The sequence below is a fragment of the Hypomesus nipponensis genome, chromosome 23 (assembly GCF_054491055.1).
Source record: "Hypomesus nipponensis isolate SF chromosome 23, ASM5449105v1, whole genome shotgun sequence".
Classification (NCBI taxonomy): Eukaryota; Metazoa; Chordata; class Actinopteri; order Osmeriformes; family Osmeridae; genus Hypomesus; species Hypomesus nipponensis.
The window spans coordinates 24,152,977-24,295,564 of NC_140383.1; the positions used below are offsets into that span (position 1 = coordinate 24,152,977).

The 142,588-nt window shown below is 46.9% G+C and overlaps 5 protein-coding genes across 12 annotated transcripts in view; 3 read left to right on the forward strand and 2 right to left on the reverse strand.

The window, feature by feature from the left end:
• The window catches only part of ttc21b (tetratricopeptide repeat domain 21B), a 13,535-nt gene extending 7,819 nt beyond the window's left edge, over window positions 1-5,716 (reverse strand). Inside the window, exons 1-13 of one of the 2 annotated variants that reach the window (XM_084689550.1) lie at window positions 5,644-5,716; window positions 5,497-5,522; window positions 4,846-4,975; window positions 4,636-4,746; window positions 4,159-4,325; window positions 3,913-4,035; window positions 3,379-3,536; window positions 2,284-2,368; window positions 1,927-2,025; window positions 1,501-1,693; window positions 1,317-1,414; window positions 309-509; window positions 23-152 (exon numbers count right to left, since the gene is read on the reverse strand). In XM_084689550.1, coding sequence (XP_084545676.1) covers window positions 23-152; window positions 309-509; window positions 1,317-1,414; window positions 1,501-1,693; window positions 1,927-2,025; window positions 2,284-2,368; window positions 3,379-3,536; window positions 3,913-4,035; window positions 4,159-4,325; window positions 4,636-4,746; window positions 4,846-4,852 — 1,372 coding nt within the window. In that variant the 5' untranslated portion in view covers window positions 4,853-4,975; window positions 5,497-5,522; window positions 5,644-5,716. Of the gene's footprint in view, window positions 1-22; window positions 153-308; window positions 510-1,316; window positions 1,415-1,500; window positions 1,694-1,926; window positions 2,026-2,283; window positions 2,369-3,378; window positions 3,537-3,912; window positions 4,036-4,158; window positions 4,326-4,635; window positions 4,747-4,845; window positions 4,976-5,496 lie in introns of both variants that reach the window. The other variant, XM_084689549.1, reaches the window with a different exon arrangement.
• Window positions 5,717-11,620: 5,904 nt separating this feature from the next.
• scn1laa (sodium channel, voltage-gated, type I-like, alpha) lies at window positions 11,621-38,136 on the reverse strand. The gene is made up of 27 exons (XM_084689562.1): window positions 37,962-38,136; window positions 33,645-33,958; window positions 33,272-33,390; window positions 32,974-33,063; window positions 32,748-32,876; window positions 31,852-31,943; window positions 30,393-30,584; window positions 29,638-29,701; window positions 28,762-28,903; window positions 27,095-27,301; window positions 26,008-26,268; window positions 24,665-25,039; window positions 24,143-24,275; window positions 23,804-24,042; window positions 23,516-23,689; window positions 23,041-23,397; window positions 22,420-22,926; window positions 18,219-18,342; window positions 17,869-18,023; window positions 17,395-17,568; window positions 17,062-17,184; window positions 15,504-15,779; window positions 15,341-15,394; window positions 15,106-15,243; window positions 14,915-15,019; window positions 14,552-14,822; window positions 11,621-14,466 (listed from the first exon to the last, which is right to left on the reverse strand). Exons 2-27 carry the CDS (start codon window positions 33,903-33,905, stop codon window positions 13,292-13,294), a joined length of 5,937 nt encoding a protein of 1,978 aa, XP_084545688.1. The 5' UTR covers window positions 33,906-33,958; window positions 37,962-38,136; the 3' UTR covers window positions 11,621-13,291.
• A 2,026-nt stretch (window positions 38,137-40,162) lies between these two features.
• Window positions 40,163-44,112, forward strand: slc38a11 (solute carrier family 38 member 11). The gene is made up of 12 exons (XM_084689563.1): window positions 40,163-40,288; window positions 40,440-40,563; window positions 40,974-41,048; window positions 41,136-41,270; window positions 41,363-41,428; window positions 41,538-41,644; window positions 41,794-41,873; window positions 42,036-42,106; window positions 42,584-42,745; window positions 43,030-43,142; window positions 43,340-43,471; window positions 43,620-44,112. The coding sequence occupies exons 1-12, from the start codon at window positions 40,277-40,279 to the stop codon at window positions 43,893-43,895; spliced, it is 1,353 nt and encodes a 450-aa protein (XP_084545689.1). The 5' UTR covers window positions 40,163-40,276; the 3' UTR covers window positions 43,896-44,112.
• A 392-nt stretch (window positions 44,113-44,504) lies between these two features.
• Window positions 44,505-73,799, forward strand: cobll1b (cordon-bleu WH2 repeat protein-like 1b). Of its 3 annotated transcripts, XM_084689551.1 has the most exons (15): window positions 44,505-44,642; window positions 44,766-44,814; window positions 44,988-45,074; window positions 62,681-62,872; window positions 64,656-64,863; window positions 65,076-65,301; window positions 65,531-65,599; window positions 65,705-65,799; window positions 66,013-66,246; window positions 66,620-66,761; window positions 69,597-69,831; window positions 70,090-70,166; window positions 70,304-72,165; window positions 72,735-72,917; window positions 73,065-73,799. In XM_084689551.1, the coding sequence occupies exons 2-15, from the start codon at window positions 44,774-44,776 to the stop codon at window positions 73,083-73,085; spliced, it is 3,672 nt and encodes a 1,223-aa protein (XP_084545677.1). In that variant the 5' UTR covers window positions 44,505-44,642; window positions 44,766-44,773; the 3' UTR covers window positions 73,086-73,799. The 3 variants fall into 3 exon arrangements, with proteins under 3 accessions (XP_084545677.1, XP_084545678.1, XP_084545679.1); XM_084689552.1 differs by having other exon boundaries at window positions 44,516-44,814; window positions 66,623-66,761; XM_084689553.1 differs by lacking the exons at window positions 44,505-44,642; window positions 44,766-44,814; window positions 44,988-45,074 and adding an exon at window positions 58,437-58,622.
• A 259-nt stretch (window positions 73,800-74,058) lies between these two features.
• On the forward strand, window positions 74,059-106,237 carry grb14 (growth factor receptor-bound protein 14). Of its 5 annotated transcripts, none has more exons than XM_084689559.1 (15): window positions 74,059-74,077; window positions 78,790-79,005; window positions 80,444-80,546; window positions 94,914-95,070; window positions 96,142-96,263; window positions 96,422-96,496; window positions 96,586-96,723; window positions 97,974-98,084; window positions 98,179-98,274; window positions 98,858-98,920; window positions 100,969-101,085; window positions 101,320-101,389; window positions 103,354-103,441; window positions 103,637-103,730; window positions 103,829-106,237. In XM_084689559.1, exons 2-15 carry the CDS (start codon window positions 78,827-78,829, stop codon window positions 103,973-103,975), a joined length of 1,560 nt encoding a protein of 519 aa, XP_084545685.1. In that variant the 5' UTR covers window positions 74,059-74,077; window positions 78,790-78,826; the 3' UTR covers window positions 103,976-106,237. The 5 variants fall into 5 exon arrangements, with proteins under 5 accessions (XP_084545685.1, XP_084545684.1, XP_084545683.1 ...); XM_084689558.1 differs by lacking the exon at window positions 74,059-74,077 and adding an exon at window positions 74,368-74,483; XM_084689557.1 differs by lacking the exon at window positions 74,059-74,077 and having other exon boundaries at window positions 78,219-79,005.
• The last annotated feature ends 36,351 nt before the right edge of the window (window positions 106,238-142,588 follow it).

Here is a 142,588-nt window from a genome sequence, read left to right on the forward strand (position 1 = left end):
GAGGAATTAGCAGCAGACCCACCTGACTGAAAGCGGACTTTAGCCAAGAGGAAGACCCCCTGCAGCAGACCAGGTACTATCTTCACCACGGTGTCTAGGACAGAGTCGCAGTGTTGGAGCTGAGGGGCTGGGGGCTGGCCATGGGCTGGGGGCTACAGCACAAAGGGAAACAATGTTTGTCTGTACAATTCATAGTACAAGAAATGAATTAAAACTACCATCAAAATGTCTAAATGGGGATTTAAAACAATTCCATTTCTAACTGCATCTCAGAGTTGAGTGACCAGAGACAGACCCTCCAGACAGACCTTGGCCGGGCAGAGCGCGAGGTACTCCTTGACGATGTCGAGCAGGAAGTCGGGGTTGAGCTTCTCAAAGTAGTCCACCCCCAGAGGCAGCCCCTGCAGGGTGGAGAAGTGGGTGTCCACCGCATCGCTCAGCAGGGTGCTCACCTCGTCTGGGGGGCGACACCTCTTCACCGCCAGCACTGCACGCAGGTACAGCAGCTCCTGAGAGACAGAGAGAGAGAGAGAGAGAGAGACAGAGGTCATAGATGGAGAGGGAGGGAGAGAGAGAGAGAGAGACAGCGAGAGAGAGAGAGAGAGAGAGAGAGAGAGAGGTCATAGATGGAGAGGGAGGGAGAGAGAGAGAGACAGCGAGAGAGAGAAAGAGAGAGAGAGAGAGAGAGAGAGAGAGAGAGAGAGAGAGAGAGAGAGAGAGACAGCGAGAGACAGCGAGAGACAGAGAGAGAGAGAGAGAGAGAGAGAGAGAGAGAGAGAGAGAGAGAGAGAGAGAGAGAGAGAGAGAGAGGGGGAAATGGATAATAAAGAGCAAAAGGGAGAGACAGACAGACAGACAGTCACAGACAAGCAGACAGACTGTAGGATAAGACAGACAGACAGTCACAGACAGGCAGACAGACTGTAGGATAAGACAGACAGACAGACAGACAGACAGTCACAGACAGGCAGACAGACTGTAGGATAAGACAGAGAGAGAGACAGACTGCATGCCCGGAGCTCTTTCATCAGGATTCAGCTCAGAGACACCAGTAGGCAGCAGAGGGTCTCCATGGTGACAGGTGAACCCATAATAGTAAAGACCTACAGAACCAGCTGTCACCCCAACCGGATCCCAACACTAAGACCGTAACCTGAACAAACCCAGCCAGAGAATCCTGGTGACCATGGTGACAAGCCAGACCGCATACATCAAACTACTGGGCTTCATTTGTTGACAGAATGGAGGATGTGAAGGTCACCAAACAGGATAGAACAGGGAGAGAAAAACTGGGCAAAAAAGGATGTGAGTCTCACCGCTGATTTCCCAATCGACTGCTGGATCTCTGTGAGGAACTCCAGCTGCTGCTCTGCATCTTCCAAGTGTCCCTCCATCAGCTGACACCCAATCATGCCTGGGAATGAAGGTGAGACGTCAGAAACTTTACAACCACACGGTCCACACCTGTCAAAGAGCCTCTGTGGATGCAGCCGGCCTCACCGGTCAGGGCTGACACGCTGGTTTCGTCCAGGGTCATGGCGGTGTGATACCACTTCATGGCCTCTTTGACCCGGCCCTGCTGGACCAGCTGGTAGCCCAGCTCAGTGGCCAGCTCAGCGTCGCCAGGCGCCAGGGAGAAAGCTCTGTCCACCAGGAAGCGGCTCTGCTCGATCACCTTCTCATTTCTGCCACACTAGTCACAAGACCAACAGAGTCATGATGCCATCTTTCAGCATGTTTTTGTTGGGGGAGGGGGGGGGGGTGATTCCACCTGGGATCTCATGATCGCTGTTATATGCTATACCACTGAGCTATACTAATCCTCATTCATTCCAACTGTCAGAATCCTAGTTTTTGCCTTGACCTTACGGCCGATGATGTTCCTACTGATATGAACTGAGCCAAAGGGAGAGTGACAGGACGTACCACTCGTGTGAAGGCCAGAGACATCCTGTAGGACAGCTCAGGGTTGTTGGGTTCCTGAATGTCCAGGTTGCTGACGAGGTTTGCCAGCTGCTTCACCGACTATGACACGCAGGGATAAAAGGGGAAACATCTTTCATCACAAACACCTCCAGGTATTTTGTTAGGTTGTTTATTTTGGGTGTTCTGTGGTAGCTGGAGGGTGTTCTGTGGTAGCTGGAGGGTGTTCTGTGGTAGCTGGAGGGTGTTCTGTGGTATCTGGAGGGTGTTCTGTGGTAGCTGGAGGGTGTTCTGTGGTAGCTGGAGGGTGTTCTGTGGTATCTGGAGGGTGTTCTGTGGTAGCTGGAGGGTGAAACGTACCTCGGTGACAGCTCCATCTCTGCATAAGGAGAGCAGGGCCAGCATCCGGAGGGCTTCTAGGTTGTTTTTATCCATCTGTAAGAGCCTGGAAAGTGATACGCAAGATGGAATTCAATCACCCGCACCTTCCTCTAACCATGCTGTCTTTAGATCCAGCAGTCCACAGCCTTAATAGTATTGTAATAGTGTTGCCCATGATAGCTTCATTGCCTTCCAAGACAAGAGAGGAACTACGATCTAAGGTAGAGAACTCGCCCAAACAATGAGCCAAGCTGGAGAGAGAGACGGAGAGCTCAGTGCGTGAGAGTGTCTTGCAGCGCAGAGCCTGGGTGCTTAGCAGGACAGCTGGAGCAGCGCTCGGCTCTGGCTCTGTGGAAGCCAGCCTGGAGCAGCGCTCTGCTCTGGCTCTGGCTCTGTGGAAGCCAGCCTGGAGCAGCGCTCTGCTCTGGCTCTGTGGAAGCCAGCCTGGAGCAGCGCTCTGCTCTGGCTCTGTGGAAGCCAGCTCCACCTGACTGATCCTCCGCCCTGACCATCAGAGGACCTGGGGGAAATGCACTCTGGGAAATGTGTGTGGCTCTAGCGCTCTGTGGCTCAAAGGGCTTTTCTATGCTGCCTCGGTCTGGCCGCGCTCCAGGGCGGGGGGGAGCCGACAGGGACAATGGCTTAGTCAGTATGCACTGGTTCGAGGCATCACTCTAGACTTTAATTTGCACTTGAATGCTGAGCTACTGAAGCTGACAGTGTCTTTCCATCCATGGCTGCCTGAACAAACCCAGTTTGGACTGTTGAGGTTGCAGGGAGCGAACCCTTGACCTCTGGAGTCTGCAGAACACATCAGCAATAAAGTACTCCTCATAAAAACAAGTATACGACTCCAGACACAAATAGTCCTCTGCATTCTAAGCTAATAAGGCCATTGTAAAATACTAAATTAGATGATACACTCCCCCAAAATATGTTGGATTTCCTTATAAAAACATTTTTTTAATAAGGATTATAATTTTTGCGCTTCAAAATGCTATGAAAAGTATCATGAACAATAACATGATAAAGAAGACAGAGTAGATATTGAGGGGGCAGTGCAGCTGGGTGTACCTGTGGGCTGCGTCCACACTCTGCTCCCAGTCCTGCAGGCTCAGCAGCAGCTTCATCTTCTTGATGAAGGCCGGGAGGAACCCGGGGAAACTAACAATCACCTGGTTGATGATCTCCAGAGCACCCGAATAGTTCTGCCGATACTCGTAATACTGCGCCTGAAACAGACAGGAAAACGGCCGGTCTGGGTGGACGTGGGCCGCAAGAGCAACAGAACCGACTATTTTGTGAACAGAGTCAACCGGTTAGTGGTTGCAACGAGGGGATCGGTGAAAAGCTATTCCTCATGGAGCAGAAAGGAGATCCTGCTTGTGTGCATCGCAGAATGGGTCCTGTCTTCACCACGAGGGGGTGTGTCGCATTAAAGCCTGCGTCTGTGTGGATTAGCGATGTGTCACACAAAAGCTAAACGCTTTCTGAAATATGAGAAGCGACAGACCTTGACACTGTGGGCTCGGTCTGATATCTCACCTTTGTGTCAGAGGAACAATTTTATCCTCCATGATGCAGCAGTGGTTTGTGTGGCCCTCCTACCTTTCCCATCAGAGCAAACACGTCCACTCTCTCTTTCAGGCCCTCGTCAAAGTATTTCCCAGCCTTCTTGGCATATGCGTCCTTGTTAGATGTCACGTCTATCCAGCCTTTCAGGATAATCCCCTGAGCAGAAGACAGCCATCAACACAACATTACAAAAGAACTCGGATCAAATCTTTTTCGCTGACAATGCTGGCAACGTTAAGACGCTCGTAGCACGGACGAAAGCAGCGGGAGAGGACTGACCTCTCGAGAGCCGTTGGAGATCTTAATCATCCTCTCGGTGTACTCCCTAGCTTTGTCGTTGCGGCCCAGCACCCAGAGGAACATCCCCGCGTTGTACAGGCCCTTAGGAGAGGCGCTCTTGCGGTCCTCTTTCACCTTGGCGTCCAGCTCTTGAATCACATCTCGATCTACGTTGACGTTACATTTTGTTCATTTGGCAGACAACTTTCTTTCAAAGCGACATTCAAAAAGTGAATACAGGGAGTACAGCAGGAGATCAAGAATCAAGAATGTGTTATTCTAACAGTGTGTCAGTGCTTTGAGTGACATTGCCTGTAAAGAGAGCTATACAAATACAGTTTGATTTAGGTTACAGTCAAGAAATGGTGTGTAAACATCTACATAACCACACGTTCTTTTTACTTATAATTGACTTAGTGCTGCGAAATGCCAGGTACGCAATGAAGGACGTGAAGATGGACTGAGACAAGGGCTTACCCGGGTGTGGTCTTTTTTTCTCAGCATAGACCAGAGCCATGAGAGTGCAGAGGGACACATCTCGCTTGTCCTTGATTGCTCCCAGCTCCTGTATGGCATCTTGGATTCGATCTGCGTTTAATACATCCAGACAATAAATAACATCTGCCAGTAGAAGAGAACTGATAACGAACTCCATCCAGGCTTCTTTAAACCAAATAATTCAAGTACCTTGCATGAGAGTGCCATAGGCATGGAAAAAGTTGAAGATTGGTTCATTGTTGAATTTTCTTTGGGCTGCAGCAGCAGTCTTCAGTACGTGGTTGAAGAACTTTTCGTGACAATAGTAGTTTATCAAAGCCTGTGAGGCAAACAACGTGCATTATTAAATGTCTTGAATGAACAGCATACGGAAAAAGCTGTGAAATAAAAGAATAATAATAGCAGAATCATAACGACCTGACTAAATGACTTGGCTAATCCTATGTTGTAGCTAGCCTACGTATGACACTGCGTTGATCAGACTTTGATGGATACATGGATACTTTATGTCGAGTGCATCTAAAACTGAACAGACATCTAAAAACTAAAATCAGAACGCTAACAAATCTATTGTTTCCTTCGTGATTCCTGATACGTAACTACAGTAACAGTTTGTTTTTTGAGGAGGTGGTGCGGGGGCATAGCCTAGGCTACTGTAAAACACAGACGAAGTCTTATTTAACATTTCGGCACATCGGCCAATATAGGCTAGCCTAAACACAAACTAAACACTCAAGAGTTAGAGGCTTTAATGTCCACAATAGTTTATGAGCCTCATATTTTACTGGTTTGGTCATGTCTAGAATCGCATCGTAGAGATCAACTGTAGTAGCTACTTACCAGTGATAGCTCTTCGTCCTCCAATCCTGCCATTACGATGTTTGATAAGAAACGACGCAGAAAATATAAATGTTTACCCAGCAATACCTTCGTCAGCTACACTGTCAGGGATATAAAATAGATCAAACATAACCAGAAATGTGTTACATTTTCGCCATCTTGCATCCATTAGCGTCTCTCGGTAACTTAGTAACAAATCGCCGCCATGTTCATTTTTCAGTGTCTGAAAGCTTTATTCAAACATTCACAAGGTGTCGCCAACACTCCGCCAGAGACAGCAGCACGGGCATCCCACTGAAGGATACATAACCTACATACAGTCTCTAATGGACGTCAACTATTAAGAATATGTGCAAATTATTGCAAGTTTAAACATAATTTAAATAAAATATTAACGATTGAAATTTTGAAGATACGTAGAGAGGTAGGCTACCTTTATGACTACTGAACATGCTGAAAATGCACCAAATTATAACTTCGGAGTGTGTCTGAGGTTATATTTGAGGAGTGCAAATATATAATAATTGTAGACATTTGTAATCATAGCTCTATTTACCTCCTTGTATACAGATGTCCGAATTGCCAATTGACTTTTCATAGACCGTTATTTATTTTTAGAGTCAACCCTCCCTACACTTTATCCCCTGGGGAAACGTTTTCGATAACAGGCAACCAAAGGTCTCCCCTGAGTTCAACACAAAGCCTATCTTGGCCACAATGTGTTCTTTTTGGGCATTAATTTAATACCAAATGACCGTAATGATTTGAAATTGTATTGATGAGTGTGTATCAACCATGATTAGGCATTGGATTCAGCTATGAGGATTGAATGGCGACCGGCCCACTCTAACCCGTCTCTCAGCCCGGGAGATGTCATTGGAGCCGTTCGGCCCCCTTATTGACCTGTGGTTAGTTTTATTTGAGTGTACCTCCCCAGTGAAAACCCCCGATGTGGTAGCAATCAGAATAGGATCTAACCAAAAACATGTCAGCCTACGGTATACGGTGACCAAACACATTCATACATATTCACAGTGAATGACTAAGAAACAGTCAAACATGGTCAACTTATATTTGATCTGATTCGGTGTAATCATTGGTACCACAACATGGAGACAGATTTTTGTACATGTTGTGAGGATAATCTTTTGAATTTGTGGATATCGTTCAGTCTAATTGCCCTGGTGTGCCTATGGCTCATATTCACAAATGTCAAATGATAGTGGTCATAGCAACCTGAGAACGTCCAGGTTTTTAGACATGCACATCCAGCCGCAAAGACGGAGGGACACTATTTCCAAACTTCCCTATGCAAAAAAATTATAATCCAATCTGTAATTTCAACCAGAACCACAAGCCCTCACTCACGTCCATAAGTTTTCCTCACCATGTTCAATGGAAACATATTTCCATTCAGTCACTGTTAATTGGTGGCTCAATGTTACACAACACAAACAATTGATTGTGATATACTAACTAACCCATGAGGTCCAGAGTGCAGGGCCAGCTCTGATCCCATGGTGAGGGCAGCCAATGCCCTGTGTGGGCACAGGACAACTGTCCCAAGAGAGGCCTTTCCATGCCTTGTCAGATACTATTTAACACAAACACTGGCACATAATCATTATTCTCTGCAGCACACATCAGGGAGGGAGTAAATCAGGTTCATATCGAGCTCTGAGCGTGTGCAGTGGTGACACAGAGCTGGAGCTGTTCCTTTACACACAGCTTGGTGATTCCACCAGCATGTAGAATTGAATGTTATCATTTTTGTAATGACTTCATCATCACAGGTTTACACACAGTCAGTATTGATCCTGTGAGATTGCTGCAGTAACCGGCGGAGCAATGGCAAGAATCCCCTCATACTAAGTCGTCCAAGCTATTACTGATCAAAATATAAAATCAATTGGTGAATTATGGTGATGCAGAGTTGTTCTCAGAAAGTGTGACATGCTGTCAGTGAGGGGCAATAAACAGCTTGTTACAAGAGCGCATTTGAAACCCATTTCGACTGCACAGTTCCCCGTGGGAAATCTTGCCACAGCAGAGTGGAGATGGCCACACCTACCATGGTTCTATATCTGTCAGGAGTGTACTTCCAGTGAGAAGGTTCACCGCTTCAAACTCCACCTGGGTAATCACTCATCACTTGCTCTAACGGCACCTTAATGTGCACTTAGCTATGTATTACTTTGTGTGGTAACTGCAAAACCAACCTTAATTGCATGTTATCTTGTTCTGATCCTTAACCTGTTTCTACCATGTTGCACTTGTGATATGATGCTGTTTTAGTTGCAGTCTCTTATTATCAGAATGATGTCATATTCTACATCTTGACGGGGGAAAAGATCCCAGAGTTCATGCATGGGCACATGCACATGTCCAGAGACATGACTGAGATCTGGACTGAGTACAACAGGAAGGGGAGGGACTGCCCCCAGGGAGGCTGCTGAGGGCCAGGGAAGCAGGGCTGACTGCCCACAGTGATGCTGCTGAGGGCCAGGGAAGCAGGGCTGACTGCCCCCAGTGAGGCTGCTGAGGGCCAGGGAAGCAGGGCTGACTGCCCCCAGTGAGGCTGCTGAGGGCCAGGGAAGCAGGGCTGACTGCCCCCAGTGAGGCTGCTGAGGGCCAGGGAAGCAGGGCTGACTGCCCCCAGTGAGGCTGCTGAGGGCCAGGGAAGCAGGGCTGACTGCCCCCAGGGAGGCTGCTGAGGGCCAGGGAAGCAGGGCTGACTGCCCCCAGTGAGGCTGCTGAGGGCCAGGGAAGCAGGGCTGGTTCCCCCACAGTGAGGCTGCTGAGGGCCAGGGTCTGATGACGAGCCAGCTGATGACGCGTACGGACCAATTGTGTTGTCAGGTTGCTGGGCAACAGGAGAGGAAAATGTGCAGCATCACCCCTAATTTAAACGACTCTCCAAAAACAATCTGCCCCCCAAACTGGCCGTGTTGCCAGGACCCTCATCCCAGACACCGTCCATCTGTAGTCACTGAACAGCCAGAGTAACACACTCAGGATTCAGGGCTCCAGAACTAGCTAACGACACATCACTGATTGGTAGTGTGCAGCTGCAACTAGGAACGTGCCTCTTGTTTTAATAGAGGTCCTTAAGAAGCATGAACAGCCTAACTTAGAACCAAGAAAAACTCTGCAAACAGACAGTCTGAATCCTATTAGCGGGAAGTGGTGCAGGATGACGGTCTCATCATTCCCGTGAATGACTTTGGTGGTAAGAACCGCTTCCGGTTTACTGGGCTCCTAATTAGGCAACCCGACGAGAGAAAAAAAGCTGATGTTTGGACTATTATTAATAATTAATCAATGGTTCCACCCACACTGAATGCTAATAGCTTCCACCAGCAGCCGCTGAAGCACTCATAAACCATGTTCGATCGTCCTGACAACACGCTGTGTGTATCCTGTCCACATTTCAAATATCGCCTTGGCCTCAGCCAATATTTACCTAGACGCACAGATAGTTTCCTAAAATTCTCTCTCTGAAAACATAGTCTCAACATACAACCAACGGCATGTGTTCGTGTCTTTGATAGAGATTCAGATGAAACCTTCCTGCTCAATCCCCACACTCACACACAAGAACAGGGTTTTTTTCATTTCATGCAATATCATATCAACTTAGCATTTGCTTCATTTACTGTTGAGTGCTCATTAGAACCATGAAATGGACACTTTGGGATTCTAAACAGGATCTGAGGCTGACTGTGTGATTGCGGACAGGGTGCTAGAAGTGTTTTAAAGTCATAAAGGGGAAGTTGAAAAAGATCATGTCTAATGCTTTTGCAATTATCTGTATGATGTAATCACTTGAGACATGTGTTCTCCAATAAGTGACCCCCAACAAGTGCTGAGAAAATGCTGTTGTTTATAGTAAATAGTACACATGCCCATGACATGCTAGCAGTGTTTCTTATTTAAACCAGTGTGAACTAAGAAACAAAGCTCAAATATTTATGGGATGAAACCTCCATTGAATGATTATGCATTAGTAAATTAGTACAAAGGGTCTGTCCCTGAATACATTTTTGCTCATCCACACGTGACTCATCTCCCCAACTGAATCAAGTACCACAAGGCTGATGCTAAATTGTGAATGTTACTAGCATGCTACAAAGCGCCAGTTTCATCCTGCCTCAAATCTTTATCTTCTTCCGACTGTCCCTTTCCAGCACAGCCACGTAGAGCAGAGAGACTGAGGAGGGAAGTGAATCTGCCAGCTGCCAGCAATACTACCAACACCTGCTGCTCGCCGTTCAGCCTGCTTCATCAAGTTCAGCCTGCTTCATCAAGTTCAGCCTGCTTCATCGGGTTCAGCCAGGACCAGGCAAGTCTGAACACCATCAGAGGCAGACATCAGAGGCAGACATCAGAGGCAGACATCAGAGGCAGACATCAGAGGCAGACATCAGAAGCAGACATCAGAGGCAGACATCAGAGGCAGACATCAGAGGCAGACATCAGAAGCAGACATCAGAGGCAGACATCAGAGGCAGACATCAGAGGCAGACATCAGAGGCAGACATCAGAGGCAGACATCAGAGGAAGACATCAGAAGCAGACATCAGAGGCAGACATCAGAGGCAGACATCAGCTGCTCTACAATCTCTCCACATGAGGCAGTGCTCCAACATGACAACTTAATAAACAAAAGGGCATCGTATTGCAAACTGAACATCAAAAACAAGAAGCGCAATAGGGTTTCCTATTCAATTATTTTAGAATCCTAATGGAATAGTGTATTAAAATACTGATAAAAACATGAACAGAAAACACAAAAGAACATAGCAAACACAGTACTGACATGAAGCAGTCAGAAGAGAGGAGAAGACAGGAGAGAGTAGACAAAATGAAACAGAACCTCATGTTTGGGTGTCCTCAGTTGAAATCATCAAAGGCCAGTAAATGTGCAAGGAATAAATAAGTATTTAGCAAGCATACCTGAGGTACATGTAGTCTTTATTATTTTGGCTGTGCAGTGAGATGGGTCATAGCAGTATCTGCATGCAGTTTACTTTTACACTACAAGCAGTATGCATCAAAAAGATGGAGCCTGAAAGATGTAATCAGAACATCTTTTATGTATGTATAATGTATACATATTGTAATGTTTATTACATGCAAAACATGCTTTATAAATGTATACTTTAGAACACGTAATTACAGATGGTCTTGTCACACAAACCATGGAATTCCTTTTTTTAAGGAAGCAAAATGTCAAAAGAATGAAGAACACAATTTCTATAAAATGTAAACAAATGTCGGAAACAGCCAAGGACTTGTAGCTACAACAACATCCTTGAGACAATCATGTTCAGAATGGTCTGATCCATATTTTCCATCTTAGATATTTATTATGATAAAGCCAATAAGGCAAACTGTGGGACCACAGATTACAAATGACACACAACATATGCAAGAATCAAAAGAGACCCCGTTCAACTAGATCACCTGGGAAGTTTCTGAATACAAAAGTGCTGTGAAGCTTAAATAACAAAAAGGTCTTTGATGCAGAGAGCTTGTTCATCTCATATTCCTGTATTTCTTTAGACATTGAGTGAAATGATGGACTAGTCTGATCTCAGCTCCTGTTGAATGCATTGTTCTGATTCATCTGTAGATTTGGAATCGACATACCATATATACTTCTTAACACTAACAAATTCCATTACACCTTACCAGATAATATATATCTATAATATATTTGTATATTCATATATTCATATACTATAGAACATGTACATGCGGATACATAATGTCAATTGGAAGAGGGAAGGCATTTTGGTTCCGGTAAATGACTAAGCAGTTTTAAACCACTGACCAATGGTGTCGTATGTCGTACCTTGAACCCAGAAGACAGTCATGCTTCCGTAGACACCTTTTCTAGTAGCACATAATAATACAAAACAGAACACAGTGTTTCACTTGTGGTGAATGCCACTTCATCATACTGTGCAAATTACATTAGCTTGCTTCACTGTTGTGAAAATAAGTCTTACCACACGCACACTGCCTTGGTCTGTCAGCATAAGAACCAGGTAGTTTCTGTAGAGAACATTCTAGTGTCAGGGTGTGAGTGCAGGCGGACCCAAATGCAGGCAAGGCAGAATCAAAGAACAAAAACTTTAATTTCGCCCAAAACAACTACACGGCGGGAATACTCACAGCAAGCATGACAAGGAACTGACAAGGACGGACACAGGGAGCAGACATATACAAGAGCTGGGCGATCACACACAGACAACAGCTGGGTGATTGGAAACGAGACACAGGAGGTGCAGGGAGCCAGAAGAGAAACCAGAACAGGACCAGAACACCCAGGGAGGGCAGTGCGCCTCCCTCAAGGGCCAGCATGGGGTGGACCTCCAGGCAGGGTGACCGGGCGGGTCCGGTGGGCGACCAGGAAGCAGAGCAGATCAGGGGCTCGATGGCGGGCTGCTTGGGGGCCGCGGGGGTCTTGGGAGGAGGCCCAGGGGGTACTCTCAGGACTTCTCAGGGGGCGGAGCCACGGGGGAGTTGTAAGGGGGCGGAGCCACGGGGGAGTTGTAAGGGGGCGGAGCCACGGGGGAGTCGTAAGGGGGCAGAACATTGTGAGCCAGGGGCACAGGGCAGGACTGAGACAGGGGGGGGGCTGGAGCTGGGGTCTGGGCTAGGGCTGGGGTCTGGGCTGGGGTTAGGACTCGGGTCTGGGCTGGGGTCTGGGGCTGGGGATAGCGTCCAAACGCAGAACCATGTGACCCACTCACGACCTTTCCTTGAACTGCAATCCACTTCAGCTGTCTGTCAATCAGGTTTAGAGTCTGAGGCGCAGCACTGACCGACTGAATCCCGACAGCCTGGCCAAATACAGCAACCTCAGCGCTGGATCCACAACTAAAAACACAACAGGACTCGGCCGTGGCATCTGGGTTGAAAAGTGTCAACTTCATGAGTCATAAGTTAGCGAGACAACCAAGAGTGGCTACAAGAGTTTCTGATGAATGAATGACAAGTGTGTGTGAGCACATTAGCACCCTCTGTGTGTGTTACTGTAGGCAGTGCAAAGTTACTGTTATAAAATAGAGGAGTTCTGACTATGTGCTCTGACTTCGGAATGTCTAAGATTTGCGATGGTGTGAATAATGTGTGGTGGTGACTCCAAGTCCTACTGAAGGTCAATACTTCAGAAATCATGAAAGAAAGCAATGGACAGATCAGCCATGGTTAATTATAACATGCATAATTATGGGTAGGTATTCATGCAAGTAGACGTCTATTTAACTGCAGCAATTTCCTACTGCCATAGTGACTGGTTGGGTGAAGACAAGACCAAAGACAAACGACTGTTTACAAAAATATCGAAAGCACAAGAACAACCTATGATCTGAGCAAAACAGGAGGAACGTAAACGAGCTTCTGTAAGAAAAATCAGTTTGTCAAATGGCAGGAGAAAGGTACTGAAGACACTGGGCGCAGCACCAAGCTGCAAATTAAGTGAAATACTTAATAATTGACTGACTGTCACAAAGCCTGAGAGTCCCATGGCCCTGTTCAGAATGAGTGTCTTCTTTTCAAATACCAGAAAATACCAACTAAAAGTCAAAGATCAGCCATGACAGCCTGAGAACATCCTGAGTCTTCACTCCAGGCACCAACATGTAACTCTGAACTCAAGCATTGTCTATTTGGCATAGATACCCACACCAATGAAGGGTGTCCACTCCGCACATTTGGCCACCTTCAAAGGCTGTAAACATTTGGTCATTTAAAGGCTATGTTGCATCTGTCCCCACAACCCGCTCTACTTTTCGTCTTCCTTCCCATCTTTGCCTGCGACCTCCGGCTCGGTTTTGTCCTTCTCGTATTTGTCAGTGTCTTGTTTGGTCACGCTGCCGTAGGAAGGGGGAGAAGCCGTGGAGGGCGGTGTGGCCGTCTCGTCCCAAGTCGACGTCTCGTTCTGCCTCTGGATGACGAGGTCCTCCGTGTCTGCCAGGGTCTCCTGACTCCTGGACGCGTTGGAGGCTCGTTGAACGCTGCGACGCTGGATGTAGTGTCTGGTAGCCCTCTGGATGACGATGGCCGACATGTCCTCTTGCTTGCGTCGCAGCGTGGTGGTGATGGGCTCGTAGGACACCTTGGAGGGGTTGGACGCCATGAAGCGCTCCTCCATCTGCCCGCGGAGCATGTCCATCTCTCCGCCCTCGCCAAGGACGCGCTTGGTGAAGGCGAACAGGATGTCCAGGCAGTGGATCCTCTCGCCGCTCACCATGGGCAGGTCCATGGAGATCAGCTGGATCTTGTTGGGCTTCGCTATGCGCAGCGGAGGGTCCAGGGCGTCGGCGAAGTCCGACAGCTTGTCGTACTCCACGAACTGGGTGGCGCGCGGGTCGAACTTCTCCCACACCTCGTAGAACATCTCAAAGTCGTCCTCGCTGAGGGGCTCTGCGCTTTCCTCCGTCGCCACGCTGAAGTTCTCCAGGATGACGGCGATGTACATGTTGACCACGATGAGGAAGCAGATGATGACGTAGCTGACGAAGAATATGATCCCCACCGCGGGGTTTCCACAGTCGCCCTTGTAGGGGGTCCCAGGGTGCTCGCTTTTCTTGTCACAGTCGTCAGTGTTGAGCATGGGCGCCAGAAGACTGTCCCAGCCCGCTGATGTGGTGATTTGGAACAAACAGATCAAGCTGTTGCCAAGTGTCTCAAAGTTGAACATGTCGTCGATCCCGGCCTGCTTCTTGACGTACGCAAAGTTTGACATGCCAAAGATGGCGTAGATGAACATGACCAAAAACAGCAGGAGACCAATGTTGAACAAGGCAGGAAGTGACATCATCAAGGCAAACAAGAGCGTGCGTATTCCCTTGGCACCCTTGATGAGGCGGAGGATGCGGCCGATCCGGGCCAATCGGATGACTCGGAATAAAGTTGGCGAAACAATAAACTTTTCAATCATTTTCGAGAGAAACATGCCTGGGTAGGAAAAGAGAGAATTAATAACAGCAAAACAGGTGCAGCAAAACATTCCACTCCAATCAAATACGGAGGTGGACCTTACCAATTACAGACAGGATTACTACGATGAAGTCAAATACATTCCAACCAATGGTGAAGTAGTAATGGCGGAGTGAGATGATCTTTAACAAACACTCTCCCGAGAACAGGACGATGAAGACCAGGTTAATCCAGTACAGAATATTGCCCATGTCTTTAGTCTGGTCGTCAGTCTCCACCATCATGGTGACCATGTTAAGGCAGATGAGAATCATGATAAAAATGTCGAAGCCTTGCTTTGTTGTGAAATCGAAGATGCATCCTTGAATCTTGTTCTGAAAGAGACCAAAAAAGGAATTTGCAGGACACCAGAAAATAGAAACCGTGGAGAAACGATTGGTGTCGGTCGTTGGCCGTGTTGTCTTACGTTAGGCCGGGGGATGGGCTTCTGCGGCTTCTTGGAGCCCAGCTTCTTCATGGCGTTGTAGTACTTCTTCTGTTCCTCCGTCATGAAGATGTCCTGACCTCCAAAGTAAAGAGGAACAGGCAGCATGAAATCCCTGTCAACATGATTGCGTCTTTCGAGTTCTAGCATTAACTACAATATAAGATACTTATCTTCTTCTTTTGCTGGTTGAAGTTATCTATTATGACCCCAATGAAGAGGTTGAGCGTGAAGAAGGATCCAAAAATGATGAACACCACAAAGTACAAGTACATGTACAGGTTGATCTCATAAACTGGTTGTTCATCCACCTGTAAGACAAGAATATTGCACTAGCATCCGGTGAACTGTCCACGCATCTATCACCACAGGGTGTCCCTTCACTATGTCAGTGAGGCAATCACTTACATTACGGGAGTCCACTGCTGCATACATGATGTCCATCCAGCCTTTGTATGTAGCCTGTAAGAACATGAGAAGGAATGACGACACACCACACACGGTACATTGTCCAAGACGCGTGGAAATGAATGCTGCCTGTGTGGAGTCCGGAGTGCGGACACCTGCTCACCACTTGCAGCAGCGCTAAATATCCTGCGCCCACGTTATCAAAGTTGATCTTGACATTCTTCCAGCTGGCTCCTTCGGACGTGGCGTTGTTACACTCAGACTTGTTGGAGATCTCTTCCAGCTTGAAGCGGTAGTTGCTGGTGACGTTGACACAGTAGTGGTACTTCCCTGCAAACAGGTTGACCCCGATGATGCTGAAGATGAGCCAGAAGATCAGGCAGACCAGCAGCACGTTGAAGATGGAGGGGATGGCCCCTAGCAGAGCGTTCACCACCACCTGCACACACACACACAGATGCACGCACACGTATACACACACCCAGGCGCACGTGCACAGATGCAGACATACACACGCACCGACACACGCACACAAGCACAAACGATAGCACCATCTCAGATTTAAGGTCGTAGACGATATCACACTGGATGAAAACGCAGTTACAGTTTTGGATAACAGGCGATGCTTGAACTCTTCTTATCATTACATCTTGACTGTGACTGGTGATGGTGAGATTAGGAAAACACAAGAGTAAAGTGCTGAAATGGAAGTGTTCACATCAGTATGTGCTCCACACAACTAGCACCAACGCCATAGCTCATTCACGATGACAACGACAACAGCCAGGAAAGAAGTTGGGAAAGAGCGAGGATAGAAGGGAGGGAGGGGTTCTGTCTATGAAGACACTACGAGGTGTTTCAGTGGGGTACTGTGTCAATTGTGTGTAAAAACAAAAAAACTGAAAAGAACCTTGTGGAGGCAGGATGAAGTTTACTGCAAAACGAAAAACACACATGAATAAAGAAAGAATAGATTGATGTTAAAGGCACCCAGCAGGCTACATCCACACATTGTACATCCATCTCAGGCCGGTGAGGTAGTGAGAAACCAGTCATACAGATGGGAGGGTTCAGAGGCAACCACGTGAGGGGAGACCACCATCACACCACCAGTAGAGATCTAGACCACCACAACATGCAAGCCGCCTGATCAATAGTAGCTCCATTGATTTGAACAGACCAAAGCTTTCCCTCCCATGTTACATAAGCCTTTAAATCCGTAGAAATCAACTTGTATTGCACAGCAACACGAGCTGGTACTGTGAGAGGATTCCAGCTGATGGCTACATTGAAATGAAGGATGTCACTTTTTTTTTCCATTTACTTTCGACTGTATGGAACAAGTGTCATTTCTCTGATAATACTACAACTACACAATAACATATGATCATTTTCCTGAATTCCTTGACTGCTAATGGGGCATTTGCTACTGAATGTCATAATGATCTACTGTTAGAGAGCTCTACAAAAACACAATCAGCTAAAGAACAGGGGATGGGAGAGGAAAGGTACCTGTGCTACACATGCATGTAGTGGTTCTGAATCTGGGCTGTGGCCCTGTGCATTGTGCCGTGGCCCTTGGTTAGGAGACTGCGTGTCTGTCAGTGCTGGCTTCAGCAAGCCTCTTCCTGTCTCTCTGTGGTGGTGTGTACTGGGAGAGCGTGAGGCGGGGGCGGGGCGTGGGCGGGTTGTGGGCGGGGGATCGTAGCCCTCTCTCTTACCCTCATGCCCTCGAAGCGGGACAGCGCTCTCAGCGGCCGAAGAGCCCGTAACGTCCTCAGAGACTTGATGGCCCCCAGCTCAGCATAGCCAAGGGCGTTGGCCGCTAGGCTGATCAGGGAGACCTGGAACATGCCGGCACACACACACACAACGACATCAGGGGGAGACAGACTGACTGTGTACACAGACACAGATACTCAGATTGTCAATGTTAGCCTTAGTCTTTACAGTTAACTATCAACCAAATGTACTATTCTGAATAGGTCAATAAAGTTCATTACAATGTGTCATCTGGCAAATCTGTATGTTAAAATGCCAATTCAGAATCTTACATCAACAATGAGGAAGTCCAACCAGCACCAGTAATTAGTGAAGTACTTTGCAAATCCATAAGCCACCCATTTCAGTAACATTTCTAGAATAAAAGTGTATGTGAAGATCTTGTCTGCAAACTCCAACAAAATCTTAATGGTCTTCATTTTCTCTATGTAGATGTCTTCAAACGCCTTGTCAAAAACACAAACAAAAAGGGTAATTTAGGACAGTCTGGTTGGTGGCAGGCAAAATAGACAGATGTTAAGTTTGTCTTTCATTCAGGCATCTTGTAAATCAACAATATATGTTTTTTATGAATCAAACACAACTATATTAGATAGGCACTTGAAACCCAGCTATTATTACAGGTGCTTATTCAGCGCACTATGTGATGTTTCCACTAAGAACAAAAACCAACAAAGCATGTCTAAATCAGACCATCCCTGTCAGATATTGTGACCAGTTCAACACCTCCTGGCCTACCAGCTTACCAGGGCTGAGCTGCTGAGCACGATCATGAAGATGATGAACGTCTCAAACCAGTTGTGCTCCACGATCCTGAAGCAGGTCTTCCTCAGCGTCCACCACAGCTTCCAGCGGCCCTCCTCCACGTTCACCTGGCAACAGCGGAACCTGCGGACACAGCCTGAAAAGACGCAATGTCACGTCGAGTCAAGCCATCTCGACTCAAGCGAAACCTGCGAGAGGCTGCAAGTTTAACCCCTCCATCGCACCACCTCCAAATGAGACAAGCGTCTGCTAAGATGACACCTTGCGCTGTTATCTTACACCTGCTGTATGCAGGGAAGTAAAGAGTGAGCACTCTGGGCTGTAGTCTCACCATCAGGGAAGCAGCCCTCAGGATCCAGGGACCCCTCTGGCTCCATGTCCACCGACTCCTCGCCCAGGGGCCGGATGTCCACGGTGCTGCCCTCAGACGAGCTGGGCTGAGAGTCAACCGGCATCTGCACAGGGAACCCAGCCAAACTGGTGTTAGCGTTAGCACATAGCCTAGCTGGCATAGCTAGCCGTTAGCACATAGCCCAGGCAGAGCAAAGCTAGCCGTTAGCACATAGACCAGGCATGGCATAGCTAGCCAGGTGGGACGCTACATGCTGTAGTATCTCCATAGGACCTGACCTAGCGGACTGAGCCATTGAGCTCACTGTTATCGGTGTATCAGTTGTACAATTCTGTAATCACAGGGGGGCTATCCTTATCCCAGCACTTCTGGGATAGGGACTCTAGCACTCCTATTAGGTGAAGTACTGTTTCATGCAGAGGCTATCAAAGGTACCTACAGGCTTAATATTTGCAACACATTTCAGGTGCTATGGAAGGCCAGACTTTTTGATTGGCCACCACTGGGAAAGCCAGAGAGCCTGTAGGTAGAATTGATTGAGCTCAGGTCACACAGCATGCATTTTCAGCAACCACATGTTTCATCCAAGTCAATCATCCACCAAAACATGTGTTCCCTTCCTTTCATGTGCTTTTTATTAGGGGTGCTCCGATCAGGATTTTTGGGGCCGATCACCAATCGCTAGAAGCAGTATCGGCTGATACTGAGTACCGATTACCAATTAAGGAGTCTATTTGAAGCCTTCTATTCATCATGTAGGATTATCTATTTTACTATTCTTAACAACAATGTATATTAAGTATAACAAAGACTGTAAACAACTGTTTATTTAGTGGCAGGAAACATGTTTAACATATTCAATTCTCTTTCTTAGAGACGCAACATAAACCATAGCAGCCTATACTGGGTTATTGATAACCGCTTATAAATAAACAAATGTAACTATCCTGCCGAATAATAAATGACAAAAACAGGATAAACACAGTCTTCATAAATGTTAACTTTTGACAATAAAATGTACAACATAAAAGGTCATAGTCAAAATAAATGTTTCACATGTTTTTGTGCATTTAGGTAGGATATAAAGGACCATGGGCAATAGGTCACAGCAACAACAAAAAATTGTCTCTTTTGATCGGCCTTTATAACGAGTACCGATCTGAAGCCTCATTTACTAACAGGATTGCGCCCATTTCAGGCGTGAAATAGCGGGTAAAGACATAACACCGTATTTACAAAGACAGCGCAATAGAGTATAAACGCAGATTACCGCTGCTGGGAGGGTATAAGGGAAAGAGTGTGTATATTTCTAGCTCCTGTTCGCTGAACTTTTTTTTCTTCTTTTCCTCGAATCACCCATGGTGACAGTAGCATACAGGCGATTTTTCGCGTATTTTAATGTCGCGCTAATTAACACTAATGGGCGCTGATTGCCCGACGAGGATCTGGTTTCATAAATACCACGCAAAATGCGGAAATACACCGTGCGCTATTTGCGGTTTGGCAAAGGCGCAGATTAAGCTGTGGTTGCAATGTTAGTCAAGGAGGCCCTGAGTATTTAAAATGATTATCGGACGATAATAAATGGCGACCAATCGATCGGAGCACCCTTACTTTTTATACCAACATCTTGGTCTGAAGGAACTGCAGACCCAGTAACACAAGACATTCTCATTCACATTAAAACACCTACATGTGCAGTCTCTGCACACGAGACAAGCCTGCGTCATTTCCAAACAGAGGATGTGGTCCACATTAGCTTAACAGCATAGAAGAAGAGCTAAGCAGCTAACCAAGCCAGGCAGGGAAGAGACTGTCTGTGATCCAGAGCTGTAAGTGTTCTGACAGCCCTGGGGAGCTCACATAAAACACCTCCAGGCAAGCAGATGTAATATCTTGGAGGAAACAATCAAATTATTTCTTTTATGGTGTGTATGTACCAATTTGTGTATGTGCTAACTTTGATCACAAAGGTTGTGAGTATATCTGTCTTTCAGCTAATCTCAAAAGGTATACCATGTGGCACTTTTTCAGACAGTTGAGGTTTTGATGGAGAACAAGATGTGGGTCTTGCTCCCGCAGTTGTGTGTGTGGGTTGGGCGTGTCTTCTAAAAGCCCTGGAAGTACCGAGGTTATGAATGCCTTGTTGGAGCGCCGCAGCCCTGGGCTGTCCTGGGACCAGCTAATGCAGAGTGAGGAATGATGGAAGCCCACTGTGATGAGACACAGTAAAGTGCTCTGAATCTAATAGAGAAGGTTCTAGAAGGCCATCACTACTCTGGAAGGCCCCTCATCCAGCAACACTGGAACTCTACCACCTCCAAATAACTTTCAATAATGGAAAGTAAAGATTTGTCCTTTTATTCCGCATTTTATAATGAATGGTTTTAGGAATAACCTCTTTATGCCATATAATATATAGCTTATACAAAAAGACTAAAATGTCTACCAAGGTCAAATAGAATACAAATGATCTGATACAGTATGCTCATTTTGGCTATACTTTTACGGATATTAAAATAGTACTGCATTACAAAAATGTCTTTGCTCCACAAAAATATTTATTTTGAGACATCATTTGTATTTTTCTTTTAATAAATGTCTGCTTTCATCATTCCATTATGAACAATATTTGTCAACGAATATGCCATAATATATATTTGAACGGTGATCCAGTTTGCTTAAATGAAAGATGTCAATCGGTTTAGCAAAGCTCAAGGTTGATGCTGACTTTCCAGCCTTCGAGTCTTCACAAACCACACCCAAGTAAACCAATTAGGAAGGATGGTCTGATCTGAATATGGAGGTGATACTCATTCATAAATGGATTGCAACAACAACAAAAAATAACCTTTACAAAAAGTAAGGTTTCGCAACATCAAAACTGCTGCTTACTAGCAGAGTTGACAATTGAGGTGAGGGATTATGACCAAGCAGAGACAACAAAAGGTGGGCAAACAAAAAAAAAATGTGCAAGTTGTGATGGTGTCTTATAGATGACATAGACAATCTCCATGGTGTTATGTACAAGAAAGTGGTCTTACAAGAGTCCTCCCTGATAACCCTGAGAGCCTCCGCAAAGAAGCTGGAATAACACACAGGGTTAAGCGTGGTGAGTCACACCCTACCACAACTTACCACAAAGTTCATTTGTCTGTCAATGAAACAAGTGTTAGTCAAACATCCACACATCTAGCGACACACATTAGGTACCTAAGATGAACCTTCATTCACATGAATTCTAAACAACAAACGATGATTCATATCACAAGGGCCAGAAACACATCCTCGCCATGACACCACCTTACACACATTTCATAACTGGCAGCATGTGGTGAAATCCAGCCCTCCGAGTGGGCTGGAACTGGCCTCTCTGGGAGACGAGGTACACCAGCTCCCTAGAGAGGAGGATGCAGATCTGGAGCACTCAGCCTTAAATGGTTCATAATGTGATCTGAAGACTGGTGTTTTCCTGTCTCCATGACCTCCCCTCATTAGAGGGAGCGCCGGGTCTCCGGGGAAACGCCATGTCACATGCTCATACTTGGGTTGCCATGACTAACGTGGTAGGAGGAGGCGGGGGGGGGGCTGGGATGGGGGCAAGGGTGGGGGCTAAGTGCACCCGCGCTAACACTGCAATGGAACCTTCATCCATAGTAACAGATACGTCTACATAGAAGCACTACAGCCAATGCTGTGCAGGCTGTGTTGCTCACCAGATTTTTCAGGTTTTCCACTGCTGACTGTGAGAGTTTATGTTTTTGCAACATTTTACAAAAAATAAAATAATACTTGAAAGTGACTTTATTGTGTATCGTATAAATAAATCTATACTTTTAAATAACTATGAAGACGTCATGTGAAGGTGAATACAATCTTTCACCGCTTTGAGAGAAAAAAAACTCTACATTTGAGGAGCTCAGTGCTTTAACCTTGAAAAATTCAATCTATCATTTCACAGAGTTTTCTGAATTTGTTCAACAACCACCAAGCAATTATCACTTCAGGGGACAACAATGTTGGAGGTAAACACTCTCAAATCAGGTTTCATTAGCCAACTTCACATCTATGCGCACTCGCCCACTCGCTCGCTTACGTGCTGATTGAGGACAACATCGTCTCCCTAAGTCCCTTCCACAATCATTCCATATTTCCTTAAAATACCAAACTAAGACCTCACCTCTTTGCTCCCCTCTGTGTCAGAGAAGTCGCTGCTGAAGTCTTCCGCGTTGAGGTTCTCAAAGTCCGACTCCCCCACAGCGATTGGCACAGTGATGGTCAGGCTGGCGTTCTGAAGGAAGGGCATGTAGTCGCTGTTACTGTTGACTATGTACTTCCCCCCATTGTTGTCCACGCCGGTGGCCGTCCCGTTGCCGTCCCTGGGGAAGGCCAGCTCCTTCAGGATCTCCACCGTGGTGTGGTTGGTTATGCAGTTGTGCCCCAGGGCTTTGTGGAAGTCGTCCAGAGGTTTGTCCTCGCCCTGGCTCCTCTTCTTCTTCCTCCTCCTCCTCTTCCTCAAGCAGACGCGGTGCACCGAGCGGCAGATCAGGGCCTTGGTGAAGTCGGCGGCGCGCTGGATCCGTCCGATCGCTATCTGGAGGTTGTTCATCTCGCTGTCGTCGTCCGTGGCCGCCAGGTTGTCAGCGCTGAAGGAGCTCAGGAGCAGCGCCAGGAACAGGTTCAGCACCTGCAGCGAGGGCACACACACACAAGCAGGCACACACGCAAGTGTTTCGTAAACTGCTAGTGAGGTGGCGACAACAGAAGGATATCCAATTGAAGGCCACTGTTGAAGACGTACCACCAGGTTCCCTATCACCATGACCATCATGAACACGATCAGACACATGCCCTGGCCGGCCACCTCCATGCAGTCCCACATGGTCTCTATCCACTCCCCGCACAGCACCCGGAACACGATCAGGAACGAGTGGAAGAAGTCGTTCATGTGCCATCGCGGCAGCTCACAGTCTTTGTTGATCTTACACTTGCAGTCCTTGTAGTTCTTCCCAAACAGCTGCATGCCCACCACGGCGAAGATGAACACGATGATCGCCAGGACGATGGTCAGGTTGCCCAGGGCGCCCACCGAGTTCCCGATGATCTTGATCAGCATGTTGAGGGTGGGCCACGACTTGGCCAGCTTGAACACTCTCAGCTGAGGAAACAACATGAAGGAGACAGGTGAGACTCACCAGGTGAGTCACATGTATCTACGGATGTAAATCCTAATTGACTGGAACAGTAGGATAAGCTGTGGGATGTCCTTCTCGTACCAGCCTAAATGACCTGAGGACTGACATTCCCGGCACATTAGCCAAACCGAACTCCAGCAAGCTTATAGTGACTACAATGCCATCAAATATGTTCCATTTCTCTTGGAAATATTGATACGGGTCCATAGCGATGATTTTGAAGCACATCTCAGCCGTGAAGATGCCTGTGAACACCTGTATGGAACGGGGGGGGGGGGGGGGGATGAGTGAGAATTGAATTGCACTCTGCATTTATAAAGATTGGAACATTAGGAGGCAAAAGAAGCCCAAAAGCCCTGGACTACTTGCCAGGTTTCCCGTAGAGAGCATGTTATTAAATTCCAAGGAGGAAGGGTAATGCTCGATAGCCATGAACACTGTGTTGAGGACAATGCAGATGGTGATGGCGAGGTCCGTAAATGGGTCCATCACGATCCGGTTGACCAGCTCCTTGAACCTCAGCCATGCTGGGCAGCAGTCCCAGATCAAGAAGGTGCTGGAAAACTTGTACCAGCAAGGCGGGCATGTCTGTCTGGACTCTTCGAGCTCTGACACAAAACGAGCAGACACAATTCAAAAGACAACAATGTCTTTAATGTTACAGCTTTTTGATGGGTTTAGATGTTTCAGGGGCCAAGGATGTCCTACCTTCCATGGTGTTGGTTATAATACTGGCCACACTCAGGGCTCTCTGTCTGGCCACAGGGCCTCCCAGGTAGTCCATGGGGGCCTGATAGGCTCCGTCCTCGTCCCTCATGTACTCTGTGTCGGAGGTGGCGCCCTGCAGACATGTTCATGGGTTACAGGAAGTTACATCACTGGAGAAATCTGTTATCTACAGGAAACCAACAAAGAAGAATATAACTAGTATCGTCTATAAAAAACTACCACAGATGGTGATCAAAAGACAAATAACACGTTTACATTAACATTACCAAGGGCTTCAAAAACAAAATGACAATGTATACAAAACAAGTGAAAGACAGTAAGTCAGAGAGAGTAAAGAAAACAAATAAACCATGTAGAAGTGAAGGGAAAGGATCAGGGTGACGACAGTACAGACAGACAGCAGCACCACAGCACAGTCACAGCTGACGTCCACAGCACAGAGATGGTGTAGCCAACCACAGCACACAGCTCAGGCCCCAGGCCACGCCCACGCGTCCTTACGTTGTCATCAGAAGTGACCATGTCTACTGTCACCTCAGGCAGCAGCAGGCTTGCTGGTGACGGGGGAAGAGAGGACCCGTCCACAAGGGACACCACCCCGTTGCGGTCCACGGAGCTGTGCTTCTTCCTCCCATTGCTCGACAGCAGGACATGTGACAGCAAGCTGTTCTGGCTCACGCTGCTGTAGCGGCGGTCTGCCCGTCGGGGGACGAACAGAGAGCTCCGCCTACTGCCGCTGTCCTCGAACGCGCTGTTTTCGTCGTCGGCAAAGTGGTTGTCCGAGCCGCAGCGTGCAGGGCGGCCCCTGAAGCTGAATATGCTGGCCTGGCTGTTCCGTCTGGAGGAGAACAGGGCGCCACGGACACTCAGGAAGGACTGGAGAGAAACACATTCCTCAGAGCCTGCTACCTCTGACAGATTCACACTAGTGCACCTCTGACAGATTCACACTAGTGCACCTCTGACAGATTCACACTTGTGCACCTCTAACAGATTCACACTAGTGCACCTCTGACAGATTCACACTTGTGCACCTCTGACAGAAACACACCAGTGCACCTGTGACAGAAACACACCAGTGTAGCTGTGACAGAAACACACCAGTGTACCTGTGACAGAAACACACCAGTGTAGCTGTGACAGAAACACACCAGTGTACCTGTGACAGAAACACACTGGTCGAGTTTGGGTAGAATGATCCCTATGCTCTTAAAAATGGAGATGAAGAAGATCATGAAAATATCGATGACGATGATGATTACGACGAAGAAGATAACAATGATGATATTAACGTTGCTGATAATGAAGGTGATGAAGATGAAGCAGATGAAGATGATGAAGAAGATGATGAAGACGATGAAGCAGATGAAGCAGATGAAGCAGATGATGATGATCAAGCTGAAGATGATGAAGATGGCAGTGAGGAAGATGATGAAGATGATGAAGATGAAGATGATGAAGATGCCGGTGATGAAGATGATGATGAAGATGATGAAGACAATGAAGCAGATGATGATGATGATGATGATGAAGATGGCAGTGAGGAAGATGAAGATGATGAAGATGATGAAGACGATGAAGCAGATGTTGAAGTGATGAAGATGGCGGCGATGAAGATCACAATAAGGATGAAGGTGGTGACCCAGCATGAGAAAATGCAGCGATGATCTCAGAAACCAAACCAATGGGGGAAACGCAGGATAGACAGATGGGACTCCAGAGGACGAACATGAAGACGGTGACGTTAATGACCCAACAACCAAACATTCCAATACAAACACCTGCCAGGCAGACGTGGGGGGGACGAGGAGGGACTGAGGGAACAGAGAGGACCTCAGCCTCACCTGCTGAGTGGTGGAGCACCTCATGTCGTAGGACAGCAGGTTGGCGTCCACAGAGAAGCGGAAGCGGGTCTTCTTGATGCTCTCCTCAGACTCCGACCTCTGGAACTTGCTGTCGGCTCTCTCCGTCTCCGTCTTCTTCTTCTTGTGCCGGTTGCGGCGCTCCTTGGCACTCTTGGAGCTGAGCCGAGACGCGGAGGACGAGGTCTCGTTGAGCTCTCCTCTCTCACTGGACTCATCCCTCTCCACTGCTGCCAGCACCGCCTCCAGCCGGGCCACACACACACACACACGGTGAACACACAGGTTATACACACGGTGAACACACAGGTTATACACACGGTGAACACACAGGTTATACACACGGTGAACACACAGGTTATACACACGGTGAACACACAGGTTATACACACGGTGAACACACAGGTTATACACACGGTGAACACACACATGGTCATCAGGGGCAACAAACAGCAGAAACTGCAGTTTCCTCTCTCTCCTCTCTTCTCTCTGTATCTACTCTCTCTTCCATCTCTCTTTAATTCAACTCAATTCAATGATGCTCTATTGGCATGAATGAATGAACTTCAATGAGAAAACCCTATGAGATTAAACTAAATATATGAATTACTTACATTTGTAAAAATCAAAAATGTTTTTACAATAATTATAACAAGTCATTTTCATAACTCTCCCACCTCTCTCCTCCCTCCCTCTCTCTCTCCCCCTCTCTCCTCTCTCTCTCCCTCCCTCTCTCCTCCCTCCCTCTCTCTCTCCCCCTCTCTCTCTCTCCTCTCTCTCTCCCCCTCTCTCATGCCTGCCTCCCTCTCTCTCTCCCCCTCTCTCTCCTCTCTCTCTCCCCCTCTCTCCTCCCTCCCTCTCTCCCCCCTCTCCTCTCTCTCTCCCCCCTCTCTCCTACCCTCTCTCTCTTCCCTCCCTCCCTCCCTCCTACCCTCCCTCCCTCCCTCCCTCCCTCCCTCCCTCCCTCCCTCCCTCCCTCCCTCCCTCCCTCCCTCCCTCCCTCCCTCCCTCCCTCCCTCCCTCCCTCCTCTCTCCAGGGGAGAGGGCAGGGGGCAGGGCTGGTGTGTACCTGGGCGTCCTCCTGCTGTCTCCTCAGCTGCTCCAGGATGGCCTGGAACTCCTCCTCCTTCTGCAGGGCCTCCTCGATGGTGGCCTGGTTCTGCTCGTCGTACGCCATGGCAACCACGGCCAGGATCAGGTTGACCAGGTAGAAGGAGCCCAGGAAGATCACCAGCACAAAGAACATCATGTAGGTCTTCCCTGAGGCCCGGAGAGTCTGTGGCGTGTGTGTGTGTGTGTGTGTGTGTTGGAGGGGGGGAGGGGGGGGGGGAGGGTAGGGGTCAGAATTATGTCAGTGAGTGAGCATGGGTGAAAACACCCTAAAGTCCTGATGTGTTAATTGGGGTTATTGGTTTGATTCATGTTATTGTTTGATAACAGATTAATCACTGACTGACTGAACAGAAGACGTTTCCAGAGCACCTTGGTCCCACCAGTTCCCCAAAACAGTGTACCCAAAGAGGGCTGAGACAGGAAATAATAATATAATCAAATGATTAAAAACATGTGATCCTGTCCACTTGGACCATGCCAAACCTGACCTGGGAGTTTTCTCCACTATTGTTTGTTCAATGCATTAAGACCATAACGCCTTGCTGCCCTCCATTTAGGAGAAAGTCATCAATCTGCTGTAAAGGTCATTCATCCTGTGTTTACCTGGATCAGCACCTGAACCTTCCCTCTTGCCCTGGACCAACATGCACCTGCACTCCATACAACGGCTTGTTTGAAAAGCAAACAGACAATGCCCTCTTTGATATTTCTACATATAGACAACGGTAAATAACTGAAACCAGTATTGATTGTCAAGGCTGTCCACTTTTGGACGCAGCCCAAAAAAACGTCTTTGTGTTTTGTTTAGTTTTCAGGAGGGAAAGGGGTGGGGTTTAAGGTCGAGGAGAAAACGCTAAGAGCCTCTCATGGTGTGACTCATCAGGATTTCCTGCGGCGGTGTACAACAAGTGCGGAGTTCCCACAGCTGCAACCAGTAACAGAGGACCAGAGGGAGAACCCAGCGGACTAAGACCGTCCCGTCAAAGATACCCAGGAGCTTCACTACACACAGTGTCTGGCACTGAAGTCTCTCACTACTGTGCTGATAACACAGGAGTTCTGGAGAGAAACCGAGGCAGATCTTAATCAAAGCCATGTTCCACGTACTGATGCTTGGCTGGGAGACTTCATCAAATGAAACCACCAAAGATTCATTTCACTACCGACCTCTGCTAAATGCATAAATGTAACCTTCCTACAATGTGGAGAATGTTCACATTTCAAGCTTAGTATTTTGTGACAGTGTGTTTGTGTGTGTGTGTGTGTCTGTGTACATATGTCTGCGAGTGTATTTGTGTGCATGTGTATGTATGTATGTATGTATGTATGTATGTATGTATGTATGTATGTATGTATGTATGTATGTATGTATGTATGTATGTATGTATGTGTGTGTGTGTGTGTGTATGTATGTATGTATGTATGTATGTATGTGTGTGTGTGTGTGTGTGTGTGTGTGTGTGTGTGTGTGTGTGTGTGTGTGAATGTGTGAGTATGCATGCCAGTGTTTGCGTTAGACTGCGTGTTGGCGCCTGTGTTTAAGCGTGTTTTCGCGGACGTGTTTGCGAGTGCACGTGTGTGTCGGAGAACAACTAGGGGAGCCCCTGAGTACCGCAGGCCGACCTGCTGGTAGAGGTTCTCCCAGTAGTCCTGAGTCATCAGTCTGAACAGAGACAGAAAGGCCCACAGGAACGTGTCAAAGCTGGTGTAGCCGTAGTCTGGGTTCCGTCCCGCTTTGACGCAGAAGTACCCCTCTGGACACTGCCTACAACAGAGGAGAAGCCTGTGAAACTCTAACACCACTGAGTGACATGAAACCCCTTCACTGACAGCACTGTGACCGTGCGACTGTCAGGATGAATCACTGAGAAACATACTGACACTGTCGACAGCAGGTTGGTTTTAAAAGGTTTGTGGGACTGTCTTTGAAATAACTGAGGGTGTGGCTGTTAAACAGTATTTTATTGATAAAAAGAATTGAGGTTTGAAGTTTTCAAAATTGTCCCCGCATAAAGAAACGTACATCCCGGTACACACACGTTCATTCAAGTGTCTGAAGCCATAACACACATATAACACACATACACAAGCACACACATATAACACACATACACAAGCACACACATATAACACACATACACAAGCACACACATATAACACACATACACAAGCACACACATATAACACACATACACAAGCACACACATATAACACACATACACAAGCACACACATATAACACACAAACACAAGCACACACATATAACACACAAACACAAGCACACACAGGGACCACAATGGAAATAAGCCTTCGGGCTTTTTTGTGTCTATCCCTGGCTATTTTATGTATTTTAATGTGTGACAGAATGCTGTTCATGTTTTTATATCAAAATGGTCAAATAAAATCATCATCATCATCATCATTACACAAGAACCAACGGGCCACTGACACACAAAATATGATATTCTGATAATCAGATAGATATAGGTTGGATCTTACCCAGCTGCTGAGCCATTTCCACAGAGCAAGGGGTCCTTTTTACCTGGGATGGTGTAATAATTTACTAAAGGGAGAAGAACAGTACACAGAAAGTCAAGTAAATGATTTAGCAACTTGGCATCACTTTATACTGAGGTCACATTAACCACCATGTAACTACACATCAATATACATGGTAAAAACGATATAGGAACCTAGGAACTGTTATGTAATTTTATTGTATCAAGTGTTTGGTGTAGAAAAGTTATGAATACAGAATAAAAAGGCAGAGTGTGGGTAAAGGGGTATGAAGGGTAAGGGGCTGTCAGATGCTGAGGGGTTAGAGAACCTGGCTATTAATCAGAAGGTTGCAGGTTCGATTCCCATCCGTGCCAAATGATGTTGTGTCGTTGGGCAAGGCACTTCACCCTACTTGCCTCAGGGAGAATGTCCCTGTACTTACTGTAAGTCGCTCTGGATACAAGCGTCTGCTAAATGACTACATGTAAATGGATTGTTGTAAAGGGACAGTTCATTTATTTGACCAAAACTAAATCAATGTTAACGTGCACTTTTCCCTGAGAAGCACAACCACCCCGATACCAAGTTTCACTTGTGTAATAACTTAAATGCAACAACATTGTAGTTCCTCCAGGCACTGCTGTGTCGTCCCTTGGTAGTGCACCTCACCGCAGGTGTTCCCCTCAACTTAGTTTGGACTCAGCAGCCACAGAAACCCTAGCACTTCCATGACTGACGCCAGAGACGCCACTCACATGGGTCGTTGATGTGCTCGCTCCAGTTGAGGTACGTGAAGTTGCCGTTTCGTACACACTTGTGTCTCAGGTGGCCCATGAACAGCTGGAGGCCAATGAGAGCAAACACACTGAGGCAGAAGACTGTGAGGATCATCACATCTGCGAGCTTCTTCACAGACTGGATCAGAGCTCCCACAATGGTCTTCAGACCTGTAGGAAGCCACACACATCTGTCAGTCTCTGAACACAGTCCACGCAAACCAGGAGTGTCAGCAGGATGAGGAAGAGGGCGCAGAAACACCACAGCATGAAGGTATACCAGCCAATGAGCTCAATCCATTATTGAGAAAAAGATTTAATATGAATGTGTCTATGGAAGCAGCTCATATAATTGTGAAATTACTTTCAGCTGGCTGCCTTAGGAGAATGCTATTCTCCCCAACACCGTTACATGAGCCCTGATAACCGTTGCTTTCCAAGGTTCCTTCAACAACCCTGAATAGGTCAGTTGGTTGACAATGAATATGCTAATACAATTTCAATAGTTGAGTAGTCAATTGTACTGATGGACCGATTTGGTATGTGTTATGAAAACCTTACTTTGTTTACTTTAGTTTGGATCAATAAACTGACGAATGCAACAGGTTCAGTTGGATTATGGCACATCCTCTCTCATTGTTCTGAATGAATGAAGATGTCCTTCAAGGAAAACATCAGACAAACACAGACGACAAGACAGGCACTCTCACGAACGGCGGGGAGAAAAGCAGAACTGAACAGCGCACCACATGCACAGCAACGCAAGGCTCATCTCCATGCTAACTCAAATCTACCAGATCCCCATTGAAGGTCACCAGGAGAAAAAAAAAAAAAAGAACTTTTATGTCAAAAAGAAATCAGTTCCATGGTGATTCCTGCTTGCTATGCCGGCAGCATGAGAGCAAACCAAAACCATGGGACCAAAACAGAAGCAGCGGGTGGAGCACTCCTGTCTGAGGCTGGTGGGGTGAACACCAGCCTGAGCACTCCTGTCTGAGGCTGGTGGGGTGAACACCAGCCTGAGCACTCCTGTCTGAGGCTGGTGGAGTTAACACCAGCCTGAGCACTCCTGTCTGAGGCTGGTGGAGTTAACACCAGCCTGAGCACTCCTGTCTGAGGCTGGTGGGGTGAACACCAGCCTGAGCACTCCTGTCTGAGGCTGGTGGGGTGAACACCAGCCTGAGCACTCCTGTCTGAGGCTGGTGGGGTGAACACCAGCCTGAGCACTCCTGTCTGAGGCTGGTGGGGTGAACACCAGCCTGAGCACTCCTGTCTGAGGCTGGTGGGGTGAACACCAGCCTGAGCACTCCTGTCTGAGGCTGGTGGGGTGAACACCAGCCTGAGCACTCCTGTCTGAGGCTGGTGGGGTGAACACCAGCCTGAGCACTCCTGTCTGAGGCTGGTGGGGTGAACACCAGCCTGAGCAGCTGCTTCTCACCTGGGATGACTGATATCGTTTTCAGAGCGCGCAAAACCCTGAAGGTTCTCAACGCTGAGACATTGCCCAGGTCCACAAACTCTGTCACATATCTGTAATAAGGGGGGGAGGGTCACATACAGGTGCCATGACAGGACGACAGCCAGCAGTCACGGGAAAGAGGAGGAGGAGGAGGAGGAGAAAACACAAGGGCTAGCTAGCACCTCAAGCAACCACTGCTTACCTGGGATAACTGAAATAGTTTTCAAAGCTCTCAGTACTCTGAAAGTGCGAAGAGCTGAAACATTGCCTAGCTTTACAAACTCAGTTACATACCTGCAGGGAATTACAGTTCACAATTACAACAGAGTTTGTATCATTTCAAAAGACGAGGTACAGTACATGTATTTACATTTAATATGGCCAGGGCCATAACCCTTCACACAATCTACATGACTAGATAGAGGTCAGGTATATCTCACATGAGGACATTCAACACTAGAAACAGGACTCTGTGAAACATGTCTCCCTCCATCATTGTCCTGCTAATGCAACTCATTCAACTCATAAGGATTTACTTAAGAGGTGCTTGCAGCCTCTTAACTATCATCCGCTCCATCCATTATGCTCTCGTTCTAGTTCCTTAGCGTCCTTTCATCAACACACAAACAAATGGTGGTCAAATATGTATAAAGGGCAGTAATGCACTCTTCACTAAAAGGTGTTAGTAAAAGAATGAGGACGTTGTGGGTAGTAATGGATTTTGTTGTGGGAGGTTAACAGCCTTTGACAAAAGTCCTTGCTCTAAAGAGCACTATGAACACAACTCATAACGGACATAAGAAACACTTATAACCATTTTGATCATTCACAATTTCATAATGTAAGTGAATTATGAGAGACAGTTTAATACTCACGCCATGACAATCACACAGAAGTCCAACCAGTTCCATGGATCTCTTAGAAATGTGAACTTCCCTACACAAAACCCTCGTGCCAGAATTTTTACTAACGATTCAAATGTATAAATCCCAGTGAATGTGTACCTGTTGAAAAGAAAGGTCACAAGTTAATGCACACACAACACTAAATACTGTATGTGGATGTGTGTGTGTGTGTATTTGGGGTGTATAAAGGACTTACTCCACATTCTTGGCCCAGTCTGGGGGTTGGCTCAGGGCCATAAACCCACAGTTGGTCAGGATAGTGAGCATGATAATCATGCTGAACAATGTGAAGTCAGTTGTCAAGGAAACAGTCCAGACTGGCTATTTCAACATTGTTTACACGTGACACCCGACACCTGACGTAGAACAGTTCACACAACTAGTCTGGCTTTGTCAGTTACCTTCAGTGTGCAAACAGGAGATGGACGCAAGGGGACAGATTGCTTCTGACTCATGAATGTCGAACACAGTGTACTGCTTGAATGAAAGGATATGAGTGGACCAAAATCTTAATTGATATTCTTCTAATAAGGTTGAAGGGGCTCAGGAAATACAAGGCAGGACTGGCGTTGAAACGGAAGATGGTTTTTCCTCTGTTCAGGACTATAAAGGTCTGAAACAGAGAGTGGAAAGACACACAGGTGTAAGGCTATCATTCAGTCACCACAAACACACTCCTGGTTCTCCCTGCTGTGCAGCGCTACAAGCTCAGCCTGTGGGATCGGGCGCTGGGCTTCCATGCCCCTGCAAACTGCCACCGGGGAACAAAGGCTTAGCAGGGATGACAGCCAGCTGTATCACCTAGACAACAGCTTAGGCTGGCCCAAACAACAAAGAGAAACCCCCTGGCTGAGGATCTCAACTCACTTTCTGATTGCTGTAGAAGGAGTCCAGGTCCTCCAGGGGTGTGGACACCAGGCCGGCGGGGATGTCCCCGTAGATGAAGGGCAGAGGTTTCCCCGCCTCCAGGTCGCTGTTGGGCCTGGGTCGGTCCTCGTCATTGCTGCCGGTCTCCCCTCTGGGCTTCTTGACTTTCTCCGCTGCGATCCGCCTCTCGATGGCCTGGAGGGACTCGCAGGAGAACGGATGGAAGCTGTCTGGTCCTGGCGGTACAAGCAGCTGTTCCATCTTTTCATTCTGCACGTTCAGAGGGAAGGGAGAGCCTCCAGGACGACAGAGGGCTGGGGACACCAGAGAGACAGGCGGGCCGGATTCAACACAGAACGCAGATTGGTGCGGTTGATTGGAGACTTGATGAACTGCTTTAGCATTCAGCAAATTGGAAGGAGGCTCAAATAGTGGACCAGTAACCTAGAAGAAATGATCCCCGGTCATGAAGGCAGATGAGACAGTAAACGGATGTTTCTGCTCACAAAGGTCCTGAATCTGAGATCTGGAGAAAAGTGTTGTTCTTGAATAGCAGCACTCAGAACATGGAAACATACCTTGACAAACCCTCCACCAGTCCTAAAGACAAGGAAGTGGGTGGTTGTTGTAGTAAACCGTGCACTGAGGAGAGGCGGGTAAGACCGTTAGATCAAGCATCTGGGGCGGATCTACTGAGACTGGAAACACTTGGACATGCTTATTACCACTGAATTATCTCATTGGAATAATCAATGCCATGTAATCAAGAAGACCAGATGACGACCTTAGAGAGTTTTCCTTGGTTCATCTTTCCCTGCTGACTGACAATAGACATCGCTATCAGGACCTGAGACTAATATATCAATATATATCAATATATATTCAAGACATGTTTGAAAATGACAGATGTAAGTCAATGTGTCTGTATAATATACTGACCTTTGACTCAATAACTTGAATGATAACTACATCTTTATATTGTTGCATGTATCTGTCACATTATCTATATATAATGAATATGTCAGTTCTATCAACACGAGAGTAACAATGCGAAGCCTACACTGATTATATTCACTGGCAGACAGAACCCATCTCACACACACTAGCCAATGAGGGACCAGCACAGCTGGACAGGCGGTGACAACACATCCTTCTAGATGCAGTACTGCAAATGACAAGCCAGCCTGATCTACAAAAGGAGCCCAAGATGACCGTACAGAATTGGTAGTCAGTGTCATGCACATTGCCTTGTGTCTGTCTCCATGCACTGAAGGATGACACGGATCATCGCTACCCACACAAGGGAGACAGCAGCCATGGTGATGAAGGGTGACACACCAAGCTGCCACCTGCGTTTGGAATGGAACAACCAATTCCCAATGAAAACTTGATTTGAGAACAATGAGAACAATTCCCAATGAGAGGGATTTGATTGGTGTATTCCAGAGATGCAAGAGCCTGACTGAACAGGTGTAAAAGACATACACTGAAGGTTTCAGCTATATGTCTATATGCTTGACACAGTCATAGGTTTTGATATGTTACATGTCAACGTTAGTATTTGAACTCCACCTTCCTTTAACCTTCAGTAAAGCTTACCTGGGGATTGATCGACACCTGAACACAAGCTCCAGCTTTTAATGAACTCAGTGTCTTAAGACAGAAGATGCAGGCTATCTCTGGCAGGCTGCCTGTGTCACAAACTTGCTCCAAGATGAAACCAAAATCAGTCATAGTTCTCACAGCAGATCTGTTATAAAGTATACCCACGGCATTGAAATATGACAAGGGCCATTATGACAGATCTGCAGGTCTAGGAAGTTGGCCAAACCTGTTTAGTTTTCAAAGCTAGAGCATATTGGCAGTGAGGATATTACTGGTCCAAACAGCCAACTGACAATGTTTAGAACTAGAGGCTGTATTGTTAGCTGACCCTAATTGGCAACGGTCTCATTTGTTTCCCGCTGGCAGCCGGCCTGTCAGCCTGTTGCCTGTGTCCCCCATCACACATACTGCCTCTGACCTCAGAGAGGCTTTCAGCTCCGGTTGCCCCACACACTCCACACAGAAAGAACTGAATGAATATGAACATTTACTCATTTAGCAGACGCTCTTATCCAGAGCGACTTACAGTAAGTAAAGGGACATTCCCCCCGAGGCAACTAGGGTGAAGTGCCTTGCCCAAGGACACTTCACTTCATTTTGCACGGCCGGAAATTGAACCGGCAACCTTCTGATTACTAGCCCGATTCCCCAACCGCTCAGCCACCTGACTCCCTGAACAATGAACAATACTATTCGTAGTTATATAACGTGTTCAAACAATAGAACAATGGAGATGAATACTGACATAACTTTGGTCTTCAAGCAGGTCCTTCACTTTTATAAAAAATGTACGCTATTGACATCTGAGACATATATGACCCATGAGTTCACCATAAGTGATGGGAGAGATGATCACACTCAATATGAACAATAACGTTATTAGTTTGACTAGAACAAGTCTTTAATCTAGCATGTTTGTCTGAAATGAATTGTATGGCCGACTGACCAGCTATGGAAAATCAACGATCCTCAATGGATGAGTTGAAGCAGTGCTGTCCAGGGTTCTGAAATGCCCACAGTTTCAGTCTTGACAAAAATGCATTTACTAATTGCTCTAAAAATATAGCAGAAGAACATAGGCTAACAATAACAATGGGAAAGCAGAAAGGTGCGAACCAGATTCTCACAACAACATACTTATGTTATCTCCGCCAATGGGACCTTCTGTGCCACGTGCCTGTGGCAGGCTATGGAAGGTGTGATTCAGAGACGGCTTTTTATTGAGTAATATCACAAATGTGCACACAACTTCAGTAAGTCGGCTATATACTCTGCAGGATTAAAAAATAATGTTTAAAAAAACTAGAACTTTGAAATGCCAATGTTGTCATGACGATGTGGAAAGGCTATGATCTCTGCAGCAACCATTCCGTATAATGATCGTTAACAGGGGCGATTTTAGACCCTTTTTAGGGGTACTCGAGCACCCCTAAATTTAATCTCAACACCCCTAAAAATAATTAGACATATTGTTTATTATCATTTGATGCTGGTAGACTTATGTTAGCAAGGGGGTTAAGCACTTTTGCAAGGCACTGTATTCATGTCACATTCTCATTGGGGGCTTAGCACCCCTAAAGGTCTGATCCTAGAATCGCCACTGATTGTTAACTAGGCTATATTTCTTTGAACAACCACCAACACAATCAATAAACACCATGTTGACATGCGACAATGACAGGTTGGACAATAAGTGATTCATCCAACAGCGTTTGCCCTGATTAGATCATTAGTAAAAAGATAAAAATAGATCGTCTGAAACATCGAGAGACCCTATAGCCTATTCTTTGCACACCAGATCACAAATACATTGACCCGGTTACTTTATTATGAAATAGATGAAATAACAGTGGACTATTCGGAGGAGAATGCAGTTTTTCTATAAACTTCTCTTTATCAAAGCAATTTTGCCACCATGCCCTACGTTTCTATGATGCCATTTCGCCGGAGGACGGACCAACTCTGAAATTCGCTTCTTGCATTCACGTGTTGTCCTATTCCAAAGCTACAGCACTCACAACCACTTGCTTGCATCACGCCTAGAAAAAAAATGTAGAGTGATCGGAGAAGTGTGATGCGCTTAGGGCGTCGGCAAAAATTGTTTTCGGCCTGATCCTTTGAATATGCTATGATGTTCTAATGATGGGATTCAAATAAGCCAATATATTTCATCGTACTGGCCCACCGCACGCATTTACTGGCTAATAGTGTGTCCAGTAGCATGGCCTACACTTAATGTACATTTGACTTACTTCGGAAGCATTATCACTGGCAACAATAATATGTATAACTCGATTCTTGAGGCCAATTTTTTTGTTATCATAGAAGACATATTATGTAGTCCTTATAATTGGCTGTCATGGTCTCAAGTGCCAAAGTTCAGGCCTCGTGTTTCTTTTACTTGAAGGGAATTTTGCCTACCAACCTATGAGGTTTACTCAAAAGTTTTCAACACCTTCATATGATTTTTAAAATATTATCTACTGTTTATGTAACTGCTTACTATACCACAACCTCCTCAAACAATACCCCAACGTGTTTCCACAATGTCTAACCCCTTTGACAATTTTGACGCATCGCTTTGTGAAGAAGAACATAGCAATTAGATTACAATCAGAAAGATGATTTTGGTTTGGCAAAATTGTTCAACAAATGCAACATTCTTTCATCCTTCCAGAATGGTAAGAAACATCTTTGCCACAGGAAACTCACCATTAGTTTTTCTTTCTGGTCAGGTAAAGAATCGGACAACAATTCTCAGACAGGCTACGCCTTCATTCAGCTTTATCTTGTCCAAAATGAAGATTGAAGAATAGTCGTGGATCTGCGATTGAGTTATTTGTTATTTCCACACGATTATAAAAGTATTCTTTCCAAGCGATCACAATAAATCGTAGACCATTATCAATTCGTTGCCACTTTCGCCCGTAGCACGTCGTCTCTGCTGCGCTTCCGGTTGTTTCTGGGTACCAATGACAGCAGAGATTCTAGAATGAGAATGCGCGTTGTCAAAATATCATTTTATATTGAGTGTATCACTCATCTGGAAGAGATGAGTGATACAATTTAAATATACCTCAGATAATTCCTCAATGTGGTTGAAACGAATGCGTTTTTTGGTGGGGTAGGTTAGGATGCAGATGGGCTACTGTACACATTTCGACCCCTTGAGCTTCATAAAACTAATACAATTACTCCTCCATTAGGCATGTTATTCTTGTACTGGGAGAAAACCCACTAATAACTACTGAACATCACTGCATGAGCGCCCATGGCAGGTGTAGATGGATAATATAGTTATATATAGATAATCAATATCGTTTTTAATTGATAGGAAATACTCCCAAATCCCAATCGCCAAATGACAGACTGACATGCTGTTGCCCTAATACTCTAATCAGACATTCAGGTTCCAAGACTTCTGTTCTCCACCTACAGGCTACCGGCAGAATTCACACTTGTTGACTAGAACTTCCGTTACACTCCTACAATATGCTTGCCCAGTGCAAAGTGACATTTTAAGGGATTCTGTTTCTGCAGTTTATCTACATTTTGCAGTCATCTCTAATTTGACTTCCAAGAGAACGTGATAACACTTCCACCATTCATCATCATTCTTCTGAAACGTGTGTGCTTGGTGCGTCATGTTTGTGAGTGTGGCAGCTTTGACAGAGCTCCCTGGGTTAATTTGATGAACATTCATTGGTACAAGACAGTAGCCCAAATCCATGACTAGACCAATGCTACCACTGGCTGTCCCTTTCAGTCACTAATGACCTGATTTCCAGGTCTGAATACAAAGACAAGAAGACAAGTTTATCTGTGACTATCAAACGTTTTCCCTGTACAATCTTAGTCGGGCCCTGTGCTGGGTTTCTTCTGCTAACACTGAGTTTGACTTCCCACTGTCCCAGCATGTGAATCCTCCGCCCGACTCCGACTCGCCCGGGATGGTATAAATGGCACGCTGCTCTGTGATGCGCTGCACTGGCGTGAGCTGGACTGAGCGACTGCAAGGGTTAGACTATAGACTGTGCTGTATGAGGGGCCGTTTAGGAAATAAACTGAAATAAACTGTCCTTCCACAAACACATGAAATGCATTCACACGTGAAATATTCACATACGCATTCATACTACTCAAAACTCCACATATGTTAAATGCTCGCATCATGTCAGCATATAACATTATGTGTTAACGTTTCATATGCGTTTGTGAAAGGACAGTCCGGCCCCTCATAGTGTTGACATGCAAACATATTGGACAGACCAACATGATCATACTGCACTAATCACCCCATACTCTTGGTAATTATTATTTTCTTACTATTAGCTAATATATTAATAGCAACAATACATGATCAATATTGAGTAGGCAATTTGTAGGCAAGAGTATTTATAGTTGTGACAAACAAACTTTGAGCTAAATTCCTCCAACTTTCTCATATCATCTCCATGTCAGCTGACATAATAAAAAACGAAAACATTCATTTCAGTACATTTGACGTCATGACATTCTGTAGACATCTACGCTAACTGAGTCAATTGTACGGGTATGGAATGACTGCTGAATTAAACTAAATGCAGTTTATGCTGAACTATAGTTCAGAGTAACCAAAATGCATTTCTCAGGCATAGTATGCTACTAGCCTATCCAACCTACAATAGCTTAAGACTTTCTCCCTTTCCCTTTTAGTTTCGTGTTTTTCCACCAATAAATGAACAAAGAAAGTCCTGAACAATAATCTTTTAATGCTATTTTCACTCCACTAGGTATGTGTGTTGAAAGCTGCTGAACAGCTGAATGAAGTCCTAACCTACAGCGGTCCTGTCGGCGGCGCTGTTGTCCTCTATTCTTTTCCTGGGAGAACAAACCGATTCTACGTTTTTGCCTTTCTTTTCTTCAGGATACATTTTTTGACAGATAGGTCTGAAACGAGGGATGTCAAAAATGTTTGTTTAACTATTGAAAAAACTACTGGATCTGTGTAGCAGGATCTCCCAGGCGGTTACCAACAGGTGCACAACATGTTTCACCAGGTAGGTATTTTTTTTATTTCTGTTAGTTTTTAATAAGTTGGGTGAAATGTTTGTTTCATATAAATATTCTAGCGAGTGTTCTGTAAATTATCTTGCGTGTCAATGACACGCAAAAAGCATTGACTTGCCTTGTTAATTTTATACCTTTCAGTTGGAAAATGACGACAGGAAAGCATTACTTTCTCCACAAAAAGTTTTGGGAGAAGCGGGGCGAAGTACGATGACATCAGCCTCATTTAATTTCATCAATTCGATAATAGGATCTGGAATAATAGGTAGGCCTAAATAATGTTCAATATCAGACAAAGTAGGCCTATATAGAGAGGCTATGTATTTTTGTGTAGTGATTGACGGAAGAAAGAGTGATTAATTATTTGAATGCTAAAGCATTCTGTTGATTAACTTAAGCAAATTCTCTTAAATAATTATTTGAATATCATTTTTAAAACGAGTTCACCTCACTTCACTCGTTTTTCACTAACCCCAGGGTAATGGATTCTTCAGCATCATATGACCACCGCCTGTTTCTCTCAATCCCCCTTTTTTTTTTAACCCTTCGTGCCTTAACATTCTTCCCATTGTCACAAGGTCAAAAAGTCGTCCGTTTGCAAAATAACAAGTCACTTAGACTTCATGACTCATTTGATGATGACAAAACGATAATGCTTCCATTATGTTTATACAGGTTTACCATATGCTCTGAACCAGGCTGGTCTTCCACTGGGCCTCTTGCTTCTTGTGATGGTGGCTTTTATCACCGGTAAGAAGCTACATTAAATGGTTGTGTAACCTTGTTGTACAGAGACATTCTTCAGGCTAACACTATTGGTGATTTGCCTCACTGCAGACTTTTCCATCATATTGCTGATAAAAGGAGGAAATCTATCAGGGACAAGGAGTTACCAGTCACTTGTCCAAAGCACTTTCGGTTTCCCAGGATTCTTAGTGGTGTCTGCATTGCAATTCCTCTATCCATTCATAGGTAGGCTGTTATTTTAGAGAGTCGTATTTTTCGGAATGTTAGAGAAGCTGATTTGAACATCATATAACGTCTTCGGTGATTGGCTTCCTCAGCTATGGTCAGCTACAACATCATCACTGGAGACACGCTGACCAAAGTGTTTCTGAGAATACCTGGAGGTACGCCAGTCCCCAGCATGAGCATACCGTACATCATCTACCAACGCATTTTGATGCTACATGAAGTATGATGTCGTGTTAACGATTATTCTGTGGATCTTGTTTTCAGTCGGCCCAGGCCACATTCTGGCAGAGCGGCACTTTGTCATATTAGTGTCGACCCTGTTTTTCACTCTCCCTCTGTCGCTGTATCGGAACATCTCCAAACTGGGGAAGGCAAGACATCAAACACTTTCACATGTGACCCCGCGCCGAACCCCCCCCCCCCCACACACACACACACACACCCACGCAGACATACAGACACACACAGACATTGCTTCAGCTACCAGTATAAGGTATCTTTACTACTACTGTGTTTCCAGGTGTCCTTGTTGTCCATGGTGTTGACGCTAGCCATCCTCATCACTGTCATCATCAGAGCAGCGACCTTAGGACCCCAGATGTACAGTACAGTCACCCTAAACAGCTCACAAATCACTTTCCTACCAGCAAATCTCTCATCTTTCCCTTATAAAACTGCAAAATGTTTCACAACTTCTATACAAATTTACGCTCAGTGTTCTGTAACACGCAAATTATTTATAAATCTTGATGACTTTTTCAGAGCTCCTACAGAGGATTCATGGGGGTTTGCTCGGTGGAATGCAGTTCAAGCAGTTGGTGTCATGTCTTTTGGTGAGTTAAGGAGGTTCAAGCAGTCTGTGTTATGTCTTTTGGTGAGCAAAGAAATTACCCTTGGAAAACCATTCAGAGATGTCAAGTGTATCACAGAATCTGTCACACAATGTATCTTAGAGTACACACACACACACACACACACACACACACACACACACAGAGAGAGAGAGAGAGAGAGAGAGAGAGAGAGAGAGAGAGAGAGAGAGAGAGAGAGAGAGAGAGAGAGAGAGAGAGAGAGAGAGAGAGAGAGAGAGAGAGAGAGAGAGAGAGAGAGAGAGAGAGAGAGAGAGAGAGAGAGAGAGAGAGAGAGAGAGAGAGAGAGAGAGAGAGAGAGAGAGAGAGAGAGAGAGAGAGAGAGAGAGAGAGAGAGAGAGAGAGAGAGAGTATGAATACAGAACAAGACCAAAGCATACACACACACATCTATATTAATAAGGACAAGCCCCTCTTTCTCTGCCTGTGTGTGTGTTGCAGCCTTCATCTGCCACCACAACAGCTTTCTAATCTACGGCTCCCTGGAGGAGCCCAGTCTGGCTAACTGGTCTCGGGTCACTCATGTGTCTGTGGGCTCCGCCCTGGTCGTCAGCGCTCTGTTTGCTACTGCAGGCTATGCTACCTTCACAGGCTACACACAGGGTAAGATAGCCTCTCTCATTTATAATGACCACAGACGACAGGTTTGGACCTGTGTTTACATCTTAATGCTTGCAGTGCATGGAAGTCTTGGAAGTGGGTTTGGATAAAAGCGTCTGCTAAATGCATAAAGGCTTTACTGGGCAACTGTCATTCCCTTTGTGACATTGTAAAACAGGGCACAAATTAAGTTTGATTGAGTTTGATGATTATTCGACCTGGTACATCTGCAGTAAGGTGTTATTTTCTCTCCGTCTGTTTTCTGTCTTGGACTGGCGTATCCTCAGGGGATGTTTTTGAGAACTACTGCCGGAACGACAACCTTGCAACGTTTGGCCGCTTCTGCTACGGGGTTAGCATCATAACCACCTTTCCTCTCGAGTGTTTTGTGACCAGAGAGGTAAATCATCTCTCCCCCAGGAGAACATGACAGCAAGATACTGAGCCGTATGTAGAGGTCAATGCGTGACTGTATGTTGCGGTCAGTGGAGGCATCAGTGGACACACTGTCTACATTGCCATGCAGTGTATTACAGAACTCTCCACTTACTGAAAAGCACTTGAGCTGAGAGCAGTTCCCATTGTTGTTTTTCACAGGTCGTGTCCAATGTCTTCTGTAGTGGACCTTTGTCCACCCCTGCCCATGTCGCTGTTACGTTTCTCATTGTAGCAGTGTGCACAGCGATATCCCTGGCTTACGACTGCCTGGGATTTGTTCTGGAGTTAAACGTAAGTCAGGCGTCCTCTGCATGGTGCCAGAATATTATTTTGATTCCCAAAATGCATCACGTCACAGTTTAAGGGGCTTAAATGTGGAATGATCATTTTTTATGTTGGTTTTCACTCTCTTTTCAAACTCTTCTCTCCTCCCCGCCAGGGTGTTCTGAGCGCTACCCCTCTGATCTTCATCATCCCGTCGGCCTGCTTCCTCAAACTGTCCTCCGGCCGCTGGTTCCAGGGCGAGAACCTGGTCCCCTCCATCATCCTTCTGCTGGGTGTGTTTGTCATGGTGACTGGCCTGATCATGACTGGCCTCTACCCCCAGGAATGCTCCCACGGCGTGGAGATGTTCTACTGCACGGCCTCCAACAGCAGCACCCCCACCAGCTCCACCGCACAGTCCTCCCAGAACTCCACTCAGAGTGTCACATGACAACATGACATGGCTGGTCTAACATAACACGGTGCTGGTTTTGCCTGCTGCTTTTATCACTCTTATAAGATTAGGGTGTACAGTTTTTAAATGTTTTTTGTACATCTACCACGTGCAATTTACTTATTTAATCTTCTTAAGTATCATTATATTTGTAATGATTCTTTTTAATGGATTCGTATGGACTTGGTTTGTAAGGCTGTAAAATAAATATTGGATTATACAGTAGTAGATTCTCATCTCTTCGGCAAACCTACCACATGATGTCACCATAACACGAGTTAAGGTTTAGCACAGAGCTGACTCAAAAATAAAATCAATATCTATTAGAGTACAAGGCAAGCTTAACCTTAACCTTACCGTTTAACCAATCACTGTCATCAACTATATCTTCCTATTCACGTATTTACAAAAAGCGCAAGAAAGTATGGTGTTTATTGTCAATGATACAGTGTAACCCATGAAGTCACCCAGGATAGTCACACTGGGAAAACGATGATCCTTTAGCAGCAATGAGAGGGATTTGGAGAACGCCCCTCCGAGAGGCAAGCCTTGGTTCTGCGTTTAAGTCTTTGGTCTCGCCGTGCAAATCCTTGGCTGTCTTATACAGGCAGTGGCTGTTTGCTCGCTCGTCAAGGAAAAGTTGGCAGAACCTTATAAAGTAGTGTCACTACTAAGAAATGTAGGCTGGTTACTTAGCTTAAACAAGGAGAACACTTGCGAGGACTGCTGGTGAATATTTTAAAGGTGAGCCGCCTAAGAATTGGATAATACATTGGAAGTTGTCACACGCTCAAACGATGGTTCAGTGCAACGAATACAAATCTAACCGCCCACGGTAATGTTGTTGTCGTTACCTTTTCCCTCAAGAAAGACTAATGAAAGTTGACAATATACCCGTGGGTCAGCGGCATTCATGGTAAGATTGATGAGTTCATCTTTATTTGTGTGAAACTATATGCATCTAGGCGTATTTGCTAAATAACTTGACTATGATCTCATAGTTTTATGAATCATCGCAATTCGTTTCTAAATAGGATGAGACTGCCACTCGTTGAGTACTAATGTGTTCCCCGGTTTGTTGTTTTCAAGTCCAGGGAATTTTGTTAATCCTGTCCAACTAGACATGGATCAGCATGGAACACACAGTACACCACATCGACGACTGTCCGGTATCAGGTAGGCCTACTGTAATGATGAAAATGGTCAGCAGTCCTTTGCACACTATAACTTTGATTTATATAGATGGATGAGTCTGTGCGATCGACTAGGTCGTGTGGGCTAGGTTGACAAATGTAAAGAAGAAAAAAAGAAAGTAATGTCACAGTGTAACTTTTCTTTCAAATACAAAATTCAGGTGGAACCATTTGTCACAGATGTCTCTCACCACATACCGTAGTTAAAACCATCCCCACCCCCCAGATTCGTGTGTTCTTGAAGGTCTACGTGCCTTTTTGCCAGTGATGCAATAAATGCTTTTAGAAACGCATATGTTGCAAGGAAATTGAAATTTGGTGACCTAATTGTGTGTCTGAGGAAAGGGGTCTTTGTGTAATCTAATAGAAGTGAAGCCAGAGGGGATGTAGATGGACATCTCTGGGTTGACCAACATTCTTCTGCCTCCGATACCCTGAGTCAAGTCTGTAAGTGTAGTCACATTTGTTGCAGACATTTCAGCAACCTTTGAACTTTACTCATTTCCTGCTTTCAGGGTTGTACTGAGAAATTGCCTTGACCACATGTTAGGGTCATGGGAAGCATTTTTGGAGATGAACCGTTCCGCATCCTCTGTGCATACTGATTACGTTGTGGCTGTTTACTTTGCAATTGGGATATCAATTTAGCCCTGCAGTATCATATCACTTTGAACTAATTGGATGAAATGGTGCGTTGCTGGTGGGGTGGAAAGACAGTAAAACTGATGACCTCAGAAAAGGTGGCTTAAAAAAAAAAATATATATATATATATACATCCCATAAATGTCAACAAAGATCTCAAACTGTTACGTGACATCTTGGAATTCCCCACACATTCAGATCAGTTGCATGGAGATGATGATGTCAGTCGACTATATTCCATCCAGCGGTTGGAATTATTTCACTCTTAAACTGGGGGAGTGAGTTTCCAAAGTTCTTTGGAAGTTTTTTTTAACAGTCACTACTCACCCCTTTGGCATGCAAGGCTGTAGGCTTATTGTGATTTTAATTAGAAGTGAGATGGAGAATTTCTGGTCTTAATGGCAATTAATCTGGAGTTTTGACAGGGTCCTCACAGCCCAGTTTGTCTTGTTGAATATGAAATATATTTATGACTATCGCCTATGTAGCATGAATAAGGGGAAAGAAATATTGTGTCCTCATGGCTCTTTTAAATGTTACATTCACAATAGCACGGTTGGTCTCTAGCAGAACCACATATTTTCGCAGTTTAGTACAGCAGTCTACACAATTATGTTTGTGGTTTGACTTCTGTTTGGAAATGACAACCACTTTGCCCATAAGTTGTGTTGGAGCAAAAGACATGTGTTGCTGTTTTATTAGAGTCTGTTTGTCCTTGGACCCATTAGACCTCTGCTTCTGAATACCCACATGCTTTTCAAGTGCAGTGACACATGGAGATTTTATTTGGTCTCCAATGCTATTGTGCATTTGTTGTCCAACCACTGACTCAGCTGAAATATACAATAAGAAAACTTCTGTCTCTCTAGGCAAGGCAGTGGCTAGTGTTGTGGAAATGTAACCACAGCACGCCATTTCTATTAACTGACACACGAGGTATCACTCAAACACCAAATACAAGTTTATTGAGGACTCTTCTAATGTCTGGGGATAAGGAGGGCATACTTCTAACAAGCTCCAGGTGTGTCTCTCAGAGTAACAGTGGTTCCCATCGTGCTTTCATGCACCCTCTGTGGCACATCTTCATCAGTGGTCTTCTCAAACAGTTAAATGTCCAAAAGTCTCAGTTCTTCAGACGTAATGAGATGGTTTCCTGTTTTCGACCCATGGTCTCTGTCACAAGTTAAACACATCGGTCGTAACAGCGGTCTCCTTCGTGCCAGTAGATAACCATATCAGTAGCGACAATGGTCAGCAACGTGCGGAGACAATGTCAACGTACAAAGTAGTGAAGACATGGATCTGTTCACAGAGCAACTTTGCTGACAGATAGAAATGATACCTATGACTTATAAACACTTATCAAATCCCCATCACAGTCGCACACAAGCATTCAGTCCATGGTTTATATGAGCATAATCTACACACCTCGTCAGATTGAGAGTAACCAGTAAGACTATATACCTCAGAGTCAACATCTGCTTCGGTCATTGGAAAAACGTTCTGATCTCCAGAAGACAGTGTCAAATTTTGTCACAGCTTTCAGACGACATCTGGTCTTATTCAGAATGTCAGCAGTTGAGCATTTCTGACAAGGAAAAACGACTGAAATAAAGGGTGGCCGATGCTTTATCGATTTTCTTTCCTGGCAGTTGTACATTTGATATGTGATTTTGTGAAGGATCTATGCTCACTTGTGCTGTGTGTGAACCCTCTCCAAGATAACGAGGCACACCTTAAACCATGATCTCACAGGCTGGCCTCCCTCAGGGAAAACCCTGGGATTGGTTAAGGTATTGTGAATCCCAACAGCTGTTTCCAGACGCACAGGCAGTCCAAGGGCACAGCTGCTCTCCTGAAGCCAGCGATGAAAGCTACGGCAAGAGGAATGGGCCAAATCTCAAAACAAAGAGATATGAGGAAAGCAGGGACTTGATGTGACAATACCCATGGTTTGAACCCGAACCGTTAAGTCAGTTTTATAGATAAGTAGTAACAAAATCACATAAGGTATTTTTCTTAACTGGGGACAAACGGGTCTCTAAGGTATGTTGAGGCAAGTTCATATTGGGAAATGTGCAAGTAGTGTTCTTTGAGGACATTCAAGAGCAGGCAGTAACTATGAGCTGCTCTGTGGAGCAGGGTGTCTCCTCTGTGGAGCAGGGTGTCTCCTCTGTGGAGCAGGGTGTCTCCTCTGTGGAGCAGGGTGTCTCCTCTGTGGAGCAGGGTGTCTCCTCTGTGGAGCAGGGTGGCTCTGTGGAGCAGGGTGTCTCTGTGGAGCAGGATGGCTCTGTGGAGCAGGGTGACTCCTCTGTGGAGCAGGGTGTCTCCTCTGTGGAGCAGGGTGTATCCTCTGTGGAGCAGGGTGACTCTGTGGAGCAGGGTGGCTCTGTGGAGCAGGGTGTCTCCTCTGTGGAGCAGGATGGCTCTGTGGAGCAGGGTGTCTCCTCTGTGGAGCAGGGTGTCTCCTCTGTGGAGCAGGGTGTATCCTCTGTGGAGCAGGGTGACTCTGTGGAGCAGGGTGGCTCTGTGGAGCAGGGTGGCTCTGTGGAGCAGGGTGGCTCTGTGGAGCAGGGTGGCTCTGTGGAGCAGGGTGGCTCTGTGGAGCAGGGTGGCTCTGTGGAGCAGGGTGGCTCTGTGGAGCAGGGTGTCTCCTCTGTGGAGCAGGATGGCTCTGTGGAACAGCATGGACTGACATGCACAGCATTGTGAATACTAAGGTTGCTTTAGCTTCAGGACACAGCAAAATCTCCTGCATTTGCAACATTTTCCTCTCTAAACTTTTCTGGGGGGAATATAAAGACTCCCTGTTCAGGCAGGAACACACTTCCCTCTTGGGGCAGAAACGAGGTTACAGATCATAAACCATGTCATAGTCCAAACATTGTCACTAAACTTTTAAAAGCTAATAAAAACCAGTATTGAAGGGACTCACCCACCACATGTACCAAAAACATGAACATGTTTCATTTTCTATGACTTGTCAGCACATGGAGGCTCTGAGCCTTTGGGTCAATAGAACATGCAGCCAGCATGAGTTCACTATGTGTACTATTTTCCACCACATTGTCTATGACCCATTTGCTACTCTCCATTTAGCAGTAACATGGAACATTGCCTGAGCATTACTATTTAGGTTTCATGTTTTCGAGTCAAGTGACATTCCAACAGCTACCTTGAAGGCCTGTCGCAGATAGGAAGGGACTGGCACAGCACCAGGAAACATGGCCTATTTGTTGATGGTAAAAATGTGTCGAAACAAAAATGTAATCGAGACCAAAGGCAAGATTGTATTTGTGAAGCCTGGCGCAACGTTGAAATCCAGGGTCTGTATGTGTACTGGATGGTGTGCTTTCAGCTTCAGAGGACTAACACGGACAAGATGGCCATGGTCCAGCAGAAGGAATAATGGGTTGTCTTTGTTTGTCTTCGTTGCCCAGTTGAAGCCAATGCATTGACCGTAAATACCCATGAATGCCTAATACTGGGGTTGCACTTCGTTAGAATAAAAAAATCTGGGAACAATTTTGAATGTAATTGACGATAATTAATTGTTTTGGGGGTTTGACGCAGCGCTGATTTAATGTAATAGTTCATACTGTAATCTTTGTGCATAGGAGGTCATAATGTCAACTAGAATGTATGTAAATGTGTGGGGGGGCACCCAGTCTTGCTGTGTTTGCCTTGCTGGATGTTCTGCCTCCGTCTGTTTCGTCCGGCACATAATGGTTTGACCCGCCCACCTTCCACCCCCATAGCTTTGCGGGTGATTTAAGATGAATTTGCCCATTGTATGTTATCGCTGTGCGGTTCTGCTTATCTCAGAAGTAACATAAGCAAAACTGGCAGATGAATAATGATTTCAAAACATCACAGTTTGGTTTTTATTTATCTAGCTTTCTTTATCAATGATTGAGATCGAAGGCCATGGTAAAGATCATGCAGTACATCATGTTAGCTTTATTCTGTGTTTAGTTCTCCTCAGACAGTGAAACGACTGAAGATCTGGAACACACTTCCACACTAAGAACACCAGGCTCACTGAGTACTTTGCGATGAAGGTAGAATCTCCTTGAACTACACGTTTAGACTGATTAAGGTAACAGTCGATCATTTTTGTATTACAGTCCAACTGAACAGGTTCATTTATATGAATGAGATCCGATATAAGTATGATAGACAAAGAGAATCTACATAAAGCATGGCTCTAGATGGCGCTATCTCTTTGCTCATGCCTATACTGGAAGCACACGTTCATTGCCAGGTTGCTGATTATCAAAGGGATGTGTGGTGTCAGAAATGACTACAGGCCTACTGTTTCCAAAAACATTAAACACACTCAACGTAATGCCACTCAACCGAGCCCATTAGAAAGGTGGGACTATGAACACCAGAAGGCAACACCAAACGCCTCACTGAGGTTCATCATTCCTGCAGAGGGAGAGACACTGATCACTCTGACATGACTCACACTCAGCAAGAGGATCTGGGTGTGAGAGACCAGACAGGGGACAGGAGGGACTGTCTAAGCCCGAGTACATGTGACCCTCACCAGGGGAAAGTTGGGCTGGTGTCCCTGCGATAGATGCCTCCGTGGATACAATGTGGCATTGTTTCAGAAGAAAGGAGGCAGTGTGTGAGAGATACAGTATAATTATGACTCGCGGGGGGAAGGGGGGGGGGGAATTTCGCTCTTCTCCAGACGTTTTTATGTAAATGTTGGCCTCACTGAAAGTACAAGCTTGCTCCTGAACTCCAGAGAAGTCTATAAAGCCACAAACACAATGTCCCTCTCTGTCACTGCACCACACAGCTAGCACCACACAGCTAGCACCACACATGCTAGCACCACACATGCTAGCACCACACATGCTAGCACACATGGTAGCACCACACATGCTAGCACACATGCTAGCACCACACATGCTAGCACCACACATGCTAGCACACATGGTAGCACCACACATGCTAGCACACATGCTAGCACCACACATGCTAGCACCACACATGCTAGCTCCACACAAGCTAGCACACATGGTAGCACCACACATGCTAGCACACATATGCTAGCACCACACATGCTAGAACCACACATGCTAGCACCACACAGCTAGCACACAGGCTGGCACACAGGCTGGCACACAGGCTGGGACACAGGCTGGCACACAGGCAGCTGTGGAGGGTGTTGCCACTGGTTTTCTGATACCCTGTCCAGTATCTACCCTCTCATTTAACTTCTTATCAAATCAAAAGAACAAAAAAGAAAACAGCACAATCCTGGTTGGGACTGAGCTGTTTTCTTATGGTAATGTCTGGCAGATGTTGACTGTGTGCCAGGTCTCTGCTCTGTTTGGAAACGGCATTTACCTCCGGGAAAAGAGGTGCGGGGAAGATGGAGAGAGTTACAGGTCACAGACGAGGGCTGACCTCTGACCTCTGCCAGGTCGACCCATGTACATGGAACAGAGAGATCACCCAGGAGGAAGGAAAACCTAATCTACACACTGACTGACTGATTCACTGACAGATTGACTGATAGATTGACTGACTAACTGATTCACTGACTGACTGATATATTGTCTGTCTGTCTGTCTGTCTGTCTGTCTGTCTGTCTGTCTGTCTGTCTGTCTGTGTCTGACTGACTGACACTCTTTGCTGTGGTTGTGCGGAGCGGTGGGCAGCCCATGTGTGCTTGAGTGAAATGAGGCAAGTCGTAGTGAAGGGTGATTACACACAGTATCTGAAGGACTATAGCACTGAGCTAATAATGTCCCCTAGATAGCAATCACTGGCCTAAAAAAAGGCGCATAGCTTGCCAATGCAGTTCAAGGCCTGTGCATGCACACGTTGTGGGAAAATGGTTTTGTTTTGCCTAAAATAATCAAAGTTATACATAGGAAGTGGGAAGTTCTCATAGGGTTTGTGAACTCACCACCACCACCCTCTCAGCCCCTCCTTCTTTTCCATCCCACACAGCTTCTGGAGCAATGGCCCTTCCAGTCCCTCTCTAAACAGCTTGTGTTTACTGGGAGTGACCTCTCTCCAAACTACCAGCTGGGTCTCGAGCGCTGTGTTTTGTCTATCCACAGGGATCACCTCCACCACCCCCCCTTCCGCCTCCCTCCCCACCCAGTAACTCTTCAGCCCCGCCCCAACCCCACCCTCGTTCAGTTCCCGCCCATAAACACCTCCCAACCACTAAATTCCTACTGATCATGTGTGACTTCTTTTTTTGTGGTAAAAGCAAAGGGCAACCTCTGGAGGGGGAAAGGACACCGAGGCAAATATGAGATACTTGCACATATAAATATATAGAATAGAGGATGTTTGCTGTCAGTCTTGTACCCTTTGTGGGGGTACACCTCTAAAGCACTAAACCAGAGAGAAAGAGAGAAAAAAGAGAGAGAAAAAAAGAGAGAAAGAGAGTTAAAGAGAGACAGAGAGAGAAAGAGAGAGAGAACTTGAAATGGCAGGAGTGTCACCTTGTTTGCTCACTTCAGGGCAGGGAGTTCAGGAACGACCCGTGCTGGATCCGAGACGTAGGAAATGTACATGAGTCATAATATTCTGATGAGTGGAGGTCATGGCTTCCTGGTCTTTGTCACACAGTTTCAATAGGCAGACCTGTGGCATGGACATTTCCACTGGTTCCAGAGGTTTCTGGAAGGAGCAGCTGTAGATGGCTGTCTGGACCGAGTGTGGGTACTTTCTAAACTCTGTAGAAAGCTGCATAAAGTGTAAGTCTGGCTTTTCAATCTGTCTGTGTATCAGATCAGTTGATATTTAGTTTGAATTTCAACTTGGTTGTGATCCTAATTTGAGGGTGATGTTCCTCAGGCAGATGTCAATGTGGTCACGATTTGGAACTATTCACTGCTGTATTCCTCTTTTCTGTCTTTATGAGCTTGTGGTGTGGTTTAACATCTGTTGTGACGTGTAGAGTAGATGTGGGATAGAGACTGTTAGAAAGCAGGCTGATACCAAATCTGGCCTTGGCAAGCTAACTGTAGGAGAGTGATACGTGTTGACAAGCTGGAGAATGTGGTCAACACTCACTATTCTAGCCCTCATCTGTGTGGGAAATACAAACTGGATGACAAGCCCAAATCCAACTCATCGCTTTACCTTTACACAGCAAGCAAATATCACAGTCAAATTTCACGTTTGATTACATTTGATTGGCTTACGTAATCAGCTTTGTCTCTGTAGCCCCTATGTAAATCCAAACACAAGGGAAGACTGGAAAGGCTACTGTGTTGTTATGGAAAGACATGTCGAACAGTGTTCCAAACCTGTCAAACAACAACCATTTCTATTTGAGCTTGCTGCAAGTCAAAATGATTGTCTGCTGTTTGTGGGATCTGTGCAAGGAATGATGATGTCATATCCTGGTGGGGGGGGGGGTCTGATTGGAGCTGGCCGTGTTTGGATTACATCAACACGGACGCCAGGGTTCTCCAGCAGTCCGGGGGAGGGTGGTGTGGTGATGACGGGTCGGTGTCTTGGATAATGAAAAGCAAACAGAAACACAGACTAGTACTGTAAGCACACCTGATCTAATTATCTTTTAAGCCTTTGAGAAACATTCCTAGTCTAACTGCTCCAACACTGTTAACACTAAACATGTTAGGTCAGCATGTACTGTATGGGGCACGTACTAATTGTAGTATTAAAGGAAGTTAAAGTAAGGAAGTACATTATGAGGTCTTCCTTGGAGTATGGAGTCATTGGAATATTGAGTCAGCATAGCTAGCAACGAATACAAGAGGATGGTTTATTATACCAACCTTTCCCAACCCTGGGCTTCAGGGCCCACTGTCCCGTATGTTCTAGATGTTTCCCTGCTCCGACACACCTGATGCAAATTAACCGGTCATGATCAAGCTCTGCAGAAGCCTGATAACGATCCATTCATGTAAACCAGGTGTGTCGGAGCAGGGAAACATCTAGAACATGCAGGACAGTGGGCTCTGAGGACCAGGACTGGGAGCCGCTGGACTGTTCTGTCCTCTGATGCCATCACCCACTGTGAGGGTCCGGAGGGTGGGTGCGCGGTACACGTACGCACGGTCCCACCCCAGGCTAGCATGACAGACCTCAGGACTGTTGTTCTCCTGGCCCTGCCCACCGGATCGCAGCAGAGCCGGGAGGTAAAGCTGATTAGCACTCTGCTTATTCCTGCCTGTGGGGGAGTTCTCTTTCCTCTCTGACAGGGCGAGCTTAAGAGCTTCGAGAGACACGGCCGGGGAGGCAGGCTTTGGCTGGGGGATTTCAAACCCAGAGGCTCTGTGACGTCAAGGCCGGGGTGTGGTGTGGTGCGTAAGGTAGGCCTCCCCTCGCTCCGCCTGCCGCGAGTCTGTCTGAGCGTCTGGGGGAGATGGCTGGGTCATAGGGGAGAAGCAGCGCAGCGACCAGGAGGTAAGACGCCTCAGCGGACTTACGAACGGACGAGAGGATCTGTGTAGACGTGTCAGAGAGGCAGGTTTTCTTTTCGTTCTCTCGCCGCTTGCCAAGTCGTTGACAGGCTCTCCTTAGGCAGGCTGACACACTGTCACGCTGCTGGAGGTGTTGCCTAACATTTCTGGACATTACTCACCTCTTTCCTGCTCTATTCAAGCTATACGGTTGGAAATCTACAATAAATTCAGCCCTTTATTGGATTTATATCTCTGTAGTAGTTGAAGTGGGAGTAGAGCACAGTAGGCCACTGTCTGAGCTGTCTGCAGTGGCATGTATGAGCATGCAGAGTAGATTAGTAGATGTACCGCTCCATCAACAAGTGCTAGGGCTAGTCATCACACTTTATTGTTGCCCTGGCTTCTTAAAATACACTGGGTGTTGTCCGCAGGAACGCAGGAAAGCCTCTTTGCATACTTTGTTTTCCTCTTTGTTCTTGAACCCACCTTTTCCTCTGGGACTGCTAGCTAAACAGCAGCTGCTAACTGACTTACCACAGCAGACAGCACTTCACAGACCCTGAACCGATGAAAGTGGAGGTGCACCTCTGTTAGGAAATGACAGGCTCTCTTTTCTTCTCTGGAGTCATGCGCTGCATGCAGTCATGTTTACCTTCCGGTGATCTGGCTCCAGGACTGTGTGATGGCTTTGGGAGAGACATTTCACAGAAATGCCTAAGTTCACGTCTTCCCTTGGGACAAGGCTTACCCCACATCTAACAATGTGTGCTTGGAATGTCAGGAATTTGGCTATGCCTTGATTCAGCAGCTGTTGGTCTACTGTCAGTATATTGTTTGTGCATTTGATCTTACTTCAAGGATGGAACTGCAGAGCCAGAGGTATATCCAAATCGAGTTTGTGTTTCTGACGGGCCAGTCATTGGCTACCTGTGATCCTGAAGGCTGTGTTTGACTTGATTTCACACATGTAATGGACTTGAGTGTCATCCTAGGCCTCAGCTAACTACTGCAGCTTTAGATAAGAAGTCACACGCATGTTAAAGGAGGAACACGGTCAAGTCCATCATCATGGGAACTTATCTAGTGTGCCCATAAATCTCTCTCTCTCTTTCTGAACTCTATACTATCTCTGTGTCTCTCTCTCTTTCTGAACTCTATACTATCTCTGTCTCTCTTTCTCTACTCTCTCTGTATCGGGGTCTGCCTCTCTCTGAATCTCCTTTTTATGCATTTTCTCAAAGGCACGTCAGGTATTCTCCTATCGGTAGCGGTACCTGGATGTTATTACGAGCCTTTGATGGTCCGCAGTTCTTCTTGAGAAATGTCAGCGAGATAACTGGAAACATACATGGACCATTAATGTTTGTTTGTTAGTTTGAATTTGGGATTAAGTTGTTTTTTCCCCCTGCTTGCTTTATATGTGAAGCAGAATCCTGCCTGTCTGTCTGCCTGTCTGCCTGTCTGTCTGTCTGCCTGTCTGCCTGTCTGCTTGTCTGTCTGCCTGTCTGCCTGTCTGCCTGTCTGCTTGCCTGTCTGTCTGTCTGCCTGTCTGCTTGCCTGTCTGTCTGCCTGCCTGCCTGTCTGCCTGTCTGCCTGTCTGTCTGTCTGTCTGTCTGTCTGTCTGCCTGTCTGCTTGCCTGTCTGTCTGCCTGTCTGTCTGTCTGTCTGTCTGCTTGTCTACCTGTCTACCTGTCTACCTGTCTGCCTGTCTGTCTGTCTGTCTGTCTGCCTGTCTGCTTGTCTGTCTGCCTGTCTGCCTGTCTGCCTGTCTGCTTGCCTGTCTGTCTGTCTGCCTGTCTGCCTGTCTGCTTGCCTGTCTGTCTGCCTGCCTGCCTGCCTGCCTGCCTGTCTGTCTGTCTGTCTGTCTGTCTGTCTGTCTGTCTGTCTGCCTGTCTGCTTGCCTGTCTGTCTGTCTGCCTGTCTGTCTGTCTGTCTGTCTGCCTGTCTGCTTGCCTGTCTGTCTGCCTGTCTGTCTGCCTGTCTGCCTGTCTGCCTGTCTGTCTGTCTGTCTGTCTGTCTGCCTGTCTGCCTGTCTGCTTGTCTGTCTGCCTGCCTGCCTGCCTGCCTGCCTGCCTGCCTGTCTGTCTGTCTGTCTGTCTGTCTGTCTGTCTGTCTGTCTGTCTGCCTGTCTGCTTGCCTGTCTGTCTGCCTGTCTGCTTGCCTGTCTGCCTGTCTGCCTGTCTGTCTGCCTGTCTGTCTGCCTGCCTGCCTGCCTGCCTGCCTGTCTGCCTGCCTGTCTGTCTGTCTGTCTGTCTGTCTGTCTGTCTGCCTGCTTGCAGCTGTAGTGTACAGTAGCAGGTGTTAGCCAAAACATTCCCAGTCCACTTCACTGCTTCACTACATGTGTTTTCATACGGACAACTTCTGCATTCACTGCTCCGTTGGACCGTGCAGGCGTAACTGCAGCGCTGCACAACGATTCAACAGCTCCCGTTGGGATCTGATACCACAGTCGAGCAAATCTGGGGCTTCTCCCTGTTCAATCAATCAGTTGACTGAGATAAATACTGCTGATAATCTGTCAAGGCAGGTACTATCCTAAACTTTGCATAAAAGCTTTGCAGAAAACATGTCTGCTCAGCGAATAAAAGGCAAATTGTCATGTAAATGTGAGCTCTCCTCGTGGCTTCTGGTTTTGTGGGCAGGGCGCTCTGTCACGTCCTGATGGTGGATGAGCCAGTCTATCAGGCACGTCCTCTGGGCCTGAACGGGCTTGTTAACAGGTGTCAGTGTTGTGAAGGGGGGCCCTGCCCCGGGTCGAGCTACCACACGTTTCTCTCTTCACTCACACGCACGGAGCGCTGCTGATGCGATGTATTGTGAGGTCGCTTCATGCTTTGTATTACATTTTCCCTCCGAATGGTGATATCCTTTGTGTGACATGTTGGTAGTGTGAGGGAGAAGTGACGGCTGTGTTTGGAGAGTGGCTCATAACCCTAATCTCAGAGCCTGGTGAAAGATCAGAGCCAAGAAATCTGGACTTTGTACCCTGGTGTGGACCACAGTGAGCGTCTGTTTGAACTGGGGGAGTCTGTCCATAGATTTACAGATATTGAGCTGTTCATGGTCGTTCCATCTGCCCTTAGAACAACTGTGTGTTTGTGTGTGTGTTCGTGTGTCTACTATATGTTATTGTTTATTCAACAGTTCCTTGTCTGCTGTGTGTGTTGGGGAATGACTGAGGATCCAGGCTCTCATGTTTTTATAGAAAACAAAATTAAAGTATTACTTCAGTATTATCTCCATCAGTGAAGCCCCAACATTCAATGGTGGTTATATTATTTACATTACTACAACTATACTGCTAATCACTTCACAAAGGAGTTGTGGTTACCTTTCACTAACTCCTTATGTTGACCTCTAAACGTGTGTGAGGTAGGCTGGGAATGCTGAAATAACCTGGTTTTTACGAGGAGTTCCCCCCATGGAGACTAATAATGTTTTCAAGTCATGGCGTGGTTGGTACATCAAGTGTAGACATTGTTCAAATTCCTGTTTGTGAGTTACGGTAGCCCTTGGAGGACATTCCACATCCTGCAGGCCATGGGGTCGAGCCAACTGGGGCTTTCCATGTGCTCAGTACCACACCAGTCATCTACTGTATGTGAGATGTCTACATCTATTTTATTGGACGTTTCATGACATTTCAACTCTACTGCGTTTTGCATAGAGCCTGTGTCATTGTTCTAATGTGCCTCTTTGAAGGTGACTGTGGTATTTAGTCAGATGACTGGGTTGTGCTTTAAAGGAAAAGTGTGTTTACTTTGGTTGATTGCATTAGCTGCTGAACACAGGCAGGTCCCATAGAACAGCTCTAGATTGTCTCAGCTGTGATTAACTGACCTTATTACTGAGCCCTGACGCTAAAACAGTTTGATGGAATAATGGGTGTTGTTATAAAGTGCTGATGGCTTCAGTTTCAGGATTTGTCATGCTTCACAGCTAACATCATGGTGAAGTTCAGGCAGTGAACACTTCTGTTTCAGGAAATGAAATGCACAAGTATACAATTAATCCAAAACGACGGTTCATTTGATATTCTGTGTTAGTAGGTTCAACACAGGGGGATTTTATTGCCTTTTGATTTTACAACTTTATTGCTGCTTAATTTAAAACTACCAAAGTGTTTTACTAATTACTGATTAGATACTGTAGAGAGCCTCACTTACATCAAAAGTATGTTGGCTCTGTGTACCATACCACAATGACACCATCCTAAAACACAGATAACGTTGCAGCAATATAAAGCCTGGATCAAGCAACTCAGGTTCAGCTGGCACACACAGAGCAGGTTGCAGTGACTGAAACTGTAACCTCTTGCCTTATTTTTCGGTCTCACATGGCTTGTCCTCTCACTGCGCTTTCTTCAAGCCTCAGTCATTATTCTCTGCTCTTGAGTGTCTTGTGACTTGTTTGCAAAGTGGACCGGACCTCTTCCATGTAGTAGTCTGTGCGTAGCGGAGCTGTCTGGGTAAGAAAGGACTCTTTTCATGCCCTGAGATGCAGCACTTTTCCATTTTATGTGATTTATGTCTGTGATCAAAGAAACACTTCTAAAATATGTATTTGTAAAGATCTAATGTTAATAGTTTGATGGTTTTGGTAAATACGAGTGCATGGAGGCATGCAGAAGAGTTTGATGCTTTTTTGCCGGGTTGACATGGGGGGAAGATGTGTGTTTAACCCCGGCAAACAGTGCAGTATCGCAGTACTCACAGAAAAGAGTGTTCTGTTGAAACGTTGATCTCTGTCGTTTCCCCTTCTGAGAGGACATTTTTACTGATAAAAGCCTTTTTAGGTCAAACAGAAACCTTTTGGTTCCAAACTGCACCATGTACAGGATTCTAAAGAGGGGCTATTAAGTTCCAAGAAGAAGCAAAAAGCTAGATTAAAAAAATCTAAAAGATCTAGAAGTGGTTCTACAGTTTCTCTAACCTTCCTGTGTTACACGTTTTCCCTCAGTGTAAGCCCAAGCTGCTGCCCTGATCCCCTGATAGCAGCAGCCTCACTCTGGGTGTCTGTCCTGATAGCAGCAGCCTCACTGTGGGCGTCTGTCCTGATAGCAGCAGCCTCACTCTGGGTGTCTGTCCTGATAGCAGCAGCCTCACTCTGGGCGTCTGTCCTGATAGCAGCAGCCTCACTCTGGGCGTCTGTCCTGATAGCAGCAGTCTCACTCTGGGCGTCTGTCCTGATAGCAGCAGCCTCACTCTGGGCGTCTGTCCTGATAGCAGCAGCCTCACTCTGGGCGTCTGTCCTGATAGCAGCAGTCTCACTCTGGGCGTCTGTCCTGCTAGCAGCAGTCTCACTCTGGGCGTCTGTCCTGATAGCAGCAGTCTCACTCTGGGCGTCTGTCCTGCTAGCAGCAGTCTCACTCTGGGCGTCTGTCCTGATAGCAGCAGCCTCACTCTGGGCGTCTGTCCTGATAGCAGCAGTCTCACTCTGGGCGTCTGTCCTGATAGCAGCAGCCTCACTCTGGGCGTCTGTCCTGATAGCAGCAGCCTCACTCTGGGTGTCTGTCCTGATAGCAGCAGCCTCACTCTGGGCGTCTGTCCTGATAGCAGCAGTCTCACTCTGGGCGTCTGTCCTGATAGCAGCAGCCTCACTCTGGGCGTCTGTCCTGATAGCAGCAGTCTCACTCTGGGTGTCTGTCCTGATAGCAGCAGTCTCACTCTGGGCGTCTGTCCTGCTAGCAGCAGCCTCACTCTGGGCGTCTGTCCTGCTAGCAGCAGCCTCACTCTGGGCGTCTGTCCTGATAGCAGCAGTCTCACTCTGGGTGTCTGTCCTGATAGCAGCAGCCTCACTCTGGGCGTCTGTCCTGATAGCAGCAGTCTCCCTCTGGTTGTCTGTCCTGATAGCAGCAGCCTCACTCTGGGCGTCTGTCCTGATAGCAGCAGTCTCCCTCTGGTTGTCTGTCCTGATAGCAGCAGCCTCACTCTGGGTGTCTGTCCTGCTAGCAGCAGTCTCACTCTGGGCGTCTGTCCTGCTAGCAGCAGTCTCACTCTGGGCGTCTGTCCTGATAGCAGCAGCCTCACTCTGGGCGTCTGTCCTGATAGCAGCAGCCTCACTCTGGGCGTCTGTCCTGCTAGCAGCAGTCTCACTCTGGGTGTCTGTCCTGCTAGCAGCAGTCTCACTCTGGGCGTCTGTCCTGATAGCAGCAGTCTCACTCTGGGCGTCTGTCCTGCTAGCAGCAGTCTCACTCTGGGCGTCTGTCCTGCTAGCAGCAGCCTCACTCTGGGCGTCTGTCCTGCTAGCAGCAGTCTCACTCTGGGCGTCTGTCCTGATAGCAGCAGCCTCACTCTGGGCGTCTGTCCTGCTAGCAGCAGTCTCACTCTGGGCGTCTGTCCTGATAGCAGCAGCCTCACTCTGGGCGTCTGTCCTGATAGCAGCAGCCTCACTCTGGGTGTCTGTCCTGATAGCAGCAGCCTCACTCTGGGTGTCTGTCCTGCTAGCAGCAGTCTCACTCTGGGCGTCTGTCCTGATAGCAGCAGTCTCACTCTGGGCGTCTGTCCTGATAGCAGCAGCCTCACTCTGGGTGTCTGTCCTGATAGCAGCAGTCTCACTCTGGGTGTCTGTCCTGATAGCAGCAGCCTCACTCTGGGTGTCTGTCCTGCTAGCAGCAGTCTCACTCTGGGTGTCTGTCCTGCTAGCAGCAGTCTCACTCTGGGCGTCTGTCCTGATAGCAGCAGTCTCACTCTGGGCGTCTGTCCTGCTAGCAGCAGTCTCACTCTGGGCGTCTGTCCTGATAGCAGCAGTCTCACTCTGGGTGTCTGTCCTGCTAGCAGCAGTCTCACTCTGGGCGTCTGTCCTGATAGCAGCAGTCTCACTCTGGGTGTCTGTCCTGATAGCAGCAGCCTCACTCTGGGCGTCTGTCCTGCTAGCAGCAGCCTCACTCTGGGCGTCTGTCCTGCTAGCAGCAGTCTCACTCTGGGCGTCTGTCCTGCTAGCAGCAGTCTCACTCTGGGCGTCTGTCCTGATAGCAGCAGTCTCACTCTGGGTGTCTGTCCTGATAGCAGCAGTCTCACTCTGGGCGTCTGTCCTGATAGCAGCAGCCTCACTCTGGGCGTCTGTCCTGCTAGCAGCAGCCTCACTCTGGGTGTCTGTCCTGATAGCAGCAGTCTCACTCTGGGCGTCTGTCCTGATAGCAGCAGCCTCACTCTGGGTGTCTGTCCTGATAGCAGCAGTCTCACTCTGGGCGTCTGTCCTGATAGCAGCAGTCTCACTCTGGGCGTCTGTCCTGATAGCAGCAGTCTCACTCTGGGCGTCTGTCCTGATAGCAGCAGTCTCCCTCTGGTTGTCTGTCCTGATAGCAGCAGCCTCACTCTGGGCGTCTGTCCTGATAGCAGCAGCCTCCCTCTGGTTGTCTGTCCTGATAGCAGCAGCCTCACTCTGGGCGTCTGTCCTGATAGCAGCAGCCTCACTCTGGGCGTCTGTCCTGCTAGCAGCAGCCTCACTCTGGGTGTCTGTCCTGATAGCAGCAGCCTCACTCTGGGCGTCTGTCCTGCTAGCAGCAGTCTCCCTCTGGGCGTCTGTCCTGCTAGCAGCAGCCTCACTCTGGGCGTCTGTCCTGATAGCAGCAGCCTCACTCTGGGCGTCTGTCCTGATAGCAGCAGTCTCACTCTGGGCGTCTGTCCTGATAGCAGCAGTCTCCCTCTGGTTGTCTGTCCTGATAGCAGCAGCCTCACTCTGGGCGTCTGTCCTGATAGCAGCAGCCTCCCTCTGGTTGTCTGTCCTGATAGCAGCAGCCTCACTCTGGGCGTCTGTCCTGATAGCAGCAGCCTCACTCTGGGCGTCTGTCCTGCTAGCAGCAGCCTCACTCTGGGTGTCTGTCCTGATAGCAGCAGCCTCACTCTGGGCGTCTGTCCTGCTAGCAGCAGTCTCCCTCTGGGCGTCTGTCCTGCTAGCAGCAGTCTCACTCTGGGCGTCTGTCCTGATAGCAGCAGCCTCACTCTGGGCGTCTGTCCTGATAGCAGCAGCCTCACTCTGGGCGTCTGTCCTGATAGCAGCAGCCTCACTCTGGGCGTCTGTCCTGATAGCAGCAGCCTCACTCTGGGCGTCTGTCCTGATAGCAGCAGTCTCACTCTGGGTGTCTGTCCTGATAGCAGCAGTCTCACTCTGGGCGTCTGTCCTGCTAGCAGCAGTCTCACTCTGGGCGTCTGTCCTGCTAGCAGCAGTCTCACTCTGGGCGTCTGTCCTGCTAGCAGCAGTCTCACTCTGGGCGTCTGTCCTGATAGCAGCAGTCTCACTCTGGGCGTCTGTCCTGCTAGCAGCAGTCTCACTCTGGGCGTCTGTCCTGATAGCAGCAGTCTCACTCTGGGCGTCTGTCCTGATAGCAGCAGCCTCACTCTGGGCGTCTGTCCTGATAGCAGCAGCCTCACTCTGGGTGTCTGTCCTGCTAGCAGCAGCCTCACTCTGGGTGTCTGTCCTGCTAGCAGCAGTCTCACTCTGGGTGTCTGTCCTGATAGCAGCAGTCTCACTCTGGGTGTCTGTCCTGATAGCAGCAGTCTCACTCTGGGCGTCTGTCCTCTGCAGAGTGTCGACCAAAAGCAAGGCGCCTTCCCCCCCGGCAGCTCTGAAAGACCTGGGCGAGCCGGGCCTTCCGCAGCGGTACCCAGGGTTCCCCCACAGGACCATGGACCAGAAGGAGAACCTGCTGGAGCGGGAGATGAACCTGCTGGTGGTTCTACCAGGGGGAGCGGAGAAGACCACCCTGGTGCATGGCAGGTGAGACTGCAGTTACTACTCACACCAGACCCGCTCACATCACACATCCAAGTGCTTGAAATAAGCTTCAGTTCACAGGGAATAAAGTCCTCAGTAACTTCGTATTATTACAAACTTTCATGTTAATAAGAATCTTATAAGGGCCTCATTACCTATTAGCGCACATTACCAACACCTGGATCTAAAGTGTAACCCAGAGACACTGGTGGAGTCCTCCAGTCTGTGGGACCAGGCAGTGGGATGCAGCAGAGACACAGATCCTGCTATAACACCTGGATCTAAAGTGTAACCCAGAGACACTGGTGGAGTCCTCCAGTCTGTGGGACCAGGCAGTGGGATGCAGCAGAGACACAGATCCTGCTATAACACCTGGATCTAAAGTGTAACCCAGAGACACTGGTGGAGTCCTCCAGTCTGTGGGACCAGGCAGTGGGATGCAGCAGAGACACAGATCCTGCTATAACACCTGCTCTGGATTGTTTTCTTGAAAGCTGGAAGATGGAAATGTATTCATTGTTTTATAAACCGTTCTTTTATTTCCCTACACGTGCTTTGCATTTTCGTCTTTTCGTAGGGTTACTGCAGCTGTCTTGCATGATGTCATCTTTCCAAAACCTCTATACTGTTTTGCCTACTTGATTGAGTTAGATAGGCGTGGAGCTGAGACCGTTGTCCAGGGTAACAGTTACAAAAAGGGGCTTGGTGTTTACTGTGTTGTTTTGTGCTCAGTACGCTGCACTTTTCATCAGATAATTTAGGATTATATACGAGAAGTGTGTTTAGGAAACATTGTAATCTTATTTCATGAGATTAAACCTTTTTGTTTGATTGGATGCAAATCCACTGTCAACATCTTCATAGATAGGAATTTGTAGTTTTATTATCTTTCATCTTAGATGACAGACTTTGAACAGAATGAGCAGCAGCCTTCGGTGCATTGTATGCTTCTGCAAATCTACAATCCTCCTCGACTTTCCATCAACAGCGTTTACTCAAGATATCATTCTTTCGTCTTTCACAGTTTTCTCTTTGTGCAAAACATTCCTTTCTAGGTATCCTGTGCCTCTTGCCCTCTTTAGCTAGAACTGAGACCAACTTTAATATAAAAGGATCAAGCATCAAATTCTTGACCCTCTTTTCTCTTTCGAAATGTGTTCCAACCCTTACGAGTACAGTAGACTCATTATGATAAAGATTAAACTGTTGGCTTTTCATTTCCAAAGCCTGGAATGTTATAGCTGTTGTTTAACACACGACCACATGGAGTGAGAAGCACACATGCTATGAGGAGACCATGTGCTAAACAGTATTATATATTTACAGTTTATATAGCATAAACGTCATTATTCCTCCTGTTAAAAAAAAACCCTTGTGATTCCTGTTCGAACTGCAGACAAATGTATAGACATCTCATTTGCTGATCTCATCCATTCTACTGTTAGATCAGGTCAACTGATCTTTCTTGTCAAACCCACAACTGGACTATCGACAAAACCATCCTGTACTAGTCCAGTGCTCTCCTGGCCTGCTCTGCTCCTCCTCTGCTCCTCCTACGCTCACATGTCTCCTCTCCTCCTCTCCTCCTCTGCTCCTCCTACGCTCACATGTCTCCTCTCCTCCTCTCCTCCTCTCCTCCTCTCCTCCTCTCCTCCTCTCCTCCTCTCCTCTCCTCCTCTCCTCCTCTCCTCCTCTGCTCCTCCTACGCTCACATGTCTCCTCTCCTCCTCTCCTCCTCTGCTCCTCCTACCCTCACATGTCTCCTCTCCTCCTCTTTGTTCTCCAGTAAGCCCATGATGGATCTGCTGGTGATGCTGTGCGCTAAGTATCACCTGAACCCCTCTGGACACACCATTGAGCTGGTCACCACCAACAGGAACCACATCAAGTTCAAGCCCAACGCCCCCATAGGGACCCTGGAGGCAGAGAAGATTCTGCTGAAACCCAAAGGAGGGGAAGACAAGAACAAGAAGTCTTGCCCTCAGATGCCTGAGGTGCACATTAACACCTGCCTCAGCGGCGCTCCAGTTGTTACAGGAATAGTTTTATTGCATGACATGTTTGATCGTTTCTCATGCTGTATCACGATAGTCAGTCCTAGACACTGTTGGGCTTTGTTATTTGGAGGTGTTTGTGGGTCAGGAGGACGGAATAACGTAGCTGTTTTAAATCACGTGATCATCTCGCTCCTTTCTGCATTCCCTAGGCAACTGTCCGTCTTGTCATAAACTATAAGAAGACTCAGAAGACTATTCTACGGGTCAATCCTCGAGTTCCTCTTCAAGAACTCCTACCAGCCATCTGTGAGAAATGTGAATTTTCCGTTGACACCACTGTGTTACTGAGGGACCTGCTGTCGCCTGATCCTCTCGACCTGACCACCTCTCTCAACGACTGTGGCGTCCGAGAGCTGTACGCCAAGGACACTAAAGGTACGCTCTGGGAAGACTAAACAACTGGCCTCAAAAAACAGGTCCTTTCATTTACTAGTGTAACATTTCATTGTCCTCTGTATGGTTAACAAGTGGCAGTTTAACTTGCTGTTATGTTGCCCTGTCTCGTTTTGGCCAGTCCCCCAGTGTAGACCTCTGTACTTGTGTGGGTAATAATGGTGTTTACCACCCTTCTGATCCTGGGCTGTGTTGTGTGTCTCTGTCTCAGGGCCTGGTCTGGCTGACAGACCCTCCTCCACTGTGTGCCCTGCTTCACCCAGTCCCCACAGCACCGCCGGTACCACAGCACGACCACACGTTTACATCAGTACTTTGTCCACATTTCCCCTCAAATCATCTTTGACCTTGGTGTTGTGCTTCTCCATGACCTTGTTTCTGGCAGATACAATCACTCCGGGCAAAGACAAGAAGGAGAAGGAGAAGGAGAACAAAGGCATGTTCAGTCTGTTCCGGAGGAGCAGGAAGAAGTCAGAGCAGGTGTGTGGGCGGCAGAGGAAGTCACATGACTCTGTGTGTGTTGAGGGGTCTGTCTCTCTGCAAATACACATGAATACGTGTCTGTGTGTGTGTGTGTGTGTGTGTGTGCATTGGTGGGTGTTTCGTGACAGTCCCGCAATTGGTGGATGTTGCTCTGTGATGACAGGCATTCGGCCTCTGCTCATGCTCCTATTGGTTGTTTGCTGTCCTAAGTCCATGCCAGCCAGCGCCCCGGCCTCCCCAGTCCAGAGCAAGCCTCGTCCCCTCAGCATGGCCTCACTGGGAGCCCCCTACTCCTTCTACGACTCCAGCACCATGCCCGCTGACGTGCCCAAGAAGAGGCGCGCCCCCCTGCCCCCCATTCTGGTGTCTCAGAGCTGCCCCTCTGACCTCAGCTCTCGCCCCAGGATCAGCTCTGAGGCCGAGGTCCAGGCAGACCCAGACCAGGTGAGTGGAGGGACCGGATCAGACCCGACAGAGTACAGATGAACAACAGCACAAACACACATGTATACAGTTGGCCTACTATGCAAAAGTCTTTGGTACCAAAAAAGTGTTGACGTTTTTTTTTGTCTTCGATATTTGTGCCGCCGTAAAAAAGTGCAAGCTTGAGAAAATGTTTTTTTTTTGTTGCATATATATATATATATTTATATATAACTTGTTAGTATTGGTAGATGCACAGTCATTCGGTATAAATCCAGCTGTATATGGAGTGCACTGGGGAGTGTGTTGACTCCAGTGACTCAGCGTGGTCTCAGCGTGGTCTCAGCGTGGTCTCAGCGTGGTGGGCTGACTCTTGTGTTTGTCCCTGCCTGAGGAGACGGCCAGCCTGAGTCCAGGGTCCTCCAGTGAGTCGTCCCTGAGGAGGACCAAGCGCAAGGCTCCCCCTCCGCCCTCATCCCCATCATCCTCCTCCACGGCCGGCCAGGACGACGCTTCCCCAGGGGGAAGTCTGAAAGGTTGGACCTTGTTTAACACACGTCTTTTACCTGTGAGGTTTTATACAGCCTAACTTACAGAGTACTGTGTGTGTTTTCTGGTGTATTCTGACTTGTATGAGGTGGTTGCTAGTTATTGCTTAAGAATGTTTTACAGAAAAATATGTGCTAAGTTGACAGCCTTGATGAAAATTAGTTTCTCAACTGTGTGGGATGTTTGGTCTGATGCACTTTGGCCTTTAAAAGTCAACAATAAGAATCTGTATTGAGAAACCAGTTTGGGCAGAATCCTCTCATGTAATTTGTTTGGTTAGAGGTCCCCCTAGTGGTCATTGTCACACATTGCCTCAGTTGCACCAGCCGTGTCCTTCCATGATAAAACGCAAATTCCTCACGATTTCCGAAGCTTAACAGATTATTTCAGATGTGTGCTACTGTTGTGATTTCATGGTGCATGCTTAGTAACAGGGCCAAAGGGCAACACGTGTTTACAATAAGTAGTTCCTTTTTCTACTTTCTTTATAACTTGCAGACTTGGCGTCTCCGGCTGAGGGTCTGTAAGAGTCCCGTCTCTCCTGCTGCCCTGTTCTGACTTCCTGTCTCTCCTGCTGAGCTCTGAAGCATCTCTTCTTCCTTCTGCGACCAGCTGCCTCTCCTTCTCCTCCTCTCCGCCTGTCAATGTTCATGTCTTCTATTCTGCAGCCTGTTTTCTCTCTCTGTCTCTCTCTCTGTCTCTGTCTGTCTCTGTCTCTCTGTCTCTGTCTCTCTCTCTGTTTGAACGTGCTTCCTTTAACTCCTCTCTTAATGAACTGATCTCCCTCTGAGAGGAGGGCAAGAAGGCTGTGTTTCTTTGAAAAGTAAAGCAATACATTTACATATGTAGAATGTAAACAAGGAAATATGCACATTTGTGTGGTGTATAAGATATCCGGTAGTCTGGTGTCATTACTGAATTAAATACCCCCTCACACTCTATATTTAGATACAATGAGTGGTTTTTGCAGTTCAATGTTTTATGTGAAAAGATAGTTGTTTTCTTTTTGAAACATTGAAAACACACTTTGTGCCTAGTGGAGAATGTGAAACTTGAGCCTTGTCTGGATGTTAGTTTGAGAAGATAAGTAGATTTTCGTAATAAAATAGATCAACGCAAAGTGCTTTTTAATCAGGTATTCCCATCTTCAGACAGTCCCTCCCTGTCCCTCACCTGCACACAGCCCCAGTCCTCCTCCCTGTCCCCCACCTCCACACAGCCCCAGTCCTCCCTCCCTGTCCCTCACCTCCACACAGCCCCAGTCCTCCCTGTACCCCACCTGCACACAGCCCCAGTCCTCCTCCCTGTCCCCCACCTCCACACAGCCCCAGTCCTCCCTCCCTGTCCCTCACCTCCACACAGCCCCAGTCCTCCCTGTCCCTCACCTGCACACAGCCCCAGTCCTCCCTCCCTGTCCCTCACCTGCACACAGCCCCAGTCCTCCCTGTCCCCCACCTCCACACAGCCCCAGTCCTCCTCCCTGTCCCCCACCTCCACACAGCCCCAGTCCTCCCTGTCCCCCACCTGCACACAGCCCCAGTCCTCCCTCCCTGTCTCCCACCTCCACACAGCCCCAGTCCTCCCTGTCCCCCACCTCCACACAGCCCCAGTCCTCCCTGTCCCCCACCTCCACACAGCCCCAGTCCTCCCTGTCCCCCACCTCCACACAGCCCCAGGGCGCGGCTGCTGCTTGGAGGGAGATTGAGTTCCTGCTTGAGAACTCTTGAGTCACATTGCTCTGTCTTTTCTTCTCCTCTTTTGTTACGTTCCAGTTCTCCAGTTTCTTGTTTTTCACTCGCTCTTTGTGATTTCCCCTCAGTGGCGTTATGTCAGACACAGTATATAATAGACTTTGTAAGTTACTCTGCAGTTCAAGACACGAAACAAAATCTGTTCCCCGCTAACTTGTAAATAAAAAGTGTCATGTATAATGTTGGATGATGTAAACAGCTTCTTTCTCTCTTGCCTTTCTGGAAGACTTCACATTACTACTTCATAGCGATAGCTCATTCCCAGCATGTAAAGGTATTTTCTCTCTCTCGACACCCTTCTCTCTCTCTCTCTCTGTTTCCCTGATCTCCTTGTGATTCTCTGTTCAGCTGGAGATCACAGCCTGCCCGAAAGAATCTCCAGCTTTGTGTAGCCAGCTCCCCGATTATTCTGTCTGCTCTCTAGTCCTCTGATGGCCCTTGAAGTGCAGCATTGAGGACGAGAGAGAGGAATAAGACACAGGAGATCTTCATTAAGTACAACTCCCTTGTCTTAAGGGCCCCTGTGAAGATTTGCGTGTGTTTACAGCGGTGTGTTGAAACGAGCGCAGAGCATACCAAGTAACTAGCATGAGTGCCGGCTCTTTCATTCTCACTCACTCACATACTCACTTTACTGAATAGTAAAAGAGAGGTCTTCTTCTCTAATTAGCTGTACTAACATGCAGTGAAGGGGCCCCTCTGGGAGAGATCTTCCAGCTGAAAGGCTGTCGACAGTTTCTCTACCCATTACTGTGCAGTGCCACAGGCCTGTCTCCACTCATCCTGAAGCTGCAACTCCTCATCACAACTTTGAAACTTTGGATATCGTGCTTTCCCTTTCATCATTTCATCTTCAAGGCCCTCACAGCTATCACAGTCTACTAAAGACCTCATCTCTCTCTCTCTCTCTCTCTCTCTCTCTCTCTCTCTCTCTCTCTCTCTCTCTCTCTCGCTCCCTCGCTCCCTCGCTCCCTCGCTCTCTCTCTCTCTCTCTCTCTCTCTCTCTCTCTCTCTCTCTCTCTCTCTCTCTCTCTCTCTCTCTCTCTCTCCTCTCTGTGCGTCGTGTTGCAGGTGGTCCAGTTGCCATGACGCTGGAGGAGATTGCGGAGCAGGAAGAGGCATCGGTGGGACTGGACTCAGGCGATGTCCAGGAAGGCGACAGCAGCCTCGACCTGTCGGCAGACGTCTCCACGGAGCAGGACGTGGCCGGGGACGCCTCGCCGGCCCCAGGGGCCCCTCCGCCAGGGGCCCCTCCGCCAGGGGCCACGGGGGAAGATCAGTCTTGTGATCTGTCCTCAGATGGCAAGTACGAAGTCTCGCACAACCCTCGACCTAACATCACTAGACTTCTTTCTGACAGAACGCGATTTGCACTGCAGTCGTTGGCAGAGTTCAGCGCCCAACTGACTTTATGTTTGGGGAAGCAGCATAGAAAAATGCCAAACATCTTCAAAAAGTGACAGAGCCCAAATGTCAACGTGGTTTTGGCGCGTTCTGTCTGAGAGAGCCTCAAATACTTTGTCTGTTTTTTGCTATGCTTTTTAATAATCTCTGTTTTTGACAGACCAACACAGGTGGATGGTGAGGATGCGGACACAAGGCTGAGGACTGACACGAGCTTCTCTGAGGTGGTGAACACCGGTGGGTCGGCAGCGATGAGAGCTGCCTCAGCAGGGAACACAAAACCTATCATCCCCATGTACTGTGAGGATGCCTTGGTCGTAGTAAAATGTCAAATTGTTTAAATTCAATATTTTCTGTTTGGGTTCTCCATACAGACAGTAGTTCATGCCAAGTGGAAGTTCCCAGGGAACAGACAGACTTGTCATCCAGAAATTCCACCTCACAAGATGGATCTAAAGAGGACGGTAGTGCTCCAACAGCCCCGGAGGTGGTTCAGGAGACGGGGTCGCAGGCCTCAGGCCGGCCAGACTCTGACCCGCCCAGTGAGGAGAGCGTCCTGCTGGGCCCGCTGGCCACCAGCACCCCCTGCCCCCCAGGAGAGGATGCCACGATGCAAACGGATGCCGCGCCGCCTTCTTCTCCGTCCGCTGCTCCACAACAGGAAGTGCCTTCATTGGCTGAGCCCTCCTCCTCAGAGCCAGCTACCTCCACAGAGGAGCTGCGCCTCTCAAAGGCCCACCCTGCCTCGACCCAGGCCTCAGAGGCCCACCCTGCCTCAACCCAGGCCTCAGAGGCCCACCCTGCCTCGACCCAGGCCTCAGAGGCCCACCCTGCCTCGACCCAGGCCTCAGAGGCCCACCCTGCCTCGACCCAGGCCTCAGAGGCCCACACTGCCTCGACCCAGGCCTCAGAGGCCCACCCTGCCTCGACCCAGGCCTCAGAGGCCCACCCTGCCTCGACCCAGGCCTCAGAGGCCCACCCTGCCTCGACCCAGGCCTCAGAGGCCCACCCTGCCTCGACCCAGGCCTCAGAGGCCCACCCTGCCTCGACCCAGGCCTCAGAGGCCCACCCTGCCTCGACCCAGGCCTCAGAGGCCCACCCTGCCTCGACCCAGGCCTCAGAGGCCCACCCTGCCTCGACCCAGGCCTCAGAGGCCCACCCTGCCTCGACCCAGGCCCCTCCCTGCCTAATACCCGCACCAAGTGCCCCAACAGCTGCTGTTACTGCTAAGGCAGCACCCTTCTACGCCACAGACTCTGAACCTAAGCCAAAGCCTTCCAATGAGCTGACCAGGGACTACATCCCCAAGGTGGGGATGACTACATACACCATAGTGCCTCAGAAATCTCTGGAGAAACTGAGATTCTTTGAGGTGGAGCTAACTTTGGAGTCTCGTCCTGTTGATCCAGAGGAGGAAACGGAGGTTGGATCTCTTAAACTGGACGACTGCGCCGCTTCGAGGGAGCAGGTCCAGGTAGCGACAGAACTGACGGCTCGCAGGGGAGACCCGGCTCAAACTGGAGACCAAACTGGTTGTGAGATCACTGTAAACAGCAGCCTGACTGAAGTTAACGCCCCCTCAACACCGTCGTCGAAGCTAGGAAGAGGTGACAAGATCCCATTCGCCAGCGACGGCGGAGTGGCTTCGATCCAAGCAGCGTTGATAGCAGAGGTCAAGGAGATGAAGATTGCACCCGCAACCAAACCCAAGCCTGGATCTTTCCGCTTGCCGCAGCACAAAGCAACACCCGGGTGCTACGTGACCTCGGCAGCAGTGAAAAGCGGCGGTGCGAGTCCCGGGGCTGGCCAGAGGGAGGCTCCAGCCAGCCTGGAGAGGGAGAGGCCCGTGGTGGCCGTGGCAGAGGGATGGCTCCCTCCACCTCCTGTGCTGTGGCAGGAGTCACCGGGGGGCGCTCAGGCTCAGCCCATCCCAGGAGAGGAGGTGGAGGGGGGGGAGAGGAGGAGCGTGCCCTCTGCTCTACTGACCAGGCAGACCAGTTTGACCGCCAGAGAGCCATTGGCGGGGCTGAGCCTGGAGAAATTCCGGACTTTTGCGGCTCCGCGGCCGTACTCTCCCAGCACGCCGTCTCGCTTTGCGCAGGCCGTGTCCTCGGCCGTCAGAAGGTCCCAGTCCGTGTCCCACAGCCCCACTGCTACATCTCCTCGCTCGCCTCCCTTCCACCCAGTCTCTGGTCGCTTCTCCATAAAAGAACCAAAAAGACTGGCTCATTCTAAGGTGAGCTGGAGCAGATGTCTTTCTGATCTTTTTTTCTAAACCAACATTTTCTGCTTCTTGATGTAGATTCACTGTATATATTAAAGCTGTCTGTGGTTTATCTCAGTACACATTTACCCTCCCTCTCGCATTTCCCTGGTGATGAATTGTGAGAGTTCCTTCATCTCTACACTGTCCTCCCACAGTCCCGAGGGTCAACACACAGACTGTTAAATAACATGTTGAAGGGGATGTATATCTCCCCTTTAGACTGTGTACACAGTTTTCCCTCCGCGGGTGAGGTGGGGGTGGGGCCCCTCCTGCCGCTCACCCTCCAGGTGGGTCACCTGAGACTCCGCCTCCTCCCTGTGAGGTAACGCGGTTGGGCGCCCTCGGCCGTCGCAGCGCCCTCCCACAGAACGTTTGATCCAACCCTCGAGCCACGCTCAAACCCTGGAAGACTGTCTGTACCAAAGCCATGTTGGCTGATGCTTTAATGGCACGCAGACCACGTGAACACGTCTCTCTGGTCTGCACAGTGAGTGCTCCTGAGTGGTTAGTGATGTGTGCCTCTCCCCTCCTGTGTGCAGGGAGCAGACAATAGGCCAGAGGGGGAAGACAAAGGCTCCGGGAGGGAGGGAGGGGCCGAGGAGTCGCCTTGGGGCTCAGCCAGTGACATGACTGCTCATACGACAGCCCCGAGCCAACCGGAGCAGAGCATCAGTGCATGCGGAGAGGACCGGAGCAGCAACGGAGCAACTGACACATATACTGTAAGCGATGTACATGGCACATTATCGGATTGTAATGCTATTATGTGATTAAGTCACTCTGGGGTTGTGTATTGACACTGAAGCTGTGGAACGTACAGCTGCTGTGCCCGGTAACAGTGCTTGTTGGCTTGTGTTTGACCTTCTCAGGGAGATGTTGTCCTGCCCTAGGGTGAGCCAGAGGCCAAGCCCAGAACTCAGGAGGAGAAGAGTTCCACACATCTGCTGGTAGTCATGACAACAAAGTACAAACTGAAGAGACTTTAAAAAAAACCTTACACCACATAATGTAGATGTTCAACACACTATCATATCAAATATAACCATCCAGATTTGCTTGTCAAAATTAACAATTATATTCACATTAAATTTGATGTTTTTGAGGTTTGTTTTGTGTTGTATGATCATAGTGGATTACAGTAGATTTCAGGTTGTCTTATTTTGTTAAAAAAAAAAACTATTGTAAATTATCAGTCTTGATAATAAGTTGTAATTTTGTTTCAGTACATAAGTGATTGGTCACTGTCTGACCTGGACTGGTACTTAAATCGGTTGATATTGCAGTTTATTCTTTATTTAATCTAAACAAATGTGTTTATGTGAAAGCTGTGCCTGGACATACACTGGCATGTACAGTATTTCCCTGAACGAGTTTAGAATACAAGTTATGATCCTATGTCATGATGAGGGTCCTGTACTGAAGTTATATTGGGAATAAAAAATACTTAAGAAAAATTATTAAGTTGAGCCTGTAACTAAATAAACTAAAGGTAAAACTTTAAACTTTTCAAATTAAATGTGTAGCCTACCCTTTGTACTTACTATGTGTGAAATCATACCTTAAGTGCAGTTCCTACTTGTGTATTAAAAGATCTTAAACCAAAATCCATGCTTTACATTAGTTTTCCGAGGTGAGACATTAACGTATAGATGTCAAAGCAGCCACAAACCATGAACTCTGAACAAAAGTGTCACGTGATCTATACGGTTTCACGTGCTGTAGCTCCTCAGGTAACGACAGGCAGAGCGCGAGCTCTATTCTTTACGTAAGCTCACGCGCCAATATAACACCTGTTGTGCGCGTGGACTTGTTAAAACAGTATGACAGTAATGAGGACTGTTGATAGAGACACGCAAATCCGCACCAGTACAGGGTGAACAAGGTAGGTGATGAAAACGATGGCAAAGTAACGTGTCGGAATTGGGAGACGACTGGTTTCCGTATTTCATAATTTCCTTTTTTATTTTGTGCATGCGAGCACAAGCGTGCTCTGCTCGGTCTTCTTTTTCCTGTGTCATCAGGTAAGTTTACGACACTTGTGGCACACCTGCGGTACATCATATGTTTTTGCACGGTAACGTCCAGCTGGAACCAAATGGATGACTGCACACTATAGTGTCTATAGACTACTTTAGTTTACGAACTTTTTCAATAGGAAACGGGTTTTAAATACATTTTCTGGGTACTGCAAACTACATTAGACATGTAGCGAGTGAGGTGAGAGCGGATATTTTCAGAGACATTCGATTAGGACACTGAGCTGGCTGAAGAGGATATTCCATTTGAACGTGCGTGCATTTTCCCTGCAGTATTTTAAGCTTTGCAAAGTGTATTTGGTTAATGAGTGCATGTTAATAGTAGGCTACATTAAAGATGGAAATGTTTCTAGTAAACTAAGCCTCGTTCGAATACAGACCAGGCATTCTTAAGTGCCGGCAATACGAACTTGCAGCGGTCGCTACAGTTCTGCCTTTGTGTTAAACTGTAGCCTACCGCTGGCGTGGGCTTGATACTCGTTTGGAAGTAGAGCACTTGAAACAGGTCCGCATGAATCTTAACCTGTTGCCACAGACGGACTACTCATGGATTACAGAGCGCACAAATTATAAATCTATTAACAAATACAAATACTGTAAGTCAACAGGCTAGATCAGGGATTTTGTCTTTAGATGTATGTCAATAGGAACAGTTGAGTGGGCTGTTCGTTGTCATAGATAGCTGGATATTTTTTTTTTTTTGTATTTCTCTTCCAGCCTTGAAAATCATTACTAGTTGAATACACATTTGTCTGTATTTATGTAATCCTTCATTTACAATTTCAAGATGAAGCTTTTTGTAAATTCTACAAAACTATTGTCTGTTAATAGTGAGACAGATCACGGAGATTTACCGCATCACAGATTCTGAGGTCTTCTGCTGAAGTGCCTGAATGCAGTATCTGGCAGTTTGCCATATCACTAGAGTGTTCACGTTAATTCCATTGAACCAAGTTTGTTCAACTTTTGAAGTCCTTAGGGCTGACTTTTTTTTTTTTGCATTTCAAGATTCCCCACAATGATCATTCTGTTTAAACAGATTTATTTTGGGCTGTAGCACCAACTAATTTCCCGCAAAATCTTTTTACGTTAAACTGTTTTGTCACGAGCTTTTGTCTTTTGTTAATCCAGCAGCAGCATGAGGAATTTTAGCTGTTCAACCAGCCATGCACGTATATGGCTCATATTTCATTTTCTCCATATGTGTGTTAAAAAGAAAAGCGTCGTCAAAGGTGGTAATACGGGGTCTACGTGATGATGACGTTTGTTTATTTGTAGAGCAGTGTTGATACAGAAACTTCAAGTTGTTTCTGTGAGGTTTCGAAGCCAACTGGAAGATGGAGCCTGTTTAGTCAGTTTTGCGGTTAAGGTCAAACAAGTAAGACTCGGTCATACATGCTGTGTTTCTAATGCTCAATTACGTTTCTATGTGACAGTCTAAGAATAACCATTTATACCATATCTGTAAGCACAACCCACTTGCATATTTGTGTGTCTGGAAATAGGCCAAGATAGTGTGCTATGACGAGGTGGTTATTTGGGTGAGATGTATTGTTTCTCCAATTGGGAAAAATGGCTTGGTTTATATTGATGGTATTTAATGTGATTGCACACCTGTTCCTGGTGTCAACACTGTAGACAAACCAAACCACACAGCCTTGACTTAAGAGTTTGGCTTTGTTTGTCTTTGCCAGCTTGTCATAAAGTCTGTGTCACGGGGACAGAGTGAACGTCTTGTTCCAGTACCTGCTGAGTGAGTCAGGACAGCAGAGGCCTCTGTGCCTGCATGGGAGCTTACTGCATGACGTTCCTGCATGTCACTCACTTGAGGTGAGGTTAGTGGAGCGAAGACGCGCTGATATCCATTAACCACCCCTGTGAGGGGAGTGCTGGTTTGGTCTGTGAGCTCAGCCCCCGGGCCCCTGTGGAGAGGAGCTGTGGCTGCAGGCGTGCTGCGGAACATGCAGGCTGCCCAGACGAGGTTAGCTCAGTGCACACTGTCTCAGCGGTGGACACTGACGACCCAGATGGATGGTTTCAGTGCCCTGCTGAATGTTGGGCTGTGGAGCAGCTCCTTAGGGGAACACCAGTATGGTCGTGTTTCCAGGCTGTGTTGAGAGAGTTGCCTTGAAACACAAAGGCACGCATCTGAAGGATTCCTGTTCGAGCTCCGTCAAAGATCAGCATGGATTTGATTGCGTTCTCTACTATTACACTTGATGTGTGTGTTTGCACACAGGCAAAAACTTGATTTTGCAATCTATTGTCCAGTTGTCATGGTGGCAACACTTGACAAGGCGGCATCGATGCCTGAAATAGTATGGGCTTCAGTCCTGTACTAATGTAATTACACAGCGTTCACATTGACTGATACCAGAAAAATGTGTCTCAGCCCCAGGGGGCTATTTTTGGCATCAGCCTCAGTGTGACTGCCTCTGCCTCCACCAGCCCTCTGTGTGACTGCCTCTGCCTCCACCGGCCCTCAGTGTGACTGCCTCTGCCTCCACCGGCCCTCAGTGTGACTGCCTCTGCCTCCACCGGCCCTCAGTGTGACTGCCTCTGCCTCCACCGGCCCTCAGTGTGACTGCCTCTGCCTCCACCGGCCCTCAGTGTGACTGCCTCTGCCTCCACCGGCCCTCAGTGTGACTGCCTCTGCCTCCACCGGCCCTCAGTGTGACTGCCTCTGCCTCCACCGGCCCTCAGTGTGACTGCCTCTGCCTCCACCGGCCCTCAGTGTGACTGCCTCTGCCTCCACCGGCCCTCAGTGTGACTGCCTCTGCCTCCACCGGCCCTCAGTGTGACTGCCTCTGCCTCAAGTTCTCCCCCCTAGTGCCGTTCCTTGTAATTGTTTGAAAATGCTCAACTGAAAACATGAGGTACCTTCACCCTAGTGATTTCCACACCAGTCTTGTCCTCTGTGTGGTTGTGGCAGTGTCATGTTGGTCTTTTACAGAAGTCTTTTCACATGTTGTTGTGTTTTAGAGAAAAGGGGAACTCAAGCCAGGTGGATCTGTCCGCTGTGGCGCGTCTTGCCAGACAAAGTCCTTTATACGGAGAGTGCTTTAGAGGAGGTGAGGAGCCCTGGTTGGTGCAGATGTGTCCTGTTTTCCATCTCATTGGAGGAGTTTCCTCTCCAGCAGCTGCGACACGAGAGCCTCTTGGGCTGGCCGCAGCCTGGCTCGGTTCATGAAGGCTCCTCAACGTAATGCTTTGTCTGAACCCATTACACAACAGCCTAAGCGTACCTCAGTAATGGTCATTTCTAAAAGAATCGCATCGACGATAAGGACGTGACGTGTTTCATCTCAGAAGCTGGAAGGCCTGTTGAGTCTGTTCTCAATGCTAGATAGATTGTAATGTAAAGTTTTGATCCTGGTTTTTACCTAAATTACATTTGTACCACAGCTGCAGTATACTAGTACTACTGTATGAATACTTGTTACTAGACTTGTAGCACTCCCTATGGCAGCTCCAGATGTTACCTCAAGCACTAGCAGTCCTCTCATGTAAAGCTCCCCAGTCAGTGTTTGGATCACATAACCTCTCAGATGTTATCATGTGGACTGCTCCACTCCCCCCCCCCCCCCTCCCTCTGAGGCAGCCCCAGCCTTCTGAGGCAGCCCCAGCCTTCTGAGGCAGCCCCAGCCTTCTGAGGCAGCCCCAGCCCTCTGAGGCAGCCCCAGCCTTCTGAGGCAGCCCCAGCCTTCTGAGGCAGCCCCAGCCTTCTGAGGCAGCCCCCTCCCTCTGAGCCAGCCCCAGCCTTCTGAGGCAGCCCCAGCCTTCTGAGGCAGCCCCAGCCTTCTGAGGCAGCCCCAGCCTTCTGAGGCAGCCCCAGCCCTCTGAGCCAGCCCCAGCCTTCTGAGGCAGCCCCCTCCCTCTGAGCCAGCCCCAGCCTTCTGAGGCAGCCCCAGCCCTCTGAGCCAGCCCCAGCCTTCTGAGGCCAGCTACTCTGCACATCCACACGGTCGCCTCGACATAGCAGTCCTGCCGTTTACAGAAGTGCATCAGGGCTGTCTGCGTGAAGTCCATAACAAAGGAACAGTTGGTTTTACAGCCGTGGCAGCCTTCCAGGGCTCATTACAGAGCTAAATTGCGTACTGTACTAACAACGAATAACCTTTTGTTTGAGTGTGTGTGTGTGTGTGTGCGCGTGTCTGTGCTGGTCTGCTGCTTTCCAGGTAGTGGGGAGCCAAATCACCAGGACAAAACAGAACAGAACATTTTGAAGACCAAAAGGACAGGCTGTGCGCTCTGTGAACGCAGGACAGAACAGATCTGTGGATTAGAATATGCCACTGTGTCAGAGCAGAGGAGGAGGAGGGCTCTTTTAGGAGTCATCGCGATAAAAATAACTTTATTGTGGTGGATCATGTTTTGGTGGGAGGGATAGTTTTCCCCACTGGGCCAGCCCCACGGGCAGCAGATGAGCTGGAGAGGCGTGTGTGTGTGTGTGTGTGCGCATGCTAGCTGTGCTGAGCAGAGGAACCCAGCCAGGCAAGCCTCACTGTGCTCTTAACACACTCCAGCTCCCACCATCCGTGTGTTCTCTCTGCTCCAGATGATGCCGTGGATGGAGCTGGTGCCTTGGTGGTGATATGAATAACACACCGGAGGAGCTAAACACGCCTGGAAGCCTCGCGGAGACAGCAGACATTTTTCAGAGTGCCAAGAGGAACCCGAGTGTCTTTCCCAGTCCAGCACTCACCCCTCTGCGGGCTCCACAGGACCCAGCGCATGCCCAGCTCTCCAGGACTGCTCTCTGCAAGGCCAATAGGTACGGCAACTCCATGTCTCTGTCTTAGTCCTGTACTCCACTGAACGACTGGGACTGGGACTGCTTCGAAAACGTTAACATTTATTTTAATGCTCAGTATTCTTGTAACTATTTGCAATCCCATTCTTTTCGCCGGCGACTCAAGTAGCATATCTATCTTTAGTTCATACGGTTACTCACTACTTTTAAGGTTAATCTTTAACATATGTGATTAGTGAGCACATACAATGTGCTCTCCTACACAAGAATAGTACCCCCTTTGTATTTGCAAGAGCAGGTCACAGAGGTCCTGTTGAAGGGATTTTTTTGCTGTACTTTGTACCTGTAAACACTTGATGCAGTGAATACACAACTGTCTGTGAAGGGCTTTACCCAATAGTGATAGTACACTAAAAGAACTGGCTTCGAATCAAGCACCTGTTACTTTGCAGTTTGTAATTAGTAACTTAGTAACTGGTGTGTTTACAGAGCTGTAAAGAAATGTCACAGATACAACTTATAGGACGCAAGGCCTTTTCCTCACCACCATGTACATCTTAACGGCCATTTTTATATTTAAGCTTTTGTCACCCTTGCTAGTCCCGCAGCGGTTAGTTTCTCTCGCTTGATGATGGAAACATAATGGCTGCCGTGTCAGAAGCACGCACCGCACCTCGGGGCTGCCCCTGCCCTTATCTCAGGGCAAATAAACACGAGGATCAGCGTGAGGGCTCTCAGGTGTTGAGGCTTTGACAGGGCCATCATCGTCGGCTGTCTGGGACATATAGGGTTATGAAAGGGAGCAAACAATGTTGTTTAACCATATTCTCAACCAGGGGGTGGTGGAGTTGGGAGTCGAGTGATGGTTAGGTGAACAGGGACTGGTCTCTTGTTATCTTGGTGCCTCATTTCATGTCTCGCAGGGCTGCGGTGTGTGTGCTGACTGACTGGGAGTGGGGCAGGGACCTTATGACTGTCCGTGTCCCTGTCTCACCCTCTGCTTGTGTTCGAACCCAGACAACAGAGGCCCAACGATAACTGGGAACATACAGGGTTCAGACAGACCCCACCCAACATGACTCCAGCCCTGGGTTGCAGGGGGGGGGGGGATGGGAGGCTTGTGGAGGAGGGGGGGGGTGTATCTCCTGACCTGCTCCTGGGCCCTCTGCTCTGCACATGCCCCCAGCAGTCTCACACAGCAACACAATGACACCAGCACTGCCGCCCTGACAGGCCCAGATAAAGTCTGACACGTCATTGTCCGTGTTCAAGGTGGTGGGGTGGAAATAGATAGATGGAACTTTACCGATTCTTGATGGGGAAATTGTCATAGCAACACGGATATACCGAACAGGAATACCGGTAAACATGTCTAACCAATGTTATTTGACGAAATATGCATGAACATTTTGAGCCGTGAACATTATGAACAGTCGACTGCGCCTGTCTCACCCTCTAGGAGAAGTGAAGAGGTTGAAGAGCCACTGTCCTGTCCGGTCCCCAACCCCTTCCCCGAGCTCACCTCCTCACTCGGATCCCAATGCCTCTGCAGTGCAACTCAGGTGAGCGCCCACGTTACACTGCTCTACGCTACACTGCTCTACGCTACGCTGCTCTACGCTACGCTGCTCTACGCTACGCTGCTCTACGCTACGCTACGCTGCTCTACGCTACGCTGCGCTGCTCTACGCTACGCTGCTCTACGCTACGCTGCTCTACGCTACGCTGCTCTACGCTACGCTGCTCTACGCTACGCTACGCTGCTCTACGCTACGCTGCTCTACGCTACGCTACGCTGCTCTACGCTACGCTGCTCTACGCTACGCTACGCTGCTCTACGCTACGCTACGCTGCTCTACGCTACGCTACGCTGCTCTACGCTACACGGCTCTACGCTACACGGCTCTACGCTACACGGCTCTACGCTACACGGCTCTACGCTACACGGCTCTACGCTAAACGGCTCTACGCTAAACGGCTCTACGCTACACGGCTCTACGCTACACGGCTCTACGCTACACGGCTCTACGCTACACGGCTCTACGCTACACGGCTCTACGTTACACTGCTCTCTATGTTCACGACCAGTGGTGGGGGTGGGGGGGAACAAACATGTTGCAGGGAGGCCCAAGGCCTGCTCTGGAGGCCCAAGGCCTGCTCTGGAGGCCCAAGGCCTGCTCTGGAGGCCCAAGGCCTGCTCTGGAGGCCCAAGGCCTGCTCTGGAGGCCCAAGGCCTGCTCTGGAGGCCCAAGGCCTGCTCTGGAGGCCCAAGGCCTACTCTGGAGGCCCAAGGCCTGCTCTGGAGGCCCAAGGCCTGCTCTGGAGGCCCAAGGCCTGCTCTGGAGGCCCAAGGCCTGCTCTGGAGGCCCAAGGCCTGCTCTGGAGGCCCAAGGCCTGCTCTGGAGGCCCAAGGCCTGCTCTGGAGGCCCAAGGCCTCTTTTAGAAACCGCAGGCAGTGTTGAAATGGGGATGACAGCCAGAAAACAACCGCAAGACATGTGTAAATTCATATTCACGCATAGCTGTGGTGTTTCTGCCTTGTGATCAGACTCTTAACTGCAGGCCATGAGGAACGACAAACCAGTTGAGTGAGTATGACAATGAGGATAGTTGAGGTAACGAAAATGCCATGTCAGCACTCATGGACGATCCACACACCATGTGACCGTGAGATCCACACCATGTGACCGTGAGATCCTGACTGAACTAGGATTCGAAAGAGGCCGTTAAACGAACATGATGTGAAACCCAAAATATAGCCTTGCTGGAGCAGAGGGAAAACACATTTGTTGCCCAGGACCGTACACAGATCCGGATCTTACCGTTTTACGCACTGCAGCTCAGAAGCAAAGTTGCTTTTCTGCTGTAGACGTATGATTAGATTTCTGCCTGTGTGTAATCTGTACAGTAGTTTATGATTTATGGGAGTCCTGCTCTGTGTCATGTACTAGAATAGAAGCACACTCATTACGCTGGAAAGCTAACAATTATGGTTATGCTTCAAAAGTGCAGGGATTTTAAAATAGAAATCCTGCCTATACCTTTTTTTCCCCCAGGACTGTGGTTGTTTGACCCAACCCCCAGTCCATGGAGGTGTCTGTATCACTGCAGGTGTTGATTTCACTCACTTACTCAGTGTCTGGTCTGTGTGTGTATGCGTGTGTGTGTGTGTGCGGGGGGGGGAGGTAGGAGTTTCAGCCTAGACCTCTGACTCATAGGAAAGCTTGAAATTACAGAGCTCAATGCTAACCAACCAAGGAATATCAACGGCATTAGACCTCGCTCAGCTTTTAATGAGTTGCTTTCAGCATGTATTTATCACTGTTTCAGCCAGTGGGCTGTGGAGCCTTCCATTGTGAGGTTTAGAATGCAGCGCCGCCTAATCAGATTGTTGTTTGTTCTCCTCTATGGTCTGATAAGAGGCCTGCTGCACTTCAGTGTCTGCACGAAGCCTGGCTCTCCGATGAGCCCCTCACATTCCCCCCAACACTTGATCCGAGACTCGCATGTGAATATTAGGGTGTGATTGCAATTCTCTAATGCCCTCACTGCTCTATTGTTAAGACAGTCTGTGGGATTAGGGTGGATTTGGCATTCTCTCTGCAGGAGCGAGGGAGATCAATCCTTGAGTTTCGCAGCCAGGCTGAAGTAGAATGACCTCCTCATTGAGCGCTGTGGCTCCTTTGCGCGTGTCAACGTGGTCCTCACTGTCCCCAGGGATGTCCCCAGGGATGTGCCCAGGGATGTGCCCGGCTCGCTGGCACCAGGAGGCTCTGCCGGCCTCTCACTGTGTCCGCTGCTGGGTTCTGGGAGAGCCAAAGGGAGCATGTCATGCTGAACAGCTGTTTGTGTCACAATCCCAGAATGATGAGGTCACGACCCACCCTGCTGCAGAACTTTACAAACCAGTAAAATCAGCGCTGTCCCAGCGCTCTAAACCCTAGACATGGAAACAGCAGGATCACTATGGAGACCTCCACCATAACCCTGGTTTAAGTTTTGTGTGTGTATATATATATATATATATATATATTTTTTTTTCCTGGGACAACTGCTTATTGAAAAGTGTCCAGACCAATGAGAACGCCAGTTCGTCAGACCTCACTGATCTCTCTACAGAGCACTGTTAAACTACCAGTAGAACGTTTGGGTGATTGTTCTTGTTGGGAAATCTGCCATTAGTGTCAGGTACTGTGGCAATTGTAGCAGTCAGTGTGTGACCAACCAGGCTCTGAGTTATCGGGAGTTGAACTGAATGGCTCTTCTGAACTGGTCGAGGCATTTTTGCTTTGACATTGTTTTTGCTTTAAAAGCTATTGGAGGCGTGAGAAACCAGTTGGCATGAACCCCTGCCACCCTCGCTTTTGCAGTGTCATGGTTCATTTCCATAACAAAGCCACCAACTCCTCACTGCCTCAAACCCTCTGAGTATGAACTCTACCAGCTCTCAGAGCCACCGTGGTCTGCTGTTCCCCTCCTACAGCATGGTCTGCTGTTCCCCTCACACAGCGTGGTCTGCTGTTCCCCTCCTACAGCGTGGTCTGCTGTTCCCCTCCTACAGCGTGGTCTGCTGTTCCCCTCCTACAGCGTGGTCTGCTGTTCCCCTCCTACAGCGTGGTCTGCTGTTCCCCTCCTACAGCGTGGTCTGCTGTTCCCCTCCTACAGCGTGGTCTGCTGTTCCCCTCCTACAGCGTGGTCTGCTGTTCCCCTCCTACAGCGTGGTCTGCTGTTCCCCTCCTACAGCGTGGTCTGCTGTTCCCCTCCTACAGCGTGGTCTGCTGTTCCCCTCCTACAGCGTGGTCTGCTGTTCCCCTCCTACAGCGTGGTCTGCTGTTCCCCTCCTACAGCGTGGTCTGCTGTTCCCCTCCTACAGCGTGGTCTGCTGTTCCCCTCCTACAGCGTGGTCTGCTGTTCCCCTCCTACAGCGTGGTCTGCTGTTCCCCTCCTACAGCGTGGTCTGCTGTTCCCCTCCTACAGCGTGGTCTGCTGTTCCCCTCCTACAGCGTGGTCTGCTGTTCCCTTCCTACAGCGTGGTCTGCTGTTCCCTTCCTACAGCGTGGTCTGCTGTTCCCCTCCTACAGCGTGGTCTGCTGTTCCCCTCCTACAGCGTGGTCTGCTGTTCCCCTTACACAGCGTGGTCTGCTGTTCCCCTCCTACAGCGTGGTCTGCTGTTCCCCTCCTACAGCGTGGTCTCCATTGTGCATGTTGTTGTTCTCCTTCTCCAGCATTTTAGCATTTTAATATCGCTTATCTTTTGAGGACAAATATTCAGGGGGCTTAATTCTTTTGTGTGAGGATTAATTTTGAACTGGATTTTCAGTTGATCTTAAGTTTAAGTTTTCATTTAGTAGGAATTAAAGCAATCAGTAGAGCAGATGTTTACAGAAAATACGTTTGCGTCTTATACAATCCCAGCTCTTCCTAACCCAGACACTGGTGTTACTACCTTGTGAGATGGAACCCAACCTGAGCTTTTGAGACACATGACCTCACCTCTTGAGGTCCCAGAGGCGAGGCCATGTCTGCCTGGCCCCCCCGCTGCCCCAAGGACCACATCAGAGCCCAGATCCTCAACCCTGGTCCTCGGGGCCCACTGTCCTGCATGTTCTAGATCAGTAGTTCTCAACCCTGTCCTCAGGGACCCCCTGTCCTCAGGGACCCCCTGTCCTCAGGGACCCCCTGTCCTCAGGGACCCCCTGTCCTGCTTGTTTTAGATGTGTCCCTGCTCCAACACACAAATGAACTCAAATGAATGGTCGTTACCAGGCTTCTACAGAGCTAGATAATGACCCTTTTATTTGAATCAGGTGTGTTGGAGCAGGGAAACATCTAAAACATACAGGACAGTGGGCCCAAGGACTGAGTTTATGTGGAGTGGACTGATCTCTCTTGAACTGTGTGTGCATGTTGTGTGGCAGAGAGAGACTGAAAATCCGGGCCTGGGGGCTGGGCAGTGATTCTTGGCTTCTCCCCAGACCCAGACGCACACCAGACAGACACCCTGCTTCCAGACGGTGCTGGTGTTCAGTTCAGCCATGTGACGCACTGCGGCCTGTCTGCCCCAGTCTACAGCTATCACTCTCCTCTCAGGAGGAACTTATACCTTGTGTACACATGTCTAGGTGGATGATTGGTTGACCTCAAGGTTGTGGCTCAGCACATTCTAGTCATTTGTCAGCAAAAGTTCACACAACGCACAGAAATCCGCTCAACTTTACTGCACCCTCTTCTAGTTCAGCCAATATGTTCGAACATTACGTTGAACTATGATCGCACAACGCATGTTGCTCAATGTCATTGGCAGCTTGTCGTGTGCTGTATGATTAGTTGAATGGAAGTATGTCTAATTAGACTTCACACAGGTATGCACTTGCACGTGCTCAGTCATTTGGGGTCAAATATATAGTTCCTGCCGTTAACGTGTGTTGGTAACGACTGGTAAGTCGCAAGCCCTGCGCTCTGACAGGGCCTGTGGAGGGGGTCTTGACATGGTCAAGGACGGGGTGTCTGGAGACGCCTTTTGTTATGAGAGCTGCAGAGACTATGTTATCAATCAGGCTCCATTCACTCCAAGTCATTCATGTGCTGTGTGATAGCTTGAAGCGTCTGTCTGTCTGTCGTTCATGTGCTGTGTGATAGCTTGAAGCGTCTGTCTGTCTGTCGTTCATGTGCTGTTTGATAGCTTGAAGCGTCTGTGTCTGTCGTTCATGTGCTGTGTGATAGCTTGAAGCATCTGCCTGTCTGTCGTTCATGTGCTGTGTGATAGCTAGCAGCGTCTGTCTGTCTGTGCTCTCTAGGATACACTGTGGCTCCAGATAAACGCTCAGTCCCAGGGCTAGGCCTGTTCTCATGAGGGGGGGGGGGGGGAGGGACGGTCACTGGTGCCATGCCCCCTAGCCTGCTCCTGCTCTGGAAGGAATCCCAACCCTCCTCTAACTCCCAATCAGCAGTCATACTCCCACTAACCAGTGCTGCATGGGCTTACCTGAACGCTGTTTTTGTACAAGTGGAAGATGACGTTGAAGTGAGAACCTTGGAGGTGTACAGGCTGTGTGTTTATGTGGGGATTCAAGCAGCTCAGAAGCTTCCGGACCTGTCGGTTCTGCTGTGTGCAGTGTTTAGCCAGAGGTAGAGCTTTGTTTGTTTAGTTTGCATTTATTTGGGTATACAGAAGGCTCACACTGTACCACCCCCCTGTCCACACACGTGGCCTGGGGCTCCACGTAGGAACAGGAATCATCGTCCTGCATGATAAGGAAACATGCTCATGTTCCCATCTAGAGTCTCTCTCCTGCACATGTCATCTGTAGGCGTATTTTAGTCATTTTTTTGTCTGAGTCTTAGTGCTCCGGCCCTGCATACGAGGGCCTGGCTGGGGCCTGGCTGGGGCCTGGCTGGGGCCTGGCTGGGGCCTGGCTGGGGCCTGGCTGGGGCCTGGCTGGGGCCTGGCTGGGGCCTGGCTGGGGCCTGGCTGGGGCCTGGCTGGGGCCTGGCTGGGGCCTGGCTGGGGCCTGGCTGGGGCCTGGCTGGGGCCTGGCTGGGGCCTGGCTGGTCGCAGCAGACAAAGCATTTCTACTTCTTTGTCGACTGTGACCGTGTGGTTCTGCTAATTGCATTACTGCTTTTTGATGAAGAGTTTCCATCACTAACGCTTTGGTTCATGCTCCCCTTGTATTGGTTACTAAAGGCAGTAGTTGTAGTTCATTATAGTATTCTGTCTTCAGTCTGTGTGTACTGGGTTTAAGGAATCATGTCTACATTTCTATGATTTGTTGTTTATGAAGCTGGTGCTTAAATGAAGTTCAAATACCCCAGACACCATGCACACATGTTCTAATACTCATTGTATCTATCCACATCTAGTCATTTATTGGTTGTCACATTTATTGGTGTGTATACCTATAAATGTCAGTTATCTACGTTAGTCAGTATTCTCATTGTCACAAGGCCCTCTTTGTTCACCCTTACAGTCAAACAGATGTGGATAATGAATTGTGGCAATTGTGGTTGTGGGAACAACTTGCTGCAGAGCTATTTTGGACCCCGCAATTCTCTCCCTCCTCTCTCTCACTCACTGACTCTCTCACACACACACACTGTCTTGCGGACGGACACACACACACACACACTTAGCCCCCCCCCCCCCCGCTCTAGTCAGATCAAGTAGCTGTGTCTCTGGTCACATCTTTTCTTCAACTTTATATCAGAAGTGTAGTTTGGACGACAGTAAAGTGTAGTTTGGACGACAGTTAAGTTCTGCCTAAAGTTGGTTCGAGTCCTTTTAAAACACCCAGTCATGGTTGATGATACTGTATGTTTGGGTGACATTTAATATTTGCAAATTTGGTGAACATTGTATTCATACAACTTTGTATTAAAATATGATATATTTCATAACAACCCCATACCTGTATGTCTATCACCTACAGTAGCTAGTGGGCAACAATAAACCTCACATGTTGGTTTTAGTCACTGGGATGTGGCTGCTAATTTCCGAATGCTATCTGCTTTCCCCTGGAATTCATAACCTTGATATGAGGTAAGTTTAGCTTTCTTCAACCTTCAGTGTTATAATAGTGTTCCCCGGGAGACTATTTTTATCAAGTGTTGTTTTCTGGTAGTGTCTTTCCGAAAGGGAGAGCCGGGGGAGGTGGGGGGAAACGTTAAACATTTCCAAGGACAAAGGAGGAGTTAGTGTTTAAGGGAAAGACTTTAGTCTGTCTGTGTCTCACACTTGGAGGATAAAACTCACTGTGGCACGGCTCATGGAGGAGGAACCCTGCTGTACTGTACTCTCTCTACTCGTGGAAACCCTCTGGGTAAGAAGCTGCCTTCTGCTTCGGGAGACGCAGGTCACATCGTTTAGACTTAGAAAACCAGGATGTGTGTACGGCTGATTTCACCTTTTAATTGTTGTTTTGAAGGGAGAAGCATGAATTTCCATGCGAGGAGAGTCACCTTGCCAGCCATTACTCCACTGTGTCTTCAGAAGAGGGTAGGCTATCTGTCTGTGAGCTGTCTGTGAGCTGTCTGTGAGCTGTCTGTGAGCTGTCTGTGAGCTGTCTGTGAGCTGTCTGTGAGCTGTCTGTGGGCTGTCTGTGGGCTGTCTGCTTCTCCCTGGTTACCAGGACAGTAGATAACTCCTCCACAGGAAGCAAGCTGAAGATGCCGAGTTGAAAGCCCAACGGTTCTTCTGGATCAGACAGGGGAAATGTCCCAATCTTTGCAGCGCAAGCTTTCCATGTTGTTTAAACCGCAATTTATATTCTGCGTAATATCGACGCCTTCGGTGGTGTTCAGCACATGAATCGCTTCCGCGTCGATGTTGTGACTCTTCACTGCACTTTGCAAAGCTGGGAGAGCAACAAACAGAAAGTCTGAGGTGACTTGATGTGATAAATATTAAACGGGACGTTGGGAACCTGCTGGGCTAGAAGCAGGGAGGGGAGATGACAGGACAGTGAGTTTGACAAGCTTTCCCCTACTGTCCATGACTTCCTTTCTGCAACTGCTGATGAGAAATGTGCTAGTGTGTTAGCAGAACGGTTAAAGACCACTTTGTCCCAAGATCAGAGGATGAGACTCTAAATTGTTGCCAAGACGATACCATAAATTAAGTTAAATCTGTGGCCAATTACCTCATTGTGTATGTCAGTGCTTTTCTGGAATGGAAACCTTCTGACAAGTTGAGCGGCAAGAGGATTACAATCTGGAAACGTCTTGTGACAGAACCAGAGTCTGTAGCCAGTTCAGCCTCAACACTACTGTGGTAGAGGACAGGAGAATTTGAACCGTCACTGAAATATATGAACCTGCCCTAACATTTTCATGGGAAACTCGTTCCTGCTGTGACGGTTACACTGACTTGCTGTGCTCCCTTCAAAGCCTAAGAACAATCATCATCAGATGAAATATCTGTAGCTCTGTGTATCGTCTAATATGGTGGTCTGTCAACCAGTTGTGTTGGAGCATGGAAACATCTAGAACATGCAGGGCAGTGGGCCCTGAGGACCAGGGTTGAAGACCACCATCTTACATGGTACACACCCACACTGAGTCTGCAGAGCAGGCAGGTGATTGGAGGAGAGCAATGCTGAGGGGACGGGTGTGATTGGAGGAGAGCAGTGCTGAGGGGTCAGGTGTGATTGGAGGAGAGCAGTGCTGAGGGCTGTGTTGAAGGCAGGGTGTCTACAGGTATAGCCAAGTTAAATTTAAAACCTTAAGACCTTTTAATACCACTTCTAAATGAAATTTAAGACCAAGCTTACAATGGAAATACAAATCAAAAGTGGAAATATACAGTAATCTTTACAAATAAACACACTGATGTCTGTTCAAAATGAACAGTATAGTAAAATGACAATCGGTTGAGTTTAAGAATATTGACTAAATGTGTGTAATTGCTCAGAGGTCAGATGGCATTGTTTGCTCTGGATTTCCTATCGTAATTTTTATTTTTGTTTCTCAGGGACAATGGAGCGCACATTATTACATACATAGATAATGTTGTAGATGTGTTGCATAAAAGGTTTTTAGCCAAAAGGCTAATTTGCAACCCCAATCCCTGGTCCGACCTTTCTAAAAAGTAACAAATACAATTTACTACATAGTGTGAGTTACACAATCATGCAGCAGATGCAATATTAATAAATCAACATTTCATAGATTCATGACCACAATACACACAACAGAACATCACGTAACAACACAACACATTCCAACAGAGACACACTGTGCTCCTGCCTTTATGGACCTGACTTAGTGGCTACATGTTTGGTTTTCTTTCAGCCAGTGTTTCACCTTTCTTTTGAATGTTTTCAGTTCGGTTTGTGTTTTTATTTCAGTTGGTAAATTATTCCATAAATGGGTCCCTATCACTGAAAAATATGATTGGCCGAAAGTGGTATTGCGCACCTCTACTATGCAGTTGCCACCCACTGTAACATCCACCGTTGTAGCGTTGAGATCGTTGCTAGTGATGGAAATGTTGGAGCAGAAACTAGCACTTGCAGGCTTCTGGCGTGCACTTCGTAGTCTGTTTTTGCTCTGGATGTGCGATTCCATCGCTCTGATCCCCATTGTCCCAAGTTAGAAATTGTTACGATACGCAGATCACTTCATAAGCATTTCCAGGCACCAACCTTAAACAAGAATACTCGTTCTTTTCAAGCCATTTGTAATTGAACTTTCCTTTCCCCATGTTTGTAAGTTGAGTGGCTGTCAACCATTGCTGTATTGCCGATGCTTGCGTCATCAAAATCTGCGCAGTAGGCTACGCAGCGCAAAAAATAAATAAAAAATCAACCTGACAGAACAGATTGCCTGCATTTTCGCAGTGACATGACACAAAAAAAACTTAAGACCCATCCAATCGGAATTTAAGATAATTTAATACTTAAGGCCTGATTTTAGGAAAAGTGATTTAAGACTTTAAGGACCCGCGGCCACCCTGTGAAGGACACAGTGGATGACGACCACGGCATGGGTCCAGCGCGCTGCCAGAGAGAAGGGGAGCAGCTGCGGCCAGAGAGCTGTTTCTGTGGGAGGGAAGTTCAAGGTAAAAGCAGAACCACCCCAGTGGGTATCCTGTCCCCCCCCCCGATCCCATCCTTGAGATAAGGAGACCTGCACGCCCGCCTAGGTTTTGCTGAGCTGCATGTTGAGGTAAGCAGACACGTGTAGATCTCACTCACCCTGGGGTTTTATCCAGCCATGTTGAAAAGGCTGTTGACGTCCTGCACGCTTTAAGTTTAAGTTGTTGTGCATCGTCCCTGAGCTGGGTGTAGTGTTTATATTCAACAGCACGACTCGTGGGCCGGGTAGGCTGCTGTCCCTGCTTCAGAGGGGCGGGCAGGCTGTGGGCTGCTGTCCCTGCTTCAGAGGGGCGGGCAGGCTGTGGGCTGCTGTCCCTGCTTCAGAGGGGCGGGCAGGCTGTGGGCTGCTGTCCCTGCTTCAGAGGGGCGGGCAGGCTGTGGGCTGCTGTCCCTGCTTCAGAGGGGCGGGCAGGCTGTGGGCTGCTGTCCCTGCTTCAGAGGGGCGGGCAGGCTGTGGGCTGCTGTCCCTGCTTCAGAGGGGCGGGCAGGCTGTGGGCTGCTGTCCCTGCTTCAGAGGGGCGGGCAGGCTGTGGGCTGCTGTCCCTGCTTCAGAGGGGCGGGCAGGCTGTGGGCTGCTGTCCCTGCTTCAGAGGGGCGGGCAGGCTGTGGGCTGCTGTCCCTGCTTCAGAGGGGCGGGCAGGCTGTGGGCTGCTGTCCCTGCTTCAGAGGGGCGGGCAGGCTGTGGGCTGCTGTCCCTGCTTCAGAGGGGCGGGCAGGCTGTGGGCTGCTGTCCCTGCTTCAGAGGGGCGGGCAGGCTGTGGGCTGCTGTCCCTGCTTCAGAGGGGCGGGCAGGCTGTCGTCATCGCTGTTGCCCAGCTCCTCTCCGGTCCCCCCACCCCCTCGTGTCGCCTAGCACACAGTGTGTGTCGCTGTCTGACCTCCCTCAGCTCCAGAACCACTGTGGTTATCTGGAGTCAGGCGCGGGCACACTTCACGTTTGCTGTGGAGCGAAGAAGTTCTGGTATTTAGTTGCCGTCAGGATGGATTGCCTGCTCTACTTTTCACTCAACTGGAAGCTTCAGTCAGTGGACCTCTATCCTGCCACCCTCTCCCTCTCTACACGGATGGTTTCGAGGCTCCATGGCTGTATGCTGTGGATCCGTATCGTTTGTGTACTCCACTGACTGGCTCTGTAGCGTCCCCACAGTGTATGGGCTGAGAGGAAGTGAGTTTGGCAGATGTGGCTGGAGGACGCACAAGTCTGCACATGGTGCTGGGGTCAGATGAATGCAGCTCTTTGTTCTCCCAGCGACAGACAGCAGCCGCTCTCTGCAGCACCCCACCTGGCCTGGTCATTCAGCAGACAGGCAGACAGGCAGACAGGCAGACAGGCAGACAGGCAGGCAGGCAGCTTTAAAAAAAACACAGTATATGCTGGCTCAGTTGGAACTGTGATTTAGATGATGATCAGATGATCTCCAGACCTGGAGTGTGTGGCTAGCGGGTGTTTGCTTTCCTCATGCACTTCAGATGGAGATGAATTCATTGTAATGGACTTGGCCTCTTTCACTAACTGTGGGAATTCCCTTTGCAGCAGTTGCATGTTTTGTGCGATGTTGTCTAAAGAGAATAGTAAAAAATGTAATGTCAAACTGACAAATTGATTCAATTTCATAAAACCCATTATTTTTTAATTGCACAGTCTCTCTGTTAAATTTATTTTTAAGCACCTCATTAAAGATGAATTAAAATCCTTCAGATAGTTGTTCATGTGTGCATCCTTAGATAAACAAATAAATCCCAATCATGTAACCTTGATGATCATAAATACAAAGCTATATCTTGTTAGAGACTATTATAATTATTGGATGAAGTATGCACATAACTATACAATTTCTAAGTCTCCCTCCTCATATGAATCAGTTCCATTTTAAAAGGTGAATTTCATCAACAACTTCAGTGTCTTGTCACTCCCACCTGGAACCCAGATTCAACTTGTGTGTCAAGCCAATAGCATCATTTATTTGTGCTGAGTAACTTGAACCCGAGTCGGCAACACTAATGCACTAAAAAGCTTCTTCAGCTACTGCCCAGCCCTTGTCTGGTCCCTATGAAACTTGATCCTTCAGAGATTCAATTTGGCCAAATCACAGCAACAGGAATTCACTGGACTTCCACACAGGGAACCAACTGGAAACCTGCCTAGATCCATGTTCCCTCGTCCGTTATGGAACAGGAAAGCAGTGGGAGAGGACAGAAGTTCCTCTTTCTACACTTGAAATGCATTTTTTTGGTGTTGTGGGCCTGGCTTCAGTCATGAGATGAACATCTCTTGTCACCATACAAACGCAGCGAGACTCATCCCAGTACTGGTGTGCCTGTCAATGCAAGGAAACATGTCAGATAGTTAGCCTCTCAAGTCATCTCTGCAACTCAACTCCTCTGGCTTGTGTTGGTTGCCTGCAGAAGGAGATCCTTCCGAGGTGTTTAGTGGTGTAAGTCGCCACACTGGCTGCTTGAACACGAGACGGTTGACTTGTGTGAGCGGTGATGTCATAGCCAAGGGCTCCCATTTGCTGCTGGCTCCTTGGAGGTTGTAGCCCCAGCCCTGCTGGAGCGCTCTGACCTCCTTTCCCTCCACAAAAGAGGGCTGGCTTGTCCTGCCCAGCCCTGCCTCCTTCCACCAAGACCCTTGCGGAGGCAGGGAGGGAGGGAGCAGACACAGTAGATTATTACTGTGCTTCTTCCCCCGATCCTTGCCCCGCCCATCTCTTGTCAACTTTAAACTAGATTTGACCCAGCTAGCGCTACAATTGACCAGCTAACGCTACAGTTAACCAGCTAGCGCTACAATTGACCAGCTCTAGCGCTACATTTGACCAGCTAACGCTGCAGTTGACCAGTTAGCGCTGCAGTTGACCAGCTGAGCTACAGTTGACCAGCTAGCGCTACAGTTGACCAGCTAGAGCTACAGTTGACCAGTTAGCGCTGCAGTTGACCAGTTAGCGCTGCAGTTGACCAGCTGAGCTACAGTTGACCAGCTAGCGCTACAGTTAACCAGCTAGCGCTACATTTGACCAGCTAGCCCTACAGTTGACCAGCTAGCCCTACAGTTGACCAGCTAGCCCTACAGTTGACCAGCTAGCCCTACATTTGACCAGCTAGCCCTACAGTTGACCAGCTAGCCCTACAGTTGACCAGCTAGCCCTACAGTTGACCAGCTAGCCCTACAGTTGACCAGCTAGCCCTACAGTTGACCAGCTAGCGCTACAGTTGACCAGCTAGCGCTACAGTTGACCAGCTAGCGCTACAGTTGAACAGCTAGCGCTACAGTTGACCAGCTAGCGCTACAGTTAACCAGCACCTTGGTGATTGCTCTCAGGCTCACGCAGGACTTGATGCAGGGAGCTGGACTTGCCATGGGCATGTGAATGGGAGAAGGGAGGGAGGGGGTGGGAACAAGCCTTGTGACTCTCCCTCTCTCCCTCCCTCTCTCTCCCTCTCTCCCTCCCTCTCCCTCTCTCTCTCTCTCTCTCGTGCCCCTGCTTCCCACTCTTCCTGGGGAGTGGGGCAGACTGGTCCTGGGCACTTTGACTTGGGCGGGAGGGAAGGGGGCAGTAGGTGGGGAGTAAGGTAGCAGGTGATTGGGTAGAAGCTCCAGTGACATAGATCTGTGCAGTCAGGAGAGCTGTGCACGAAGAGAGAGACTGCACAGTCTAGTTACCTCATCTCTGCTGCAGCGCAGGGAGGGAGAGGGGGAGGGAGAGAGAGAGAGAAAGAGGGAGGAAGGGAGAGGTTGCGTCGCTTCCCAGCTGACATACTCTGCCTGGTCAGATGCATATTTCTATGTTTCTCACAAAGAGCCTCTTTTGCAATGCTGTGCGCTCAGCCCTACATGGGCTGCAGAGCTAGCTCCAACTCCCAAGTCAACTGTGCTCTGAACACTGAGGTAAGTCTTCATCTGGGGGGATGAGCTGCTTATTCCTCGTCACCAGGGTTTATGTATCTTCTGATCTTTTCACATCTACATGAGACCTGGCTGAAAATATGCAATTTTTTAGGACATGGGGCTCGGTGCTTAAGTTTTGCCAACATGCATACTTTTGGGTATTCGTCAGTTGCTGTAAATGTGGGTTAAACCATTATGTGGGTCAAAGGATGTGAAGTGTTTTTTATTTTTAAATGTTTTACATGACCTGCAAAGCGTGTTTGTCTCTGACATCTTGCTCAAACACATTCTCTACAGTTCCTTTGTCTGTCTTTTCCACTCGTGAGAAATCAAATAGGAAATCCGGTTTGTTCCGGAAGTTTGTCTTCGTACCCACCCTTCCGGGGACTAAAGAACGTCTCCGAGGTGGCAGCTGATTGTGTGTACGTTCCTGTTCCCCTCCACAGGTGATCAAAGTGTACAATGAAGACAACACCAGCCGAGCGCTGGAGGTTCCCAGTGACATCACTGCAAGGGACATCTGCCAGCTGTTTGTGCTGAAGAACCACTGCATCGATGACCACTGCTGGACCCTGTTTGAACAACTCTCCCATCTGGGCATAGGTAGGGTTTGCATTGGTTATTCCTGTGCTTCCTGTGACTGTATGGCGAGGCCCTGAGAGCTGGGGTTCCCCACGGTGTTTGAGGCTTGTGTCCGGTGTGTTCCTGCTGATGGGAGACCTGCAGGACTGAGGAGCCGTCAGAAGGGAAGATGTCTTCACACTGTTGCACACGTTGCATAAGTCACCCATCTGTTGCCTCCTTCATTTCTTTCATCCTGTTAGCAGTCTATTTTGGTGATGTCTGTGATAATTGCTCCGGTTGGAATGCTTCTCTTGCCTGTAATTTAGGTTGGTTACCTTTTGTTGGTCCTGTTCTTTAATTCATGTATTAAATAATAAGCTGCTCCTATTGAAAATACTGCATTTTGTGCTTCATCATGCTTAGTTCAAACAACGTCTATTTGTTCATTGTTTTACCACTGTAGTATAGCTCTGTTTATAAAGATGGTTGTCAAGTCAAGCCACTGCACCTCTCTCTTTATACGTGACTAACATCAGTGGGACCAGCCCACCTACTGTACATTGTCACGCCAACTGACTGTTCATAAAATATAACGGCTCTGTATTTCACAATGAATGGCTGAACCTGAAGTTTGGGTCAGTGACTCGTTGACTGTATCTTGACTGGGCCTGTACAGGCTCTGGATCTGTAAACCATTATTGCTGTGCAGCAGTTGACTGCCTGCTAAGGGCGACTCTGCAGATATTTATTTTTCATGCCTCGATTGTGAGATTGAGTAGTCTTCAGTGGTGAAGTAATACCTACAGGCCCAGTCCTCATTACTCCTATAACTGGTTACTGATTTACACTCTGTAGAGAAATGTTGATCATTAATCTCTGTGAAGCAAAGTCATGTTTCTGGATGAGCCAAGTGATCTGTGGGTGGCATGCTTCATTGTTAACCTCCATGAGGTTGTTAAGAAGCGGAGCCATGTTCTGTGAGGTGGGACTTTGGTTTACCTGCCACTTCCACATATAAGTGATTGTGCTTTTTATTTTCTTCGAGCTAAAAGGCTCGTCTTCCTTTTAATCTCCCTGTTTTCTCCATTTTCTTTCTTTCCTTGTTTCTAGAAAGAACCATCGAAGATCATGAATCAGTCATGGAGGTGCTGTCTAGCTGGGGCCTGGACACTGACAGCAGGCTTTATTTCAGGAAGAACTATGCCAAATATGAATTCTTCAAGAAACCCCTGGTAATTGCACTCAGTCATCAAATTGTTGTTTCTCCCAAATATGTTTCGGTCCAAACTGATCGTTGGTTTTCATACTATATATATATATATATATATATATATATATTTTTAAATTAAATTCACCCTGATAATTGAGTATTGATGTTTTATATTGGTAGGATTTCTTCCCAGATCACATGGTTTCGATTTCAAGTGAAACCAATGGGTTGATGAAACAGTGTGAGCTGGTCCAGGTAAACCCTAAGCGCTCCACAGCCAGTCATCCTGAACGTTTGGTGGACTTTCAGGTCGACCAGTTGTGGATTCTTTCTGTGTCCCGCAGACATTTTTGAACTTGAGTACGTGTCCAGAAATCCACGGCCACCTCCATGCCAAGGAGCAGGGCAGGAAGTCTTGGAAGAAGTTTTATTTTGTGTTGAGGCGGTCTGGGCTGTACTTCTCCAACAAGGGGACTTCCAAGGTCAGTGGAAATGTTTCCTTATTGAATCAACTGTTTTTAAGTCAGACTAAAGCAGATTAAGTTGTTTCAAATGCGGGATGGAAATGTCCTGATAAAATCCCAGGTATTAACCGCCCTGCTTGTTGCAGCCAGTGTGCAGAGAGGGATCCGAGTGGGACCAGATACCTCTGTAGGATCAGGTCATGCATATGCCTGTCAGGTTAGGAAGGTACAGTAGGTACATTATTGTCCGCCGCCTTGTGGAACAGGTTGGCCCAGGTGTCTTTCAGGCCAGACCAGGCTTGAACCATCCTCTACCTGCACAGATCCACACCACACCCCATCTACCTGCAACTTCACCAAACACTCGTTGAGACTAAGGAAGCACAAAGCTGTTCAGTAATCACAGGCTGGTAGTTTATAAGTCACTGTAAGGCCAGCACTGATTTGACTCCTGTTCGTCCAGGTTGTTTAGTGCCAGTTATTCAACACTATACTGTACCTGTCCTGTACTTGAAACCCTGCCATGAGGAAGTGAGGATTTCAAACCACACGAATGGCGAAACAATGGCGGTCTTTGTGCTGCTGCGCTTGGGAAATCTCTTTCACCTTGGCTCCGTGACAGGGTTCATATTGTCTAAATAAAGCGGCCTTATCACTGGGTCACATTCTGCTTCTATCTGTTTCACCACATCTCCATACTAACCGCACCTTGGGTGGAGCACGTAACAAACGAGACCATCGTATTCCTCCATCTCCGTAGTGGAGGCTGCTGGAGCTAGTGTAGTGTTCCTGAAGGGACCAGGCCCAGGCCGCGCATGTTGTACTGGTGGACATTCACTGGAAACAATGCCACTCGAAGTGAAGTGGAGAAAAAAAGAATCAATACAAGGAGTTGTTTTGCTTTTATTAAGTAAATACATCTGTGACATACAGCCTCATCCATGCTGTGCAGTATTTCTATGCCCTGTCCTTATTCAGGGCAGCACTGCAAGGCCCCCATGACCTCCTCCATCCCTCGCACAGCAGGGTGGAACACTGGGCAGCCCAGCGGAGGAATGCTTCTGACCCAGGACATGTGGGTGGGGGTGGGCAGAGAAGGAAACTTGTTGGAAGAGACTGGTGGCTTGATGGGCACCTGGTGGTACTGTTGTGTAAACACCAGAGGAAGTATTGGTTTGATGGTGTTTTGTTTTTGTCTCCCTCTCTCCCCCCTCTCTCTGTTAATTGTCTCTCTGTCCTCCTTTCTCTCTCGCCCCTGCTATCCACAGGAACCAAGACATCTCCAGTTCATCGCTGAGTTCAGTGACAGTGACGTCTACACACTGCTGTCAGCCCGGAAGAACCACGGTGCTCCTACAGACTACGGCTTCTGTGTCAAGGTACTCTGTCACGTCTGCCTTTCAGGATGGCCCTCAAAGACTTACAGCTTGACCAGTGTAGTTCTGAGTCATGACCAAAGGTGTGCGTGTTTAGTCCAGTAAAGGGGTTTCCTCCCGGGACCTGAAGCTGCTGTGTGCTGATGATGAACAGACCAGGACCTGCTGGGTCACTGCCATGCGCCTGTTTAAGGTCAGACATGCACGTGTTCACACACTACACACACACTGCACACACACTCACTACACACACACTACACACTCAGTACACACACTCACTACACACACACACACTCACTAAACACACACACACACACTCACTAAACACACACACACACACTCACTACACACACACACACTCACTACACACACACACTCACTACACACTCACTACACGCACACTCACTACACGCACACTCACTTCACACTCACTTCAAACTCAATGCACAAACCTGTCACACAGCCTTGGGAGGCAGTCGGTCCATCAGTAACAATAAGACAACCCCAAACCTTTTTTTTGTTCTGGGGAAATGGAAAGTCTTCCATTTCTTTCCTTCCTTCTGTAACTGGGTCTATGTAGCACTTGGCTGTAGTGTTTTAGTTATCTCTAGCCTCAGTAGTGAAATGTTTGTTATCTCTAGCCACAGTAGTGAAAGTGTTCCAGTTTGATCCATCCTCCAACAATAGAAATGAAGTCAAACCAAACAAGGAAGTTTACTGTGGGTCATCGCAAAGAGAGCTGGTGAGGTTTATGTGGGGTGTGTTTTGTGTTGCAGTATGGGATGCAGCTGTACCAAAACTTTGTTCAGCCACACCAGAAACAGAAGTCTTCACCAATGGTATGTAGTTTGTCTCAGTCATAGCTGTTATCAAAACAGTAAAAAAGCCTGCATTTAAATTCTAGCAATCCATTTCCCTTTCCTTGTGTATTCTAACACTGACATTGCAAGCACAAAGAGTATTATACTGGCTGTGTCCCAAAACTCCCTCGATTTCATACTCAAACGGGAGTATTCTCATACAAGTAAACATAAGATCTATTTCTGTTTTTGGAACATGGAGGAACCTCTGCGATCTATAAATAGCCCGTGATCAGCTGCTCTCAGACTTACCAGCTCATCACCTCTGTCTTGATGTCAGAGGAACGCAGGGAGCGCTCCAGGCAGACAGGGCTCCAGGCAGACAGGGCTCCAGGCAGACAGGGCTCCAGGCAGACAGGGCTCCAGGCAGACAGGGCTCCAGGCAGACAGGGCTCCAGGCAGACAGGGCTCCAGGCAGACAGGGCTCCAGGCAGACAGGGCTCCAGGCAGACAGGGCTCCAGGCAGACAGGGCTCCAGGCAGACAGGGCTCCAGGCAGACAGGGCTCCAGGCAGACAGGGCTCCAGGCAGACAGGGCTCCAGGCAGACAGGGCTCCAGGCAGACAGGGCTCCAGGCAGACAGGGCTCCAGGCAGACAGGGCTCCAGGCAGACAGGGCTCCAGGCAGACAGGGCTCCAGGCAGACAGGGCTCCAGGCAGACAGGGCTCCAGGCAGACAGGGCTCCAGGCAGACAGGGCTCCAGGCAGACAGGGCTCCAGGCAGACAGGGCTCCAGGCAGACAGGGCTCCAGGCAGACAGGGCTCCAGGCAGACAGGGCTCCAGGCAGACAGGGCTCCAGGCAGACAGGGCTCCAGGCAGACAGGGCTCCAGGCAGACAGGGCTCCAGGCAGACAGGGCTCCAGGCAGACAGGGCTCCAGGCAGACAGGGCTCCAGGCAGACAGGGCTCCAGGCAGACAGGGCTCCAGGCAGACAGGGCTCCAGGCAGACAGGGCTCCTGGGAGGGCCGGGGGGCTGGGGTCGGCCCGCCGTGGGTTGGTGAGCGGAGGTCACTGGTAGAAGGAGGGACGGGGGGAGTGGGGAGGCTGCCAGGGGCCAGGGAGGGGTCAGAGGACTGAATCCCTTCTGTAGATGCAGCTGGTATCTCCGGCAGCTTAGCAGCAGTGCGCTGATCCACCGTGCCTCTGCCACGCTTGAAGGTGCTTGATCACAATCCAAACACACTGCAGCACGTCGGGGAGTAACGTGGTTGTTGCTCTATGATGTATGATTAGTCCGTATGATTAGTCCAGGGTTATCTTTACATCGTCTGAATCTGGGCCTGGTGGGGAGGGGGGGGGGGTTGGTCTTCTAAGAGGATTGGAATGTTTCTATCCTCAAAGTAAACACTAATCACTTTGTTAGAGCTGCCCATAGGCAGGGGGGCTGGGAGGGGCTGGAGGGACAACTGGGGCGGTTTAGACACTCCTGAGTAATCCTGATAAGACGCATTTTCTTTAGTGTGTGTGTGTGTGTGTGTGTGTGTGTGTGTGTGTGTGTGTGTGTGTGTGTGTGTGTGTGTGTGATTATTCAGAGCCACTGACTATGACAGCTTAAAGGACTACAATCAATGCTATGTGCCCATGTGTCATTCCTTTCAAACCCTCCCTAATCCTAACTCAATGGAGTGCATTCTGCCTGGAATCATCTAGAAACGATAAGTCACACTTCTCGGACACTAGATGGCAGCTTCCCACTGCAAACACACAGCCTTAGTCAATTTCTGGTAAACTGACTGAATCTATTGAGAATAGTATGGCAGTATTGTCATTTTATGACGACTAAATCCATTAACTTGTTGGGGTGATTCTTCATAATCAGTTCTTCTTTGTGCTGCCTGTCAGCTGAATATCCTCAGAAGTGGATGATGTCTTGTGTGCATGTCTGACCGATGTTTCATGGGCTCCTGCAACAGCCTCTACCAATCACGTTTTCAAATGCAAAGCTCCAGACTTGTGTTGCTAATGCCAGTATGCAGTCGTGACAACACGCCTCCCTGGTGGAGTAACGCCGCCCTCATGTCCTTCCAGAGGAGCATCTCTGAGAACTCGCTGGTGGCCATGGACTTCTCGGGGCAGAAGAGCAGGGTGATCGAGAACCCGTCGGAGGCGTTGTCTGTTGCCGTGGAGGAGGGCCTGACGTGGAGGGTACGCGCCTGCACTCCCATCATGCACTTCTGCTGTGGTGTACAAGGGCCGCATTCGTACAGTGTTTCCCCCTGACGTCCCTTTGGACTGGTTATTCCTCAAACCTGTCAGTTTGTTTGATGGGGAGGGAAAATTCTGTCTTTGACATGTTTGAAGGGTTTGGTGTGATGAAGGAGCAGCCTAGCTGACGTGTGTGTATGTGTGTGTGTCTTGTTGCATCTCTGTGTGTCTCAGAGGAAAAGCTGCCACCGGCTGAGCTCTCACGGCAGCCCCTCCACCTCCCAGAACCCCATCTCCATTATCGGTCTGTTCTGGACACACCACACGCGCACACCTACTGCTGTTCATACTGTATAGATCTGATATACACACACCTACTGCTGTTCATACTGTATAGATCTGATATACACACACCTACTGCTGTTCATACTGTATAGATCTGATATACACACACCTACTGCTGTTCATACTGTATAGATCTGATATACACACACCTACTGCTGTTCATACTGTATAGATCTGATATACACACACCTACTGCTGTTCATACTGTATAGATCTGATATACACACACCTACTGCTGTTCATACTGTATAGATCTGATATACACACATACATGTGTAGATGGTTTTGACATGGGTAGACAAAACAAGACAATACTGTACTGACAAAACACACGTGTACAATATGTGTGCAGTACTGGTGTTTAGGCAACCCTCTACAATGCGAGTAATCACTCGCATATGCCTCCAAATTTCAGCTAGGCGACTAAGAATTCTTTAAATTAGCCAATGGATAGTAAGTTGTTCGATTTCACTCGCCTGTGACTGAGTGAGAGGCAAATAATAAGTTTAGCGCAGATTTCAATGACGCACCGTTGCTTTACTGCAAGTTAACATGATTGGCTGCTATGACGGACGTACTTATTTTTCTGCTGCTCAATAACTAAAACACTCGCCACGCACAGAGATGGATGCAAAAAACCTACAATTCCAGTCTGAGCAGAAAATGCTTAATAATTATTTTTGTTATCAAGACGATTTAAGATTACTGTTCCTTGTTCAAATTAATCTTGCTGTGCTAATCAGCTCTGCCAACTGCGAAAGACCCTTCATTGACCAAAAGAGAATAACATCAGATGTCCTCAGCAGTCTCACATCCTCATGCCTTACATACCTGATCTTGATTTCAACAGAAGACCAGAGTTTCAGCAGTATGATGCATCATTAGCTGTGGAGAGGTGGCTGAAGTCAAGTGGCAAGAGAAAGCCATTTGCTAAAAAAAACAAAAGGGTAGATTAAATCCATATGCAACATAAAGACTAATTCAGACAGATAATGTACTTTTCTTTCCCCAGTTGTATTGTTCATGCATTTCATGTAAAAAGTCTGGCGATTAAAAAAATGACTTGCCAATGGCGACTCAAGCTTCATTGTGTCAGTAGAGGGCTGCAAACAAACAAGCTACTGTACACACACGTACAGTGCTCCATATTGTACAAACGAGATGCAGTACACATATCTACTAGCCTCCATACTAGACAGAATACACACATGCAGTACTGGGGGTGCTCCATCAACATCGCTAACGAAAGCTTCGCTTACACTAAAAAGCCCCGCTTACGTAAACCACAACTTGGACTCAAGCCTCAAGCCGTTCCACCAACAGGCAACGCTAATTCAAGCCAGACCTCAATAAGCTTAGATTGTGTGTGAGCACAAGGTCAACAGAAGTAGACCAGACCATCAAAAATAAGTTATGTTGCAAAAAGCTGAGTGTAAACCAGCAGGGCAGGGTTATTTTCAGCCGCATAACTTGAGTTTTTTGAGTTATACTCAAAAAGGGCAATATTGCCACAATTAACAAGGCAAGGGAGATGACAAACCATTGCTGACCATTTAAATTTGTAAATTGCAGACCTACCTAGACTACTTATTAACATAACTACAATGCATTTACTGATAATGAGTGTAATTTGATGAGGTGTCTGAACCCGTTCTGACGGTAAACACTGGCCGATATTCTCAGCAGGAGGTTGAGAATACCAGCCAAAAAAAGAATATAGCAGTAAGTGAAAATTAAATTTGGATGTAGGCTTGGATATAAAATTCAAAACACTGCAGAAGGTCGTGGTTTGGACTTGATGTAGGCTATTAACGTTTCTGTCTTCACATTTTCAACAAACTGAATAAACTACTCCCAAATAACTTGGCACAAATGACTTCCTGACCCTGTTTCTGCTCTCTGACATCACTTCCTGTGTTGCAGCTCTCCATATGGCCCAGCCCTGGTTCCACAGCAAGCTGTCTCGCGATGAGGCCCATCGCCTCATCACTCAACAAGGTCTTATTGACGGGTGAGCACTGCTGCATGACACGTCCACCATCACTGTCCTGTTCAGTTTCATGCCAATGACATGGGAGGGGGGGAGGGGGAATGGGGGGGGGGGGGGAGTTTTGAGCTGCAATCTGTATTTATGAGATCTATGTCTGACGACAGAGATTGGGGAATGAAGTGAGTTTTCAGCCCAACGTCTCCTGTTTGTTTCCAGAGTGTTTCTCCTGAGGGACAGTCAGAGCAACCCCAAGATGTTTGTCCTGTCGCTGTGCCACACACAGAGAATCAAACACTTTCAGATCCTACCTGTAAGTACAGTACTACTACCTTCGCACCCTTTTATCTGCCCGATAAATTCTCCTCGTGGATGTCTAACGCGTGTGTGTGCGTGCGTGTGTGATGGCAGGTGGATGAAGACGGGGACCTGTACTACAGCCTGGACGACGGTCACACTCGCTTCACTGATCTGATCCAGCTGGTTGAGTTCTACCAGCTCAACCGGGGTGTCCTGCCCTGCAAGCTCAAACACCACTGTGCCCGCATCACCCTGTGAACACCCCGCGCCCGCCTCTAACCAGGCCCACACACCTTCCCCATAGGGCTGCTGTGACACCCCCCGCCCGCCTCTAACCAGGCCCACACACACCTTCCCCATAGGGCTGCTGTGGAGAACCACTCCAGCCCCCATGCCCTGACCAGGAGCATACACACATGACACGTTAGCCACTATGCTAACAGATGTTAAACCACTGTTATCCCCCTGTGGAAATGTGGTCATGTCTTCAAAAACAATTTTCTTTCTTTTTTTTTCTTTCTTTTTTTTTATAGAAGATGAAATGTAGGTTTTATGAGAAGTGCATTATGATAAATCAGAATTGACCACAGGTGTTTGCGGAAAATGGTATTGGAGGGGGTGCATGTACTGTAGGCTGGTCTGCCGGTGGCGTGTTGGTTAGTCCGGGAGGTTAGCCCGAAGGTGGAGTTAAACCATGAGGACAAGACCCATGTTGTTGTGAAGCCACACTTCAGTCCTCGTACTGTACTGTATATATTGTAGAGCAGAAACTGTTTTCGTTCTGAAATCGGCTTACTTGATCGTAGTAAACACTTTAGAGAAATGAAAATCTGGTACCACGACAAGCGGTCTAGTTGATAGGTCTGCTGAGGTACAGCCATAATCCTTGTGTGTTATTGTAACAGTGAAGCTAATTTGTGAAACAAGTCAGGAAGGGGGTGTGTCTGATCCATCTGTTAACAAGGCATGCTGGGAAATGTAGTTCAGCACAGCTGTCATCGCATCCAGGGTACATTTCAGCTCTTGTTTCATCATATCTCAAGATATTCAGGTATTTTCTAAAAAACTATGATTGTTTTTATTGTGTTTTGTAGGTGTGAGATGATGACTTGCAGATGCCAGATGTGTGTGTTGTGTTTAAGCTGGACACATTCTGCTGGAGTGTGCACACGCACAGCTTCATACACTAGTCTGCACTATGCATTCAGCTGAAACTGATGGATTTCATTTTAATCAACATTGAAAACGCTGCACACATGCATAATGCTAACGGCAGTTAAAGTTGATCTGACAAAATTAGAGATTTACAACCACAGTGTAAGATAAATATATTGGGATTTTTTTTGATCATATGAGAATTGTTGTACATTTTAAATTCATTTTATAGTCTTTCATTTTTATTATGTCACCCATCTTAATTCAGGTAAACGTGTCCAGCTTGTGAGCTAGCTGGTGTGTGGCGCTGTGCAGCGTATGAGCTAGCTGGTGTGTGGCACTGTGCAGCGTGTGAGCTAGCTGGTGGGTGGCACTGTACAGCGTGTGAGCTAGCTGGTGGGTGGCACTGTGCAGCGTGTGAGCTAGCTGGTGTGTGGCGCTGTGCAGCGTGTGAGCTAGCTGGTGTGTGGCGCTGTGCAGCGTGTGAGCTAGCTGGTGGGTGGCACTGTGCAGCGTGTGAGATAGCTGGTGGGTGGCGCTGTGTAGCGTGTGAGCTAGCTGGTGGGTGGCACTGTGCAGCGTGTGAGCTAGCTGGTGGGTGGCACTGTGCAGCTTGTGAGCTAGCTGGTGGGTGGCACTGTGCAGCGTGTGAGCTAGCTGGTGGGTGGCACTGTGCAGCGTGTGAGCTAGCTGGTGGGTGGCACTGTGCAGCGTGTGAGCTAGCTGGTGGGTGGCACTGTGCACCGTGTGAGCTAGCTGGTGGGTGGCACTGTGCAGCGTGTGAGCTAGCTGGTGTGTGGCACTGTGCAGCGTGTGAGCTAGCTGGTGGGTGGCGCCATGGGCTCTGCAGTGGGTTTTGTTATTGTCAGTTGCTGAAATTTGGGCAATCCTGCAGAGAACCTTTTCAACATGTTTTAAAAGTAACAAATTGTAATGTGCTATAAAATAAGTGGGATTATCAATGTGATAAAGCATTGTATTTGTTCCTTTTTAACCGAGAGAGTGGTACAGTGATGAATGTCATGGACTGAAATGTTTTTTAAAGAATTTGTTGATCAGACTGTGTGGCTTCTGTGCTCTAGTTACATATCTAGAAGACGCTGCAAGATCAACACGCTATATACATTCATAAAAAGATTGCATATACATTGTTGTAGATGACATGTTAATTGCACTGTAGTTGAAACACTGGTTAAAGACAAGGTACTCTGACTGTTAAGGGCTCTAGCTGTGTGTCTCGTAGTGCTTGCATTTCTCCCAGGGCATCAGGGCATCCGTTTTATACAGCCTAAACAGCCAAGTCTGAGATGAACATGTACTGTGTATATATAAGTTATGTCTTCTATAAAGCTTTCTTTGTTTCCACTTTTTTTTTCCTGAACAACCTAACTGCATCACTCCCATCCCAGCTAGACCTCCTTTATGCCTCTACATAGCCTCTGTACGTACTTACTTAAAGGGGTAGTTCACCTAATAAGTTAAATCCATGGTTGTGTATTTAGCAGCCAGTAGATGGCACTAGATTGCTTCAGCTGGAGCTAAATGGTCAGTTCTACAACAGCATCCAGATTTGACGGGATATGGAAGCAAATCACTGATGGCAGAAGAAGTCAGTCAGTTGTTTTTACATGTCTTGTGTAATAATTATCAAGTGTAAATGACAGAATGTTCTCCTTCTTTTGTTGTAGGTAGAATAATAATAATTGTGTGTGTGTGTGTGTGTGTTGCAACAAATGTAAATGACATTCACCACCATTGGATTCATTGAATGCTTGTAAATAATGAGGAACACAATCCATAGTATTGATAGTCAATATCATGGGTGAGTAATTAATTATAATTAATTTGACCCTGTCAAACCGGTACTAGTTCACCCAAGGGTTACTGGAACCTTTACTACAGTGTTGTATGAGACTATGAATAACCTTGATATATGTTGGATTAGTGTTTAGTGTCATGCTGACAGCAGAGTATTTGGTTGGTCAGGTGTTCCCCTCATACACCCTAACCCTCATACACTCTAACCCTAACCCATACACTCCTCTAACCCTAACCCATACACTCCTCTAACCCTAACCCATACACTCCTCTAACCCTAACCCTCATACACTCCTCTAACCCTAACTCTCACACACTCCTCTAACCCTCATACACTCCTCTAACCCTACCCCTCATACACTAACCCTAACCCATACACTCCTCTAACCCTCATACACTTGTGTTTGACAGCCCTCTGTTGTAAAGTGAAACAACATCCCACCGTGAGTTCGGCTATTTCAATATCTGACTTTGAACCTTGGCTAGTGTCTTCTACGGTAGATACGCACGCTCGAGTCTTAAACGCAGCCCTGCCTTCCGAGGTCCAGTGCTAAACGTGTCTTGGATGAATTCCTGCCATTGATCCACGTGTAGCTGCAGGGGGAGGAGGACGGACATGGGGGAGCGCGAGCTCCTCTTAATGAATTCATCCAGCTCAGACTGGGCCCAATCTGCCTGTGGACAGCCTGCTGCTCTGCCTGGGTCCTCATGACCAACCACTGTTCTCTGCTAGGCTAGCCCTCTCTTAAACCTGACAAAAAAAACATTTTCTCCTTCTTACAGCTTCCCTATCTCCCTCCCTCCCCACTGGGGGACTATTCTCTATTTCCGATCTACCCTTCCGTACTCCTACTGACTACTATTCTGTACTTTAGTTTTCTACTGTTTTGTTTTGAGCGATTCTTTACAATGATACGACCTTCGTTCTTGTGAGGCGAGGTACAAAAAGTACTCGTTTAGCAGACGCTCTTATCCAAAGGGATGGACAAAAGTAATCAAGGACTAGAAGTGCGCAGTTTCAACAGTGATACAAGAAGCTGTCCTCGGTATCGTGGACAGGGAGAGGATGGTGTGTATGTTAGTCTGCTGTGTTACTGTAGACATGTACAGTATAGCCCACATCCAAACTACCCGTCACTGACATCAGTGAAGATGCTCTGTGCAACGCCTGGAAAGCTCACCATTCAACCCTGGAAACACGGGGGCTTTAAAAGGTTTGACATTATTTATGAGCAGAAACAGGCGCTGAGCTGTCATATCTTTATGTGCCGGGTCAATAAAACACATCCTTTGTCTGACATAATACTGGAGTTCAACTTAAGATACTACTATTAGTGTTTACTGTGCCTGGTACATGAGATGTGGTTATTTTGTGCTGTGGCTGGTAAATACTAGGAATGGTCTCTTCCTTGACTCTTCTGATCCTTGAACTTCTTCTGTGCTCTCTGTATTCACTGATGGTACTTTGCCTTGGAAAAAAAGCTTCTGCTAAAATGAAACAACATTTTAGATTAAGCTGACGTAACCCACAATGTGATATTCTTAGTTTGGAATAGGCTTAAATGGAAAAATGTTTGTCATTAGATACTTTCAAATGAGAATGAATGACAATGTATTACAATGCAAGCCCTAAATGCACACAAAACGGAGATGAGATTACCTGAAAAGGTAATGTCACATGGGAAAACATACATTATAACAGAATGTCTAAGGTTGCTGTCCCTTGGTGTCAATGCTGTGACTAACATATTGACGGCTACATTTGCATGACTTTCCACTCAGTGACGTACCTTGTGCTAGACTTTTTCACAGGTGAATTCTCTCTTAGAATTGTACATCCATCCTGATAAATTGTGTCTCAGATAATTGCCTCGACACAGCGCTGCCTTTCTAGTATCCCCGCTAACCTAGACATCTTTTCTTGGGGTCTTGGTTGTGGCGGACACCCAGAACCCAGCTTTGTTAATTACAAGGATAACACATGTGCTAGTCAAATAATGGATGTGGTTTGCAATTTCAAGTTTTAATAATCAATTACTGGCAGTAATTCTCTGTGGAGTCACAGGAGAGTCATTAAATCTCAAAAGGCAAGACATACGTAATGTAGCTTTTTCCAAAGCCCTATTTTTAAATACATAAGGGAAAAGGGACCGCTTCAATCCCATGCATTTCGTTCCCTTATTACAATGTAAAGTAGCTCAATTAGACCTGGACTCTTCAGGTTGTGAAAAACTCTTTAAGGAAGTGGGTGATGAATACAGTTGTATAAAAAATGAGAAAGGCCACTTATGCATCAGTTATCTGTATCCAGTGATGTCATATGAAGCATATTTCAAAATTAACACTTGTCATCCCTAATTTGTCATCTCAAATGGTGTGTGTGCAGGTAAGCGTGTGAGCAGTAGGGTTTACCTCGTGAAAAGACCACTCTGACTCCCTCTCTGACTACAAACAAAACAGGGTTTTTGTTCCCAGAACAGTGTGACAGTTGCTCTTGTCTTTGTTTAGTCCACCTTCAAAGCAGCAACATCACAGAGGGATTTTTGACCTTGAAGAGAACATGGAAAGAGCTGCACACAGGGAGCCCAGTGAGTTTTCCCTGCTCCTCCTCTCCTTCCCCTACCCCCCCCCCCCCCCCCCATCCTAATCCCCAGTTGAAAGACATACCTCCACTGCTGAGAGCAGGGACCGACACCCGGGCCAGCCCAGGGTTGCTGTGATGCGAACTGACGTGTGTGGAGGCCGTCAGGAAGAGCAACTGAGACATTTTAAATATGCTCTTTGGAGATCGTCGAAAGAATTAGTGTAAAAAAGTGACTTTCACAAAATGGAATTTGGTGGACCAAAGGCCCTTTGAACTGGCTGTCCTCAACAATCTGCCTGTAAATAACCTTGACCCTCTGTGGTGGTGGATGAGAGAGGGCGGGGGAAGAGAGAGAGAGAGAGGGAGGGAGAGAGAGGCCTAGCGACAGTAGAGGTGCTGAGCAGCGATTCAGAAGTGTGGCTCCCTGTGTGGCAGCCCAGTGAGGGGCAGTAAGACAGCCCTCCATGTCCAACCTGCCCACTTCTCCCAGAAACCCTGGAGTTAGTTGAGCAGGGCCCTGCAGGGAGGAAGAACACTGCGGGAGGCAGAGAGAGTTGTGGACATCAGGGAGACGGTACCGACAGCTCAGAGACCAGACGGACTGCTGTCTCAGGTTTTCAGAAGGATAGATAAGAAAGGGAAATGACAGGGTAGAAACAGGAGGAGGTCTGGAGAGTGACAACACTGAGTTTGTGTACACGTATTCAAAGAAAAAGAAAAATGCCAAACATTGGGTGACTTAAAAAGCACTTCACCAAGGCATGGAAGGAGACTATTTATTTGGGTTTATGAATTTAACTATAATAAAATATAGTCTGTCATCAAACCACTCTGTTTTGTGATTTGATACATAATTTAGACAAAATTAGGTGAACACATTTCGGAGCACCAATGCCCTTAATATACGTACATTTTGATCATTTTTTTAAATAGTTACACACACACATACACACGCACAGAGACGAGTACAGTATCAAATGCAGAGCAGCCCACACAAAAAAAACATGTATTTGATCATTTTACATCTCTACCTACTTTTTGTCTCATTTACATGGTGTGCGAGTGACTCGTATGCTGTGCAGGAAGAACACGAAGAGGAGACGGATCTCACAGAAACAAGCAGCTTCTGCTGGGATCCGAATAGGCAATCGATGAATAACCCAAAGCACCATTCTTCTGGAAGGATTGGCAGACGAGGTGTGTGTGTGTGTGTGGGGGGGGGGGGGCATCCTTCCCCAAAGTACAAGGCAGTAGTCAAAAATATTTGCAACGCCAAGGGGTGTTTTGAAAAATATTCGATACAGAGCTGACCTTTCACTGGGCATGTGGAAGCAGTTATCCTCGCCCGCCTCATCTCTCTGCTGTTTCTGAAGCTTGAGGAATAAGTGGAACGTTTAACCAATACTATCATATTCACACATTTATGTGATAAAATTCTGCTTGATCTTGACAAGATTTATTTTTATACATTAATTTCACATAAATGTATTACATGATTGACCTACGGAGTTCTGCAATTATGGTGTGCTTTGTATATTTACTGAATGGAATGACATAATTAGATTATTCTTGCTGTTTCCACATTTTTCTGTTGAAACCACCATTTTATTGTTGCTTTGATAGAAAATCTTGATAAAGAAGCACTTTTATAAATGACAGTAGTATATGAAAAAGTTTAAATGTGAATCATGATGTAGGTCTGCATTTTGTGGGGGTCTCGTTAGTGACTTTTATTTAGTAATTCAAAAATGTTCACAAGCAAAACATAAATGGTACATTTGGCAACTGCCATGTCCTTCTGTCATTTTTTTTGTATATCAAACCATTCTATATATATATTTATATATATATATATATATATATATATATATATATATATATATATATATATATATATATATTTATATATATATATAATTAATTAAAATATGTATTTATCTCGGACTACAGCTTGTGGCTCTATCAGATGGAATCAATTGCCACCTTTCTTTCATGATAGACTTGACTGCTCATCAGTCGCCCTCCATCAGTCTGCCACTAGGGGGCACAAACTACTCAACAAGCAGATCATGAACTCCCTCTGCCTGCTACTCACAATAAGCACATTTTATTTGGAGTCAGTTTTTATATATTTTATGTTTTCTTATTATTAATTAGATATAATTATAATCAAAGTATTTTCATGTGCTGAGATGAGTGTTGATTTCCCGTGCATTGACACATGACTCCACTCTACATCATCCAAAGTCTTCTTTTAAAATAGTTTGAAATAGACAAAATAATTAACTCATTATCTGATCGACAGACTATTTATGACATTTCACTTGTGACTTGTCATTGTGCGGCTGTTGGTGCCTTTTTGATGATAAACTGATTTGTTTCTCTTTCCGTGAAACAGATGTGAAGATCACAGGCTCACAGAGCTGAAAGGTTCCTCAGGAGATGGAGAGGGTATCACAATACTCAGATAACATGAGAAACCTGCTTTGTACAGCCGGCACACACATTATCTAATAACATGAGAAACCTGCTCTGTACAGCCGGCACACAGTATCTAATAACATGAGAAACCTGCTTTGTACAGCCGGCACACACAGTATCTAATAACATGAGAAACCTGCTCTGTACAGCCGGCACACAGTATCTAATAACATGAGAAACCTGCTCTGTACAGCCGGCACACAGTATCTAATAACATGAGAAACCTGCTCTGTACAGCCGGCACACAGTATCTAATAACATGAGAAACCTGCTCTGTACAGCCGGCACACAGTATCTAATAACATGAGAAACCTGCTTTGTACAGCCGGCAAACACAGTATCTAATAACATAAGAAACCTGCTTTGTACAGCCGGCACACAGTATCTAATAACATGAGAAACCTGCTCTGTACAGCCGGCACACACAGTATCTAATAACATAAGAAACCTGCTTTGTACAGCCGGCACACACAGTATCTAATAACATGAGAAACCTGCTTTGTACAGCCGGCACACAGTATCTAATAACATGAGAAACCTGCTCTGTACAGCCGGCACACAGTATCTAATAACATGAGAAACCTGCTCTGTACATCCGGCACACACAGTATCTAATAAGTGTGTCAGCAGTTTGAGATCTGTCATCCCTCATGTCAGGGAGGCACGTCATGTATTAACAGCAGGGCTGAAAAGATCAAACCTGTTTTATTCAAGATTACAACCAAAGACAGACCTCTTCTGTGTGTCTTCTTGTCAACATGAACACCCAGACTGCAACAGGATGGAAGTGTACACTAACAAAAAGTGAACCATGAATAATTAGTCAGTTGGATCTGGCTGAATAAGTGAACTATTGCTATGACAACACGTTAGCAACTTGTCTAAATTCTGTCAGAGCCAGTCTCTGAGGTACCTGAGCGAGGGCCGTGCCATGAGACTGCAGTGTGTGCCCGTGAAGGAGTCCTCTAACTGAGGAGTGACTGACCCCCCCCCCCCCCCCTGGAGTGATCAGTGTCTGCAGCACTGGAGACGATCTCTCACAGAAGGATGAAAGCTCTACATCCAACACTGACCCATTGATCTGCTCGTATTGCCTCCCAATGTCACAGTGTTGGACAACAGCCATCCATTGGCAGATTCAGCATGTTGACGAGCTATTCAGGGGGTGTTGCTTTTTGAATCCTGTCTGTTAATGGTGAGGCTTTAATTCCATGTTTTTTAGGGAAGAGAAGGGGTAAGGGATGTGTTTGAAAAGCAGAAAACATTTGAGCTTTGCCACGTTATAAAACTGGTATCTAAGCATCTTGCTAATCTAGTGTTGACCCTCAGAGGAGCATACAGTTAAGGTCGTGTTTTATCTTCAGGTCAGAATGTGTCCTGACACTTCCATACAAATGTCTATTCAAGAGAGCAAGAGAAAATACACATTTCAATCTCCATTCTACTTATTGTTATCAACCTGCCTTTTTACAGTGTGTGTTCATCTCTCCGAACACGACAAGTGCCAGAACAACACGAGTAATGTATTGTGTGTGTGGCTGGGGACAGGGAGGGATTGTGAGATGTGCAGCGAAGTGAAACACGAGAGCTTCCAGACAGGATCTGACACAGTGTCATTCAGCGGCTCAGATAAAAACCCATCGGTCACCAAACCCAGCCACCCCCTGCAGCTGTGTCCACGCAGAGCAGCCTAACACAGTAACTGTGGAGCATGTCATCATCAAAGACAGTGCTTGTTGTCTTTCCCTATGTCATGAACAGAGGACTGGTGAAACTCAGGTCCACATCACCAAGACGTTCACTAGACGAGAAACAATGTGCTCATCGTAAAATGTCCTCGCTGGAAAATCCACCGTGATGTATGAACGTGGGGATGGTACTGTAGATACTGACAAAGATTTGTTCTTCTTTGCCCGCCCCCTCCTCCCTCTCTCTATCTATCTTTTTAAAAAGTGCACTGGATTTTCCCCTCCATCAGGCGGAAGGTTCTCCGATGTGAGCGAAGGTTTGTCCTTCATACAGGTGATTTACTACGAAGCTCACTGACTTATTCAATTCCTCAGCCAGGGCACAATACATGCCCATCTCAGCTGTGCTTCTCCAGACATCACTTCATCATTGTTGTCTCTAAGCATTAGTCTGTTATTCCAGGAAATATAGGTTTGGTTCATTGAGGATGTGACAGCGACTTAAGGTGTCATTGGTTAAACAGAGAACATTGCTAGAACAGGCCATTTGTTTACTCAGCTCTGCCCTTCTTTACCGGCGGGTTGTGTGGAGGCTCACGTCAATCATACGCCAGGACCTTAGTGGTGTAGTCTCCCTTCTTTGACCCTTATTATTACATGTTAATTGAATCTAAGGCCAATACATTCCTCCAGATGCTCCTGTGTTTACGGCTACAGAAGGGAAGGAGCAGGTGTAGCCATGTTAACACTTATTTCCATTGAACATCAACTTGCTCTGGTCAGGCGGTTGAGAGATGGGTATATTTGGCTTTGTAAATACCTTTCATTTCTGGAAACACTGGCAATGCTTTCTTTCATCCCCTTTTCATCCTTTCCTCTCTGACCTACATAAACCAGTCTATTGATACAACTGGGAAAGGCCTTGCCTGAGCCTGGTGTGCTGTCTCAGAGAGCACACGGATACAAACATCTACTAATGGAGATGTGGATGAAATGGCCGTGACCTCGGATGGCACTGTGTTTTAGCTGAGAGAGAACGTGTTCTGGACAACTGAGAAGAGTTGAACACGGACCATAAGAGGTTTTGGGAAAAGGAAGGTAATTGCAATAACATTCCTCATCACCAAAGACGGAGGATAGAGTTTGTGTGCGTGTGAGTGCGTGCGTGCCTGCACGCATGTGTGTGTGTGTGCACAGAGAGTGTGAGAAATTCAACGTTCTGTACATCTACACTTGTATATTTAATATACACAGTATATTAATAAGTAATATTCACAGTATATTAAATGTATTATAGGGAACAATAGATTTGAATTGGAGTACGTCCTTCTTTAATCCGCCAGCACATTGAAGTTTAACCTCTATTCTAATACATCAAGAAGTAAATAACACACAGAAAGATATTCATCATGAACAGGTACATTGTATGGACATTTAGTTTATGGATGGGTTCCAAGCTGGAGGTTCTTTGCAGCACAGTGAATGATCCATGGCCATCCAGCCTAAAGGTTATGCTGCCAGGCGCACAGTGTACTCTACAAACACCACGGCAGGGACAAAGAGATCTATCTGATGTGATCCCACTAAGGTGGACTCCATCAAAAAGTGCTTTTCATAGCCATCACGGCACTACACAGGCTTCATCCACACAGCCCACCTCTGACTCCGTGTCGTATCCTTCATCTCAGATGCAGTTCATCATTCCACTATACATCGAAATGGTCTGTATCGAATAATTCCAGGCATCCACATATGCTTGCTGATTAAGAGGACAGTTGACCTGTGCAGGCTTGGCTATGGCCTTCTCTGTTCACACCTTGAGCAGATGTGCATAAGCACTTGCACTGGTCCTTTCTGCTCCTCTAACCTACTGTTCTGTAAGCATTCAGCTGTTCAGCAGGAGTGCCCTGTTTTCCAAGGACTAACAAGCATTGTAATTCAGAATGAAATTACAAATCATATAATTTATACAGAACCATTCATTTTATCACTGAAGCAATCCCACAATACCATTTACTTCTCCAAGAACACGTACCGTGTTGTGTGCTCTTGTTCACTGCATACCATCTTAGAGTCCGTGGAGAAAGGATTCATGGCACTTCAAAAGCTTTTTAGCTCTATTGATTTGCGTAAAGATTCTTCATTGGGTGTCCCAGCACTCGCAGGGATATTACGTTGAAAACATCCAAACTCTATTTCCCTCCTGTCTCCTTCTCTCTCTCTCTCTCCCTCTCTCTCTCTCTTTTGCTCTCCCTGTCCTTGCCCTCCATCTCTCTCGGCGTCTTTCTCTCCTTCTCTTCTATCTCTCTTTCTGTTTCTCTTACTATCTCTGTCTCAGCACACACATATTAAATGGTTTGATCTAGCAGAAGATAAACTGTATCAACCTAATGAAGGTAAAAAATGATGCAAACAACTCAATCACCGTGTGTGATTCAGTTGAATGACAGTGTCTTCATCTCCCAGATCCCCCTCTCTCTTCCTCCTCCCAGTCGCCTGATGTTGAAAGAATTGAAATAAGAGGCATCAAAATTCCACTCATGAGGCGTTGGCGATCTAAATTCAGGACCATCTGGATGACTGAATAATAACATTAATGACATTTTTACATTGACTAAAAGTCAGAGTTCCCCATTCATTAATTTTAAAGTCGCTCTCTTGGACTTGGAAATTTCCAACTGAAGACGGCCGTTCGGTCCCCACACTGAATCTAACGAAGGTGCTTTTAGACCACACTGGAACCGCACTCCCTCTGGAGCCTGAGGTGAGTGGATCACAACTGTTCTCTCCTTTCTTTCATGTCTGTTATACGTGATAGGATAAACATCAATATTGAATTTCTGAATAGTGCGGCTCCTAAATCTAGAGTCTTCTACAGATGTTTACACTCACACTCACAGATTCAATCTGTTGTTTTGAAATGAAAACATAGTCCTGAAAGAGCCCACAGCAGTTCCCCGCAGAGGAGGAAAGATGATGATATATATTGATCACCTCGCATAATCATGCAGGCTGTCAAACATACAGGGATTTTTCTGTTAAGAAACGGCAAACTGGTACCTAATTGCTTTTCAGCAATGATAATACATCAAATGCTGGGTAAAATAACTTGAACCTGGTTTTTCCTGCTTACTGTTGTCAAAAATGTTTACTTTTTTGTGTGGGATCAATACCGACCTGATCCGCCAGCACAAGAAATGAGATTATTACCTTTATAAGAGTTTGCTGGATTTTTTTTCCTCTCTTTCTCAAGGTGTGTAGATGTAATCAGAGGACAGTAATGTGCCTGTGATAAGACGTTGAATGGGAAGCTGACTAAGAAAGTCTTTCTTATCACCACCATTTAAAAAGGATTCATCCAATTTACATGAATACAATCCACACCATGCAGCATCAAAACAAAACAATGTACCAGGAAGCAGACGCATAGCCAGTAATGGGCCAGGGCGACACTGGCCCGCCCAGGCAAGGTTGATCAAAATATGTATTAACATCGCCAAAATAATGGCTAAACAAGTTTCTTTAATGTGTTATTTGAAAAAATCATTTTTTTTTCTAGGAAAAACTATAGGCCCACTCACTTTTGCACTGGCCCGCCCAAAATACAATTTCTGCCTACATCACTATGGAGGACTAAATGTGCCAAAATTAAATACATAAATAAATAAATACTTGAATAAATAAGTACTTGAATAAATAAGTACTTAAATAAATACTTAAATAAATACATAAATAAATAGACAAATAAATAAATAGACATCTCTTAAGTGATCTTAACATTTATGTTATTGTTAACATGTGGCCTGTTCTCGGTCACGTTCATTGAAGCAAGCGCATGATCAGGTAGAGGGTCAGAGAAGTGTGTGTTTTGGTTTTGCCAGCACCGTTCTACAGCTCAACACCAGGCATAAACCATTACAGGTTACGTTTCAGGGCCATTTAAAAATGTTCAGGAAAATACAATGTTTTATAAAGCATAAAACACTGCAGTCCAAGGAGGACCCGCCTTTTTTCATTTTAAATGAAATGCACATTTATTTTCCTTTGCAAAGGGGCAGGACATAACCAGTTGCACAGATCTGTCCTTATTGGACTGCAATGTTTTACTCTTGGAGGACTGTGATTGGACACTGATTGATAGCAAACTGTCAGACGTGAGCTGTCAATCAAGCTTTAGACATATTCGGTCTTATTGAAACACAAATGGGAAAATTTCAAATCTATTGGTAATATTTGGCCTGTTCTCAGTCACCTTCATCGAATAAAACGCTTGATTAGGTAGAGGGTCAGAAAAGTGTGTGTGTGTGTTTTGGTTGTGCCAGTGCCATTCTACAGCTCTACACCAGGCATAAACCATTACAAGTTATGCTTTAGGTTCATTTGGACATTTTACAGTTTTTGGACTTTTCCGACCCTCAACCGGATCATGCGTTTTATTGGATGAAGGTGACTGAGAACAGGGCACGTGTTAACAGTACATAAATGTTGCAGTATCATCACTTAAGAGATGTCTTTTTATTAAGTATTTATTTAAGTATTATTTATTTAAGTATTTATTAATTCATTTAATTAAATTTTGGCACATTTAGTCCTCCATAGGCTCTATAGCCACAGAGCCTACAGTCTGGTCCAGGCTGCGCTATAGCCACAGACCCTGCAGTCTGGTCCAGGCTGCTCTATAGCCACATAGCCTACAGTCTGGTCCAGGCTGCTCTATAGCCACAGAGCCTACAGTCTGGTCCGGGCTGCTCTATAGCCACAGACCCTGCAGTCTGGTCCGGGCTGCTCTATAGCCACAGAGCCTGCAGTCTGGTCCGGGCTGCTCTATAGCCACAGAGCCTACAGTCTGGTCCAGGCTGCTCTATAGCCACAGAGCCTGCAGTCTGGTCCAGGCTGCTCTATAGCCACAGAGCCTACAGTCTGGTCCAGGCTGCTCTATAGCCACAGAGCCTGCAGTCTGGTCCGGGCTGCTCTATAGCCACAGAGCCTGCAGTCTGGTCCAGGCTGCTCTATAGCCACATAGCCTACAGTCTGGTCCGGGCTGCTCTATAGCCACAGACCCTGCAGTCTGGTCCGGGCTGCTCTATAGCCACAGAGCCTGCAGTCTGGTCCGGGCTGCTCTATAGCCACAGAGCCTACAGTCTGGTCCAGGCTGCTCTATAGCCACAGAGCCTGCAGTCTGGTCCAGGCTGCTCTATAGCCACAGAGCCTACAGTCTGGTCCAGGCTGCTCTATAGCCACAGAGCCTGCAGTCTGGTCTGAGCTGCTTGTTCTGCAGGCCGGGCCTCTATCTGGCCCCGGGTTCTGGGGCTCATCCAAGGCCTTCCCTTGTTTACATCAGCTTAGGGGTCACATAGACTCTGCTGATTTCCTTGTAGGCCTTTGCGTCCCTAAGAAGTGATCACCTTCCTTCAATGCCCTGAGGATTAAACAGGGCAGGCTGGTTCATTCCTGCCTCTCTGCCTCCCAACCGCTGTACCTTTGTAGTCAATAAAAGACTAACTAGAAAAGAATGAGGCGATGGGAGAATCAATCTACTGCAAGCCTCCCCACAGTCTCTCATCATCTCTCGTGTCGTATGTCATCTCGGATTGTAACACGGAAAGCCAAACCTCAGTATGTGGCCTGCTCCCTTGACTGCGCGGTGCTGATGCAAAGACAGACCGTGAAAGGGGTTTGGAGTCACTCGAAGAATGGATAAGTTGTCTTTCTACGGAGGTAAGTGGTGTGTGTGTCCTCAACGTACGTTTTCAATATTCCCTGTTAGGAGAATGACCGCGTGTGAGGTACGTGAGGCACAGTGACGAACACTAGGAAGAGACAGAGGATTGTGTGTATGATGCCATCGAAATTTGCAGAGTGTCTGTAATGTCCTGATTCTTCATTGAGAATGTGCTGACAGGCAGTTTGGAGTGTGGGGACCACAACCTGCTCAGCACTATCGTATTGTAATCAATAGTTACACTTAGTGCTGACACTCCAAGAGTTTGCTAGTTCGGCCGTCAAATTCCATACAACTATTGTATTAACTTTCATCTCACTGCATTGTGTTAGAGTCAAATGATTAGGTTAGAGTTAACCTTTAGTCTTAATTGGAGATTCTTCTTGTGTCATTCAAATGTTACAATATTTTGTACAGTATTATGTTTCAGTGTTGTGTTTAGAATACATGTGTTGTTACCACATTCAGTATGTCTGTGAGGCTGATACGGTGAACAGACATGAAGGCTTTGGTCAAATCAGGTAAAAAAAAATCAAAATAAATGTCCTGACATGGTCTGTACTTTCCACACACTCAGTGCTGCCTCTGTGCTGGGTATGTCTTCTACTGCAAACAGATTTGAACAAAGGTTAATGCAGAAAAAACACGAACATTTTGAAAAACACGTACTTGTATGTCCTTGGAGAGCTTTACAGCGATTGTCTGAGTCTTTTTCAATTAGTATTCTCGTGCCTGTCCTTGTATTTTTTGAAGCGCATAAGATTCATCTTCATTTCCACCTACACTTAAAACCCTGCTTCTATGGCCTTTTAAAACAAGGCGTCTCTATACAGTGTTCAAAGATACATGTCTCTGGCATTAAATAATGACATTTCTTAGTGAAAGAAACACAAGGCCGGGGAAATTAAGCATTCTGTAAACGTTCTTTTCTAAATTCATGGTTAGCAATTAAGTCTAAGATACTTTTCTACAGTGGCTTGTAGAAGTTACTATAGGTAGATATTGATGCTGCTCTAATACAGGACTGTGTCCCTCTCTCAGCAGTCTGGGAGCGTTGAACCCTCAGGCTTCGTGGATGTGGATGACAATGTCTGAAACGAAGTGACTGCAACAGACAGCTTTCAGGGTAAAATGAAGTCTTGTGTATTATTTTTTATCAACTGAAGATTTTCTTTTGAAGTTTATATGCATGGTACCATGACAGTAAGAAGGAGTTTTTCAAATTAATGTGCAGCATGAAAAGATACGTTTTCCAACCGCTCACTCTGGGAAGAAAAAAAAATATATAATATTTTTCTTGCACCTAATGCTTTGTTTTGCATTCAAAAGTACAGACAATTTTTTGAAATTCTGTCTGTCCCTGTTATCACACCATATTTAGATTTCTACATGTATAACTGTGATGTCAGTGGGAAAAAAATATTTTAAAAACTATTAGTTCAGACACTATTGGCCTAAAGAACCTATTATCCTTTATCTATATGTGAATGCTCAAGTGCTATTGTAGCTGTCCGGTCAGTCTGCTTGGCTCTAATGTATTACCATCTCATATCAGGGGAAGAAGCTGTCTGTTCGGGTGATTGACACAAGCCCACATTAAGAGGTGGTTTTGGAAATTAGTCCGTGGAGACTCTCTGGAGCAGAGCGGAGGAAGGAGAGCCGTCTCAGAGAGGAGCGCTGCCTTTTTAACCCCACTCATTGGTATGCTGGTGTGCGACGGCCAAGCTGCTCTCTAAATGGCTGAGGCATGTGGGCTCAGAGCCCCCCCCCCCCCCGACACGCTTTCACACAGACAGACCCCGTGGAGAGCTGCCAACAATATGCAGCTCAGAATCCTCAAATTAAAATGGGCCCAATTAATAATCACATAGTTAGTTTATATTTCATACCTTACGCACAGCTCAACAGAACAAAGTTTGCATTCGAAATTTATGGAGACTGTGATTTATTTTTTCTGTTTCAGAATGCCTTGGCTTTACCTGTGCAGTGTGAACTTTGTTTTTCTTTTTATTCAGCATACTCAAATTCAGGGTTTGTTAACAATACAGTAGCCAAGCCTCTCTTTAATTTACAATGTAATACAGACATATTGTATAAAAAATACATTTTAATGGGATCACGAAGGATGGTCATCAAATTTTGATTATTCCATCTTTGTGGAATAATACTTGTCCGGTGCAATAAAACACAGCACATTTCTTAGTCCCAAATCTAAGTGTCTTATTTGACAAAGCCCAGAATTCTGCTTTTCTCTCTCTCAGCCCTTTGCAGGTATTTTTTGACCTTGGGCAGTCAGTCTTGATGCTGGGCCTTTAAATGTGTCTTTCTCCAATTAAAAAATATATTTTGTTCAGTCTTGAAAGACATGAATAAATGAGAGACACTACAGTTTTGGGTTGGCTAGTCGGTGTAATCGCGAAAAAACAGGCACTTGTAAAATAGTTGTTGTTGACAAGATGAACAAAACCAGAACAGTGTTTTTCACCATCTCCATAAAAAACCCTCTCAGTCAAGATACAGTGCAATTGCACACTCAACAAATTGCCCTTAAATATTGCAATTTTTGTTTTAATTAATTTGTTTTCAAACAGTCTGTACCTGTACAGTCTTCATAATTTCTATAAGTCAACAATTCCCTTTTAATGAAAAAAGTTATAGAAACAAATAACTCAGTATATCATGAGTATGTGTAATCCCATGTCATGTAATATTAATCACAGTGTTTGTTTGTCATTTTATATCATCTAACCCAGTGTTTAATTCAGTGTGGTGCCTTCCCACCCATGGATGAACATTGTACAGATTTTGACATGTTCATTGAAAGTTGTTAATCAGATGTAAATATGCAGAACAGCTTCCCATGAGCTCTTTGAAATGCTAATAGCGAAAGCAAACAAAGGTGTGGCTGTTGCAGGTTCTGATGCAGCAGAATCACGGAGGTGTGATACTGTTCATGTCTCATTAAAATGTGAAAGACAGCTTCATGTTCCCTCGGCCCTTCATTGCAATTTGGTTTCTAATTTAGCTCTGGGGTTTGTCATCATTTCTGTTTGTATCTGTCTCTCTGATAGCCAGCCTTTCCCATGTGTTGGTTTCAGTTTTACTAACCCCCTCTGCCCATCAAGATACTGTCCTGGCAGCAGTAACTCTTTGTCTCTAAGCAGCCTGAGCCAGCTTCACTCACCACTACAATCTTGGACATTGATAGACAAATTCCGGAGTGTTTTTCAACCTCACAAATATTCCCTGCTAGCATGCTGTGAGGATGGGGGAGTGTTCAGGGTGAGGGTTGTGTAGTCTGTGTGCCGCGACCACCGTTACCCAGCAGCGGTGAACTCTGGTGCCCGACAGGCAGCCCTCCGCCCGGTCAGCCTTGTCCTCCATGGCCTTGTGGCAGCAGACTGACTCCGCCAGCATCACACCTCAATGTCCGCACATTTCCAATTTCAGAAGGCAAATTGGGATTCCTGACTGCACTCACAAGTGTCTGAAGCACCATTTTCGGACTCTATGGAGTGGAAAATAGGATTCAATTCCTGTTCAACGCCTTTCATTAACTAACCTCTGAATGGCATTTGTAAAAATAAAAAAAAAAGCTGAAAATGCTTGTATGTAATATCTTTGATAACTGTATGTCATTGTATATCTCTATTAAATATTGGGAACGTCTGAGAAACTTGTGATTCAAAGAAAATGTGTAATTAAAGCGTGAATAAAATGGCTTTGCTTCAGAGAGGTGTGTGTGCTGTTGCTGTTAAAACCTAGCAACCTGTCCTCGTCCCTTCAGTACTGTCTCACCTTGCTGCTGTTTGTACAGCCACTTAACCAGATTCCAAGATATTAGCCACCCATGACTCTACTGCCAATCCTGATCTGACAGTCACTGTACTCCCTATTAAAATTTTACAGGTCAAAAATTTAAAGGGCAGTTAAAGAAATGTTCCTTTTCATTACAAGTGACAAAAAATGATCAGGTCAGCCTATGGCAGGATGGCACAGTAATTAGAGTCTCTCGACTTGATAAAGTGTGACTGTAAATCAATGTTATACTAATTAATCAATATTTTAATTATTAGACCTTTTAATTAGCGTTTTGTTGAATTCCCTTGGATCTCACGGCCATATTGGCCTCTTCTGTCATCATTAGCGAGAACACTGAGGTTTCAACACATTGAGAAAGTGCCATCATTTTACATTCAACTGTGACATCAAAGAGCTTTGATTCTGCTCTGCCTTTAGAACTGCACTGACTGATGGTTCTGATCCTCTGGGCTCCAATCTCAAGCAAAGTCATCTTCATCTACATAATCCATGCTGAAACTCAAACGTACAATTACTAATTAGATTCAGTGTCTTGCATCATTGCTCACTCAAAATAAGTTAATATAAAACAGGGAATTAAGCATTGATTAAAAAAATTATACATACGTGTATATAATATAAATATATAAAGTAATCATTCAGGCGGCTGATGCAATCCCTTTGGAGGGGGTCATCTCGGAAGGAATCTGAGCTGGGTTGGCATACCTGTCAGCTTGAGTTTGTCTGGTGTCCAGACTGACCTGTGTCTGGTGTCTAGACTGACCTGTGTCTGGTGTCCAGACTGACCTGTGTCTGGTGTCCAGACTGACCTGTGTCTGGTGTCCAGACTGACCTGTGTCTGGTGTCTAGACTGACCTGTGTCACACAGTGGCACAGTCACTGACCACACAAAAACCAAGCACACCTGCTTAAACGAAAAATCATTCTGACGTGACAAAAATTCTTTTCAACACATAGTTATCAAACATTTAGATACACGAATGGTTGATTTATCCACAGCCTTCATTTGATAAAAGATAAAGATAGAAAAACATGGATGGCAGGTCCTGAGTGGGCCCTCTTGCCCTCACAGCAGTCAAGCGGTGCTGTCTTCCCTCCTTGGGCTTGGTTCCTGAAACAGACCCCTTAGACTGGCTACATTCAGACAGGTGTTCCTGGGTCCAGCAGTCTGTCATTAACGTGTCTTCAGTAGTCGGATCCTTCATCAGCTCAGAACACGTCAAGACATTAATCAAGTGAATTCCTCGATCCACAGGAATCCTAGTCAGGGTGAACAGCCCCACTCCACCCCCCACCCCAACCCCCAACAGTTACTCCAACTAGGCTACACAGAATGAGGAAAGACAATCTGAAAGAGGTTAATTATAATGACGGCACCCAAACGTAGCTATAGAGTTACTATAGTAACCCACTGATGAGTTAATCAGGAGAGCAGAAAAAAAGAGAGACTTTTAACACATTTTGTCATTTTCTCCATACTGTATGTACCCCACACAGGAAACTGAAATGACATGCGTGGGTGTGGAGGTCGGTGGAAGCTGGGGCTCTTGTTATTATGGGTGGATGTGCTATGGAGACTGATGGTGACAGCTACGTCGCAATCAACCATCTCAAACGATGTCATCACAAAATCAATATGCAGAGTTTTTAATGGGTGTTGAAGGATTGTCACACAAGACCAGAGCCTTACTATGATCTATAACTTAATGATTTGTGTTATAGTGTCCCTGCCGACACTTTTGTGAACTAATTCAACTTCCCTTTTCTTTTGAAAGCAAGGCAGTGTTAATGTGTAGCAGTGCACAGCTACACCACCTATTTTCATCTCCTAAGTTATTCAAAGGGGATTTGGCTTCTTCTAAGAGCCAGGGAGGGTGTATTAGGAGGGCTGTGAAGGCGAGGAACAAGCAAGGTTAATGAGACAGAGTAGAGAGAGCAGTGCTGACATTGGTGGAACAGGAAACAAAGAGAGGTGAAAAGGAGAGCCTTTGGTTTCAGAGGGCTGGAGCATAGATAACCAAGCTTTGGTGATGGAATCCCCTCCACAAATTCAACCACCATCACAACGGCTCCTTCACTTCAAGGCAGAGGCAAATAAATAAACAAACTGTGTAATAAATAAACTGACCAAAGACATGGCTACTTTTAAGTAAGTGTCATGCCTGTTTATGTTCTGGTTTGTTCTATTACTCGTGTCTAAGACGGATTTGAGATACCGCAAAGACTGCGGCTGATGTGTGTTGATTCCTGCAAAGACTGCGGCTGATGTGTGTTGATTCCTGCAAAGACTGCGGCTGATGTGTGTTGATTCCTGCAAAGACTGCGGCTGATGTGTGTTGATTCCTGCAAAGACTGCGGCTGATGTGTGTTGATTCCTGCAAAGACTGCGGCGTGTATTTTGTTGAGTTACATTTACATTTTTATATTTTTGTTAATTTGTATTACTTTTATCACTTATGTTATTGCTTTTATGTAAAGCACATTGAGCTGCAATTCTTGTATGAAATGTGCTATATAAATAAAGTCTTATTATTATTATTAAATAACTATCCCTTTGAAAGAGCTGGCTAGGTGTATAACACACAATACAATGTGTTCCCATTCATGGCATGTTAAAGCTGATATTGTTTCTAGTCTCCAAATGTGATTATCCAACTCATGTAAGAGTGGCTGGTGAGTGTCAAGCTACATCTTAACCACGACTGACCAAACTGGGTGCAGCTCATCTCCGCTGAGGCTGAAGTAAAATCTGGAAGTAATCAGCCGGGAGGGGGGGGGGACATGAGAAATTCTCCAGAAAACACTTTAACGCCACTGGAGCCCACTGCTCCTCAAGATTGGATTCAGGTACCTAATCCCAGGCGGCAGCTGCACCCCCCCCCCCCCCCCTCCCCCGCCGTGTCTTTCAGAGCACCGAGCAGCCATGGGGTTCCAGAGGGGGAGAGGGGGCAGAGAGACTACTGCGACTCACACCTGCTGGGCGCTATAAATATAAGAGAGAAAAAAAAACCTGGAGCTGCCATTGTTGGTTTGTGCTCTTCTCTCCCAGACCTCTCTCTCCCAGACCCCTCTCTCCCAGGCCCCTCTCTCCCAGGCCCCTCTCTCCCAGACCTCTCTCTCCCAGACCCCTCTCTCTCAGGCCTCTCTCTCCCAGACCTCTCTCTCCCAGACCTCTCTCTCCCAGATCTCTCTCTCCCAGGCCCCTCTCTCCCAGACCTCTCTCTCCCAGACCTCTCTCCCAGGCCTCTCTCTCCCAGACCTCTCTCTCCCAGACCTCTCTCTCCCAGACCTCTCTCTCCCAGGCCTCTCTCTCCCAGACCTCTCTCTCCCAGACCTCTCTCTCCCAGACCTCTCTCTCCCAGACCTCTCTCTCCCAGACCTCTCTCTCCCAGACCTCTCTCTCCCAGACCTCTCTCTCCCAGGCCTCTCTCTCCCAGACCTCTCTCTCCTAGACCTCTCTCTCCCAGGCCCCTCTCTCCCAGGCCCCTCTCTCCCCCAGGCTTGTGTTTACTTTAATGCACGGTGAAGGCTTCTGCCAGCACTACTACATAAGATAAGCTAGGAACCCTAATGACTTAACTGGTTCTCCTTGGTGGGAGGTGATTCCAGATCTCTGTGGCTGGATGTTGTTGCCGCTGCCATGGACAGACCTTCACAGGGCTGTGCTCTGAATATGTCACTCAGGATCTTGCTGGATTCCCAGCAAGATCCTGTGGAATGTTGGCAGCTCGAAGGCAAAGCCCACGTTTATATGAATACAGTTTTTTGTCCGGACAAATTGACAGATTTGGCAATTTGTGTATGGGCTGTGTCTGTCCAACAGAAATCCCATTTTACTTTCAAGTGATTTTGAAACAAGAGCAGTCAGAAGAGTCAACTTAATACTAGTTGTTAATCTCTGCACCTTTGACAAACTGACCTGGTCAAATTCCTTGAGGTAATGCAATTTGCTCCATATGTTCTAGTAGATATGCTGGGTTCCTGGCCTCTGAGCAGATGTCAGCTAGATTGAGGGTTTGTGTTTGAAGGCTCTCTGGATAAGAACCACACGCCCCTGACAACCGCATGAATGTTGCATGTATCCACACACGACACAACACATTACCAGCGCTGCACGGGCCCTTGGCCAGGCACTGTGTGCCACGTCACTGAATGCTATGCAGAATGCTGCTTTCGCGTACGGGGAAAGGTTTTGTGGAAGCTCCATTCCTGTGCTGTACACTGCAGGTACTGTAGAGATATTGGAACGATCTGTGTTATTTTCTGTTGGCCTGTTGGCTTTTTGCTCTCCATCTCAGTATTTCCCTCACTGCTGTACCACTGGGCTTGTTCTTCACAGATGATCTCCTCTGGATTTCCAATTTGCAGTGTTCTGACTGCAGCAGCCTTGCTTTAGCAGGGGCGTCGAAGGCTCTCTGCCCCCTCCACTGTCTGCAGTGTGACACCTCCATTCCCCGCTCTTGTCAGTCGACAGAAGAAGAAGCAGATTACTGTCAGTTTTGTGGAGGCTTCACAGAACGAGGCAGCGTTCGCGGACGCAGAGCCGTCTGGAGACGCTGCCTACTGAGGAGAAAGGGAAGAGAGCAAGACAGAGAGAGAAAGATAACATGAGGGAGAAAGAGAGAGAGAGGGGGAGAGATTGAGACAGTGAAAAACTGAAAGAAAGGAAGAAAGAAAGAGAAAGAGAGAACATGGTGAAAAGAGAGAGAGACAGATGGATTGACACTGCAGTGACTCAGGGACCAACGCAACACCAGGGTCATCAAAAGCTGCCATCACACAACCCCCCCTCCGAAGCCTGAGCTTAATCACATGTAAGCTGCATTAGACACCTGCATCTCCAGGTGTTTTGGAGATTTGATGGCCGGGTGTGTTTTCTGCCAGACCCTTCCAGCTCTCCCTTGGTTTTCCTCAAGAGACATCCTGCTGAGAAAACGACAAGGCAGCAAAAAGAAACGCTCTCTCCTTCTGGCTCCGATCACCTTCCCCCTCTGGAGGGGGAACGTCTGAGCAGGGAGAGAGGAGAGAGAGGAGAGAGAGAGAGAGGAGAGAGAGAGGAGAGCGAGAGGAGAGAGGAGAGAGAGAGGAGAGAGAGAGGAGAGAGAGAGGAGAGAGTGAGGAGAGAGAGAGGAGAGAGAGGAGAGAGAGGAGAGAGAGGAAAGAGAGAGGAGAGAGGAGAGACAGAGAGAGCGAGAGGAGAGAGGAGAGAGAGAGGAGAGAGAGGAGAGAGTGAGGAGAGAGGACAGAGAGAGGAGAGAGAGGAAAGAGAGAGGAGAGAGAGGAGAGAGTGAGGAGATAGAGGAGAGAAAGAGGAGAGAAAGAGAGAGAGAGGAGAGAGGACAGAGAGAGGAGAGAGAGGAAAGAGAGAGGAGAGAGTATGAGTATGTATTATAATTATTATGTATTATTTACTTATTATTTAATGTATTTATATATATATATATATATATATATATATATATATATATATATATATATATATATATATATATATATATATATATATATATATATATTTATTTATAAATAAATCTTAAGGTTATGTTAACGTTCTCCTGCTTTAATCTTTCAACTGAATTTGCCATGTTTGGTTGATATTGGGTTATTTGGTAACATTTACAGTATACCAACATCCATAGTAATGGTACGAATACTGTTTCTGTGGTTCCACCGTTGCTTTGGCAATATAAACATTTGTTTCTTGATACTAATAAAGCCAACTGAATTGAATTGAGAAATAGTAGATAAAGGGACAGACGCTAACCAGTAGGGTCTGTCACACCGTCCTCATAAATCACAAAAGATCCCAGAATAAACATGTGCCAGATGTGGCACTTCTTGACAAGGCACGTGTGCTTGTTCTTTCACAACCCTGTCAACAGTTTTTGTTCAAATCTAGCAACAACATGCCATTAACGAATGTAAGGTGCCTGTGATTTTCATCAACAACGTTCATGTATCTTGACCAAAAAAGATCTGGGTGAGTAAATATCTTCCTCTTCAATTCTGAAAACAAATCAGAGCAATTTGAATCAGAATCTGATTCCTCTCACTATGTGACACGGACGATTTAATGTTACCTACAGTGTGATGAAACAGGAGACTGTGCGCTTTTACTGTGAAACTCAGACTCAAGTGAGGCTTAACATTCTAGCAGACTTGAAATTGCCATTTAAAGCTCAGGTTGGCTGTCAGCAAGACGGGGGGTGAATCGTGCCAATAAATATGTATTAGACTCTAAAATCCTGCTTTCTAATAGGTCAGATGTGGGCTTGCTTTTAGGCCCTCTCCTTGACAGCGAACCACATGTGGCCTGACTATTTATAGTATATTTATAGTGCCGCGCAGGATACTGGCATCAGCAGCTGTTGGTTAAAGATGGGGATTAATTTGTAATTGATAAAATTCCAATTGGCTCAACTTCAGAGACGAATCGTACGTTCTGAAACACATCATTTCATGTTCTTGCATAAGTGACATTGTTGGATGATTACACTTACACAAATAAATAAGAATTACAACAAAAAAAAAATACAATGGCAGTAGAAATGGTTTATGGTTCTTTAATCGGTTTTGAAAAATGTTGGCTCGAATGATTTGGCTCAGGTCAGAAATGTGGGTTTTAGTTCAGGGTCCCAGCTTGTCATTCCTTGTCAGCATTTCAGCTGGAATTGCTGCTCAGAAATGTGTGCATCACTGGCCCGCCTCCTCGCAGACTCAAGTGTCCTCATTTCATCAACATCAAGGTCCTGCGGCACACCCTCCCCGGCCATGACTGCCATTAGCGAAGCCTGGATATGTTCCAATTGTTTTTCTTCGATGACGCCAAGCAAATTGGAGACCACTGGGAGACCACTGGGAGAAGTTTTCCCATTGCTTCAAAAAACCCATCAAAGCCAGGAGGACGTTCCCTCTCCAACGGCCCCATGCAGCCTCTCTGTTTGTCTTTGGCCCCACCGTGTATGGAAACGTTACAAGTCCTCGATTTGAAGTTGTGACAGTTCAAGGGAACGAGGACCCGTAACGTATTCAAAATGGCCCGCAGCAAGGTCAGTGTCCCCATAGCTCTGCTCGTCTCTGCCCCGAGACAGGCAAGGATGCCACACATTTCATTTGGGACCGCCAGAGAAGACAATGTACAGGCATGACTCGTCCAGACACCTGACACTCTTCCTCAACACCACGGCACAGTAAGAGCCGCGGACGGAATAAATCTGCGACCGAGCGTGCGTCTAAATCAAAGTCCGACCGATTCTCTCCCCCAGTCTGGCTAAGCGCAGACTTCATCTGTCCTGTAATACATACAGCGTTATATACATGGGGAGGTATGATATTGGCTCTGGCGCGGCTGATTGGCCTGTATTTTAGATGCAGCCCTGCTCTGCTCACCACACCTGGGGCCTGGGGCTGGTGTGTGTGTGTGTGTGTGTGTGTGTGTGGGTGTGTGTGTGTGTGTGTGTGGCTGTCACTGGCCATCGCCATGCCGGGCGATTGATGACAGCCATTCACTGATGAAGCTGTATTCATCATTCCTGTCCAGGGCTGCTCTGACCAGATGGACCCTGGACATCCATCCCCTGTCAGGGGCACATCTGTTCCCGTTGTTGCTCAGAGTACTAACAAGTCGCTCGCTCCCTGAAAGGCTGGTGTCAAGCCGGGGAGGAAGGGACGCCGCCTGTTAGAGACGGAGAAGGAGCGTGGCAAGGAGGAGCGAGGAGGAGCGAGGGAATCATCGTCCTCCAACACTGGTGGGAGAGCTCACCCTGCGTGACGAGGCCCGGGTGCTGCTGCTGCCGTCTGGCAGGGTTCTGGAGGAGCGTCCGTGGAAAGCCGCTGGAGAGGCTTTGTGTTTGCTAGTTTTACCCCCCCTCTTCATGTTTCGAGGCGTCCGACTTACAAACCGTTAGCTCACAATGGGAGTTTTGGCAAGGAGACCTTTCTCAGCACAGACAAGGACACACTGAAGTGCTGTGAAGGAGGAGGGTCGACATTTCTCCCTCATGCTACATCTCTTTCTTTCTCTTTCTTTGCTGTTTTTGCTTCCTCTCTTTTTTTGCCCTCCTTCTCTCTCTTTTGCTTTCTATGTCTATCTATCCTTCCCTCTGTCCTCCCTCCCTCCCTCTGTCCTCCCTCCCTCCCTCCCTCCCTCCCTCCCTCCCTCCCTCCCTCCCTCCCTCCCTCCCTCCCTCCCTCCCTCCCTCCCTCCCTCCCTCCCTCCCTCCCTCCCTCTCTGACAGGCAGACACCACACAAAGAGACAACATCTTCTCTAATATCTCTGTCTCACAACCAAAAGACGGTGTCACTGCATTCTTTTAGTCATGAATTCCACATATCAATTACCCTATCTCAAACATACAAAAATTTAAGTAATTGTTTGGTCTCATTCTAAATTTAAACCAAGAACAAAAACAGAATGAATTCCTTTCAGGTTAAAATGTGGAAGCCATCCTGACTTTAGAAAACAATTCAACAATACAGGTGTGTGTATTTACCGTGTCTACAAAGTGTGTTCATTTCCTTTTTGACTTTGATTGTGATGTGACTGTGTTGGAGGATGAGCACAGCGTTCTGGCCTGTTCACCTGCTGTGGTGGCCCTCAGCCTGCCTCCAGCATGGAGCTTCCCTGTGCTAACTCCTCTCCCTGGACAGAATGGCCTATGAATGGGCTCTCTGTGTGAGTTTCCGATGGGATTCCCTGCTGTTGGTTATTAATCTCCCTGTGTTGTATTATAAAAGGTTACAGCCCTGCTATCCTTCCCTCCCTCCCCCCCCCCTCTCTCTTCCTCTGTTCCCCCCCTCCCTCTCCCTCTCTCTCTCTTTCTCTGTGCCTGTCCCTCCCTCCCCCCTCTCTCTCTTCCTCTGTTCCCCCCTCCCTCTCTCTCTCTCTCTCTTTCTGTTTCCCTCCCCCCTTCTCTCTCTTTCTTCCTCTGTTCCTTCCCCCCCTCCCTCTCTCTCTCTCTCTCTCTCTCTCTCTCTCTCTCTCTGTCTCTCTTTCTCTGTTCCTGTCCCTCCCTCCCTCTTCCTCTGTCCCTGTCTCTCTCCTCCCTCTCTCTCCCTTTCTCTGTCTCTCTTTCTCTCTCTGTCAGTGTGTGTGTGTCTGTCTGTGGGCTTGTTTGGCTGTACCTATGGGTGTGTGTGCGTGCAGGTGAGAGGTAGACGGCTCAGTCTCTCCCCTCTGGGCCTCTCTCTGTGAAGCTGCTGTGCTGTGGTGGCTGGACAGCCTACTTAGCAGAGCGGAGTTCATTAGACTCCCTGCAAGGAGGCATGGAGTGCCGGAGGACCCCCCGTCAAGTTCTTCATTGTCTTAAGACTCAATTCTAATCACCTCACTCAGCATGAGTGACAGGGGAGCTCTCTGGCGTGATTGAGAGTATTGATCTCCAAGCAGGCCTTTCTGGGTGCTTCGGGGATGCACAATCACATCCTTCGCTTTCAAAAAATCTCTTCATCTGCCTTAATCATCTGATCAATAATTAGTGTCGGGACAGTGGGGGTTTGACCGAGCTCTCTTCTGGTGATTTCTGTTCGCCATCCGTTCTTACTGTCTCTCTCTTCCTGTCTCTCTCTTCCTCTCCCTCTCTCTGTTTATCTCTCTCTCTCTTCCTCTCTCTTTGTATCTCTCTTCCTCTCTCTCTGCCTGTCTCTTCCCCCCTTTCTCCAGCCCTTCCCACAGGACAGGAATCTGCAGAGTCAGCCTGCCGTGTTGGACCAGGGCAGCAGGATGGGGCAGGGCAGGCTTGACTCCTCCCTGCCGACGGTACACCTCCCCCCCTCCTGATCCTGTCGTGCAACATCGGCAAGATTCCTGTCACCTTCAGAGATGGCCCAGGGCCAGAAGCTTCCGGAACCTCCATCCATCCTGGCAGCGGACGCCTCATGGAAGCTTGAACTTGTTAATCTTCTGATAATTGCCGTCTTAAAGGGATATGGCTCTGGAGGTGTGAGAGCACAGGGTGGGCAGGATCCACGTGTCTCTGTCTGTGTGCTGCGTCACCAGCTGTTGGTGTGCGTTCATCATGTCGACACAAGACAACAGTGCGGGCAGGAAGTAGGTTTCTGTCTATAGCCAATTTCCAGAGATAAGCTGGAACATGGGAAAATGACAGTCACATAGTTCAGTTGGCCCATCCAGCTTGCCGAGCTGTTAATAGCTGAGCCACAGAACACACGCTCGTTAAATCCGTGTTGACAGCATAGCCTTTCTAACTGTACTGTGACACTGTAATGATTCTCTGTCTGGCTGGCTTACACCACAACATTATACCACTGACTTGTTCCCACGAAGCAAGACCTCAAAGTGGGACTGATTGGTGTTTGGCGACAGCTTGCACTGTCAGTGTCTAGCATTGAGAGGGGCATATCTGTAAGTCATGATCACACACTTTGTAGCTCCACTCACCCCATTTGAATAAAGCTGGTCAACTCCATTACAAACACCTAAACTGTTGTTTAGAGGATGGTGGGTCAGACTCGTGGGCTGCACAAGTCTGTTTGTTGTTCTTTCTCTCTCCTCCAACCGTCCCCCGCGTTCTCTCTCTCTCTCCTTCTCCACCTTTCTCCCTCTTCTGTCGCTCTCTTTCCCCTGTCTCCTCGCCCTCTTTCCCTCACTCCCTCTCTGTCACTGCCTAAAGGCCATGCATCTGGGAGCAGAATGAATGAGCTCATTCTTGTGGTGGGAAACAAAAGACGCTTGTGGATGTGGTTGGTGTGGAAGTTTGGGACACATGGCAACAGCCTGTAAACCAACACACCCAGTAGCACACACACTGCACACACTCCACACACTGCACACACTGCACACACTGCACACACTGCACACACTGCACACACTGCACACACTCCACACACTGCACACACTGCACACACTGCACACACTCCACACACTGCACACACTGCACACACTGCACACACTCCACACACTGCACACACTGCACACACTGCACACACAGCTTAGATATATTATATTTTTGGACAAGTGTTGAGGCTGGCGATAATAACACTGTAGACATTTCATATTTTCAGTTTGACAATGATCACATAAAAAAAAAAAAAAGCAATCTGAAAAGTGAATCAAGGCAGAAACAGATAGCTGGGGAAGGTTCAAGAGGTTATTTATAATCATATGTCTTTACTTATTACAAAACCGGCGTCATGTTTGGTATGTACTTCCCCTTCATCAGAACCACTTGATTATTGCATTGCAATTAATCAAAAGTACTGAAGCAAGGATGGCCATAGGCCACCAGCGGCTCTTCTCAAAAGCCTCAAAGTGATCGCACTGATTGCAGTCCTATAATACTGACCCTCTGCATGGACAAACTCATCAGCTAATTGGTGTGGGTATATGTTCAGGTCACCAGACAATTAAGTCAAATTGAGCTTCCAATGGGCTGTGACAAACCAGGCGTGTGGCTCTGCTTGTAGAGAATCAACTGCAAAACACAACACGGATGCAGGACAAACAAACCACAGGTAACTGGCTAGTTCCCGTATAATCTTACAAACTGACAAAAGATTTAAATGATGATATCCATGTGAACCTGGCAGCTGAAAAGGACACTTTGTGTACGTCAGGGAAGATTCCACTCTGGCTTCAGAAATCATGTTTGTATATCCCCCAGAGACAGACAGGGTGGCAGGTTATCCCTCAGAGACAGACAGGGTGGCAGGTTATCCCCCAGAGACAGACAGGGTGGCAGGTTATCTCTCAGAGACAAACAGGGTGGCAGGTTATCCCTCAGAGACAGACAGGGTGGCAGGTTATCCCCCAGAGACAGACAGGGTGGCAGGTTATCCCTCAGAGACAGACAGGGTGGCAGGTTATCCCCCAGAGACAGACATGGTGGCAGGTTATCCCTCAGAGACAGACAGGGTGGCAGGTTATCCCTCAGAGATAGACAGGGTGGCAGGTTATCCCTCAGAGACAGACAGGGTGGCAGGTTTGTGTCAGAGGGTTTCTGCTGAAGGGTACAAAGTCCTGCCACAATGAGAACATGCTGTGCCATGAAGACTACAAAATAACCTTTTTACCTGTTCTGAAGAATGTTATGAAGGGCATTGTAGGTTCAGATCCAATTGTATTCAGAATGTTTTAATAATTCTAATCCACCGTACCAGCAAACCCTTGTCAATGTCAAGAGCAATGTTGACTTTCTCACAGGGGAAAATCTCTGTGATGTTGAGCCCTCACATGGCCGTCTGTCTGACGACTGTCAGATGCAAGCAGTTTCTACAGTATCTGTAGTGGGAGACACTTGTGAAATTATACAACAGGATCACAGTTAGGCCACCTGTCCCTTTCAAGTCCCCTGGTGCACCTGTGAGCAGACTCAAGACCAGTCTTTAAGAGAGTACACTATAGTGTTTTGTTTTACTAATCCAAAATCAAAATACTGTTTCTCTTCCCCCTCGATCCATCTCTAATCGTAAAACATAGACTTAAATATAGCACTTGCTCCAACTAAATTGCCAGTTAAGACTGAAAAGAAAGACAATTAATAAAATTGACCACACACTGAGGACGTCTCACATAAACTTACATACCTACATACATGATTTTGTGTAATGTAAGGTTAAGTGAAAACCTGTGAATGTAAATGTCAATTTTTTTACATGAACAATTTAACATATTTTTCTGAAATAAAGCCGCGGTTTATACAATTTGACATTTTTGTGGTGTTGAGGCTTATATTTCGAAGCGGCTTATAGAACGTTTTTATAACAAAACAGGCTTCAAAATTTACTAATGAGAAGATTAACAAGTAACACTAGCATGGTAGTAGCATTGCTCTGAGTATTATGCTAGCTAACTTAGCCCGTAAGATAACTAAAGCTAGCTAGCTGTTTCAAAAAAATAACTTAAGCTTTGGGGAACGTTGGAAATATTTAGAACTCACAAGTCTAAAGGTAAATATCAGTTAATTCCCGGGCAATAGAAAACATCAGTTACGCACTTCCTTACTTTTGTATTTGAAGTATGTTACACAACAATTTGCTGTTAGATAGCCTATACTCGTATATTGCTTGGCATCATTGTTCTTGTATCAAGTACGGCATATTCCAGTGCGGTCTATACTCAGATTTACAAACACTAAGCTCCCATTCTGGTGGGGTGGATTTTCCCAAAAATACAGTACAACAGTACCGTATGTAAATAAAAAAAGGTATGATAGAGTCAGTCTTTTTTTAAATGTACTTATTGACACTCCATGCTCTGAAAAGACAACCGTCAGTGTGTGTTGTGTGCAGACCAAGCTCTACCAATTCAATAGCTAACAAAGATTGTACTAATGTGGGACCATTACGCCTCCAAGGGCACTTGCATGGCCAGATGGAGTTCCATCTATACATTTGCACTTAGTTTTTTGCACTTAGTTTTTTTTTTTTTCATTGGTTCCAGCCTGCCTAGAGCATGAGTCCAAATGTAGAAGCGTACCTTACAATCAGACTGTTGTAGGCCCTACACTATCAGTAAGTCCATCCCAGGCTGGATTTAACTCAGTATTAATGTTGATGGTCCTGCACAAGAAAATACACATCACTCTGTCACATGATCAACGCTACTCTGGCAAAGTAAATGTATTGTATGTCCAACATGGTAAACGCTGGCCCATTTTACATAATTCACATCTCTATCATCTCCAGAGCATAATTGCTGTGATTATAAATTATTGTAGGCCTACAATAGTCATTTCCAGAATATTCTGTCTTCTGAAACACCAGAGAAGGACCCTTTTTTCCATTTCTGCCAATTAACTTCAACCACATCAAGTCAAACAGGGTTTTTGAGTGTCATCCACTCCAAGCTCTTAGTCGTCATACTTGGAAAAGCTTCTCAATTTGACAAGGGTCTGTTCATGGCAGAAAATAGCTCTCAAAGCAAATGATGATGTAATACCAAAATGTATCATGCAAAAACTTCACAATAGACGATCTGTGTTTTAGTTATCTAAATTTAAAGAAAATGTTTCAATTTGTAAAAGAACCTCCTGATACTCACACCTGTAATCAAAACAATGTGAATCTGTCGAGGCCCGGCAACGTCACGTCCTTCAGACGTATGTGATGAGACTGCACAAGTGCTCATGCCCCGCGCTGTTTACACAAAACCTGATTTATTTGGATGAGCCGTTGGACAGAGCCTCGTGGATGACAAACAATAGGCAAGGGAACCAATTAGTTTTTTCGAGTCAAGGAGAAAAATAACGGGAAAAAAACTGTTATGATGTTATGATTTTCCTCGAGAAAGCATTTAGCTGAATAGCTCTTTGTTTAATTGTGGCTCTACCGTAGCATTATCTTCCCTGGGGGCGTGCCTGCTGGAATAGTGCCAACTCTGTTGCACTTGTTGAGTTTGTAACGTCTGCGCAAGGTATCAACCAAGACGGGAGCAAACAGATACATTTGCTGTTGCACACACTACTGTCTGGGGACAAGACGAAATACATTGCTATTAGCTATTTAATAATAAAAGATGGCTGCCAAATAGATACTCCATGGCGACGAATTTCCAATTGAGATTGCTGCTGGACTTTGATCTCCGCAGCACACAAAGCTAAATCCTGGCTGGGCCTCCCGGAGAGATTGCAGTGGTTGAATGTACACATCCACAAGATATTACACCGCCTACTGTGTACCTACTTCTCAAAAATCCTGGCAATGTTTTTATTTTACACTCTACCTTATAAATATATTTTTGATACATTTTCTTTTTTTCATTTACTATTAATGTGTGATATGTTTTGTATCATATTTGTGTTAAAGTAATAAGCAGCTGATCTGGTCTTTCTGTGCTTCTGAAACATCTTAAATAGTTAGAACAGACTCGGGTTGAAACTGACATCTTCAGTCAGTGCAGTGCCTTCCAGCCCAGAGTAACATTCAGTGGGATCACCAAGGTTTCCAATCTCCGAGACAAATGGTATTTAGAGCAGGTTGTTAGGGGTGATTCCATAAGAAGAAAAAAAAGACTAAAAAAGGTAAACCTTTATGTTGCTCCTACTGTTCCATCAGCTTGTGATCCCACTAACTCGTTCTGATCTCTGACGTTACTGTTTCATCACCAAGAGGCAGAAGTCGCTGCTGATGGACTTGTCTGCATTGATAGGGTACTATCTCAGTCAGCTTGTCGTTAGAGCGAATGGTCAGGTACATGGTATTAGAGTGTGTGTGTGTGTGTGTGTGCACTTCCTGTGTGTGCTCTTGTGTGTATGTGTGTGCGCGCTCTCTTCTGTGTGTGTGTGTGAGTGCGTGGGTGTGTGAGTGAGTGTGTGTGCTCTTTTCTGTGTGCGCGTGTGTGTGTGTGTGTTGATGCCTGCGATGTGCTCTCCTCCACATGCACAGGCACTCCAGAGATGTCTCCAGTAATGGATATCTAGCTGTCATGGCAGTATTGATTGCTCAGACCTGCAGATTATTGCTCTGAAGAGTGACCAACAGCAACCCGGGGAGGTAAAAACTCCTCTAACCAACAGGAGTCCTGCTCCAGCCAGAGAAGCAACATGTCTAATTGTTTGTGGTGTTCTCCAGCCCTGGTTGCTGAAGGCCCTTAGGGAGCGGGGCCAGTCCGGGTTCTGACCTTTCCTTCCTCAGCCAGCCGCATTCACACATAGGCTGGGGGAATGCATCCATGCTCCTCACTTCAACATGCCTCTAATTACCAGCCACAAACAAAGATGTTACCAGCATCAGCTCAAATAAGGGCTGGACTGTTGGTGGACTTCACTCCACATCTGGGTTTGGTTGTGTGAAATACGAGCCTTTTTCAAATTGCTCCAACCTTTTAATGTTGCAAACAATTGCAAAACAAGTTCTGTATCGTAAAGGAAAAACTTAATGACAGATCAACCCATTTGCTATCCTAACCAGTTTGGAAAGGGTTAAACTAAATAAAGGCAATTTCTGTCAAGATTGTATTTTAATGAAGTCATCCCCAAGCACTAGCACTTGTAGCTACACAGCTGTTCTCAAGAAATACACCAGGATTTCAGCCTGTCTGCTGGTGTCTATGGACACATAATCTGCATTCATCCCAGGGTTTTGCAATTATAATGAATATTAATGGCTGTTTTTCTGCTACATAATATTATCATAATGACTCTACAAAGTAAATGCAGACATCCTAAAACCATCATTTATCATAACTATGTCCCAAAGCAGCAATACTGTCATCTTCTGCTAAAACAAAGTCATCAACCAACCATTACAACCAAGCAACCGTAGTGCAGCATGTTCATCTGAGGGTTGGAATTGTCCTTGTTGTACTATTTATAAATGTTCAATGTTGTACAAGACCACACCACTGAAAGAAAATACATACCTTCTCAGAGGCCATTGTTCCAATCCTTCAAACTCTGATGTAAACATTCTTCAACTGTCCAATAAACAAATGCAGTTGGGCAAATAAAACGAAATGAAATTGGTCAGGTGTGTGTGTGTGTGTGTGCTTAACAGCACTTCCTCAGTTCCCTGAAAGGGTTCTCCCGTGGGTCTTCAGACATATAGCGCAGGACTCTGGCTCAGTCCACACACACACATTATCTGTGAGCGACTGAACTCTATTTGGGAATTGGTAAAGCGTATAGAGAAATAGACTTGGGACAGAACACCCCGGCAAATTCCATTTCACATTTGAAGTGGTCTGCTGGTGAAAGATCATTTGGTTTGGAGTGAGTAAACAGAGGGGTCTCCATCGCTCTCAATGACTTATGTGTGAAAGCTAGGGATTAGCCCTGACCAGAAAGTCCCACAGCTGTCTGGAGAAGAGACACCTCAGAACCACTCCAGCTCCCAGCAGCCCCAGGGTTTCAGAGCAGGACTCCAGCTCCCAGCAGCCCCAGGGTTTCAGAGCAGGACTCCAGCTCCCAGCAGCCCCAGGGTTTCAGAGCAGGACTCCAGCTCCCAGCAGCCCCAGGGTTTCAGAGCAGGACTCCAGCTCCCAGCAGCCCCAGGGTTTCAGAGCAGGACTCCAGCTCCCAGCAGCCCCAGGGTTTCAGAGCAGGACTCCAGCTCCCAGCAGCCCCAGGGTTTCAGAGAACGACTCCAGCTCCCAGCAGCCCCAGGGTTTCAGAGAAGGACCCGTCTTTAGGCTCTTCTCAGATTCAAGAGCGATGCCCTCTTCAGTTGTTGAACTCGAAGCGAGGGTACACCTTCTTTCCGTCCCAGAAGGTGGGGGTCTTGGATTTGTGTGCTGTGTGACACAGCGCACACCTTTGGAGATTCTCCATTAGATACATAAATACGTGTTTGTGCTTTTTTTTTGTACATCGCTCCTTGGCGTGTTTCTTACTATCAAAAAACTTGTATCTCTTAAACAATTTTCCTCATTTCATTGTGTCCGAAATAGAAGAAAAAAAATACATGGACTGATCATAACAGCGTGCTATTATGGGCCTGGCAGTCGCACTTGAGAGTGATGGGCAAAGTGTCGCTCAGTCACGCTGAAGCTACTAAGGCTGATGAAAGGGAAAGACATTAATTGAATGACCTTGGCATCACCAGTTTTAATGAGGAGACCCACTTCAATGTAAAAAGCGTACAGCGGAGAAAATTGTACTTTACTGACTATTTCACCATTGCGGTCTTTGACCAAGTCTCTGTGAAAAACAACCATTGTTGGCCTAAATAACGTTACACAGATAGACTTTGGCGACCTTCCTCAGAGTCTAGTTCCTATAGAGCTGAAAATAAATCATTCCACACTGAGCAGGTCAGGCTCACCAAAAGGAGTAGTTGCTGAGCCTTTCAGGACAGGTAGAGGAAGTCATTACCCTCCGGATAAATCAAATCTGCCATTTTGTGAAAACCATGTCTACAGTGCTTTTTGATCGTGGAGGTAAAATAGGAAAGTAAAGTCTTGATCTATGCGCTTATTAAAACAATAGTCAAAACAAATACCTTAGAGAGAAAAAAAGAGAAAGTGACAAAAGACAGATTCCATGTTATTACAGAACTATAATAATAATTTAAAAAGGACAGTTTCTGCATTTATCCACAGTCTAATTATCCACCATCCTCAATCCAACAACTGTCTACATAAAGACCGTCATTCTGTTTTCAACCAAGAATATATCTATATATGTAGATCTATCTATATATCTATATATATATATATATATATATATATATATATATATATATATATATATATATATATATATATATATATATATATATATATGCAGAATTTATAGAGATGTACAATATCCAGATTAGGACTAGATAATGTAACAGTGTGGTTTCTGGCATGGGGTCAGAATGGAGAAAGGCATCTAGTTAAACCAGGGAGGAGTCGAGCCACTAAATAGAAGGATAACGACCTATGAAAGCTTACTGTTCATCTTGAGTTTATATGTGTGGACAATGCAGAAGTCAAGCAGCTCCATTCAAATCAAGCCTGTGTGGACTGAAATGCACAGGGAAGACAGACCTGTCACCTCCAGAGTGTATGCTTCATGTTCACAGAAACGTTTTCCTTTCTTGCCTCTCTCATTCTTTGAAAAAAGTTAAAAGTAGTAAAAGTAAAAACCTCCCATGTTTGAATTGTCCCTCCCTCCCTCCCTCCCTCCCTCCCTCCCTCCCTCCCTCCCTCCCTCCCTCCCTCCCTCCCTCCCTCCCTCCCTCCCTCCCTCCCTCCCTCCCTCCCTCCCTCCCTCCCTCCCTCCCTCCCTCCCTCCCTCCCTCCCTCCCTCCCTCCCTCCTAAACAAGAGAACTACTTTAGAGGAGAAAGCTGGGGACTGGCAGAGAGGTCCTGGGTCTGTGTGATGTTGTGCTGGTGCTGCATACCTGAAGTCCAGCTGGGGGCAGACACTGGCTGCAGTGACAGATCCATCAAAGCTGCAGAGGCTGTCTCTCCTGATGTGGAGGCAGGCATGGCTTCTGGCCGCCGCTGGGAACCCAGGCCCATTCTGCTGCGGTCGCTGGACCCCAGCCAAGCCAACCCTGCTACTGTTGTCCTTCACCCCCTCTGGCTCTTGCAGAAGCCTGCTATTCAATTAGAACACAGTTAGAGAGGAGCTTAGGTTGTGCTTGTCCCTCAATTAAAAGATTTACTATCTAGAATGAAGGAAATGGCTAATTCTTTGTCAAATCAAAAAACGCTGTGTTTCTGAATAGGGAAAATTGAAGTTGAAGATGTAATTTTTCCTGAAACACTCTGTCACTGTTTTTCAGAGACCATATGACACTGAGCACTGGATGTCTTGGAGCAGCCGGTCTAACAGTAATCTCTGAATTGTCTGGTGAAGCTGTCACTTGTACAATAGCATCATAGCAGTTTCGTTCACAAGAGCGACTGTCACTGCTCTCAGTAGCAAACAGATGGAGCCAGTTTGGAACAGAAGGTATGTAAATCATGGATCATTCCATTGGAATTCTAATTCAATTATTATACCAAGTGGTAATATTGGAAAAGTCTTCACAAAAGGTAATTTTTCTAACCTGACATGTAACCTGACGTGCTAATTGATGAAGCGATATCATTAGTTTATATTGTTTGGAGGCACTTGCCAGGTATAATCTCTGTTGTTGATGTTGTGGATCATCTCGGTTTCACACTCCACTCAGATTTTTAGTGTAGTTTAGCAACTGAACTAAACTCT

Excerpts from the sequence above, each read along its gene's own strand:
- scn1laa (XM_084689562.1), bottom strand. The coding sequence starts at position 33,905 with ATGGAACAGCTGCTTGTACCGCCAGGACCAGACAGCTTCCATCCGTTC. Across the intron at positions 27,302-28,761 it reads GGGAGAACCTCTACCAGCAG|ACTCTCCGGGCCTCAGGGAA; the intron begins GTCGGCCTGCGG and ends CACACGCCACAG. Across the intron at positions 15,244-15,340 it reads CAGCAGTGGACTCCCGTAAT|GTGGATGAACAACCAGTTTA; the intron begins GTAAGTGATTGC and ends CTTGTCTTACAG.
- slc38a11 (XM_084689563.1), top strand. Across the intron at positions 41,429-41,537 it reads GTTTCTGAGAATACCTGGAG|TCGGCCCAGGCCACATTCTG; the intron begins GTACGCCAGTCC and ends TCTTGTTTTCAG. Across the intron at positions 41,645-41,793 it reads ACATCTCCAAACTGGGGAAG|GTGTCCTTGTTGTCCATGGT; the intron begins GCAAGACATCAA and ends CTGTGTTTCCAG.
- cobll1b (XM_084689551.1), top strand. The coding sequence starts at position 44,774 with ATGAAAGTTGACAATATACCCGTGGGTCAGCGGCATTCATG. Across the intron at positions 45,075-62,680 it reads CGACGACTGTCCGGTATCAG|AGTGTCGACCAAAAGCAAGG; the intron begins GTAGGCCTACTG and ends TGTCCTCTGCAG. Across the intron at positions 66,247-66,619 it reads TCCAGGCAGACCCAGACCAG|GAGACGGCCAGCCTGAGTCC; the intron begins GTGAGTGGAGGG and ends TCCCTGCCTGAG.
- grb14 (XM_084689559.1), top strand. The coding sequence starts at position 78,827 with ATGAATAACACACCGGAGGAGCTAAACACGCCTGGAAGCCTCGCGGAG. Across the intron at positions 98,085-98,178 it reads ACTACGGCTTCTGTGTCAAG|TCCAGTAAAGGGGTTTCCTC; the intron begins GTACTCTGTCAC and ends GTGCGTGTTTAG. Across the intron at positions 98,921-100,968 it reads AACAGAAGTCTTCACCAATG|AGGAGCATCTCTGAGAACTC; the intron begins GTATGTAGTTTG and ends ATGTCCTTCCAG.